This window comes from Pyrgilauda ruficollis, unplaced genomic scaffold, assembly GCF_017590135.1.
Source record: "Pyrgilauda ruficollis isolate IOZ18807 unplaced genomic scaffold, ASM1759013v1 scaffold132, whole genome shotgun sequence".
Lineage (NCBI taxonomy): Eukaryota > Metazoa > Chordata > Aves > Passeriformes > Passeridae > Pyrgilauda > Pyrgilauda ruficollis.
In genome coordinates, this window is record NW_024511655.1 from 476,696 (window position 1) to 620,874 (window position 144,179).

The following is a 144,179-nucleotide window of genomic DNA, read 5'->3' on the forward strand; positions in this document are numbered from 1 at the left end:
TGGGGTGCTCCCTGTGCTTCACTTGGTGATTTCCCCTGACTCCTGCTCCTCCTTCCCTGGGTAATAACAAAAAAATAAACCCAGTTTGGTTGATTCTTGCTATTGAAAATCGACTTAAATTAAAAATCAACAGCCAGCAGCAGATGGGACAGCCACAAGTGTCTCATGACAGAATTTCTCCACTCCATGCAGCCTTCTCCACGAGGTGAGGCAATCCATGAATAACAACTAGCATTAATCATCAGCACCATTAAAAAATCAAAAAAAGGCTGTCAGGATTTTCTTCCTCGACATTTCCAGTGGTGCATCAAGCACCAGATTCCCAGAGAAGTTCAGGGTTGCAACTGTAAAGTCTGGACAGCAAGGCAGGACCTTCCTGCTGGCAGGACTGAGAGGAACAAAGCCTTGGGAATGACCCACCCTGGCACGAACAAGAGCAGAACAGCTTTAAAGGGATGGAAAAGTTTATTTGATGTAACCCCACGTCTGTGTTTGCAAGAACACTCAGTGCCCTGCTGCCACCAGCATTCCCAAAATCCAGGAGCAGCCACAAATCCTACAGCCCACTGATGTTTTCAGCAGAAGTAACAAGCACATAAAAAAAAAGACAAAGCTGAGCCCGATGCTGAGATTTTTCAAAAGAAAAGTATAAAAAAAAAATTCCATGCAAATGGTTCAAAAAGTTTATTGAATATTTAATTTACAAAAATCATATCCCTATGAGGTGTTCTAAAATTGGATAAAATAAACTGCATATAAAACCCAACCCTAGTAATGCAAATACAGCACAGATATGAGACCATGGAAAGGAGAAAAAAATAGCAATAATCATGACACACACGTGAAATTCATGAAGGATTGTCCCAACCATCCAAGAACTGGTTCAACATGATGCCTTCTCCCTTGATACTCTGTACAATTCACCTTTTTGTACCGGCCTTCCATATTCCATTGGTCCAAATTTAGAGTTGATAAGAAGTCTTTGCCTTCTCTCTTGGCTGCTACACCAGATTTAACATCTTCCTTTTGAACAGAAGGTGGAGAAGAAGGTGGGAACAGACAGTACAGACACTGAACACGTGCACTATTGGATGCAACTTGCTATCTTTGGTAGGGACCCTAAATCTGCTGTGGTCAGCTTTCTAGAGCGACAGGAATTTCAGTTTTGGCAAAAAAAAAAACCCCAAAACCCAAACATGTTTAATTGTGGTGTTTAGTAGAAGAGTACAGGCAGTTTCTCTTGATCATACCAAAAGAAGTGTCTCTTGTCTGGTTTAAAAATGAAGATCATTTACATGGGTTTCAAATCTAATTGCTAACATTCCTTGACTTGGAAATGCTTCCATAAAACGTCACTACTGCACAGCAGGCCCTTCCTCCCGTGTGTGAGCACGGACGCACTGCACACAGAACACAACTGCAACCCCACCCCTCCTGCCTTTTCCTCCCATTTAAAGCAATGGGAATATTCCTGCAGATCTGGATGCCAGTTTCCTTGTGAACAAGCAGGAATCTCCTTGGGTGACTTAACACTTGCACAGTAACTTTTCCAAATTTCCCTGGGAAAAGAGGAGGGTGAAGCAAAAACAAAAGGGTGAAGGAATTTGGGACAATCAGTGCTAGAGAGTTTGCAGCCCTCCTCTGGGATAACACAAGCAGGAGGAGCAGGACCAAGAAAAAATAATTTAAAAAGAAGAAAAAATTTTAATTTAAGAGCCAAAGAAACTCCACTTTAAAGGAAAAGGAAAAGGAAAAGTACCAGGAAAATTCCTTCATAACATTAATATTCCATAAATATTGGACAGCATTTGATTAACTGCAAGTGTAAAACATTTTCTTCATTTTTTTCAAGCACTATCTGGAAAAGGAGAAAAAAAAAAAAAGGAAAGAAAAAAATAAAAGGAAAAAAAAAGAAAATAAGAAAAAACCCAACTCTGTACTTCCCCAGTCCTCTCCACTTGGTGGAAATGCAAACAGCCTGCATAGCCATGACTTTCTCAGCTGCAAACATTTAGTGGAAGACTAACTAGACTTGAACACTTGACTAAATCTGCTCACTTAGGAGTAAAACATGCAATATTACAGCAGACAACTACCTGTCCTCCAAAAGGCTTGGCTAATTTGGCAGAGAAGAAACGTTTCCAGATGGAAATAAATCCCAAGAGCCTCGGTGAAAGACAGAGTAGTTACAATATATTAGCGACTTCTGTGGCCTAAGTGTTTTAAAAAGCATCAGCAAAGTATTAAATATAAAAGCCATATGCATATACCCCCTCCGTCCTCGGGAAAGCCTCGTGGTCTGTCTGTAGTGTGTGAAGTGGTGTGTGGGCTGGGGAATTAAGGCATGAGCAGCAGCAGGAGTCCCTACTGCCGGAGCTCCACGTAGTTGGCGGGGAAGAGGCCGTAGCGGCCCTTGCAGACCCCTCTCCACCAGCCGTCGTCGATCATCTCGATGTTGGTGATGATGTCGTCGGGGTCGAAGGAGATCTCGTCGTCACCCGCTGCAGGGAGAGCCCAACAGGGTCAGCACCCCTCAGCCAAGGGCTCGCAGCAGCCCCCGCGCTTGGCTGCAAGAGCTTTTTGGAAACTGCCACCAGTCCCACAAACAGCACCCAGTGATTTGCAATCCGCACCCAGTGATTTGCAATCCGCGCTCTTGTTAAACCCCCAAATCCCTGACTTTTCATTTGCCACAAGAGACATAAAAAGGCAAAGAAAAAAAATCCACATTTATCTCATGCAGAACAGAGTTTTCAAAGCCAAAGGGTGAAAACAAGAGTTTTGCTCACCAGCTTGGTAATCGTACAGGGCTATGGCTGTGATCCCAAGTTCATTTTCATACTCATCATATGCATTTTCTTCTGAAGAGAGGAGGGGAGAACAATTAAAATATGAAGTACATTATTACCCTCAGTTCTTTTCTGTGGTGCTTCTCCTTCAATTGCACTGCTAACCCACACAGGAAGCAGGCAACAACCCATGCTTGTTGTCAGCAGTGCTGACATTCCTTCTGCATGGGCTTATTCCCTCAATCACACACAGCTGAAGCATGAAAAGAAGCATTTACAGGAGACACTGAGCACAGGACTACATAAAAGCAATCGGCCCTGTACTGCTTCTGTAAAATGTGACAGGAGAGCTGAGCCCAAGATCACTGTGTAAGACAACAATTGTACAAGTGGTGGCATGCTGGGGGGGCAGAAAGGGGCCTGTTTAAAATTCCCAGGTTTTTTTTACCAGAGCAGATTCACCCTTCACAGCTCATTTAGCAACCAGAAGAGGTGAGAAAAAAACCAGGAATTCAAAAGAACCTTACTCTTGCAGTTTCATCGATCCCTACTCCGCTCCCTCACAGGAACAGAACCCAACACTTCAATATCAAACTCCAAGAATTGTTGATTGGATTTTTTGCTGGTGCAGCACACTTTTAATCCCCAGCTTGGGGCTTTCTTCTCATGTTGAGCCACATTCCATGGGGTGGGAATGGTTACCCCTGAATTTCTTTTTGAACTGAGACCCTGGAGAGCGCTGTAATTACTCCAAAATCATCTCACAAAAATTAACTAACTTCAACACCTGGCTGCAGCCATTTATTAATTTCCTGATTAAAGTTTGCTGGTGGGGAATGTAGAAAGTCTCACTGGACTGAGAGTTCAGCAAACCAGGACAGCGTGCTATGAGCACAGCTGCTCATTAAGCTTTAGCACAAGGAAATAATCCCTATCCTAAAGGGTTTGCTGTGAGACACAAACCTGCTTGGTAGTGGTCTGCTGCTCCTGCCACCTCATAGACAGTCTCTGGCTCGTACTCGGCCTCCCGCTGGCTCACTGCCTCCTGGTAGTCCGGCTGTGCCGCTTTGTAGCCAGCCTCTGGCTCCTGGGCAGCAGGGCAGGATGGGCTGGAGCTCTTGTAGGCTGACCCTGCTTCGTAGGAAACTGCATCCTGCAGGAAGACAGGGGAGCTCCGTCAGGGCTTTGTGAAGAGATTCCCGTGCTCAGGATCAAAGCCCCTGTCCCAGAGGAATCCCAACAAACCTCATAGACTGGGCTGGAGGGCGCCTTCTGCTCTGCCACCTGTATGACAGGAGAGGGAGGTGGGGTCTGCTTCTTGGCTTTAGCCTGCTCCTAAATCCAGGAGAAAGGAAAACTTCAGTGCAGCTCAGTCACTGATGAGGGGACCAAGAGACAACCCTCCAGAACGAAGGACATGCAATGTATCTGCAATGAACTGCTGTGGTCACAGGAGGACTGGGCTGGCTGGGCTGGGCAGAGCACCAGGAATGCAGCACAGCAGAAGAAAAAAAAAAGGGAAGAAACAAAACCCCCATGGCACATATGCCTGCCTGTGTTTAAAAACAGCCCCAGAGTTGTTTGGCCCATCTCCAGAGGAACTGCAGGGTTTTGGTGCTCAGTGTATTCGTTCTGCTCATCAGCTGGCTGGGCCTCATGTCCCATTTCAGCCTGAGTTTAAAGAACCTGAAGCCCACACATGTTCTGGGTGCACAACTGATGAGCTGCCTTTGGTGAGAAATGGTTGTGCAATGCTCTGGCAGTCTTCAAAACATCCTGCCAAGGCAAAGGACTGAACAGCTCAGACAAAAGTGGGTCCTATACAGTGACAGCTGGGATTCAAATGTTCAGAGGAATTAAGAGATGTGGTAGAAATAAAAGCAGTACTGCTTTTGTGTTCTGTGACACAAAGAACATGGATCTGTTCTGGCACTCAAGTGCTTCATGCTGTGCCATCCCATCAGTGAATCACAGGGCAATTCCACAATCATTGGAAAGCCACTCATTAGGGAGGCAGGACACAGAAGTGCAAGAAATACTGTGTTGCTCACATGGCACAAAACAAGGTAACTATTTCAACAGGTAACACTCATTTTGCCTCTCTTTACCACAGGTGAAAAGCAAACCATGAATCCAGGGCCAAACTGTCTTCTTCACTGAAAAAAGGAGGAGAGGATGTGTGCAATGGGAAGCTGTGCACTCCAGCAGTTTAGGCCCATCAAGCTATAACACCCCAGAGGATTCTCAGGAGAAATGGCAGTACAGAGATGTAGTGGTAGGACTCTGTTGCAAAAAATTCTTCCTTTCCTTTGCTTGTCACAGCTCAGAAAAAAATACATCCAACAAGGAAAGAAAAGCGTGTCTTGAGAGCAGAGCCAGCTTTGAAGACAATTCAAAGCTTAGTGCTGTGCTTTCTGGAAAAAGTCTCTCCTGATGCAAACCCTCCTTCACTTTTAAATCCTGTGCTACAGATAAACAGATAAAAAGGCACCAGCAAAGTCAGTGCTAGAAGTGCTAGTCAGTGCTAGTGTTAGAAGTCAAACCTAAGTTTGGGGACAAATTAAGCAGCATCAATCCATTAATGATGGCAAATGTGGCAACACTTTGACTAATTTGTCCTAGGAAATGGGTCTGCAATCCAGATTATAGTTTAGGATAGACACAGCATAATTGCCATAAAACATTTAAACTGCATGGCTCCCCTCAGGCTGGGTTTTGCTCCGCAGTGAAATGCTCCACGTGAAAGAGCATCCTGCCTTTTTTTGCAAGGCAGCAGAGTACAGTGAAATCATGAGGCAGCACTGACTCAACCCAAGCATCAAAGAAGAGCTCCCTGAGCACTCTTTGCCTGTGTGACATTTGTGAAAAGCAAACCAGAACGAGGATTACGAGTAACCAGGGCTCTGGAAGGAATGCAGTCCATATGTACATTCCCATTGTGGGAGGGTGTATGCCCACATATCCTCTGGAAGTGAAGAAGTTCACTGACAGAAATAAAGTTCACTCTAGTCAGAGTCCAGGCCTGCCCTCTGCACTCTCTGTGGATGGTGTGGATCACATTTCTGCCCTTCTCCTGCTCAGCTTGGGAGCAAGGGGCAGTGCCAGCAGAGCCATTTCAGTTCCCCTCAACCTCATCCCCCCTCTCTCTGTGTCTGCAGAATCCCACAATTAACCATGGAGATGTTCAGGCTGTAAGAGCATTAATCATCTGGTTACGGGGAAATTTAAATACCAGCTTTGGGGGAAAAAAGCTTCAAATGTGTCCAGGCAACAGAATCTTTGATAAAGCACAAGAGAAATCCAGCAAAATGGCTTGGATTTAACCCACACTCACAGCAAAAATACCAGTAGAGAAATAACATAATTACTGAGATAACAATTAAAAAAAAAAAAAAAAGACAAAGCAATTAAGGTCCCTTCCAATCCAAACCATTGCATGACCTCTTCCTCTCCCAGCTTTTCTCCAGCACAGTAAAAAACCCCAGGAGTGTTTGGGGGAAGGTACAAAAAGTCCACATGGAGGAAAGGCAGCATTAGAATGATGCACAGAAGATGAGCTCCCATTCAGCTCGTGACATATTTCTGCAGTGAACATATGCTTACACTGCACATCGTGATGTTGTAAGGCAAAATAGGTGATAAGCTGAGAGAAAAGGGGAAAACAAGGGGGAAAAAAAAATTAAAAAAAAGCAATCACTTTAGAAGAAGAGAGCCTACCAGGCAGTCTTTTATACTCTTAAAACAAATTATTTACATCAAGCCTTAGTCTCCTGTAATACAAACTAATACAAACAAATATGCAAATTCCATAAAGCAGATACAGTTTCTGACTAAACATGTCCTGAAATTATCTTGTTTATGAATAACACAAAATCATGAAGATTTTACCCATGAAAACGCAAAGTAATTTTTTTTAATTCCCTAACTAAGATTCCTAATTAACATTTGGAAGATTATCTTCCCCTGATCTCCTGGCTGTGTGTTATACCACCTCCATCTCCCAAAACACTGATCCCAAAGGAACAGCATCACCAGCTCTCACTGTGGAGTGAAACTTCTTGAACATGCAGGGTGTTTTGAGGGCCACAGAGCTCTCCCCTCATGAGCTCCTCCGTGCCCAAAGGGAACGTGGGACTGCCAAAAGGCAGAAGTATAGGAGGAAGAGGCCAGGCTGGAGTCAAACACAGCTGAAGCACAAACACACACTTCAAGCTTTAAAGGCCAGCTGGAAAGAAGGAACCTTTTCTAAAAGATTCCCTTTTCCCCCAGCACTGCATTGAAACCAGGCTGCACCAGTGGGATTTGAGTCTTACTGACCTCCAGTTTCCTCCGAGCCTCCTCCTGTTCCTGCTTCTCCCTGGCCATTCTTTGGGCTCTCTCAGCTTCTGCCTTCCTTCGGTCTTCCTGCTCTTTCTCCTTGGCCAGGTTCTCAAAGTTAGCTCGGATGCTGCTTGTTTTATTGGCAACTGTAACATGGAAAAGAACTCAAATCAAATCATGTCTCAGGCTCGATATAAAAGTAGCCTGGAATGAGCTCTTGCTACGAATTTCTGCTTTTCTGTCTTCTGAGTTTATAGTTCAGTCAGGAGAGTCCTTCTACCTCTCTTTCTTCCTCTCCCTTCCCAGCTCAAACCTCTTATGCACCTTATTTCTCTTCCAAAGAAACACTGTAATCCTTCTCCTTCCTCTCCTTCATGGTACAGGCCCCAGCACTAACCTACACAATTTATTCTTCCTTATTCTCACACTTTATATTCTCCCTTCCTTAACCCTGATGAGCCTCAAGAGAAAAAACAAACTGGAACAAAGCAAAACAACCTCTAAAGGAGGGAGGGAGAATATCTGAGGTTGCTAAAGAGCTGCAAATACAGCAGTTCTCTCTGGATGACCCTTACTCAGCACTATTACATCAATAATCCAGGATTTCAGACATAATCACCTCCAAAGAAAGGATTTGGGGTCAAAGCCTTACCAGCTTCTACTGGCTTGGTCTTCTGATAAGTTGATGATGGTTTCTCAATATCCTCAAAAGTTGCTGCATTCTATCAGTAAGGACAAAAAGGATACATGTAAAAAACTCCACAAATTCATGAAGACATTCACACAGCCTCAACCTGAGATATCTTACTGTGATACTGTCCCTAAGGAAGAACATCAAAACCAAATCAGGAAGGATCAAAACTACAAACAGAACAATCCCTTCTGCAAGTCAAGCTAGAAAGAAATAATCTTCAGGAGCAGTTCTGAACACATCAAAATCCTATTAATTAAAAATAAAAAAGTTTATGAGTGACTCACCAGAACTAAAAACAAGGCAATAAACATACATTGTGTAGCTGTTGCTGTTCTAATCCACACAAGCTGGCATCAGCTCTGTGTGTATAAATTTGCTTTTTAAAGGTTTAGAAAAGCACAAAACTCTGCCCTTAGACTGGAGAAGTGTTCAGAAATAAAGAGCTGAGCAGTGCAGATCTAACCAGGCTGTTCTGCCTGGTCAGAAGTCATGGCTCTTTGAAGCAATTTACCTTGTCCATTCGATCTTTCTGGACACCGTACTTGCCTCCAAATCCTTTGGAATAATCTAGAAGCAGGACAAAAAAGGTCAGAACAGGGAGTTGGGTGCCCCTCCCTCCCTTGCTGCCAAATGCATACAGCCACCTCAGGTACAAAGAGCCATTTCAGCCTCATGCAGAGCCACAGTGACAGCCACCAGAGAAAATGCAACTTGGCTTTGATGCAGAGAGGACACAGAAGCCCAGGAGCCCTCAGGAACACCAGCAGATGACAGACCGTGGGCCACATGCATTCCCTGAGTAAACACAAAGCTGAGGATTGAACAGGTATCAAGCAAGGAGTAAGGGAGGAGCTCTCCTGATGCATCACTTCTGTAACACAGCCTTTGACAGCACCAATTCTGAGCCCTCTGCAGGAATCATGGAGCCTGAGCCATTTTGCTTTGCTCAAAGGAGTCTTCGGTGACCACGGAGGTGTTTTGTTTTTGGCTCTTTTTTCCTCTTTGTGAATGGCAGGAAAATGTAACAATTTTCTCATTCCAGTGGTGTTGGTTGAGATACTCAGCTGGTGAATATTAAAGCCACTGGTGGTAATTCCTGCTCTACACACGGAAAGGGGAAATTACAAAGGCCAGGCTTTAGCTGCCTAAAGCAACTCACCAGCAGAGAAATGGGGTGGCTGTGCTATCCCACACCAGCCCTGAGCTGCACTCTTCCTCCCAGCTGCTGCTGCCCTCAGCACTTGTCACACTCCCAAATTCACCCACCAGTGACATTGATAAAAACAACAAACCCAGACAGAAGGGAGTTTAATGGGAACGTCTGAGGAGCACCAGAGCAGCACAACAGCAGCAGCAAGAGTGTGTGACTGGAAAAAGACTTCTTTGTGGTGTGTGAGCTGTAGGAATGTGCCCTTAAACTGCCCATATTTCCTATCCATCCCTGGAATACAACCCCTTCTCCTCTCAGCCCCCAAACTATTGGCTTCCAAACTATTGGCTCTCCCTGCTTGCACTCGGGCTCTGAAAGTCTGAATAGATGTCACTATAGCACAGGAAAATACCAGCTATCAATGAACAACCTCATTTTCTTCAGCTTTGTACGTATTTCCAGCCAGAATAAATATACTACACTTACATTTTCCTGCTCCAGACTCCTCACTTTAAGATAATGGAAAACCAGGAATTCATGGGTTGTACCCCAACTATTTCACAATGAATAAACAGAGCATTATAACAGCATTTGCTCACCCAAGAACTACAAACATTCCCTACTTCTTTCGAAGACTACAATCATTTTTAAATGATCGTGCCACAGCCCGTTTTTTGTTAATGGTTATGTGCATGGTTATTATCTGAATATTTTCCCACTAATATACCCAGGCAAAACTTTATATTTAGTCTCTAAAACTGATTTCATTAACATCATGCTAACAATAATGTCATTATTCCCCTGCATGTACAGCTATAACTAACTCAGGACTTTGCAGAGCTGTTGACTAAACACTGGCTGTTTGCCTGAGGCAATATCTTAAGGGTGGAATAAAGAAAACAGCTGGATCATGGAAGAACAGAAGCGCAATAAAGTGTCTGCACATTCCTGGCATTGATCTACCCAGAAAACTATTTCAGACTGTGTGAGAAGTGGCTGCACTGGTAAGAAAGTAACAAGTGAAAACGGTGCCTTGTTGAGATTCATGCTTGGCTAGTTTCTCCTTGTAATCAAACCCCACAGCAGATGGGTCCTGCCTTTCTGTCTGTACACCAAATTTCCCTCCGAAACCACTCTTATAGTCTGAAAAAGCCACATGGGATACGTTAAAATCAAGGCAGGGAAATAAAGTTCAGTCAGAGACACTCAAAATTTTTTGCAATATTTTCGATTATCAGCAATTTTGGATGGTGAAAAAAAAGGAAATACGTCAAGACACTTCTGAAAAAGTAAACTGAAAAAAGTTTCAACTTGAAATGATTTATCATATATAAGAACACCATTCTGAAGTCACAGAAAAAAAGCATTTCTCAATATTTTTCATCCATACTGCATAATGCACTTGCATTTGATGAAAGATATGAACACGGGTACACAGGTAATTTGTTCATCCAAACAAAACAACAAAAGATACAAGAGAACAAACAAAGTAAACACCAAAACAGTACAAGAGAATCAGATGAGCTTCCTTCATCAGTGTGGTTAACATTTGTACAGAGAGCTGACTTTAAAAGAGGTGTGAAGATGGGCCCCACAGAGACCACCCTCCAGATACTCCTTAAAGGAAAGAGGAATTTTCCTGCTGCCACACAGCTTGAGGGAGAAAAGGTTTCAGCTAAGAGTTTGTTATTCCCTACTGCTGCCTAGGGAGCAGCCATTTACATATATATATATACACACATATACACCTGTGTGTGCTATAAAATTAGGGATGGCACAATAGCACAGAAAAAAGGGATTCAGGTAATCCTCTCACAACAAGTTTGCTGGAGCACCCAGCAGAAAAATATTTTGAGGAACAGTTTTAATTTCATTGCTTAAAAAATATTAATTTCTTTAAGTCAAGAGCACTGACAAGCAGAGGGCTGAGGAGCAACAGCTGCATTTTACAGAAGTTGTATTTTTACTGAGAACCAGGTATTTCAGAGGAATAGGTACCCCACAGGCCATGAAAAAGAACAGCAATTGATTTTAGACTCTTCCTGCATGGAAATGGGGATATACACAACAGAATTCAGAAGGGAAAATTTATTTGTGGAAAGTACAAAGGAATTCCTAACCTGTGGTTTGCAGCTCAACTGAAAAAGGAAAATAATCCAGCATACTTGCAAGCCCCTAAAGGGAAAATTTAGTCCTGAGCCTGGACTTTGAGGGGCTGGGTGTCAGCTGTGCCAAAGGTGCTCTGCAGCCACCAGTTGACCTGGTGACAGCAAAACCCAGACACAGGAAAGGAGCCTCACGTCAGCTCCTGTGAGGCTGTGCCCAAAGACACCAGGGCAGGGCTCACACAGGCACCAGGAGGTCAAACGAGGGCAGGCAGAAAGCACAGCAAGGAACTGAGAGCTGATGTACCTTTCTGGGACTCGTGCAGCTGCACCTTCTCCTGGTGGTCCCAGCCAAGGGCACACTTGTCTTGTCTGTCTGTTTGCACGCCAAACTTGCCTCCAAAGCCCTTTACATAATCTGTGAAGTTTTCAGAAAACATTATTGCAATTTGTAGCCGCAAACCACATTTAATAAAAAAAAAACCCAAGAATACGTTAGGGGATAAGCTGCCCTGTTAATAAAACATTCACTCTTTTAAGGGGATCCAAAATCTGCACATGCATGGGGTAAACACACATTTACCACAAAAAAAAACCCCAAACAAACTAAAAACTTCCACCCAAAAATACCCCCAAAGTATTTTTCCCAGGTTTAAAAGGATCTGAGCTACTATTTTAAAAGAAGATTATAAAAACCTTTCTGTGATTCATGTTTTTCCGTTTTGCCTTGATATTCAAAGCCAACAGCACTTTTATCCACTTTGTCCTTGTCAACACCGTATTTTCCACCAAAGCCCTTGGAATAATCTAGAGATAAGAGGGAAGAGTTTTGTTTGTAAGCGTTCAGCAACAAAATCATCACCTTGAGAAAGTGTGATAATCAGGGCTGCTAGCACTGCACTGTGTTTTAAAAGAAGCACTGACATTCACAACTAAACTTGATTTCAGACACTGAAGTCAGAAATCCTTCAGAACACATTCTCCAGGATGGAAAATAAAATAGCATTTTGCTGGGCAATACCAGCAGTTCAGCTGCCTGGCTCCTTGGTAAAATTCTGAGGACACTTAGGGCAAAGTGAACTTCAAAATCCACGTCAGCAACAGCCTGGATGCTTTTAAACACCCCCTGCTCTTTGTCAGCATTTCTAGAGTTCAAATATTTCTTTGGGACAAACAGAAAGCAGATGGCAAAAATGTCACCATTTTTCAATAAAATGGTAAATTTTTGATTATGTATGCCTGGAAACTTGAGCAGCAACACAATATTAACTCTAAACACTGTTAAGTGTTTTAATCCATGAACAGCTGATTCTTTTAGAAGCACTTCTCTGTGGTGGTTAAGCTGCTCACAGTCTGAGTACTTTGATTTACAGCTTTTCAAAAGGAGCTGTAAAAAACCTCCAGACAAACCTATGTGCTCTGGACCATCCCTTAAAACCAGGCAGATTTTTTTCAGTTTGTTTTTTTTTTTTCCCCCAGAGGTTGAGGTTTTCAGCAACATAAATTTTACCCAGCATTACCTTTCAGCAGGTTAGGAGTGCAAGAGGTGTAAAACATGAGTATTTTACAACATGGGCTATGGGCAGTGCATACAGCACTAGGGAAGGAGCTTGCTAACACATGTGTGTCTATTCACCCTTCTGGGAGTCGTGTTTCTCAGTTTTCCCCTGGTAATCAAACCCCACTGCACTCTTGTCCACTCTGTCAGCCTGTACTCCGTATTTTCCACCAAAACCACTTGAGTAGTCTGCATTAAGAGTAAAGCACAATAAAAACAGCATGAAAGCAACTTGTCATGGATACAGCATAGCTTAGCAATTGAGGGGAAAAATAAGTTATTTCAGAACTCAAGTATTATGAAGGCTTTAGCAAATAAAATGCAGTTTAATTTTAAACACAAGATATGCAACAATCCTACAGCTTATGATGGTTCCCTTTAAATTTTTTCCATTTCCAAAAGGGTGCAATACAGCAAAGAGCAACTCTCAGTCTTCCTGACACGTCCCTGAACCTCACTTCAGAAAGAAAAATTAGGCTCCCGATGACCCACTATTTCCTTGCCTTAAAACCTCATCAACTCATGAACTGCTAGGAAATTAATTTTTTCCTCCTCTGTTCCACCAAACCCACCATTTGATTCACTGGGAATGTCACTCAGAGGTCTCACTAAAGGAGGTACTTCCCACACACTGAAAGAATCTACTCTATTTTTTATAGAAAACGTGCCCACCGAGGTGGCCACCTCCCCACTTTACCTTTTTGGGAGGGATGCTTCTCAGTTTTGCCCTGATATTCAAACCCAACAGCTGACTGGAAGAGAAATAAAATGACAACTGTGACAGAGTGAGGCATTAGGAGAAAAACTGCACACACTTCAGTAGACATAGAGCATGGCAAGTTCCTGTGTCTTTCTGTACTGCTCTGACCCTCTGGATTGGGGGCATAAATACCTCTTTAACTTATGGGCCATATTAATTTACATGGCAATTCATTTACATGTGCTCATGGCCAGGGTTTTGTCCTGCCCTGCCAAGGCAAATTGTACCAGCAGCACACTTCAGCCTGGCCTTGCCAGGTCCAGCAATTCAGTATGACAGAAACCCAGCATTTTCATGCAGGGATTTTTATGCAGTCTTGGAAAAGGATATCAATTATCCTGCCCAGTAGCTTATGTTGTGATACAGGACAAACCATCCCCAAACATTCAACAGTATTCACACTGACCTTGTCAAAGAAAACAAAAAAGTAGTACTTTAACATCTCTTTTCAGCTTTCTCTTCAACTCATCTTAACTTCCCACAAGGGCTTTTTTCTACTCTGCTTTAAACAGTAATTTATCTCCCTAAGAGTCAGTGTTAGCTTCTGCTAAACTTCAAAGAGAGCAGGAAGAGCAGCTCACACCAGCATCCTAATGCACTGGAATTCTGCAGTTTTATGTACAAAAGGAGAAAATCAACCACTGTGGGTGGCTGCAGGAGATGAAATCACTCACCTGGTCAACTCTGTCGGTTTGTACTCCAAACTTGCCACCAAACCCTTTCACCGAATCCACTTGAGAGCAATGCTTAGAAAGTTTGGATTGGTATTCATGTCCAACAGCTGACTGGAAGAAATTGGTGAAGTTCAGAGACAGCAGTTCTACACAGTCCTGTGTGCCAGACAAAACACTGCACCAAGCAACTGGAGGGTGAGTTTTGTTACCAACATGCATCACTGCCACTCCTCCTGTTGAAACCAACTTCCCTGGAAATTCCTACTCACTTGGGAAGTCTCCACAAGGATGTTGCCATGCTACCAATCCAGCCTAGGCAAGGGAAGTGACTGCATTTTATGGGGACTATTTTATGCCCTGCATTTGCACTTCAAAAGCACAGGAATGAAAACAAGACAGGTACAGAGGGAGTCTTGGTGGTGTTCATGCAGAATTTGAAGTGAGTTTCAGGTGAAACATACAGCCTTGTGTTTATTTGGGGATCTGTTTTAGCTGACAGGGGACTGCAACAAATACAACAATATTTTTGTACAACAATACAAATACAACCAAAGCCAGCTGCTATTGGTTTAAGGAGGGACCCAAGTCTCCTGCATAAATCACAATTAGAGCATCTTCCTCACATGCAAAATGGTGTTGAACATGAGGAGATGCATCCACGCCGGTGCCAAAGATATCCCAGCCCTGCATCCTGACCCTAGAAGTTGAGCTAAACAGAGGGTGAGCTCCATCCATCCCACTGGCAGGATACAGGGATATGTAATTACACACCTGGACGTGCCTCCACACAGCCCTTGCTAGTGTTACACTGACCTAGTGCGAGGGAGCCCTTCCAGCTCCTGAACTGATGCTGGAGCCTCACACCTCGAGTAAAAATGCTTTTTCCTTGCCCAGTGCCAACACTGGGAACTGGCCAGAGCAACCTGCAACTCACCAGTAACCCAACACTGCATAATCTGTGCCAGGCAGCTGGACCTAGGTGAACTAATTCGAGGACACAAGGTGTCTGCACACCTCGGATTTTACAGTGTTTGCTCTTTTTCTTCCACAAGGGGCTGGAGGGAACATTCCCAGCAGGTTGGGAAGCAAAGCATTACTGGCTGAAGTCATTGCCAGGTAACAGACAAAGGAGATCAAGGATGGCAATAACAGGATACTACTTTAACTCAAAAACATTAAAAAAGCTCCCTTCTTTTCCTGACTGAAACAACCACACTCCTGTCCATTCTGCAGGTGTTCTGTAGTACAGTAGCTGTGAAATGTGACAGAAAAGGCTCCCACCTCCCTTTTTTCTTCCCATTATGTTTATGAAGCTCTGAAAACTTTAGTTTTTATGTGGTTTTACCTGATCTCCCTTTTGTTACACCAACTGAGATATAAGCATGGTGTTTTCTTGGTGGTACCAGGACTTTCTGCATTTCACCAAATACCAAGCATTACAACAAAACCCCCCTTAGAAATTTGGGTTTTTTTGGTAATCTGTATTTCAGAATCAAACACCCTCATAACTTTTCTATACATTTTACACCAGCTCAGGAGGTATGGCACATAGAGTGATGGAAATGTTCATTTTAACTCACAACCAAGGTTTTGCCCTAAATGCAGCAAAACCCTGCACCATGACAATGCTACAGCCACCCTGATTTAATGGCCAAGCCTTAAAGCCAAGCTTTAGGAGCAGCACACCTGCACAGATACCTGCAAAGGAGACATCTCAGCCACAAGGCTTCAGAACTACAGTTACAAGGGAGAAAGATTCATTACAAACAGAAATTGTGAACACCTCCTGCCACCAGTATCACTCACATGGGCATGACCAGCATGTTTTTCCCCATGATTAATTCTGGTCTATGGGAAACACTGCTGACTTTTGTTCCTTTCTTTTTCCCACAGACACAGGTGAGGGATAAACTGCTGACACTAGAGAGCAGCAGCAGAACAGGCCTAGTGATTGAATCTGCTCAGCAATCCCTTTCTCAGATTCAGTGTTTGGCCCACTGAGAACTGGACAGCAATCCAGCATATCTCTGGAATATGAGAATCCAGCAAAAATTTAAGGCAGTCAAGTTACCGATAATACAGAAAAAAAAGTAAGAAAACTTTCGTATTTGGAAATGTTTTGATTCTTATTCTAGCAGAGCTCATGAAAGAAAGCAGCCAGAAGCTGATATGCCTATTTATCACATGACTGAAGGAGTTATACTAAAAATTAAAATTTAACAGTGTAACATAAGCAGCCATCAACTCCTTATATAAAAAACTACCATCTGATTGAAGTACAATATTTTAAATACTTGCATTATTTGTCACCAGTCAGAGTTTGTTCACAAGAGCTGCACTCTGACTTTAAAGCAGCAGCACACCCTTTTTTCATTTTTTTTGGCAGTCTCTATCTATATGCATAGAAGAGCTGGCCCAGCATCCAAATAAAAAGATCATACTGGATTTATTAATGCACCAAGCCCTTTGCTCATTTAGAAACATAAATTAAAAAACTTGAATCCTGACTCCAGGGGAATCATCTCCAGACTTGGCATCAATCAAAACCTCATGGGGCCGTTGCACACCCCACAGCAGAGCTGGAACAAGCTCAGCTCACACAGAGAGTGGTGCTGGCCAGGCTTATCCCTTCAGTGATCACTTCAGCCCAGGGAAGCCCCATCCACACTTACTTTATCCATGCGATCTTGCTCCACGCCAAACTTCCCTCCGTAGCCATGGGAAGCTTTTGGTCCTGTTTGCAGCTCCCTCTCTTTGAGGTTCTGGTGTTCTTGGAATACATTCTCCCTCAGCTGATGAATACTTTAAAAGACAACAAAGCAGCAACTTTTACTAAGGAACTTTCAGCAAGCAACCTCAAAAAGATGCAAAATATGAAGCTGACAAAACTATCATCTTAATTAGAAGTTGGATCACTTGTATTTTTCAAGCCCTTCCCATTTTTTCAGTGTATGAAACATTTCCACATATTCTGAGACACTGGATTTGTCCCACTGCAAAATGGTTTTTTTTTAAAAAAAAAAAGAAACTGCAGGTTTTAAGACGAATGTGGAAGAGAATTTTGTCCCAAATTGATTTGTGCCTGAAACATAATTTTTTTCCTCGTGTCCTAATTTAAATTCTTCTCAACACTTTCTATTTAGATGGCAACTTTTCAGAACAGGGATCATCTCTTATCACACAGTCCCTGTGGTATCAGGGCTAATTCTAACACAGCATTCTGGACAGCACTGTACTGCAAAATAAAGATGTAAGGAAACTTGCACATCCTCTTCCCAAAGTGATCCCTTCAAATTTGCAGAATTGAACTGAGGGCAGTGCAGGCCATGAAAAGAAGAGTGACCCAAGGTGTAATCTGTACTTTAAGCACTTCCCACCTGAGTTTTAAGCTTCCTCAAGTGTAATTCAGCCAGCAGGAGTTCCCACTGCCCTCAGAATAGAGCAGAGCAACACTGATCCCTGAAGTAACCAGAGTTCAGTCTCCCTCTTTGCAACATCACACATTTCCTAAAATTGCTTTAAAGTTCTGTCCTAGACACTTTTTGTAAGAAATACAGGATTCAGGAGATGCATCATTTCTGTTTCACATATCCCTGTGTGATGCACTTATTTGCTTTTCCACCAGAGAGCTCAATTTGTTACTTCGCCAGGGTTTTTATGAGTTTGGTTGTAGCAGTTTTCTAATCAGAGTGTAAGAATTAAGGGACCAAACGTTTCCTTAACGTACCCAACTGAAACTGCTCAGATCCCTCAGCTTCTCCCCTAGCACTACTGGCTCTTGCACCAAAACAGCATAAAAAGCCCCTTTTCAGATACAGAGGCAGGAAAAATCACATTTCCAGTGACAAAGAAAAATTCAAGGGTCCCTGCACCATATTACTGCTCTTAATTTCAGCTCTGAAGACAGACAGATTTGAAAGACCAGCCATCTGGCAAATAATCAATCTTCTACAGGGACTCTTGTTTTAATTATGAAGACACAAGTAACTGAGATCACGAGTTGATTAGAAGTTGCCAGGGACTGTGCCTATTAACACATTTCACAAGAGAGTTGCTTTACTTGATGTGCTCTTGGTGGCCGGACCCATTCACGGTTTTAGCTCCCCAGCGCTGTTCTTTCTCACTCACATCGTTCTGTGAAGGACACACGTAAAAAGAGAGTTAAAACCCCAAAGGAATCACTAGTCACACACATTTCAGAGCCCACAGCAAAAGCTTCCAGCAGTCACTGAGACCACAAGTGCTGGAAAAGCAGCTTCACTTCCCCTCCACTCCAGGGACATGCTCCTGACAGTTCATTTGGCCAAGACACATCCCCCACCCTGCAGAGCTCCTTTGGAACTGCCCCAGAACAAGTTCCTGGTGGATCAGTAAACCCCAAAAGCCATACCACAAAGTCTGGATCTGTCTCCCAGTCATCAGCTCCATCATCCTGGCTGACAGACACGGTGTGGCCTGCAGTAGCCTTCCACATCTGCAACACCAGCAGGAGAAGCAGGGTCACGCTCCACTCACCTGCCAGCTCATTTGATTCGTGCAGGAGCTGACAGAGGAGATGCAATCCAAAATTCCCAATAAAGTATGTTATTTAACCACATCACCAAAAGCTGTGCTTGCAGTGAAAACAGGTTTGACCACTGGAGCCCAGGCTGTCTTCTCAAGCTGGCTTACAAACCTGTTTAACTCTCCCATCTGCACTGTAAAAAGATTAGGAGCAATTGCTGTTTCAAGAGAACAAAGTCACCTTTCTTTGCTCAAATTAATGTGTGCCTTTTGTGCAGTCACTGCACTCAAAGACTTCTGCTCACACAGGTTTCCAAGCCAACATGCACTTCCAAAGACTGCTGCTAATTCTGGATCCTGTGCATACAATTAAGGTGCAGGAATAGGTGATTTTTTTCCCCCCAGGCATTAAAAACGGTGAGCACAACATTGTTCTTCACCTGCATTACACCTGCACAACCTCCTCTGCCGTGCAGGGACTTCCAGCACTGTGACAGAAATCCCACAACTCTAAGAATTTGCACACAACCCCGAAACTGCTCCAACAACAACAGAGAACAGGAGTGTCTGTGCTCCTCAGGTAATCCCCAGTGAAACACGGTGCTCACAAACTCAGCACCTTGTCTGGCTTTCAGGAGAAACAGAGGGTGACTGCAGACTCATTAAAAAAGCAAAAAAATTAGTTCTAGAAACAACATCCAGCACTTTCAAGAGGTTAATGATTTGGGGCCTCTCAGTTTCTGGAAACTTTATTCCCTTGGAATTATCAAGTTGGATGCTTTTAATTAACAGTTCAGCTAGTTAGCAGAATTCCTGATCTTCCTGGTGCTGGTGGCTGGATTTTACACCCTTTATTCTACATAAATCAAAACAAATGCATTCTAGAAAGCAAAACTGAAACATCAAACTACAAGGTGCCTTTTCTCCCAGCTTTTTCAGAACACACTTCAGAGACATGATTTTATTTTTTCTTTGCTACTCAACTAGAGTTCAGTTTTTTAACATAACAGTATTCTGTCCACTTACTTTTATCCTGTATCAATTAAGAACAGATTACAAAGATAATTATCATAGGCTATTTAATTCACACAAGCATAATTCAGTGGGCGGGATGAAAACTCATTCCCTCTTAAATGCATAGCTAATACTCCCTGGGTAAAGTCCACAGCTCGTTCTGTCAGGCTTGTTCTGCAGCCTGGCAGAACGAGCTGATGAGCCACTTTTATGGAGCATTTCAGAAATTTCAGGACTGGTAACGTGAGTGAGATGAGCTGGAAAACTGACAGTCAAACACCAAGGTAGCAAATGCTGGAGTAGCTGGGAAGAAGGCTGTAAAAGCAGAGCAGGTGACATATTAACAGTATTAGCACATTTCCTCTCATGTTTTTTCAGGTCTCCCATCTCCAAATTCCTCTGGCAGTTAAGGAACTAACCTTTATAATAGTACCTCATACCCAAAAAACTTCTGAGACTGTGAACCTTTAGAACACAGGTGGTTTAACGTCGTCCTTAACATACTCTGTCTAAAGCCTTCTCTCACATGACTGTGTCTGATTGTCCTACTCTTTCCTACTAAAATCCAATCTCTCACCAAAAATCCCTCAAAGGCCTTGGAAAGTAGAACCCAACCATCTTTATAATAATGAAATTCAACATGGGTCCAAGTTCTTCCTAACTTCTCCTAAGGGGCATGTTCTGTATCCATCCTTAGGAGCTCCACCATGCTGTGCAAGATGTTTGGGAATGGAATTCAAGTGATGAGAGCTGGCTCGGGTGCTGTGTATGGTGAGTTTCTATATGCTTTGTGCCAAACACAAGTACTTGTTTCTTATGTTCACTTGACTGATGTATTTTGTTCATTCAGCTGTGCTTGGACATTTCAAAGAACAAAAGCTGGATCCTTCAGTCTAGGTTTCACCGCTTCCTCCTCAAGCTCTCACAAACAATAGCGCAGGGAAGAAGGACTTCACACGCACCCCCGTGCAAAATCCAGCATCCACCACGATTCTCTCCAAATCATGCGCACAAACGCCAACATTTTTCCCCAGCTCAACCCCGCACTCTGAATTCCACAAGGAGCAGAGCAGCCCCGGCGGCCGGGGCTCCCTCCCAGCCCACAGCCAGCAGGAATAAGCCTGGTTTCCGCCTGCTATTCCAGCACCGATTCCAGGGCAGAACGAGGAGAAACACGATCTATTCATGACTCACAGGCTCACGTGGTCATGATTCCTGAAGGAAGAAGCAAACGCTACGGTTCGAACACAAACCCAAGCTAAATATATGCCTCGAATGCATGCGCTGCCCGGCGCTGCTATGACTAATCGGCACACACATCATCCTACCCAGCACCTTCAGCGGCAGCCTCGGCACGTCCCCGCTGCCCGGGCCTAGGGACGAGCTCGGGCAGCAGTGCCGAGGCTCGGGGCGCAGCTGAGGGCAGCGGGGTTGGCCGGGCCCCACGGCCTGAGCCCGGCGCCGCGGGCGGGGGCTCCGTCCTGAGCGGCTCCACCACCGTGGGGAGCCCCCGCCGCAGACGCTTCCCTTCAAGTTCCCATCTTCGGAGTTGAAATAAAATTTTTTAAAAAGAAAAAAAAAAAAAAAAAAAAGACACCGAGTCGCGACGCCCCCCGGCTCCGCACTGCGCTCCCCGGCCGTGCCCGCAGCCCCCGGCCCGGCTTCCCTTCAGCCCCGCCGCGCTTACTCTGCCCCTGCCGCCGCCTCTTCCTCGGCGCTGGCTCACCGCCGGTGCTTCCCGGGCTGGCGGCGGCTGCTGCTGCTGCAATTTCCGCTTCTCCCGAGCTCCCACTTCCTCTTCCCGGCTCCAGGTGGGAGCGGGACGGGCTCCGCTCCGCCCCGGCGGGAGGGGCCGCGCCGGCGGCTGTGGGAACGCCGCCTCCCCCGGCCGGCGGGGCTCCGACCCGCTCCAACAACCATAAACGCTTGTTTCTGGAGCTGCTCCGTCCCCTGTTTCTTTCCGCCGCTCAAAAAATGCAGCATCAGTAGTTTTAAAATGGCCACAGGGGAGTTGCTGGTGCAGCTGTGAGCATCCTTGTTTTTTTAATACCCACTTTTGCACCGTCATGTTTTGGAAGTCGCATCTACTCCGTCCCCAGGGGTTTTCATCGCTTTTTATCAGTGGGCAAGAGGTTCCCCCGTGGCTGGGATCTCATCAAATGAAACGGATGTCAAAATGGAAACGACGGGGGTTTAAAACACCGCGGAATGAGGTACTGGTTTGTTAGCATCTTCTAAAGGAGGGGAAGACCCTAAGGAACGCTATTTCTAGCAAATAAAACCATTACAGATAAACACACAAATTCAAGCTGTAATAGAGGGCAAGATGATAAAAAATCCAGGTGAACACAAGAAAAACTTAATTCCAAATGTAGCCAGTTCATGTCATAAATAGGTCCATTACTTTTTTCCTGGATTACATGCAGTGCGATTTACCCCATAAACTGAATACAGCATATTTGAAAAGGGCTGAATTTACTCCAAAAACAGTCTGCTAGAGGGGAATACACGTGCAGAAAACCTTAATCCTTTAGGCATTACTTCTCTCTTCTGTGTCTTTTTGAAGTCTTCACCTGTCCCTCCATATAGAGGTAGAAATACCAGCCACATTAATATATCCTGTAAAACCAAAAGGTGCTGCCACTTCAGTTAACTACAATTGCCCTTTCCCTCCCAAGTCCCCTACTATTCAGAAACAAATTAACAAAATGTAGAATAACTTGTGCACCAAAGCTACAACCCTGACAGTGGGAAGTGCAAAACTTTCATTTTAAAGGCAAAGTGACTCTTTAGCTTCTTTTAAAAGTACCACCCCCAAACAGAGTGTCAATTTTTATTTACCTGAAAATTAATTTTACTGCCCTTCCGTCTCAATCTTTAGCCTACCAAGCTCCAAAAATAAATTCCGCTTTGAACTAATTTACCTGTTCTCCAAATCCTGGCATGATAAATCACTACTGTCCACAAGACAAGACACTGCTACAGCAGTTTAAAAGACAGAGTTAAACACCTGTTTTGAGAGTCCCTGTCCTTTAAACATGCAAAGTTCAAAGTTCACTCAGATAATTCTGAAGCACGCAGACAGGATGCATAGTTTAATTTTTACAGCGCTCTCTCCAACTGAAGCCTTTAAAGACATTTGGCAATTCACAAAACGTTGTATTTAATCAAGCATTATCTAAAGATCACTGTAACAGACCCAGGTGCCTTTTCCACATGCGCAGTTTTCTTTCAGCAGGGTGTGTGGGAGTTACTAAAATTGAGCAAGACACGTTTTTCTGGATCACTCCGGCACAGCTCTGCTGAGCAACTCAGAAGGAAGTCACCACACACAGTTTTGCCAGTTTGTGAAAGCTTTCACCATTTCACTCATTTATTCTACCTCTCACGTCAGTTCCATTGTTCCATAACAGTTAAGGTTTTACAGCCTCAAAATAATAAACGCATTTTCTGTTCACATTTCACAAGTCTACCCCGCATTGGTTTCACTTTTGAGAAGCAACAAGACATGACTTTGAACACCTACTATCACTCACATCAGTGACCAGCAACGCCTAGGCAAGGTTTCTCTAAACAGCAAAGTTTAGTGAACAGTGAGTCAGGATTTCCTTCTGCAGTTCCATTTTAGGTTTTTTTTTTCTAGAAAGATAGATTCTCTGAGAATATAAAAGAGACTGCAAATGAACAGACAGCAACTTGTACAGACAAGCCAGACAAACAGAGATGCATCACTGAATAAGGTTTAGAGCGTCCATGGCAGTGTTTCTCCAGGCATTCCACATCCTGCTGTCGATCTGAGGACATGATGAAATATGCTGCACAACTCCTTTCATTATTCTGCAACTTTATCCCTCTGTCTTGTACTCAATGAAATGGTTTACAAATATATCAAAATTGACATGAACAGCTTATTGTGACCCCATTTTGCACTGGTTCCCTCAACTCCTGTGTTTCTCCCCAAATATCACTATGGCCATGATTTCATTTTATTACCAAAGCAACAGTTGCTGCTGTCTAGGACAGCATTTCCATCTTCACCATGTGGACCAGAATACACTGAAGTTGTGTGTCAGGTCTGGTTTATTATTTTAAAAAGCAAATCATAGCTCTAATGATGAGCAGAAGTAGGCAATAAAGCAGTTTTTTTTTCCAGAAAACTGACATTAATGCATGTGAACTTGAACAATTCCAAAGAAAATGTCACATCTAATGGAATATTTTTGCTACTGGAGAAAGGTCATCATTTGAAACCAGATCTACAGGGCAGCAAACAATCGTTAAGATGCTTTATTGACAATATCCACTCACTGCAAAAGTTTCTGCCTGCATACAATTAGATCTTAGCTTTTCCATAGTGTTTTATTGGCAGTGAAAAATGCATCAGTACTTTATCGAAAGCAATAAATAATACTGTGATAAAAATAGTTCAAAAGTAGACTGTACATATTGTTACATAATCTGAAAATACACAAAAGATTAATAGAAAAACAGAACAGTAACAATGAATTTCAGTTTTACAAGCAAGTTAAAAGTGGAAAACAAAATAAGAAAAAAGACATGCTATATATATTGTTGCATAATAAATAATGCACCATCTGAACAGATTCTTGCTGGCTTCTTAATATGCCATTTACAAGTGTCAGATACATTTTCTACTCATACAGTCCAAAATGGCTACAACCATCCAAATTAAAAGTCCAGACAAGTCTTTAGAACAAGTTTACAAAACACATAGGATGACTTACATAAGAAAAGTAAGGCCTTTATTAGAAGATGCACTGCTTTAGTTTTCAGCCCATTGTACCTTCATCTTTCACTACTCACTTGACAGGAGGCTGCAGTGCTTTAGGATTGGTCCATTAAAACTGGTTCCACCAGCATTTTCCACCAAGTGTTTTCAAGCAAAAAGGTCTAGGACAAAAAAAAACCTCTCTGTGGCCTGTGGCTCACGACCAGGAATCATTACGAAGTCTATCTTCCTCAGGGAAGGAAAAGCAAAAATAAAAACAGTCCTCGGTTTATGGCTTGTTTTCAGTCACTGCGAAGAGTCGCTACGCAAACACAGCAGAGGGTGTTAGGACTGAGGCAATCGCTCCTACAACGCATCCCGCAGGCTGAGGAGTTCCTCCCAGCTTTTCAAACCAGTTCTACTTCAAATAAAGACAAATTGCCACTACTTGACACATCCTCTGTGTGGAAAGGTACAGCTCTGAGAAGAACAACACTCATGTACCGTCCCCCCTACATCAACAAAGGCTCACCTGAAAAAAAGCTGGACTTGTTTTCAGATCTAAGCTAAGAGCTCCAAAAGACAAAATATATACTGCTCGGTGTCATGATACTCTTACAAAGGTATTAAAATCCTTTTCACCTTCAGTTCCATTATTAAAAAACAATGATAATTACAGTTACTGCATAATTTACAAAAACCCTATATTGCTCATAGGGACATATACATACAAGCATTACAGTACATTCAGTTGGAAAGACTAAAATTAGAATAAAAAATCAGCAATGATTTGATTTGTAGACTGAATAGAAACAGAAAAAGTAAGTAACTATATAAATGACAAGTCACATAAATATAAGAAACATTTAGATTCTAAAATATTTTCTCTATAGTACTCATGAATTTATTTGCTAATTAAAAACTCTGTAATAAAATATCTCAAAGTGTCCATTTAACAAGTATTAACAGGTTAAGGGTTCCAAATGTTCAAAATGCTGCATATCACCGGTAGAAATAGTGTGGGTAAACTGCAAAAACAACAAACAAAAACAACACACAAAAAGAGAAAAACACAGAAGATTCCATTAGCAGGTTTTAACCACCATTGCATTCCATGATTGTCACAAACAGCTCAGCAGCAGTGATGAACTGAATTACTGCCATGCCATGCTGGATATCACTTTATTGCCTCCTGCAATCTCCAGCTGCAATGCAAATAAAGCAATGAGGGCAAATGTTTCTGCCTCAAGGATTTCCATCCCACGTCATCTGACTACAGAAAATCCTGAACCAGGGAGGAGAATCTGGCGGAGAGTCTTAAAACTCCAGTTCCTTGCAACTAAAAATACTTTAAAGAGAGCCCCTGAGATTATATATGAACTGACACGCTCGTGTGGTCTGAACTGCTACATGCAGGAGTTTCCTCTCTCAGCATTTCACATGTAAGAACTCTTTAGAACTCAACTCATACATGCAAAAAGGTTCTGAATTTGAGGAAGCAAATACATGAGTTGGAAGGGATGCTACCAGTAAGAAGAAAGACACTGCAAGCAGAGAAGACAAGCAATTTAGAGTCCAGGAAAGATACCAGTGAGGGGGAAAGATCCACTGAGTTGATTTTTTAAAATTCATTGTAGTAAAAAAAAAAAAAAAAAAAATTGTTTTTGGGCTTGCATGCAAAATGAGGGAAGTGCTGTGCCATGAGAAAATACAGCAGAGGCTGCTGCAGAAACATTCCAGATCCTGGAGAAAGACAGGACTACAGCTCTTTCACAAGCCAGAATACATGGATTTTGTTACAACACATCAAGCTGCTTTTTATCAGCAGCACTGCTCCTCAAATTGAGGCTGCATGTAGCTAAATCCAAGCAGCCAGCCCAAGCAATCACAGTGGCATGGAGTGTCCAGGAACTGGGAAACTGCAATTATCCCAGTAACAATTCAGTACTGAAGCATGTTTTAGTGGGACAACTCTGACCAAGCAAAGACTTTGAGAGATCAACAATCTGAGCTGCAGTGTCACACACTGGATTATTTTCTTTTCATCCCTAATTTATTCTCTGCCCCCCTCCCCACTTCCACTAGCTGTGCTTCATCCAACCTTTGATTTAAACACTTTCTACAGATCTGTTTAGCACAGGTCCTTTTTGAAGCTGTTTTAAAAACCTCACAGGAACACAGTGCTGACAAAACTTAGTATTTCAACATGCAGTCTTATTGTAAGAAATAAACTTGGGATTTCCAATATAATGACCTACCCTGAAAACCTGCACTATTTTCTAAGTGTGTAAAACCACCGTAGGAAAATCCCTGCTGTTTTATTTCATAAATAGCTGCTTCAGTGTTATTCCTATCAGCTTTACTCACCAGGAGAAGGCTTTAACAGGAGTAGGTCCTTACTGTGGCAGAATCCAATCTTTGTGTTCCTGATACACTGCCTATTCCAAGAAGCATGGGAAGACATGCAGAACATAGCATGCATGTTAGTTTTCAAAACAAAAAAAAAAAAAAAAAACCCTCCACAGCAATGGTGATTACAGCTTTGGTACTCACCCAACTCTAAGGTTACAAGTTAGAAAAGCAGAATTTATTTTACAGTTTGTATATTAACCACTTCTTGTTCCACAGGCTAACAAAAAGTATTCTAAAAATAAAATCTGTTTGCCAACTAGCACAGAGAAATTGACAAAGGTGATTTTCTTACTACTTTATGTAGTTCGTAAATGTCTAATATTTCAAAAACAAAGTGGTTTTACATGGTAAAGACTTAACTTATTTTCATTTACAGAATTTTCCACATGAATTTTGGTAAATATTTTGTGCTAGTGACAGTATCTAAAATTTAGAAGAGCTTACTGAGAGTAGCATCAGATGCAAAATTTGTTTTTTTGAGCTTTATGAATAAATAAGCATTTTCAGAACCTGAGACAACTCCAACAGATTGTGCTTTCACCCTGCCTGTCCCAATAAAAAAAATTCATATTTGTTTCTGTGTGTCTTTTGTAAACTAAGTTCAAGTCAAAGTTTATTCTTATGTTGCTACAGATAATGGTTCTTAAACAGACAAGATCCCTCATGTGACAGGTGATCAACCTCCACTTCCAGGTGGGATTTTTGGGGTCTGCTTTTGCTAGTTTGGGTTTTTTTAACTCACATCTGTCTGTGCACACCTATATCCACAGATCATTAATGAATGAACAGCAATGAATAAAACAGTGATTTCAAGTATGGTCATACTGAGGTGATCACTGCAGGGGGGGTAAATCACCTGTTACTGAAGTTTTACTCATCTCAAAATTATCTGAGGGGATTTACTCACATCATTTTTGAATGCATTTTATTGCATTTCAGAAGTGGGGTTCATATTGATCCAATTGCTGCTAATCAGAAATTATGCATCATGTGATTAAAAAACTCCTACTAAGCTGTCATTTTACTTTCCTAAATTACATTTATTTCTAGCTATGATTCCCATTTTGTTACTCCAGTGATGTAAAAAAGAAACTGCACCTCTAGTACAGCTTCCTGAAATGACAAAGCACCCTATGGTTAAACACAGTGTTATAAATACAACCATGCACAAGGCAGATGCTTTTATGCAGCAAAAAGGTCATTTGGACTTAATTCCTCTGGAATCTCAGGCAAAAAAAAAAAAGAACATCATGCTTAAAATTATACAAAATCAATACCATCAATCTGCATCTTCTTTGGCTGCATAGAGGGTGAAGACATTGAGGTTGTAACTCTGAAATTTGCAGGAAGAGTCTCTGCTGATCCAGCAGCTAAACCTCTTATGTCCTTTGGTCTAAACTTCTTTCTCCACGAAGGTGCTCTCCTAAAGCTCTTATCATCATCCTGTCATATTGACAAACAACATTAGTGCAAAAAGTGTGGGATTGTTACTGACATTAAAAGGATTACTGACAAACTTAAGTAAATGTATCACCACTGAAGGTAATTGTGAAGAAATAAAAAGTAAGTGTATCAAATACTGCATTGCCAAGCAGAGTTTTCCTTAAGCACTTAGGTAAATGTAATTTAATTACCCAAGTGCATTTTCCTTCCCCCATTAATATATCTGCATCTTTCAAGCAATATTTCCACCTCAGAAATATAATGCTACACTTACTAAATACAGTTTAAGTCCCACTTCCAAAAAGATCTTTGGTAGAGAAAGTATTGTATCAATGCAAATACGCGCACTGGGCAGCTTCATTTGCCAGCTTCCCATTTAGAAGCAGCTCAATCCTTTGAATGCTGTTTTACCTCAGATTTATTCCCCTGTACAATTAGGAGACAAGTGTCTATATTGTCTGGAGAGATCTTCATGATCAAACTGCCCTGTGCCACTAGAACAGAGCAAACATCTGTTCCCTTAAAGCTCTTTTTGCAGTTTGAAATTGCCAAGGAAAATACTTTAGAAAACCATCAATGCTTTGTGATGGCTGATTAAAACCTTGGTAGAGATGCACATGGGAACACAGCTGTCAGGAGCTTCCCCTTCCCCTGTCCTCTTCCTCATCCCAGCACCAATGTTTTTGAGACTGGTTTCCTGAGCTGGTTAACCACAGAATGGTTTTGTCACTTCAGCCTTAATCTGGAACACTTCTGCCTACATGTGCTACTGCATCAAATCCCATCAGCACCAAAGATGAGGCAGCATGGAGTTAATTAAGGCTCTCCTGGGGAAGTAACACCAGCTTGAATCTGTCCACTGAGCAACCTACAAGGTAAAAGATGGAACACTCTCTCCTCCATGCTGTGGTTGCACAGAACAGCCTAACACTTAGAGAGTTCTACACTCATTTCAATGCAGTTTGTACAATAAGATCACAGGCTGCCCAACAGAAATTACTTTGATGTGTAAACAGACCTGGTGGTCTTCTGCACCAGTATGAATCAAAATTAACATAAAAGTTCTTAAAAATCACTCAAAGCTCTTTGAAATACTGTTCTTTAGGATAAAGTGCCTTTCTCTATCACAGCTTGTTCATTGTAATGCTGGTCACTAATTTTCCCATATTTTAGATAAAGAGGATTCAGCCCAAAGTGCTGCTATTAGACATTAACCACACGAGCTAGAAAACCAAACTTGCAAATCTTCCCAGTACTTTCATATTCAAAGTCATCTTACCAAAATACACAAATCCTGCTGTATTTAGAAACCCTCAGAGACAAGGAGTTTCAAGTTAAAGTTTCTGTCACTATTCTGTCAAAAGCTTGAAGAGGTTCAGGCTAAATTCTTTCACTGAGCAGTTCTGATAAAGTTTCCAGGACCATAAAATGGGTTAACAACTCGAGTAACTTACTTCATCAAGTCTTCTATCAGTTCCCATAGCAAGGAGGTTATTGAATTCCCTCTCCAGAACAGCACGAGCCTGAAGTTTGTGGTATGAAAGAAATGGAAATTAATTCCAAAAGATTAGTAATTAGTAACCTATAATAATTTTAAAAACTTAATAGGACCCAAATTGTTTAGTGCTTTCTTATCAGATTAATAAACCTACTTCATACTTGAAAGGTCAGCACTTGAAAAGTTACAATTTAATTTGTAACTTATTAAAAATTTAAGGAAAACTTAACTGTGCTCCTCTATTTGTGATATGAAAGTTCATGACTCTGCCTCAAACTTAATTATTTCAGAGTAAAAACTAGCAAACAACAAAAATGATGAGTTTCACACTACTGTTGTGAGGATGGGCTGTGAAGAAAATACTCAAACAAATTTTTTCTCAAGCAAATTTACCAATGAGAATTGTTATTAACAACTAGAAAACCATTAGAAAAGCACAGTTTTAAGTTTTTGTCTTGTGTGACAATGGACAACCTTGCATCCATTTTTAACCTTCCTGGGAGGCCTAAAGTGCCTCGTCCTTGGTTACCTGTGTGTTTTGAGTGGGGATCTGCAGCAGGAGAGCTAATGCATTGTAATCAAAGGATTCATCTAAGGCCACAAGTGCGCCGTGAACGCCGCTCTCGAGCAGGTTATTCGCGTATTCCTTAAGGCCGATGGACACCACCCAGTGGATCATCCTCTCGTTGCTCCACACCAGGACATCTAGGGAGGCAAAAACACCATGCCAGACTCACTACAACACCACTTCTCTGAACCAAATCATCCACAGTCATGAACTGGATGATTGGAGTGGAGTGAAATGGAAAGTAAACATATTAGAAGTCTGCTGCAAGACATTTCACACCATAACTTAAATATTCCAAAGAACAATTCTCTAGATACAAGAGATGCACCCATTCCATTTGGTAGGTGAAAAACAACCTACCAGCCACAACCCTGGCTTAGTTGCTGCCAGTTAGCTGTGACTCCTGGGAAGGATCTCAGGCACAATTACCAAGTTAACTACCAAAATGTATCAATGCTTTGAAAGGAAAGGGAAAGAGCAGGCACAGAACCTTCTAAGCAAGTTTTTAGACTCAGATATCAGAAAATACTTCTGATATTAGGCAGGGAACAAAATTACTATGGGAAACCTTAGAGAACCATTAATTCCCACCCTACTTTCTCTTACTCCTTCTCTCTTGTACAAGAATCATCATGAATCTAGAAGATATAATTACCTAAGTCACTTGGACACATTTTCATCAAATGCTGGGCAATAAAATTACCAGCCACAAGCAACAATAAAATTATGCAGATGTAAAGTTATGTCAAAATGGGGGGGAAAGAAGAAAATAAGGACACCTCTCCCCCATCATGTCCTTAACTCTCATTCTCCTAAAACATTTAGTTTCAAACTTCAGAGCAGTATGAGTTTCGAAAATGTTCACATTTGTAGCATAAGTAAGAGATTTAATGATGTATTTTATCATTCAGTGTTCAGGGCCTACACTCAGACACGCCTTGTGCATTTAACACTTGATATTTTATAAACGGTTCCATCCTCTAAAGGCTTTTCTTTGTTTTTGAATCTTTGAGGCTGATCAGTGAAAACATGGCAGAATCAGACTGAGGTGAAGACAATGCACTAACCTTTAATTTCATTCTGGCTTTCTTCTCTTTTTCTTTCCAGTTCTTTTCGATCATAATTCAGTCTTCGGAGGCACATAATTCCACACTGAAAACTGTTCCTGTTTGGACCAGAGGGAAAAAAAATCAGAAAAAATATTTAAAGATAGTGGAAACACTTAACTGTGGGTGAGGTCTCCAGCTTCAGCCTCCTTACCTGTGAAAGCTGTCCACCATTTTCAGCTGCCCACGCAGGTCTTTTTTAGTTAAGTGATCCAGCATCCGAGCGTCCACCAGACATTCCATGAAGTAGCTGCGGTACTGAGGGAGCCCCAGGCTTGGCAGCCACTCATTGCCAATCCACTCGTGGTTCATGTCACCATAGGCTAATGTCTGGTTTGAAAAAAAAAATTAAGGGACAAGCTTATTGAAATGAGAAAAGAAAAGCTGGTTTAGACAGCATAGTTTAAAGAAATTGCTTATTTGATTCTTAGCCTGTAGAGATAAGCAGATCAGACTACTGAATACTATATGTGTGTTTTCCAAAGAAGTCACCCTCATGGAGAAAAGCAAGTTTAGATAGTACATCACCAACTAAAACTGCCCAATTTATATCAAGAAATAGCATGACAAAATATGCAAGAGCTAATAAAATTTTACAGAAAGACTAATCTACGTGGTTGGATAGCAAAAGCCATAGAATTTCATTGTGTTGAGATATTGTAAATACTCTCTCTCTTGAAAACTGGGGGGGAATCTTATTTTTCATGTGACTTTATAAAGAAAAGATATCAGGGAAATAACTGCAGGCCTTTTTATATACAGTTAGCTGTTTTCAGAAACTGATAAAACCCTGTTACCAAAGAACTAGCCATTCTAAATGCTAGTACTTATCCTAAAAGAGACTTTTCTCATTACAGTTTTGATCTGCAAATCACCAGGCATTTTTTTACAGAAAACATCTATAAAAGTAAGAGTTTGTAATCCCACATGTAATTACCCCTTAGGCAACGAAACCCAGAAGCTCCTTTCTTCAAAAGCATACTAATTCAGATTTTTCTGTTAAAAGGCAAAAGCTTTATTTCTGCTCTAAAGGAAGCACCTTCCAGAAAGGAGCAAGGCCACAAGGAAATGCACCTCTCCAAGCCATCAGAAGGTGGAAGAGTGAAAGAGCTCCTTACTCTGCACTTGCTATCACTGACAATCAACAAATGAGTAGCTGAGATGTAGTTAATGGGACTTAAACCAGCTTTAAGCTGGAGGGCAGCCAAGAAAGAAGAGCCCATGTCCAAAGACATGGATCATGGGTAAATCCCAAGTTACGTTTCTATCCCTGTATAAATACTCAGCTACATCAATGCTGGGGAATACAATTAGGATTTGCCTCCACTTTAAGGCAAAACAATCAATCAAGGGGAATTACAGAATTAGTGCATAGAAATCTACTTAACCATCCAGGCCCAGGGTATCTTGTGGCACACCTGGGATGGTGGCTGGGTTGGACAGGGACTTCCTATACAGAGCAGATATTCCTCTTGGAATTCTGGCTTCCTCAGAGACCCATACCCCAACAAAACATTAAAATATTTAAATCACATGTATTTCCCAAGTGTGCATTGTAGAGAGATAAAGCTGCAGTTTCCCCCTCTCCCAATCCCCAGGTCACATCCAGAATCATTAAAAGATGCTGGCCTAAAGGATAAACAGATTGTTTCATGCTCTAATGATTGTGACAGTTTACATACAGTCTGTAATATGAGATAAAGTTTCCAACCTGAGCCCAGCTTCCCTCCTCATCTTCCTGTTAGGTGGTTAGGAAAGCAAAAGAACACACACATATTAGTGGTTAAGTTTAGTAAGGAGGTCAAAGTTAATGGCACACTGCAAGACTCTAAATCTACTGTATACAAAAAAAAAATCTAGATAAACCAAGCATCATGCAATGTAAAAAATTATACACAACGCACTTTTTGTATGAGAAGTTGCAAACCCCATCTACTGATTAAGTTTTCTGGAGAGAAGAAATTTCTGCACCAATAATTCAATTTGTCTATTCGTCAATCAAGTCAGAGCTCCATTTTACAGATTAGAGTTTTGTTTACAATCTTATCAACATTGATTTTTTTTCTTCCTCCCTTCTGGGAAAAAAGCTATCAAGATGCAGATTGCAAGGTTAATAGTTAGAAGAAGCAACGATCCAGAGTTTTAGTGCATTAATTTGAAGGAAACAAAAAAAAAAAAAAGAAAAAAATACCAAAAGGTACTTGATTCAAATGTTCAAGAAGTGGAAAAAGCACTCTAAGGAAGAGAAGTGGCAACACTGTAAACTAACCGTTTGTTGTGTGGCTGTAAGATTTTCCATCTCTTCATGTGTTACCCAGACATTTCCCGTGGTCTAACATGAGCCCACAGGGAATCAATCCCATCCAGTGAAAGGAAAGCAGTAACAAAGAGGAGAGGTTGCAGAACAGATAAGCAATTGGTACATGTAAGGAGCAGGCATGGGCAAAGCAATGGTCTCTAGGTCAGCTACAGCTACTGACAATCATGGCATGCAATAAAAACCTACTCACAGGGATCAACTTCCTTCACAGATATTAACAAAACTGAACAGCACAAACAGCTGACAGGATTTAATTAATGGGTAAACATTCAGCTCTGCTCTAATCTGAAAAATACATTTGTAGCCTAGCACATAACCCCAGGAATAACTTTAGACTGCAGGGCAGACTGACTCATGAGAGAAAATTCCCACTACATGCCTAAATTTACTAGAGAGAGACAGGTGTCTCCTAGATCATGTAGTCTCAATTATTTGGAGTTAATGGCTTTACAGCTACATTAAAAGAGCCTCCAACTATCCTACAAATTTCCGTACACACTTGTAGACTTCATCTGTATTTTAAATTCTCTGGAGGCCAAAAGATGAGGCCAATAACACATACTCTAAATACTTTGGATTACATTCTTAGACTGAAATAAACTTCTCTATTCCTCAAGACAGAAAATTGTAGTTATTCCTTTAGCTAATTTCCATGAAAGGAAGGAACAGCCTATATTTAAATAATGTGTTCCTTTCCAGAAATTCATAAGAGAAGTTCAGTTCTAAGTTTACAGTCAAACGTGGGGAAATTCTAGGTGTTTTTTGCTGCATAAGTAAGTTTCCTTACCGTCCTTGAGGTGGGAGGGGCAGAGGGGCTGGTTAGGGACATGATTTCCTGGATAGCCAGGCGGAGCTTGAGCCTGTGCAGGGGATTGCTGATGCCAATTTCCCGCTGGATTTCCGTGTCAGACAGGGCTGACATGATAGCACCGCTTTTCACATTGGCTCGGCAGGCAGCCACGTACCAGGCTGGCATCCCCACCCACAGCTGGAACACAGAGAAGGAAGGAAACAGGCTATGGAAAACATTCCTGCCTCCAAACACACACAGCCTTTACAAAGTCTGTACATTGAGGGGGATTTTTATTCATTTTGGGAGGACTACTCACCTCCAGCCACACCACCACAGTGGGCCCATCCCACTGTGCAAAAGGCAAACCTTGTCTTCTGGCTTCCTCCAGCAACTCGTGCCTACAATTACAGAAACATCATTAGTTATAATGGATGTTACAATTCCAGCACTGCACTCACTTTACTATCTTCTTTCCAATAATTCACTTATTCCTTTCCCAGCCAGCCTTATATGACACACCTCCTCAGGCAGGTACAGCACATGTACAGGGACTATGCAGGGATGAAAGCTGAGCTGGGCAGGAAATCTGAGAGCAGCAGAGATGTGGATCTTGCCTTTCAGAACCCAGTTTCTGAAGTCACTACTGACACTCCCAGCCCAAAGTGAAGATGTCAGGCTTATTTGGCAATCAGATTCTCAGCTGCTCAGTTTTCTGCCTCAGTTTTCAGCAAAGCTGAACCAAAACAGTCATTTCTCCCCAGCATGTGCAGATTTGAAACCTGTGGCCACACATGAGCACATCAGACACGCCTGTCCACCATGCTGTCAGGACTGGACACTGGGACAGTGACCATTTCACTGGTGAACATCAGCCTGTCAGAACAGCTGGCACAGCTTCACACAACCAGAGTTGTGTTTGGCAATTCTATCCTGACAGGCTGTGTACTGAAACTCAGCTTTCATCTCCCCTGATGACAGCATTTCCTTTGTTGTGTTGAAACAGAAGCGCCTGAAGTTTCATACTGACAATTCAGCTCCCAGAGACAATAGAAGCTCACAAGGTCCCTATAAATACCTGCCAAAAATGTTTAATAAACCAAAGGACAAAAACTAGCACTGTGGATATAAGCATGCAATGCTACTTGGATATATCTGGCTAAAAACATGGAGAAAGCCTAAAAAAAGCATTTTTACACTGCCTTTGAAAGCCAGTTATATATGGTTAAATCTCCAATCATTCTCCTTTGAAAATCTGAAAGAATAACTGCACCTATATTAGACAGATTTTACTGTTCTTTATTCATGCCTGCAAGTGTAGAATTAAGATATGCAGCAATACTACAGAGTCAAGACCCTACATTATGTATTTACCATTTTCTCACTATTTCAATCAAATAAAATCTCCTTGCCTTTTGAACTGTTTCACTGGACAGATCTCAGATGGTAACAATTTTAGAAGTTATAGGTATTAAAATACACAAGGCACCTTGAAGAGTGATTACTGAGAGACAAGGAACTGTTTTGCTACTCCTACAAAATGGAAATGCTCTTTTAGACATATCTGGGATCCTCATGTTATATTGGCAGGTAACTAAATATTAAAAAGCAATAATGAAGCAATAAATATACTAGCAACTGCTTTATCAATAGATAGCACTTCTCCACCTACACACCAATAAATTCCTATTGCTCTGGAAGAACTCCCAGTAATTTGTGCTAATTAAATGTGCTTCCCAGGAATGGGAAAGGAGGAGGAAGGAAGGCACTGCCAGACAACTGATTACAAATAATCATTCTAGGTACCATTTTGAGATCCATCCATTAAGGTGGTCAGCAGTCAGCAGCTGAATTTCACTACCAAAAAAGACTGTAAAAGCGTAGACATATTTGTACGTTTCAAAAACACACATTTCTGAATTTGGAATAAAGGATCAGCTATTTCCCTGCTACTGTGGAACACATTACATTCATTCCACAATTAATTAGCCCTGAACACATTTAGTTCTGCTTCTCTTTGCTGTTTAAAGATTTCAAAATTAGAAAAATAATAAGATCATATGAAACACTGTTTCATAAGAACAGAATAAAGTGCTTAATACTGTATTTGCCAGAAAGGAATACAAAGTTTGTTCCAAGTACTTTAGCTTCCAAATTGGTGTCTATGCCTTCCTTTTTGGTGGTTGTATTGTGTGGAGTTTAGAGAATATCAGTGTCATTTCTGGTTGTTCTATAAGTCTCATTGTATACTTCATGGGAACCGTGAAACAGTGAATCCTTTGGAGCAGAATACAAGGAATACATCAAAAATGTAAGGAGAGGTTATGATGCCAACTTGAAACTCATGGTGGTAATGTGAAGAAAAGAATTGTGTGATGGAGGAAAACACATAAAAATAAACAAAGAAAAAATACTTATGAGATGACTTTATGCAGAAATTATTCAATGGATCCAGAAAGGAAAGCAAGCATGAAGCGGAAAATTAATTGCAGAATTTGTTCATATGCAGTAAGAGATAAAAAACTTGCTTGCACAGGAAATCCTTAACCCCAAAGCTCAAGATGTAGCCCAGGAAGAAAACAGCTCATAGGAAGAATTCAGAAGCAGCTGCTGTTTCATCTGCAAATGATGCATTGATGTTTTCTTCCTATAGCAGAGAACTTCTCTTTTCCCACTATTCCCTTTAAACTCCACCAAGACACTCACTGTATTCCAGAAAAATGTGATCAGATTCCTGAGAGATCACAACTGCCCAGCCAACTGAGTCTCACAGCCCAACCATTATACCAGTTAGGAAATAGGTGCAAAATCCAGAATCTTTGTGAGGAAAAAAATATTGCAGTGGTGTCAGCAGCATTAACAGCTGGTACAGACCTGGCCCTGTGAAGGACAAAAGTGTGCCAAAAGAGTAGCTGGCTACTGGAATAACTCCTAGGTGACAAAATCAAGGGAGAGATGTCTGGAGGCTTAGTAAAAAACCTGGCTGAGCTTCCCTTGGAACAGGAGCCCAAACATGCTGCTGGAAGGAGGGGAAGAGTCGCTGTTAGACACATTCCAGAGGCATCTCACAGCAGCTGGGGAGGACAAAAGCTGTGGTCACAGGGAGTGGGAAATGATGTCAAAGCTGCAGGTGGTGCCTGATGCAGCAGAGAGTGCACAGGACCCTCCAGAGACTGGGTGAAGTACCTGTGCTCAGAAGGGCTCTTGGCAGGAGAGCACACACTCACCCCACAAGGAAAAATAAAACAGCCTTGATCACTTGGTCACTGGATTAGGACAGCATGGGAATGGTTCCATGGAGAGCTCGTAGCCAGAGGGGAATGCTGTATCCCAGATTTCTTGGCTGGAACTGAAGAGGACTGATTTGGAAGAAGTTCAGAATACAGTAAACACAGCAGTATGGGGAAGAGAGTGATACTGATGGAAGTGACAGAGCTTCAGGGTATAAAAACTGAGAAGCAACAGCTGTAAAACATGAGATGGAAATAGGCAGAGCTTCAGGGGCAAGTTAATATCCTTATGCTAGACTGAGTTCGGGGATGTAGTAAGTGCTTTGTGTGTGAGAGTTATCTTAAATTTAGGGTTGTCTTCCTTTTTGATGAATACAGTACTAAGTTGGTGCTGCTGTAGCCAGAAAAGCACAAACACAGTTGTGGCAAACACTGTCACTACCACAGCTCACACAGGAGATGAACACAACACTATAAACCACTTAGGTTTAGTCAACACCAAACAACACTTTTACAGAGATACATCTACCTTGGAGACACAAATACCTACTATTGCTAAACAACTTTCAAATCCCAGATTACAAAACTAATCTAAGAGGGTTTAATATTTCCACTATAAAAGCTCACACCATGCAAATTAAAACAAGACACCAAACTAGCTTTCACACTGAACTAGGTGACACTGGATTTATTTCAGCAACACATTTTCATAATATGTTCTTTTGAATCTAGTATTTCCTTTCATGATCAGACTTTTTTGAAGAAAGTATAGAGGTTTTAATATATTGCTAAAAAATCCAAACAAGTTTTATCATACTTGCACAACAATCCTAATAAAAATAAATACAAACTTACCCTGATTTTGCACTACCACATCAAACGGTAAACAAAAGGAAAATAAAATAATGAAAGACAAATATAAAACTAGGATTAAACTGAACTCAAAGGCATACAAAACCAGACAAATAATGTGTACTGTAATTTAATTCTGCAACTATAAATAGGTTTTTGTTAGCAGACACTGAATGTTGCCCTCAGCCTATTTGTGCACATGCAAGCACAAATCAGAAAGATAAACGAGCAAATAGGGATTAGAGACAGCTATAAATAGAATGAGCTGTCGTTGTTCCAAGCATTCAGGTAGCTGGAATTCTTTTTGCTGAATACAAGGTTTTGTAAGTAAACAGTCAGTCAGAATTTGTTTTAAACCTCCCTCCTCCAGTGTCAGAGTGAAAAGCAATTCAGAGCAGCTCTACCACTTTTTCTTTTTGATAAGGAGTTCAAGAAGGCAGCAAAGGATCTTTGATCCCTTATGATAATATTGCTTCCCATGTTCAGAACACCCCTCAGGATTCTGAACAATTGCATGACAGCATCTAACTTGGGATTTTTCAAATGATAGATCTAGATTGTTTTCACTTCATTGAGTGGTAGAAAACAGAAGGCTTCAGGGATCCCTTGAAGCCCCCTCCAGTACCTAAATGGGCTGTGGAAGGGATGGAGAGGGGCTTTGGAAGAGCTAGGGAAGGCAATTCCAAACTAAAAGTTTTCATTTGTTTAATAGAGACAGCTGCCTTTTAAGCAATCTGCAACACGCAGCCATAAATTATACTTTAAGTAATACCAGCACATTTTTGAAAAGCAGAATGTTTACAAGAAAAGCCATGATTTATCTGCAACTGCACTTCTTGCATTTCTTAAAACAAGACAGTATGGATTGTTTCACTTGAGAATGAAACTTGTGGCTGGTATTGAGAAATACCTATATTGCTCAAAGAACAGACCTTACCACTCCTTAGATATGACCAGACTAAAACTATTTATTCAATCGAGATGTGGTATGACTTTAAAGCACTGGAGAAAAGGGAAAATACCAGATCATAATAATATATGATTGCCTTCAGAGCAGCAGTCTGAAGAAAAACAGCTGAGCCTTCTGTTATCCAAACAAACCCACATTCCATTCTGACTTTTCAAACCAACACACTGCTGGTTTTCATTAGCAGCCACCAGGCATTATTCTCATTAGTTAATAGAACTTAGGTACTGCAAGAAATCCCTCTCAAAGGGAAAATTAGCACCCTTTCTTTTCAACATTTACTGTCTGTCTTCAGAAGGCAAGGAAAGTCTGATCTTCATCAGTTTTTTGACAGCTGAACAGAACAGAAGCAGCAGAAGTTTAAGGTACATGGCTCAGCACTGGAGGAAAAAATGCAAGGAATGCCTGGTCCTACTTTATAAATATGAGTGTTTCCTGTATTCCCATATAAGCATCAAGTCAGGATTTCTACAAGTAGCAATATCTCTTTTTCACCTATGATTAGTCTTTGCTTCATCTGTCCCAAGTCTGAAAACAACAAAGCATGCAAACAGGCACTCCAAAGGTGAGAAGTAAAGTAAAGATTTTCTGGGACAAAGTGAAAAAATTCTCATGACTAGGAGAAGGTAACTGCATACAAGGTGCCATAAAAAATAGTCACAATTGATTAAAAAAAACTGAAGAAACGAGGGCAATATGGTGCAAAGAAAAAGGCAACAGACAATCTTAAACAGAAGTGAAAAAATTAGTGAAGAGAGAAGCTGCCAGCAGCTACAACACAAAGGGACAGAGAAAGGAGCCAGCAAATTCATACACAGGAAGGGATGTCTGCACACAGCATCTCGTGCTTCCCTTCTGTCAATTCCTCCACACTCTGGAGCAAAGAACAGCCAAGGACAACTTTAGGAAATCTCCCTTTTGAATTCAAGGTATTTAGAATTTATTACATTTAATACCTCCCAAAGCAGGTATGAAATATAATAAATTTGGGGGAAATTAGATAAGAGTCCACTTCTGTCTCCAGATTTCTTTATTACAGCAGTCCAATTGTAAGTTTTCAGCTTAAATTCCTTTCAAATTTACCATGACCTATGCTGCTATTAATGTTCTGGAAAAATAGTAAAGTAAAAAAAATCTACAGAAGCTTATAAACCATAGCATCATATTAGACAAAAATACCCCAAAACCAAACTAAAAAATAAAACCACAGCATTTTTAAACAAAGCAACACATGAATAACACAAGATTAAAATATTTGATAACTTACTTTTTCTGCATTTTCCTGTTTTTCTCTGCTTGACCTCCAAGTTTGCTGAGGCCTAATGCATCCTGAGAGGAACCATCTGCTTCTCCCAGGCCACCTACAAAAAACCCCAAACTCAAGTCACTCTCAATTTAATCCTTTGTAATATTACTGACCAGGAATGGGTAAAACAAAAGCCCCAAGGCCATCTCTCTCACTGTGTAAGAAAAAGCAAACCAACCTTGTCCTAGAGCTTCCTTGCTTCCTTGTCCAGGTCGTCCCTTTTCCTTCTTGCCAAACAGGCGGCCAATGGAGGATTTGATCCCCTTCTTTTTGGGGGCTTTGTGGAGGGAATCTTGGCTGCTGTTACTGCTACTAGGATTACTTGTTTGGCCATCCTGTGAACCTGTTGAACTGTACAAAATAAAAAGACTCATAAAGGAGCCCATGTACAACAAATTCACCAGAGATAAGTTCAGGGCTCTGTGCAAGTTAATTAAGTTCACTAACTCACTAATTACATTTAATTTCAGTTAATTTTATGAATTATGAAAAGAAATGTTGATGGCAGAAGTTCCTGGCTGAAAGGGGCAGACAAAGTTAAAAATACTTGAGTGGAATTCATCTCAGATACTTAGGCACTTTGAAAAGAGCATCTGTCAATCAAAGTGATGGCAATTTTGCAAGATATTTCTCAATTTACAGCTAAATAAAAACTTAAGAGTTACATTTTTCATATCCCAAGCATAAAGAAAACTTAATGCAGACTTTGAGTACCAAAAGCATTCCCATGAAGCCATTTCTAAGCACTAGCAAAATCTACATTCCTAATGTTTATGTAACAGTCACCCATTTATGTGTTCACACTCCTGACTTTTGAGAAACACTTTAACACACAGACTAAAATCCTACAGGCTGAACAGCTCTGCAGTTTGGGGTTTTATTCTGATGCTGTGGAACACTGTGGAATTCCTGGTAGGGCTGAGTGATTCCCAGCTTACTTACTTCCTAATGTCCCTGATATCTTCGTGGCTCACTGTGTGCAGAGCTCCTTTCTGGACTCTGTCCAGACGCAAGGACCGAGGTGAAGAAGGTGGCGATGTCTCACATTTAATCGTGGTTTTGTCATCTCGTACCTCTTCTCTGGAAGCTGGAGACTGATGGAAAAGGAAGGAAAACATGAGGGGCAATGCCAAAACATGAAGGCAATATCAAAACAGTGAAAGGAAGAATCTTATTTTAGTGTTAAAGGATCACTCTTGCCCTTACCATTCTGCAGTTGCCTATTTTTTGCTCGATTTCTTTCTGAATTTCTTGTTACCTTCAGTGACAAATTACTAAATTCAGCCTTAGCTACTGAAATGAGAAAGTAGCACTTATCTTCTATTCATTTATAGGGCTAAGAACTAAAGTAATGCCTTCAGCACCATAAAATGAATATACCTGTCCCCAGTTCAAGCAAGTGCAAAGACAGAAAAACTAAAGAGACCTGTGGAAAGAATTATTAGCAAGATCATTGACTTTATGAAGTCAGTTTCTACCCACCTGTGGCTACAAAAGTTTGAGCAACAGAAAGAATATCTGTGTGTGCACTGACAGCTTTTAAAATTCAGGACTAATGCATGAAGACTACAAAGCAGTGATTGCAAACAGAAGGCAGCACAACAGTCCTCCACACCAGCAAAAACAGGCAAACAAACACAAAAACCCACAAAACAAACCCACACTTAGGCTAAAATGATAAATCATAATCTTGTTTTTTTACAGAGCTACCCTGCAAATGCTTTATGTTCCTGTCATCCACTAATGAGTTTGGGGACAGGGAGGGAGATGAAGGGGCACACCATGAAATAAACTAAAGATTTTTACCTTTCTACGGTGTTTCCTTAAATCACTAGGCTGACAGATGCATGCAAAGAAAAGAAATTTGGAAAAGCTGTATTTATTGTAAACTGCAGACTGTCTATAAAACAGACTAAGACAACTAGTACAGACAAAACACCTTAGGGAGAATATAAACAACAATTACAACAATGGCACAGAGAGATACTGGGTATGAAGTACTCCTTAAATCACAGATTACTTAAATGTATCCCTGAAGTGAGGAAAAGGAAGCAAAAAATAAACACTTAGAGTTGGATATCTACCAAAGTACCAGAGATGTTTGAGTGTGTTGGGACTGCTGGCAAATTAGCACAAAACATGTGCAGAAAAAAAAAAAAAACCAAAAAAAAACAACCCAGTAAAGTGTGCGGGAGTGCAAGGTGTTGCTTTGACAAGGTGAGACCTGCTTTGAACCTCCAGGTCAGCCACAGGAGCCTTAATAAATCATCTGCACTCATCCCTCCCAGGGATTCCTGCAGCTGTTTCCTACACTGCACAAAAAGCAGCCAAGACTTGAATAATGTCAGAGAGTGCCAACAATAGCCCATTTCTATACAGTAACAGGATTCTGTTCTTTTTGCAGCTTTCCAGTGCTGGAATGCTTGAGCAGGAAGTCACCACCACTTCTATTTTATCCTCCATCCACTCTATCCTCACTCCCCAGGGAGTGCTTGCCTCTGCCAGTGCACAGAGCAAGAGTTACACAAACAGCTTATTCAGACTGATGCTGACAAAAGTTAAATTTAGATAATTTGTTTAATAGCTCTCATTATTTAAAAAGCCTGCAACCAACAGTAAAGTTGGTCTCCTTTGAAGTGGAACAGGAGGAGGGATGTTGTTTCCCTCCCACAAAGGATAACTTTTAATTGTTTTTGATTTAGAATACATGTAAATTTTGCAGCATTAATATGGAAAGTTTTGTTCAATCTGACTGTAGAGTACTACATTAATAAATCATAAGTTCACTGAATCATAGAAGGGACCTTTAAAGATGATCTAGTTCCTCCTCAAGTTCTTGATAAAGCACTGCAGACTCATTTTACCATTACTGGATCTTTCACCCATTAAATCTGATGAGCATCAAAATTAAAATGTTCACCACATGAAATGAACTGCACACAAGGACTGCTTAAGAGAGCTGTAGGCTTCACCATTTATCATGTTGATGCTTTTTAATCATGAGGGGCTTTCAACTGACTGAGCTGCATAACCACTGGCATTAAGATAATTTGCCTATGTGATCAAAACCTAATGCAACTCTCTATTAAAACATTGGAAGACACAGCAGAACTCAGTCTAATAATCCATGACAGCTCTTCCTAAAGTTTCTAGAAAGCTCTTGTTCTCTAATTCTTGATTTCAAACTTTCACAAATCAGTTGCCAGGTACAAAACCCACGAAATACAGCTACAAACACCAGATCAAGTGACTTCGATGCACAATTAGGATCTAAAGTGAACTCAGTTACAGTTCCCTTTTCTTCAGTTGCATTGGATTTCAGACAAGACACATTCTCCTGATCTAGTTTTGGGGAAAAGAGCTACTTAAATTTGTATATGATTTTCTGCATGGGAAGTATTTAGCTTAACTAATTATTGTGAAATGTTAGACGATAGAACACTCCACAATCTGAATTTTGACAGCGTTTTTTTAGAAGACTGCTTGCCCCTGGATATATGGCTAGAGCTGGTACGATGATTTTTATTTTAATGCAAAGAAGGAAAAATTACACCCTTTTATGAAAAAAATATTTTTTGGTGTAAGTGCACATTAATTTTAAAAAGCCAGCAAAACTACTTAGCTAAAATACTTGGTTTTATTTGTTAATTTTATTTAATATTTATGTAAAACAAGTAAGGGGGAAATTTGTATCTTAATTTTACAGATGTGTTTACATGCATAAAGCAGCTGCTAGAAGGATTAACCTTCCTCAGCAGTCATAGGAATGTCAAAAGAAGGACAACATCTTTCTCTACTCTCTGAACTCCTAAGACTAAACTACTTTATCAACTACAAGGTCTAACAGATATTTCTTTTACCTATCAGGCTTTAATTGCCCAAAACAGGACACTAGCACTCATTAATATTCATACAGCAGTGATACCATCCCAATCTTCAAGATTAATATGCAAATCCCTTTTTAGCTGAGTGTTTACTGGAACAGTGGACTGCTAAAAATAAAGTTTAAAGCAGATGGGGAAAGTGGTTGAAAAGAAAACATTATTAATTCTAGAAAGAGGAGTCTGAAGAAAGACCATAACAACAGAAGGAAAAAATACTTAGGCATGAGATGTTGACCAAAAAATAGACTTGAGCTCTGAACGTTTTTCCTAATCATTATGTATCTTACACTTTTTATAGAAGTTGAAAGGAAGCAGTAGAAAAACCTAGAGAAAGGAAAAATACAGCTGAGTAAGCAGGAGAGGAAGGGGCAACCGAAGAACCCATTTCCTAGAGAACAGGAACGCTCTTCCGAGGAGACGGCAGGCCGTGGGTACCCACCAGAGTCATGATGCCCAGCCTGTCCACCTCCCTGGCGGGGCTGTGCGGGACGCGCCGGGGCGTGGAGCGGCCGCTGCCGGGCGGGGAGGAGCCGGCCAGGGCCCCGCCGAACGCGGGGGCGATGGAGCCCAGCGAGCGGAACCGGCCGTGCGCCTCCAGGCTGCCGCTGCCCACGCGGCTCTCGATCTCCTCCGCGCGCTGCTCCGTGTTCTCCTTCTCCTCCTGGATCAGTCTGAGGGAAAAAGAGCCTCACAGGAACGTGACATTCCAACAAGGACCATGCAAACAGAAGCGGTACTTAGCAGAAAAACGTGGGGAAATTACCGTTTTCCAGCATGTTTGTATCAAAACCTCCACAGCACAGAGGCCATACCTGATCTCTTTGTTGATTGCATCCAACTGTTCCTGCAGCATTATGGCCAAAGTCTGAGCATCGGCCTGACCACTTGGTGACAGCAGATCAACTGAGCTGAAAATGGTCTCCCTGTCGTCCTCCATGTCAGACACATCCACATCACTCTCAAATGCTTGTGCCACGTTTGCCAACACACTGGCTTGCTGGGCCCGCTCCCAATCCTGCTCATTCAGGGTCTGAACCTACAAGAATCCATTAAAGAAATAAATCCAAGCTCAAATGAAAAAAACATTATGTCCCTACTGCTTATTACGATGTTTAAAAGAATTTATGTAAGTCCACTTACATGCTGAACACATCCAAGACAGCAGTGTTTAGAGAAATGTAAAAAAAAAAAAGCTATAATGTACGAAACTTTAAATTTCATTTAACTGCAAGATGCAGAACATGCTTTTAATTGCAGTAGAATTTTTCTATCAATTCCATGGGAACTATGGTATCAGTTTTGTGTAATGAGTACTGAAAGAAAATGGAAATTGCTTTCAGAACAGTAATGTGCTAGATTAGAGTATACAGACACTAAAGTAGGACTGCTTCAAATTGTAATTTATAGGCTTATCAAAATTAAAAAACAAAACCAAAAATTAAAACCAAAAAAAAAAACAACAACAAAAACCCAACAAAACAAAATAGGAGCTCCAAACCATAATCATGCATCTATTTGCTAACACTTAAAAGGACCGGCAGCTGTTCACAAGTTGGTAACACAGGAACTATAAAACTCAGGAGTTTATTGCCAGGTCTTCCCAATTCTAAAACCTCCTTGCAGCTGATTAGCCTCGTGCACTGGATAAATCTGTGTTATTTGTATTCTTTCCTTACCTTTGAAGGCTCGTCCCTGAGAGCAGCCAGACGCCCCTTCTGGGGCCGCCTCAGCACGGAGGACGTGCCGTAGGAGTCTGTGTGACTGTCCCCCACAGAGGAGGATGCCACAGGGAATCTGAAATCCGCTCTGCTGCAACACAAAAACATTTCTTCTTTACAAAGGGAGAAAAAAAAAAAAAAGCCACCCAAAGGATTTCTCTTTTCCCACCATTGCCAGTTGTTTTTAAGCAGTATAAAAATTGTTTTATATGCTCTATAAAAGGAATTTATCATTATGACTGAAATATTTTCATTTATAATACACAAGATTGTATTTAGCATAGTTGACCTTAAAGAAAATAGGAAAAAACCAAACTACTGCTGGTACCTATGATGAAGTGATGTGGCTCTGAGCCTCACTTGGTCGTTTTCAGCTCTTAATGCATCAACATTTAATACAAGTTGATCCTGGAAAAATAAATACAAAAAAACATAATATGCTTTTTAAAAAAAATTAGTGTCAAATACAAATTTATAAACTCACATTTAAGCTTTTTAATCTAATTTCTCTGAAAGTTGAAAATAACAGATTTTAAGATATAGCCATCACCTATTTAAACATTGTTTTTGCTACACACAATACAGCACTGTCACAAAAGGCATCCCAGAATAATTCTGCTGCCTCTCTACCCTGACTCTAGCAATTACAAAATATATTTTAAAAACAGCTGTGAGTTCACATGCTACTAAGAGAATTATAATTAAGTGATGACAAGAAACAAGAAGATTTGCTCAAGCTTTCTGCACAAAAGGATCTAAAAGCATTCACTTTTAACTGGACATTTTTACATGCTCTAGAAACTCGGAATTTAACAGCAGAGAAATACAATGAATGAGAAAACAAAAGTGTAAATAAAATAAGAAGTGGCTGATAATGAACATCTGTAAGGAGGGACCTTGTCATTTCCAGGACAAGCAGAACACCAGGCACCTTAGCTATTGCAAAGGAGCAGCCAAATCTAATAAATATTTCTCCCTCTGCTCCCCAGTTCTTAAAACTTATTAAAAAACCTGTTAGCAGTTGCACAAGCATTTTCTGATATTCAATGCTTTGAGAAAACCTTATGGAAAAATACCCAACATTAAAAATATTTCTCATGTGGTTTTGCTGTTCAAGGTCATATGTACAACAGTATAAAAACTCTACACAATCTCCAAACTTTGGCCAATTGCCAACATATCCAGGCACTTCACATATTCAAAAGTGTGTTAAGTCTTGGACTAAAAGATTATGTGTTACCTATAAAATCCCCCTAAAACTGTGGCACACAATACCATAAAATAAGTAATAACAACTCCTTTCTCTTAAACAGAGCAGGAAATGTTAAGTTTTATGAGGAATTAAAATCTGATCCTGCTATGTAGCAAGGCAACAATTAAGTTCAAAGACAATATTTCAGAAATGTAGAGTCTACCTTTTCATGCTGAAGTTCTTCTATTTGTTTTTTTGCATTTTCAATTTCTCGAAGAAGTGAATTCTGAAATTAAAGGCATCACAAATTAAGGCACTCATAAGCTTTACACTTTTAAACCATAACCATGACGAGTATCAAAAAAAATGCAGTCAACATTACACAAATGCATCTTAAATTACACATCCTTGATTGCTTCCATCATTTCACTTTGCTTATAGTTGAAGGTTTATCCTTCCAGGTGTACAGCCCTCTAAATAACGGATTTAGTAATAGTACTGGTTCCATAAATCTTTAATAGCAATAGCAGCCTTTTAAATCTCCATTTCACAGTCTAACTAGTAAAAAAAGGGAATAATTATGGAATAATTCAAAGTAATTCAAGAAAGATCACATGATCAAAACAAAATCTTAATGTTACCTGAATGTTTCTTCCCAACTTAGCATAAAAGAATGAGCTGGAAGCCTCAACAAGAACACTTTTCTAGAAGCTGTTAACTACAGTAAAGGACAAGTAGATTTTCCTCATTATTTGCAAATGTAGTTATGGTTTGGAAGATAAGAGGGAGCCAGGGTCAACCCTGAGACATCACCTATTATTCAAGCATTATGCATGAATGCAAGAGGAAGCAAACATTCAGTACAAGTCTGGAAACACCATTTGCGTTCCAAAGCATTTTACTGCCATGACTGTAAAACCAAAGACACTCAGCTTTTCCTGAAACATTTCCCCAGATTGTCATTTCACCCTCTGGTAAAAGAAACCAAATATATTTTAATCCAAGACCAAGCAACTCAAAGTCAGCATCAAGCAAAGCGCCACTTTAGAAGCCATTGCTTTGCTGGATGAAGAACAAGGGATCTAACTTCAAACTGTGCATGGAAGAATAATCCATAAGGATCTAAATCCAAAAGCAGAAGGGAAGAAAAGGAGTGAAAAGTGTGTCAGAAGAGATTAACTGAGTGCAGGAGAAAGCTCCAAGATGTGCACTGATAGTGCAGGAAAAGCCCATTTAACATGCATATAATAAGTCCCAAAATGAGCTACCTGAGAAGAAAAGCAAATTGCAGGAATCCCACAATGACTCAGGAGAACTGGTACAGCCAAAAGCAGTGGGAAACAAAGGAAACTGAACTGGAAAGGTCAAAGTTCCAATGCTTTAGGCTTCCTGTATTACACTGGATGAGCCTATTTATGCAATCTGCACCAGTCATATAAAAAAGGATAAAGCTTCTTAAAAGCTGCCTTCTTAACACCACAGTGCAATGCCCAGGGACAACCTCAACAATTATTTTAAGAGCATACTTTCAAAATCCACACTAAAAAAGAGCCCTAACAGCAACTACTTATTAATAAAGGTTTTGTGTTTATTTGCTGAAGTTACAGACACATTGCAAAAGGCACAAATCATTACAGAATTACACATTCATTACTGGAATGTGACTTGTTACCTTGTCTTCCAGGGCAGCCATCCTCTCCTTGAGATGAAGCTGGAGCCTTTCATTGGATTCAGACAGAAGCTTATCAACAGTTTCTGACAAACGTTTATTATGCTCTTCATTCATCTTCTCTCTCTGTCTAGCCTGAGATACAAAGAAGCTGCTGAAAAAACTTCACATTTGCAATATCTCTAATTTCCAGGTTATGAAGGCAGCAAGCTTTCTTTAATCCAAATGCATTTTTTTATAACAGCAATGTTTTTCCACAGAGGAACACTGCATGTGCCTCCAGGGCTCTGTAAGGGAATCTAAGGGACACTTCAGTCTTTAATAAGTGATCCAATACCCAACATTTAAAAATCCAAGCCTACATTAGAAAAAATTTGAAAAAGGCACAATTCAGAATGGATTCCATTATCTGTAACCCAGGAACCAATTTTTCCATAGTCATTTAATTCAGCAAGTTCCTTCAAACTTTTACTGGAGACTTTCAGCACATTTTCCTTGAGATTTAAGGTTAGCCACAGTACAGTGACTCACTAACAGCCAGCCTAAACTCTAGCTTTATTTTAAAGCTGAGAAACAAAGAGGATTAGGTTCATGCTTTCAGCTTTTTATCTTTGTCAAAATGATGTGCAGTACCCTTTGCAGTTCTTGATTCTTCTCTTCAAGCTGTGCCTCCATCTGTCTCAGCCGCTCCTCAATATTGCCGTGTCTCTCCTCAGCCTGTCAATTTGAGAGCAAAATTAGAATTTGGGTGGGTTTTTTTAGGCTCCAAAAGCACAGAAACACTGAGGCACAGGAATATTTCTAACATGCTTTGCACAACTGCCATTTATGATAAAGGACAATGCAGAACAGATGCTTTTCTGTCACCAAAAGGACCTTGCAAGAGTTCAGATGGGAAGTGGCAAAATGATGAAACCTCTCACCCTTAAGTACCATCATGAATCAACTACTACTATTTGCAAACAAGCTTGCAACAGTGAAGTTCATTCATATCCCCAAGAAGGAAAACCAAAAAATAAATAAAAGTAAAGACTGAGTGCATTTTCAGCTTCTCCTCACTAGCCTGGACGATGGGACCCTTTGTTAGTAATCATGGCAAAGCAGAAAGCAGCAAGCAGAGACAAGGACTAAGATACAAATTCTACCTTCCTAAGCTTGGAGGCAAGTTCCAAAACTTTAGCATCTTTAGCAGCAGAGCTCCCAGGAGACAAAAGGTCAGACTACAGAGCCAGTTAGGGACAGGAAAGATAAAAGGGTAAAAAATGAAACTAAGGCTTTGAAAGAAAACATGCACACACACACTTGAAAACGCTCATTTGCAGTTAATTAAATACAATTCTTCAGATTTCATTACTCCATTTGCAGCCCTCTAAAAATCTTGATATTTGGTAGTACCACAACTTCTCTCACTCCCCACTTGCTTCGTTTAGCAGTGGAAGAAATTCAGGTTCAGAAACAGTTCATGTTTAGAAGACTTTATGCCTATTATTGAATAATTTTAATAAAAAGTACCAAAATAATAATTCAGGGAGATATTTTTATGATGTAGAAGAGTTTACAGAAAACCCGCTTGAGTTCCAAAGAGCCAAAACTTAAAAAAGAAGATTGACAATTAAAAAAAATGAAAGAGAAAATCAGAGCATCTTCAGAGATATGAAAGGAAAAAAAAAATAGGAAATAAACATTTTCTGTAGGAAATAAATATTTTCTGAATGATTTGTGGGAAAACTGGAAACCAAATGTAACCAAACCAACACTAGGAACAGATTTCCTGCAGTGGGACACCAATGGAGGAGGGAGTCTGGAGGACACTGTGCCACCATCTCACCTTTGTAAGTGCTGCCACTCTCTGTGCCAGCTCAGCCTCCACCTCTGGCAAAGTCTCAGCTTTCCTCAGGGTCTGCTGCAGCTTTTGCTCAGCCAGTTCCAGTCGCTCTTGCAGTTGCCTGTTCTTATCTTCGCTCTGCACAGGGTTACGGCCAGCAAGTGTTGAGAGTTAAAGAAGTGATTAGTTAGAAAGTGGTTGGCTAACAACCATTTCTGGCTTATGAAGTTGGACTATTTCATGTTCAATTCTCGAACTTCTTCTCTCACTAAGACAATAGCCTGTAAAAACCACTACACGCCATGCAAATCTTAAAAGTTTAGCTCAGAATGAGTAATTTTCACCCACAAAACTAAAGATACTAGGTTACACATACAGTAACTTAAAAATCCACAATTAATAGGGACAACAGCCCAGTGCCCCAAGTGCACTACATTTCTCAAAACCATTTCCCCTTCCCAGTAAAGCTGCCTCATCTTTATTCCCAGGGTAAAAATCTCTGCAATGTATGACTCCAGCTCTTGAAAAACAATCACTAATAACAGCACATTACAGCTGATATTTATCTCCCTAAAAGCAAAGTGCTTCAGCACAGCATGAACATTAATTATCTCCATTAGCTTTATGCTGAGCAAAATGTACTCCATCTCATTTGAAATCACAACCTGTCGGTGCATGGAGTCTTTAGTGGCAATTTCATTTTCAAGTTTATCATTGAGGTCATGCACGGATGTAGCTTCACGTTGTGCAGCGAGGTAGCGTTTCTCCAGAGTGGTGATTCTCTCCTCCATGTCCTCCTTCTGGGCCAGAGTCTGGGCAAGACACACAACAGAAGTCAGAATGTGAGAGATAATTTCAAATAAAATTATTTCAAATTTTTTTTTTTTAAATCAGGTTATTTTTCTCAGTAAAAAACGAAGTGGAAAGAAATGGCTTTTTAAAATAATTAATTATTAAAACCCACTGGTCTTTATTACCTTACACCACAGATCTGCTACTTTCCTTTCCAATGGTACACACAGAGCAAATCTTGACTTGCTGGGGATGGTCAGAGAGTGTCCTGGGATTTAACTAAGACCCCTTTCTATTCTAATAAGGATATGTAGAAACCTGGAGATTAGGGATTCAGCAGTGACAGGAACTGTCAACCACACCACTGAAATTAAAGGGATTCCTCAAGCAAGTGCATCTTTTAAAAAAGGAAGCAAGAGTAATAAGCTAAGCATGTATGATAAGATCAAGCATCTCTTCCAGAGCCTGCTGAAGTTGGCAATGCTAAATCTATTGATGAAATATCCAGATAGGTTTACCCTGAAGACAGATTTTTTTTTTTTAAGTGGACAATGGGACACTTTAGTCTTTTAAGCAAAAACCAGATACCTATTATGTCCTAAAAAAACATTTTCTTCTCATCTATCAAACCAAAGACTTCCAAAAACAAAGGTTCAACTGAGCATCAGTGAGACTAAAATTTTATAAAGATGGCACTTGTGACTCCCCAAATCCTGACAGTTCCTTCCTCACCTCTCGTACATCCCTCTGTAACTTTGTGTTCATTTCTTCAGATTTTATTAAGTCTTTCCTTGCTGTGTCTAGATCTTCTTCCAGCTCTGTTACTCTGCTGGACAAAGCAGTGAGGCGTTCTTTCATTTGTGTCTGTTCTTTGTTTTGCTTATCTATGATGTCTTGGAGTTCAATCACTTTAGCAAGGTTTTCATCGTGGCATAATGAACCATCAGAGGATCTCTATTAAACAGGGGAAAAAAAAAGTGTATTAGCATGAAGCAAACTAGATTGAAAAACAAATTGTTACTCACCTGGAAACATCCCTCCTCAAAGATAATTTTATTATTGAACAGACTGCAAAAGCTGACATTTCAATAACAATGACTTTTTAACTATATGATCATTCAGAAACATTTTATTATGGTTTAAAATTAAAATGTTATAGTTAATGATTAAAACCCATATGTCAGCTAAGCAAAGTAAATAGCTGTACCTTCCCATTTGTAGTTGGTGTATTTTCTTGTTCATGATTTATATCCAGCATCCCATCTGGAAGTGTTTTCTTCTGATTATTTTGCTCTTTCAGAATCATTAACTAAAAGAAAAGTTTAAAGACACATGTTTCAAGCCAATTCCTTTTTCACTAATAATATAAGGAACAGCTGCAAAAGCAAAGGAGCAAAACAACAATTACTGATTCTACTGCCAGGTATGTATTACAAAAACCTGGCACAGGCACTCAAATACCTTATGCCACTGCAAACCCTTATTTTAAAGGCACAGGGACTCTTTTTGTTGGTTTGCTTGGGGTTTTTTGTGGGGCAGAGAGGGTGTTAGGAGGTTGAGGTTTGGTTTTTTTCCTCTCCTGCTCTTTCAAAGTAGCTAAGTTAAAAATTAACAATTATTCCATTTGGCAAGAAATCAAAAGGAAAAAGTGAAAGTGAAACTTAATAAATTACTCTGTACAAATATTGACTGAAACACCCACAATGGACACATGAAGCCTTCTTTTAAGGCAGAAACTTACCTCTTTATGTGTAGTACCTAGTTCTTCTTCCAATAAGCTACACCTTTCAAGTGCTACTCGTAATCTCTCCCTTACCTGAAAGGGCAATTTCAAATTATTTGAAATCATTCAAATCAAAAGGAAATCAGTTTTACTTGATGCCATGCCTTTACAGACAATAAATGACACTGTTTCCATTACACTTAGAAACCTTCTTAATCTGGAGTCAGTCCTAATTACAACACATGCTACCAAAAAAATAACCAAATAATGTGTATCTTATAATCTAGCTTTTCATTTTTTCTGTCATAACATGACCTGTACATTTAGGCACTAAAGAACTAAACATACCCAGAATTTTCTTGTCCTTCTGCAAGGCACAGACCGTGTTTGCTTTTGTTCATTTACAACATGGAAGAACAGGTAAAATTCCACTAAAAATCATTTGCCAGATTTTACATACAAGGGTCACAAAGTCAGGTAAACTGCAAGTCGGCAACAAAATTTACAGTGAACTTTAGCAGTTGCATATTGATATTAGTTGATATTAGCAGTGCTGCTAATATCAGTCACACCTGAAGGGAGGAGTTCCTTTAATTCACATTTTTATCCCAGTGTAAGTACATTCCCCTCCTCCTCTTCTCTCTAGTCCATTTCTTTTATTAGATAATCAAAAGGATAAATCCTGATGTTGTACAGGTAAGCAGCTGTGTGCATTCCTACAGCAAATATATTGGTCCTGAACCATGCTGAGTTTACACTAACACAGTTAATGAAGTGCTTGAATAAACGACAGCACCTTGCTTTAGTTAAGTGCAGCACCTTAATTTAGGAGAGCATTTACAAATGTAGTTACACTGCAGAGATTCCTACAATTTCAGTAGAAAAACTGCCTGGCCCACACAAAGGAAAGAGGATGAAAAGGTGCTACGTAGCATACTTCATTACCTTTTCATCAAGGGCTTTGTGGTGCTCAAATAAGGATTTTAGTGCTTTGAGAACTTCTACTTCACTAGAAACTCCTGCTGGAGACTGAGCTTGCCTCTTCACAACAGTCATCCTGAGGGATCGCTCATGCCTGGAGACAAGACACTCCAAATGTTCCAGTAATAGCTAAAGCAAAAGGAAAAAAAAGAAAGGAATAATGTTTATTCCTGTTCTGTACAGCTACAGAAAACTTTGCTTCCTAGAACATTAAATGTAGAGTTCTAAACTTCATATTTCAGAGACAAAGGATATTGTATCAAGCGTAAGGACTCGTTTTTAACATTTCAGCTGTATTAGCAGTGTAAGCTGCTCAAACAGATCACCACAACCTGCCCACTCTGCTCCTCTGATCCCAGAGCTGTAGGATTACAAAACTTTAACAAGAAATCTGGATGGCAGATAGCAGTGCAGTCTTACAAGCTTTTCCTGATTCTGCACAGCAGCATTTGGAGCTGTGCACAAGCTGCCAAACCCTCTTGATCAACACACACACACATTTGCACTTCCATGGGGATTCATGTACAAGTATCAAGGGAAAAAATACTTTTAGCTTTTCAAATTCAACATTTGTTTTCCTCCCTGTAGCTGGATGCTTTAACAATGGTGAGCTTGGAGAAGACAAGGAACTAACCCTCGTGTTATTCCTTTCTGCTTTCAATTCAGCAATTTCTTCTTCCCTTTCAAGCAGCTGCTCCCTGCATACATTCAGCTCTTTTGTGAGCGCTGCAAATTCCTGGAACAAACCAGACAGAAATATAAGCACATCAAATATCAGGACACAGTGAGAGTGGATTCATATGATCACTTGACAGTTCCTTGAAGCATTCATTTCAGATGTGCAAAGCCAATACAACTGTATAGTCATGCTAAGCCAGCTTCAGTTCAAACATTTAAAACCTTTATGCTGCCAACTGTAAAGAAAAACGATGTTTGACCAGGACTTTGAAAACTTGTTTGTGTCTCAAGGCAATTATATGAGTTGGGGTTTCCCTGGTAAGCAAAAGGAAAAACGTATTTGTAACATACTTTGTTATGGTTTCAAAGAGTTGTTAGTTTTGTGTGTTTTCATTTGTTGTTTTTTTTAACAACTGCTGAGAGAGACATGAAAAAACAGAGTACTAAGCACAGCAAAATAAGGAAACCAACAAACATGACATATTTCAAGTCAGTATTTAATTGTGAGCAACAATGAATAATCCTGACATGTACCAGATTACAGCTAAATACAGGAATTTCATTCAAGCCTTCCTTCCAATCTCACAAAAGGGAAAGAAGCAGCCCTTTCCCTACAGTCCCGCTAGAAATCTCTGAGCATTAGAATCAGAACTTTCTGAAAGCTGAGCCCGCGGGCTCAAAGCCCTTACAAGGCTCACTCTTCAAATTCAATAAAGATTTCATCAAACAAAACCCAACCAAAGTGAAATAGTACAGAGTGAAGTGTCAACAAGGAACAGGAGTGGAGCTAACTCACATCACTTACTGCATGCTTATTACTGCAGTGAACACAGTCAATATGAAAGAATATCCTCCTACAGTCAGGGGTTTCTGTCAGGAAATGATTAAACTAATATCTGCAAGAGCCACTGCAGCCTGAACCATTTCCCCTCTCTATCAACAGCCTCACTAAAAATAAAATAATATAAAACTTAACTTAATAGAAAAGACATTTAAATGATCTATTAACTCAGGGAGCACACTCTAAATAGAACAAAAGTCACAACTATACACCACACTTAGAAGCAAACACAAAGCATAACCTAACCTACCCCGGAAAAATTTAAATTCTAATCTGAACTGCATTGGAAATGAGGATTGACAGTGTGAATGTGAACAAGTCCATCCTTAGAAAAGAGCCTTGCAAGAAAGCAACCCTCATGTCTTGTCAATGCAACTTATAATGTGAAAATAAATATGCTTCAGTCACTCCAGTGGCCAGTGAACACATCAGGAGCTTTTAGATAAGAAAACATCAAAATGCTAGTAACTAACACTCCTTTCTGTTCTCCAAAATAAGGAAAATACTCATAAACAAGAGCCTTGCCTAATAAACAATGGATTTGTACAGCTGAGCTGGTGATTAGCAGGACAAGGTGAATACAAATAGCCGGCTAAGTGGAAACACAATTGTTGCTTCTCTACTTTTTCCAAACTCTGCAAGACACACTGCTTATCAGCCAGCAGCTGCATATCAAGTGAAAGCTTAAGATGGAGCTGTTCTGCAGCAAAATTCAAACTTACAGAATGCACATGCTTAAAAACAAAAGGCCACATCAACCAATTATACTAAGCACATCTGCAAATTCTAACATGCAGCTAAAATAAGGAGACACGGTCAAAAGACACTGCAATTTCCAATATTCATTTGGTAAACCTTATTCTAAAATATACACGTGACTGAAAAGACAAAAAATACATTGCACAATAGACACCTGGAGTGAACTCTGGAATTAACAACGTATCAAGCTTTCAAAAGTTGCTGTGAAAAAGACAGCAATCTGACCACCACCACCAATGCAGAATTCATCCCTATAATCCCTCTTCCTAAATCAAATCCTGCTCCTTGGAAAAAAGTTTCAGTCCCCCCACTTAAGCAGTAAAAAACTGCAAAACATCTTCATTTTTTTCCTTTCTCAACTGCTAAATTATTTGATTTCTCTAACACAATAATTACATTCATATAAATATTTCACTGCAATATTTCATTTACATTCTTAAAAAAAAAAAAAAATAGAAAGGCCCATTATTTCCAAAATAGCCAGGAAATACAGCTACCAGAACTTTTACACACACAAAACAAGTTACAAAAGGGTCCTGAGTGCAAGGTAAACCAAGAGAGGAAAAACCTACTTCAAGCTTCACTGGAGCTGACAGAAATATTGACTCTACCATGAGCTTTCCCAGCAGAATGCTCCTTCACATCCAAGCTTTTCCTGCACCTTCAACATCCCACCTGTGGGAGCTTCCAAGACTCCCAGGGAATTGGCAACACACTCCCCTTTTGCTTTCACACGAGCTCAGGTAAACCAGAAACCAAAGCTGCCATTTTTCAAGGGCAGTCCTCACTTATCTTTACAGATTAGGTTATTATGTACTATTGAGAAGAGCTTGGTATGAACTTACTTTCTTGGTGTATTTCCCCTTTCAAATTAATAATAAGAAGAGTAATTTTTAAAACCCTGAAAATGCCAACATCAACATTGAGAAACATCAATATTGCCCAATTCTCCAGATTACACTGGCCTGAAGTTTTATATTTTTCCTGCCTCTATCTCAAGTCTTGAGAACAGGATGAAGAGCACAGCAAGGACTACCAGACACTGTCTCACCATCCTTTTTCAACTTCAAATCACTGCATAGCATCAACATATAGATATCTTTTATCTGTATGAGCTTCCCCACCTAAAAACCAGCTGTGTATTTGAAAGGAAGGCTATTCACTCTTCAGATGGTTACAGGACACAGAGTTCCAGTCCATTGCATACTCCTGTGTAAATATAAATTGTGGCACAAATAGATCCCAATTGTGACAAGAACCATCACACCGTCAGGTGACCCAGAGCAAGAGTGCACACAGGAATTTATATTGCTGCTGCATAAACACACTGACAGGGATTGCTGGCATTGCATAACACATCCATTGCTGTTTGTTTTGACATAATAGAGTTGCTTTGAGTCCCGTGAGCTGCCTAGGAAAGAACATTTGAATGTCCTTAGTTTCAGCTGACACTGCCAAAAGACATGTCCTTTCTAGTTTTAATACCTTCAATGGGAGACAATTTGTGATTTCCTTAAGCAGTTCAAAAGCAGAGAAACTATTTGCAGCTATATAATCTCAAAAAAATTTGTGTTGTCTCATAATTTCTTCCTTGGCATTAGATGAATGTACAGAAAGAATTAAAAGAAAAAGGAAAGAATCCTGAGAAACCTTCCCACTTGTCCACAAAACTGTGTCACTTTTCTGTAATTAAGAAGACTGAGAGCAACAGAATTAAATTCTGCTCAGTTTCTGGCTGCCATCAAAATAATAAATACACAGGGCTGGGGATTGACAAGAATGGAACTCACAATAAGCACTTCAGAGCACTCACACGAACTGGTGGGAGATTGCTGAATTTACCAGGGAAATACTCCCTGCTCATTAGAACATTCTGGCAAACACCCCTACTCTACACTAAATTGAAATGTTTACTGAAAAAAGTAACTTTCTGACCTAAATGAATCATTCCAAACACATCACTCTTGCTGCCTGAAATAAATATTCTCAACAAAAAGTCACACTGAGCAAGTTGGTTCTTGTTCAGTAATACATTTTCTGGGATTTTTTTGGTTCCCAAGTGCCAGGATTTTTCAAAGCGATAGCATTTCTTCTACCTCAGCCTTCAGAGCTGACCTTCAGCCTTCAGTATTTAGATGCCACAAGGTAAACATCCTTCCAAAAGCTGGATCCATTAGTGCTGAGCTGTCAAGCCTGGCAGAGCTGACACACTTGGGAACTTCAAGATCCCAATCCAGGAACATTCCAGCTTTCAGAGAACAGGTTCTCTTCATGTTCATTATAAACATAATTCACAGGTCTCACAGACAAATAAATGCTACCTGACAGGAACAGTATTTAACCTAGGGGAAACACTTGAAAGAAACAGGGGTAATTCCTGAAAGTCTGTTAATATAAGTTGTGTATTAGGGATGCTCTAAAAATAACTAAATTTGTTTGGAATTTGATCATGCAAAAAAACCCCTTATTGCACAAAAAAATGCAACACCACTCAAGTGCACAAATAACCATAAATTACAAGCTACCACATGGCCAGAAAATTTATATAAATTATGAAAATATATGTAATAAAAAATAGAAACCTTTTAAATCCATCAAATATTATTAAATACTATAAAGTAGTAACTACAGGCAATAGAAGATGAAGTTGTGACTGTTACATATTTAGGAACATCTCTGACCCAAATATATGATTGGAATTTATCTGCTTAATCAACAAGTGATATTTTGGTTTACTATTATCATTCTGGTCTGCAGACTGAACATCAAGCAAGCCACTCACAAATCTGAGCAGCTGAAGAGAGCAGGAAAAGAACAACTGGGGGAAGTGCAGGACATCAGGGGTGCAAACCAATGGGATCTGAGATAAGTTTCTGTCATGGTGTTTGTACTACATGTAAACCACAGTTATTCCAAATAATGACTGCACGGAAATGGCAGATATACCATGTTAAAAAAACATTAAAAAAAAAAAAAAACAAGCAAAGAAAATTTAAATGTCTAGGTTTTTTTCTAGGGTATTTCACTTCACTTTAAATCCAAGGGGTTTAGGTAGCACACAGTGACCAAGAGCCCAAATATATTTCAAAGTTCCTAGCAAGCAAATTTTCATACCTATAAAGTCATAGGTTTTGAGTTCATTTAGGCTAAGAATTAGAACTATGAAATTATGAAACAGTTCAAGGATATTGAGAGTTAAAACTGAGGAAAACTGACTTGTTTTCACCATTAAACCCAACTTTGGAAAAAACACAGTCACACACCAACACAGATTATGCTTTGCCTGTTCCATGCAGAAAAACACATTGCTTTCAACCTTTCCGTATCTCTGGCATGTGCTAATGGGAAAGAGAAAACTCAGCATGGAGTATGCAAAGAAAAATATTTTCCTTTTCACCTCATGAAACTAATTACCAGTAAGTATCGAGCAGCCTGAAATGACTACGCTAGAAACATGAAACTTATTTCAAACATTAATAGAATCAATTCTATGAAACAAGTTTATCTTTTATTCTCAAAACCCCCAGAACTTAAAAGGGAGTGTAAGAGAATACTTCAAGTAATCCTAAAATATGACAAATTCTTGTGTTTTGCAACATTGAAAGGCTTTTCATTCTCAAAGTAGCTGTTTTGCCAAGTGGAGCTAACTACCCACCAGAGTGAGAACACACTGGAGCTCATTACATAATTAGTGTATTGGCCTCCTTTCCTATTTCTGTGTATGCATAAGATGTTTTATAACTCAAAAGACAAGCACCAAAACAGAGGTTCAGATTTCTTTTTGATCAAAAAAAATTCTCCCCTTCCAACTAGTAGCGCTAGTGATCTAGAAAAGGTTTAATACCACCTTTGGCTAACTCTCAAAAATATGTATTTTCTTTGAAAAAAACTACCTTTTTTTTTTCTTCTATCAAAAATTGCAACACTGCATGAAAACACTCAAGTGAATATTGCTGCCAGCCAGTGATCAATACTAAGCCTCAGTCACTTCTTACCATTCCATCCCTTTTTTTCAGCAGATCTCCTTCAAGTGTCCCTCTCAGACTGACCTATCTAGGCTTTGTCATTAACGCTGCTCAATCCTAAACAGGCAATTAAGTTTTAACGTGTTTACAGTTGCATAATGTTATTGCTCTAGAATGAAACTCTCACTGTTCCCAGCCCACTTTGGAGCTGGAAGCAGAATCCACTGCCTAGCATTTGACAAGCCAAGAGCCAAAGGACTCCTCTCTCACAGCCAGCAGGTACCAAACGTATGCCCAAGGGCAAAATGGAAAAGCTTATTTAGCAAGCCCAAGTCTCCATGGCAGTAAGTCGGCTTCCAGTTACCATCCTGAGTGAGTTGCCTAAATTTATGCACAGCGTTCCCTAAGCTTGAACTACAAAGCACAAAATCCAGACTTCAGCGCTGGGAGCCTCCGGAAGCGCGAGAAAAAAAGTGGAGAAAGGTAGGATTTGGCAGCTTGGCAAAAGGAATGCAGGAGCAGCAGGAAAAAGGAGGTAGAAACACATCAGCTCTATGTTCTTCCCCCTGTAACTCCCCTTCCCCGATCTATCTAACATTTCAGACCTGTCCTATTTGGGGTGCAGGGGGTAAAAGTACCAGAAACCAAACCTGGATCCAGCCTCTTGCTCCTCTGAGAATCAGGGGTTTTCCTTTCACTACATTAATCCCTGCTCAGACATCACACACACAGCATAAAAGTCTGGAGTGGGAGCCTGCAAACCCTCGTGCACAGAGCACTGGAATCGTTAACTACAGCCTGTCCAAACCTGGACTAGCAGAACACTCACTGCCTGGCCTCCTGCATTTCATTTTCCCTCAACCCAGCAGAACGGTGCTGTTATGTAGACAAGGACAGGGACAAAGCCTCATGCACCACTGGAGAGCCAGCATTCCCTGGTAACACACCATGCTTGGGACTGAAGGGACAGAGGGCAACCTTCCAGGCTCCTCTGTTATAGCCAGACCTCCATCCACCCATCCATCCATCCACCACGGGGAACACAGGTGACACAACACATGGTCCCTATAAGCCTGTTTGCAGCTAATGTGATCAAAACCAAGCCACAGCTGCATCCTACAACTGCTCTGTAGTCTGAGAAAATAAGGGAAGATAACATGAGGTTGTTTAAACAAGTCAGAAAACCTCATCCAGTCACTCCTATTACAACCTGCAGTTTGTTCTGCATCTTCTGTAGAGTAACCAGCCTTGGGATCATCACAACATTCAGAATCTCCAATTTCTCCAGATAGTTTGTTAATCTTTGCACCAGCCTTATCAAATCAACACAGCTTGTTCAAAGCAGGGTAGATCACACAGGGTGATCAATTAACCCAAAGCAGACATAACCCCTTTTTATGCCACCCTTTTAAAGCTACAGATATGCATCAAATCAACCAGTGAAAAACTCTACCAAAGTACCTGGTTCTCCCCCCAGGGCTTTCTCTAAATATTCAATTGAGAGGGCAAACCCTGCAAATTAGCAGAATGCACAGAGGATTAACAAGAAATGAACATACTAAGCACTAACTTGAAATACCAGTTTGAAGTTATTTTCTTCACTTGTCTTTGTAAAAATACTTCTGAAATGTTGTCTGTATTCAGGCAACACCGTGGATCTTCTCAGTAAGGAAGTTCAAAAGCTGAAGCATTATGAGAGCAAGCACACGAAATACAGAAGCAGTCTTCAAACTTGCATGAAACTTGGCATCTATTCATATGCAACAGTAGCAGAAAACCTTCTTCCAATCACTTCATTGTGGTGTGGCTACGCAAAGAGTTCCACCTTAGCTGCTCCTCAGTGTACAGGAAAACGCCCCTGAAAGGGCAGATAAGGAACAAAAGTATTCAGAACCATACTGAACTTGTTTTCCTTAGAAAAATGTCCAAATCAGCTAAAAAATGCATCAGGAAAACTTTAGTCATGTTGAAAAACGGGCTTTTCAACTTGGGATGGCTACTTTGTGCAAAGCAGTAACTGTTGAGAAAAGCTGATACCAAAGTAATCCTTTCCAATACTGCACCACAACAACCACCAAGATCCCAGAATAACAGCTTAATTTAACACAGAATAAGGCTACAGTACTTGGGGGGTGTTTGAAAAACAACTGCCTCTGTGACACACTGAATCAATGAATTCTGAGGGTTTCACAATCAGAGTTACCACATTCCTGCACCCCCAGCCTAGTCTATTTTGATGAGGAACTAATACAGTAAAGTAGCAGCACAACTTCTTAGGTGTAGCTTTAGGCATCTCCATTTTTGGAGTCCATGTTAGTGAAGAAACCTATCCACACCCATACCCACCGTGGCAAAAGGAGAATACACTTGTACTTAATTAAAGAGCAAGAATCTTGCATTACCAGTTTGACAAGGTATGGGACAAAACCAGTCTCCATCTTTAATATGAAAGTAGAGGGATTTCACTGAAGTTTTTCCTCTCCTCACACAAAGTTGGTCAAGATTTCCTGGGATTCCATGCTGCATAGCATAGCATGCAATCCTCCTTGGGGATGCCAAACTGTAGAACAATTGCAAGATGTGCTGAGAAGATTTAAGAAGCTCTGTAATTTTCCTGGGATCCCCATTCTGGAAACTAAGCAGCTGTAGCAAGATCTTTTAAGTTGTAAACAACATTGAATTGTAAGTTTACCTGGGCAAGAAAAAAATATTTTTTCTGCACATCAACTCTAAACATATTGCGCTTACAAGAAACAGCACAATTCTAGCTCAGCTGGCATTAAATATTAAATTTCTATGACTTTTATTAATTAAAAATTATTTAACCCTACATACTACATTCTAGTCATGTTACATGACTAATACTACACAGTTTTTCACAAACAGACCCAGGACAAGACCCATCATGCACAACTATTTCAATGACAAGATACTCCTACTTGCAAAAACTGTGAGCAGCAGCTGAGGCCCTGCCCTATTCTAATCGTTCATCTTGGCCCCTGGTTGCCAGCTTTAGTTCTGTGGCTAGCAGCTGAAAAGTACATTTTTCACACTCTGTTAAGAAGAAATGCTTGGGAATATCTGAAGAAGGCTGGCCAAGCCACCCTCATTAAACAAGCACCAGCATGTACCTCCCCCTCAGTGCTCTCCTATTATATATATATATCTGTATTTATTATTTTTGCCAAGTGATGAACACTTCAGTCTTATAATTTCAAACTTGTTTAAGCAAGTAATACTCACTGAGGACAGATGAATGCCTTCAGCAGAAAATTCAACTTACTAGCTCTTCACATTTTGTTTTTCCCTACCTCTCTGTACTCTATCACCCCAGTTTACAGGCTGAGTGGGCTTACTGGGCTAGCTGAAGCTAAATATGTCAAAATCTGTGATATTCTGAATAAATTTTACTGTACCATTCCATGGAAAGTTGCTCAATTTTAGCAAATACTCCAAAACAAAGCAATTCCAAAGTCCACACAAAATAGGCACAATCTCAGGTCCTACAACAGACACGTCTGCTATCTAAACACAGAAAAAAAACAGGGAAAAAATCAGCAATATAGATTAAACATTGAAGGGCTGTTTTAGAGGGAGGGGTAAAGCTTTTTTTAAAGTTCAAAGTCATTTTTGTGTCTGCCACAAACAAAAAAAAATCCATAATGAACAGTTCTAAACTTGATGACTACCTGAACCCAGCAAGAAGGAAATCAGGGCGACGAGCAAGGCTATAATGCGGAGAAGAAATAATTTTTTTTAAAAATCAACCAATCAAAAAATGATTAATAAATGAAAAATAAATAAATTAATAAAAGACAGGGTCAGGCTGTCAATATGGTGCTACCATTAACAAATGTTGAGGTGAAAGATGGGTTGGTGGGGAACCTGTGAAGCTCCTGTTCCGCACTGGACTAAAAACAAGGGAAAGATGATGCAACAGGGAAGCCCAACACCCTCCTACTCCACTGAGACAAAAGAAATGCTTGGCTCTTTTCTCCTCCTCTACTTCCCAGGATTTAATCTTTAAAAACCATTGTACAAAATTCAGGAGAGGGCTATGCAGTCCCCACAAACTACAGTTCCAATGGGGTCAGAGTTACACCAATGTCAGTATCAGCATAAAAGAGACCCTGGGAGGGGAAAAGGACAGCTAAAATCCTAAAATGCTGTTCCATTTCCACTTTACATGAAGCAAAGTAATTCCAGATTTCTTGAGACAAAGACTCAGCTTTTGGAAGATAATGGTGTGGAACCACACCCTGCAAAGACATTTTGAAAACTGAAACTGCATGTTTTAGAAAATAAATTACTGGATGCACCTGCCTCGTGCTCTTTAACATAAGGCTAGAAGAATCTTAAGACTTTCCAAGCCTTTTCCCAGGAACTACAAAAAGGTGATCATGCTGTATGAAAAATACATTACTTCAGAATAACAAAAAGATTCACAGTGGTATCCCAGGGCATCCCTGAAATTATCTAAACCAAACTTTTAGTCATTCCCCCAAATGTACTACAGTAAATAGAGAGAGCTTTGAAGGGGTAATCTGAAATTAGGAGTTTACCTTGCACAGGCAGAAACATGTGGAAAGCCCAACCAGATTCACCCACACATCCAATATCACCCTCCACACGGGCTCTGCTCTTCCAGCCTTGGGACTCCTGAATGCAACACCATTCTTTACATCCAAATTAGATTAACTGAAGAACTCTGAGCATGAGAATCCCGTGTATTAAATTTTGAATTTGGATCAGAAGTTTCTTTTACTTCTGGTTTCCAAAGCAGCCCATGCCTTAAATCCCAGTAGAAGCAAGAGATTCAAGCATGAGATGAATCCAAGACTTCAAATACCCTACACAAGAGAATCTTAAAGTATATAAAATTACAGAGTCCAGCTTCCCATTGGGAACAGCAAATCCACAAGCACAAGCTACAGTGAAAAGCACAGCAAATAACAGAATTTAGCTCTGGTACTATTAGTTCAGCAAGGCTGACAGAGTCCCATGACTCCCAGCACGTTTAGCTCATAGGTTTCCCAATTACAGATAGGAATGCAAAGAAAAAAAGAGTTTCAACTCTAACATTCTACTGGCAAAGTATATATTGCTAAATAATTGTGACAGGCTCACACAGGACAATTGAGCATCCATAACTCAAACCCACAAATCCACAGTTTAAACCCTGACACTGACCAAGACAGCAGTTCCTTCAGATGTGTACAGAACACCCTTTTCATCCAATTTTCTTTTTTAAGGCAATTTGGGATTGCACAGTGAAAAAACTTTCATATCAAACATTCTGTAAAGCAAATGAACAATTTCACTTTGAGATCTCTCCCTCCCTTTTCATGACTGTACTTGGAAATTCAGAAATAGTTTAATAAAAGTGGTCACTATTTATGGAGATAACCATGGATATAGCACCAAAAAAAAACCCAAAAATTTATGATCCTCTTTATTGAGTGAGCCCTCTCCACACTGAAGAATGTTTGTTTAGCTTTTACACCAAGCATTTTGGTGGCCAAAATTCCTTTTCAAGTAACTCAAAATAAACCCCATTTCTCAGCACTGGACACTGTCAGTGTTGAAGTCAATGATCAATAGACTTCATCAACTGCAAGGTACTTTCTTCACATGAACATTCACAGATCTTTCAACAATACATCAAGCCAGTCTCAACTTTGTACAGGTTCGACATAGAAATTCTTTGTTTAAACTGCACATCTTAAGGTGGCTTTGTTTTGTTTGGCTTTTTTAATGATGTGAATTATTCACCTCCATAGGCTTATATAATTAAATCCTCATACTGCGCACTGTTCCGTAAATTTGAAGTAGGAAAAGAAAATCTCACTTCTCTCGACAGTACAGTGTTTAACAATCTCCATGCTTTGCTCATTTTTACCACATAATCTACCCTGCCATTCTGTATAAAAGGTAAATATGCCTCTAAAAACAGTGTTTTAAGTGTACAGAACCAAATTTTATATGCACTTATGTGAGAGATAGGCAAAAAAGCCCAAGCACTGTGCTTCAGAATATTTCTCTACAATTGGATACCCAACTCTACTATGTACTAGCAATAGGAGTAAAGCAAAACATAGCATGACTCAGACTATACCCAAAGAGAGATTACTGCTCTACAGAGAGGAAAAAAAAAAATGTTAACTAAATTGAAAAAGAAAATCAAGAGCTGCCCATTTTCCTATGACAACAAAGAAAAAATGTTTACTTTCTAAAGAGAAGTTCTTTTTTTCTCCTTAACAAAACTCAAAAGGTCACAAATCAAAATTTTCAAGCTTTTTTCCAAGCAGCCCTTTAAACAAGTCCTTATTTAAAACCTGTCCTGAAGATATCTGATTATACTCAATACTGCTCGTGTAAGGATATCTTCATTAAGGAATCACAGAATCCTAGAATGGTTTGGGTTGGAAGGAGCCTTAAAGTTCACCTCTGCCATGGGCAGGGACACCTTCCACTAGACCAGCTTGCTCAGAGCTCCATCCAGCCTGGACTTGAACTTTGGCGCACTCCACAGAATTTGTAAAATAAAAGATTAATTCTAGATATTTATCTTTCTGAAAACATAACCTGAAGACAGATGAATTACAGGAATATATTGGCCGTTCTTATTCATATTTATCCATCAATAGCCATGGCACATTTCAGATCCAACCAAAATTATATTGCTGTCAAGATCTCCACTGCCATCCTCAAAAGCCATATCCTCAGTAGACAGGAGCATAAACACATGACCAAAGTTCAAGGCCATTGTGAAACAGCCAAAGAGAAGATTAAGCAACAAAGCTTCTCTTTTGAAAAATGTTGCAGCTCCAGCCACTGCAGGAACAGGCCACAGAGCCTTGTCAGGCTGATCAGAAGGAAAGGAACTGATTTTCAGTAGAGCTTATGTGAAACCAAAGGGCAAGTCTGAAACAGATAAAGGTCACAGGCAAAAAACCAAGGGAACCAACCTCTCACATCAGCTTAGAGGAGAACAACACATCAAAATGAAAGTGAGCATTAACTTGGACTTGTAATCACACACCTCCAATTCTAAATATCCAAACTCCCAGAACAAACTCCTCAAGTGACCTACAGATATGGATCCCTACACAAGTATCTGGAGTTTCCAAAATGTGGAAACATTATTTCCCTGTGCCTCTGTGAAAAAGCCAAGTTGAATAAAAAACTCACTCCATTCAGTAGCAAAATAATAATTCTTCTTTCAGCCCAGAGAACGTGAAAACATTTTTCCTGGCAAGAATTGCATTACATTTACACTTGGGGAACCCACAGGCAGGATTATTTAAAAAAGACACTTGCAAAGTTATGAGCATCCAGATTACCTGACACACAGAACACAAATTTATCTCTTCTCAGTATTTGTAGCTTGAGATGTATATACACAAGAGATTATGGTGAGTATTTTCTAATATATGTCAACAGATACCAGTCAGCCTTAAAGACTTTAAGTGACTTAAGCTGCCTAAATTGCCACAAGCAGCTTACACAAACACCCCTGTCATATTCCTTTAAAAGTGGAAAACTAAAAAATAAATCCCCAAATTCATCTGTGAAGTATGTTCATGCAGTTATGAGATGCAATGCTGACTTAGGGCGAGGGAAAAAAAATTACTAATATGCACTTAAAACATTCTTTCCAAAAATTCAAAGTCTCTGACAACACTTAACTATAAGGGGTCTGCAGATATTGAAACACAATGTGTCCTCCTAATTCCATGATCAAAACCTACAATGAATAAAATCAACATTCAACTCTCCTAAATATATTACAGGAAGGATGAAACAAAGTCATGGGCCAGTGGACATTAAAACACTAAGAATTTGTAAGAGAGTAGGGAATTGTGTTCTTATTCATATTTATCTTAAAAAAAAAAAAAGAAAAAGGGATTTGGTTTCTTTTTTTATTTTGTGGAATTGCAATTATGTAGCCACATTGAATCTTCAAGTCTTGCAACTAAACATCCTCAAAGCACTTTTTAGTTACACTCTTAGAAAAAAGAAAGGAGGAAAAAAAATAAAAGGTAACAGAGGAAGAATTCTCTAAATACCAAAAGACACTACCTCTTGCACCAGAGGCTATAGGCAACTGATGAGAGTATACATGTGATGGTCACCTGGTTCTAAATATATATTTTAAATATTTTGTTTTGATTATAGTTCTTTCCACCTTATATACAGCCTGATTTTAGGCTACAGGTTAGACTGGAGCACCCCAAGCATTAATAAACCCACTGACAGACATCTGTCCACAGTAGCACAAGAGTAGGGCAAAAACACTAGCTCCTGTTTCAGGGCCTCGTCCACTACCACAACAAACAAAAAGCATTTCTGTGCAGTCACCAAAACATTGTTTCTACAAATAAACTAAGGAAAATAAAAACAATAGTTTCAGACTTCACCAAATCTGCTTGTTAAAAGGAGGGATGGGACATGACTCTGCAGTAAATTTCACCCCAAATTTAACAGCAGTAAAATTCACCCTCAGATACAAGGAAACTTAAAATGAATTCCAAATTTAATCCAGCTAAATGGTCTATTTATAATAAAGCAAACCTAAATTAAAGCACAGTATAAACAGCAAGTTGCTAACAATAGGCAAACAGATGTCTGCTGGGCAGGGGTGGGATGCTTCAATAAACAAACCCAAACATATCCACATGAGAAACCAAGAAGACAGAACCAGTGGAGACTCAGTGCTCAATATACTCCTCTGCATTATTTAAGTGTAGTTAGTCCTTTTTGCCCAAACACAGGGCATTATTTCAGACAAATTCATACTTTGAAGGTTTGGAGCAAAAGGTATCTGTTTCTATGTCTTGAAAACAAAGAAATGCTAGGGAAGCTGAAGTTTGTTGATAATCAGTGAAGAATTCTGAATGTTAATTCCTATCTCCATCTGACTTAAACTAGTGTAAAGCCAAATCAGTTCAGTCATTCACTAAGAGTAAGAGCCAAGTATGATTTAGCAACTGAAACTCAACACAGATGTCTGAAAATGCAACAGGAAGAGTCCTGTTCATCTCTGCTATCAGAACAGTGGAGGATGTGCCTGTTCTGACATCCATGTGAAACCCTTTGGCACCTCCAGGATTCCTGGGCACTCTCTTGAGATTAATGGCTGCTATTCAGAAGTCAGCACCAGCTGCTGCCAGAGTAAGAAGTGCAAGCCATGGCACCTCAGGCTGAATATCTGGGAATGCTGCAAATGGAGCTGCACATAAGTGCTGAGGAAATTTCAGCTGCTGCAGAGTCTGGCCGGGTCTTTGTGTGTTCTACCACGGTGTTCTTCATATTAGGCACGATTCAAAACCTCATTTCTACATCTATGACACCCTGTATTACTCAAAACTTGTCTGGAGGAAATCCAAATATCACTATTCATAAAATGGCAATGAAATACTGAAGTCCATCACTTCCAAACAATGCCAGGGCAATCTTTAGGCCAAGTGTTTTGATATTTCTTACATGTGAGGCATTGAGTATTTCTGAGATTGTGTAAGGAACATCACTGTATAGGGACGTACCTGACCTTCACTGAATAAAAACATGAACTTGCACACACCATTTTTAACTGAAGTATGAGGTAGTGATAAAATATTTACTATGGGTGGAAAGCAACTTTTACTTTAACCTATTATTTTGCTTACCTTGTAGAGAAAAAAATGAGGCATGATAAATTTACAGCCAGAAGATCAGAGGTGCAAGATTAAGATGGATCTTAATATGTGTTGCTTCATATTTGTATTGTATTTATTAGCTTATAAAATTAACATACATATTAAAATTTTCATCCTGATAACAACTGCTGTGAATTCACTGACTGTGCTTTTGTTTGTGATAAGCACCAGAGTCACTGGAGATTAAACTCTGGTCTTCACCATCCAAAACAAGAATCATGTTTTAGAAAACATCTATGTGAAATTCTATCAGCAAAATGAACACTGGCCTGCAACATTTTAATAGCAAGCAGTGAAGTAACTTGACCTCATCTACCTTGGGTTCAAAATGTAACCTTTAAATACAGTTTTACAGATTACCTTATAAATTTGAAGCACACAAATCTTGAATTCTGTAGAATGCATTGTAAAAGGCACATAAAAGGCATAATCAAATCCATTAAGACCATCATTAGAAGTATAACAGTGTTATGTTATAAAGCTCTTCAAGTAAAAAGTTAATGTTCTTTTTTTCTGTGAAAAATTCTAGAAAGCATAAAATTAAGTTCTAGCACAGCACTTCGATTTCCTCAAGTTCATTTTCCAAGGTCAGAGTACAGTTTGACTAGGGTAATCTGTAATAGAGGAAACTCCCAGAAAACAAAGAGCATTGCCAAGAATCCAGTTATTTATCAAGGCAGTGGTGATGTATTTCACTTCCAGCTGTCCACACTAAAAACCCAGAAAAAGTCAGCATTAAGTAAATTACTTAAGTATTTACTTTAAGTAAATGTAACAGATAAAGCACATGTATATAAGGTTAAAATGCACTCCTCTCAGTGAATTAGACATCCACAAAAGCTGCCTTACCCCAAATAACTGTCCCAGGTTTATGGAGCTAGAACTGATGCCTTGAATTCCCAGCTGCCCACCACACTAAGAAATGTGACCACGAAATGTGCATCACTGCTGCAGGAAAAACTGCATTTACTTTTAGAATCACAGAGGTGCAAATACTGATTTTAAAAATACTGCCATTTTGAAATTGATCCTATACACTGTTAGTTACTTTTGAAATATATATATGGTATATTTTATATACCAGTGTGAGCTTCTTTCTTATATACAGAAAACTCAAGAGAATGTAAGGAATTAAGCACCAGGATGCCACCAGAAATTGACTGCCTTCATAGCAAAATCAGAAGAGGCATTTTGGTATAGAAAAAAATCAATCTGGCATTCCTGCTTTTAGACCATCAGGACTTCCCATCAGTCATCAGAACAGTCTAAAACTGGCTGGTTCAGCTAAAGATCTAAAACAGGAAAAGTACACATAGAAACAATTCAAAACCTGTTAAGATAAAGTAGTCTAAAATCAGCTACAAAGACTTGTTACAAGCCAAATCTGAGAAAGAAGTAATGCTTTGGTTACAGAGTGATTTAGCAATTAATGAAATTACACAGGTCTTTGTACAATTAGTTAAATTGACCTTGCAGATCTACTAAACTGAAAACAACTACTATGAAAAAAAAAAAAATCTACACTACTATGCATTCTTTGCTTAAAAAAAAATAGCTGTTATTTTATTAAATTTAAAGACTTTATCCTCCTTGAAATCCACAGCTAAACAAAAGGTCATTTGAGGCACTAGTTCAAAAGAATGCTCAGCTTAAAATAATTAACAAAAAAGTTTGAATAGCTTCAAGTATTAGTTACTACAAAGTTTTGACAGTGAACACATATTAGGATTTTTTTTTAAATTGTTTCCCCTCATCAAAGATTTGCACCCATGAAGTAACTGACTATACCTTAACAACAACAAAACCTGCCCAATACAGAAGTTATTTCCGATGTAGCAACAATAATAAAAATATTTCTGATTTTTTAAAATACCACAATCATTTGAGCTAAGCATATGTAAATGAATTCACTGGGGGCAAAAGCAGCAGTTCCACAGGATGAAAAGAGTATTTTCCAACAGCAATCTACAAAAATCCACACACTGCTGTATGTTTACATAAAATTGCAGTAAAATTTCTCCTTTAACTAACTTGCTTTTCCAAGAGATTTCACATGAAACCATGCAAATATGGCATTCTTGAAAAGGGGAACTGTTTATTAATTTTCCAGAAATGTTTAGAAAGTGATGGTTACATGCAAGTAGCCTACTTGATTTAGGAAGGAAAGCTGAGAACTGAAAAGGCAAAAGGAGAACAGCAGAGTTGAGGGCTGAGATGATTCTGCTCAGCCACAAACTCAGGTCTAACAGTCTGCAGGTCATGCAAGTGGTTAATGGCCTCCATTAATGTAGCAGACCTGACACAGAGGATGAGGAGAAGCTACAAATTATTACAACAAAAACCAAAGAATGATGTTTGCCTGCAGCACATGATTTAACATGGGCAAAGGTTGGAAACATGAGTAGCAGAGGTTGGAAACTTCTCCTTTCTGATTTTCACCATTGTAACAGAACTAGATTAACACATGTAACATTTTCATTTCCATCCCTCAGTAATTACCAGCACCAATTACCATACCAAGAGTCATACAGTGATTACATTATAATGAGAGCAGTGAAACAGAAGGATTTAACACCACTGTTTGAAAGGGTATAAACAGTAAGTCACAACATCATTGTGCCATACTTGGGACAACAACCACCACGCCAGAAAGCACAAGGCTGTCAACAGTTAACCAACACCTAAAAGCAGACCCTGCTTTGCCTACAACCAAATGCTTCTCAACATGTTCAAAGTCCACTTGTATTATTTTTAACTCGAATGGATAAAACTCAAAGATTTCTGCAGACACCAATCACCTTTCCTAACTATGCTCCTTACGTAACAAACCTAGCACTGCGGGCCACGTGCATTCTCCACAAGGCACTAATTAGGAATTCCTAGCAGGACCAAAAAAAAACCCCTCAAAAAACCAAATCCAAACTTTTCAAAAGTAACTAAACAGGTTAAACAACACATTCAGACTTCTATATTGCCATGACAACTCAGCATGCATTTACAAGATAGCAGTCTTCAAGGTTTTAAATCAAAGTCTTTAATCGAGTCAGAATGGTCTGTATGGAATTCACAGAATCCCAGAATGGTTTGGGTTGGGAGGAACCTTAAAGACCATGCAGTTCCAAATCCCTGCTATGGGCAGGGACACCCCCCACTAGACCAGGTATTAATTCTTAAGTACATTAATGAATCAGGCAACTGAGAGAGCATTAAAAAAGTACTAGTTGCAGAAAAAAAGTCCATCAAGTTCTATTAAACAAAAGGATGTAGATACCATTCCACATTTATGCTAAGCCAAGGAAATTCCAGAAACTGGGAAAGCAGACTGGAGGGAAAGGGCTGCTCTTCCCTGCTTTTGCATCTTTCTCAAAATGAGCAAGGACCATAAGACCCTTCAGGATAGATCCACCTTTCCCTAAGACAACTCGACTCTTCAGTGAATCAAACACACAAAAAGCCAACAACACACCACAAAGAATACAAAAGTCATTGAAAAAGCCCTTCCCTTCCCAAACGTTCATACCTGTGGAAGTGCAGTATTGAGCTGCCTCTGCAAGGAATCCCTCTCATGGCCAACCTCATGCAGCTTGCCCTGGGTGAGGGCGAGCGTCTCCTGAGTTTCTCGGAGCGTTTCCAGCAGGCGATCCCTCTCTTCCAGCATGGACACCATTAACTGCTCAAAGTGGGAATCAGCATCTGACTGCAACGGGGAACCTGAACCGTGGCCTCCATTTCCCCCGGCGGGAATCTCGGCCTCACTGATGGTTGGCATCACCTCACACATCATCTTGAAACAAAACGAGACACAACAAAGGCCAGAAATCTCGGTCAAACAAATCTAAACAGGAACTTTGAGTGCTGCCCGTAATACCCACTTAGCTCTCCCCACGATAGCATCAGCAAAGGCTGCCAGCACCTTGGTGTTTGCCACTATTTCATTAAGAGAGGAGAAAAGGTACACAGTCAACTTAATCAAGGCTTTGCTTCATAATGAGAATCTTGTGACTTCTTGCAAAACCAGATTTTTGCAGCTACGTCTCAAACTGTGACTTCATTTTAATGGATTTATGTTTTTGTGAGGAGTAAACTGCTGCCGAGATCTTTTTAAAAAATCCAAAGATAAGGCATGCAGCCTGACACCAAAAATTATACACTTCACCCAGCAAATGATTACACTACACATTTTGGGAAACATTATATGCTTCTTCCACTGCTTCAAACGTACAAAGATCGTATCTACACCAGTACTTTGCGCTTGTGTTGGCTGTAGAAGTTTTATGATGGTGAAAGTGATGTATGGTAAATGAGTGGTAAATCCAAACAGTCCAATTCGGGAGATAAAAACATGTAAAGGAAGATAAAAAGCAATGGATTCATTATGAAGTAGTAGCAGCTGTCAATGTGGACAGCAAAAGTAAAGGTAAGCAAAAATAATTAAAAGCAGAGGATGAATATAGTTAGCAAGGCAAATAGGAGCAGTGCACTACTGGAAGTGAGCATACTAAACTGGGAGCACCTTTGAGAGACCCTAACAGATCCCTGCCAGAGCTAAGGCATTAAGGTTTTAAAAACCATGGGAAAAAACTACTCATATAATCACTGAACCAACAAGAAAGTTCTTCAGGCAACCTCTCTCCAAAGCACAAACCTACAGAATGTAAGGCAAAAGCAGGAAAAATAGCCCCCCAAACCACTCGTGTACCACAAACTTTGTTCTCGGCCTTAAATGTCACACTCACACCTGGAAATTTCAAAAGGGCAATTCATTCTTAGTCTTACTGTGAGTCCTCTCCATGCTTTGAAAGACTTGGAACAATCTGAAGTGCTTTGTAACATTTTCATGCATGATTACGATAAGCCCTGAATTTTCACCACTACGTTGTTTACCTTGCTCAATAAAACGAAAAGGCTTGGAAAACAGGCCCCAGGTTTCCTGCAGCACCAGTTCTTCTCTGTTTTAGCAGTTTTCTGTTAACCCCCAAAACCCTTTGGATTGCAAAGCACCCATCCAGCTCCAGTCCAAAGACTGTTTAATCAAAACACATGAAAAAAATAATAAAAAACCTGCCGAGGAAAGAGCAGATCCAGTAAAAAGCAGCAGCTTCAGCTATCTCGTGAAGTCCCCGGCACAGAAGAATGTGAAAATAAACTGTCTCAGCTTCCCATCCCTCTATTACTGGCCCATAGGTCCTGCAACAGCTGGGATAGAGGAATCATGTGCTGACCAAAAAAAAAAAAAAAAAAAATTAAAAAAAAACAAATGTAGTCCGATGCAGAGATGCAACAAGCTTCAACACTTCATCGCTCACAAATTCCACTCAGGTCACAATCGCATTATTAAACAGAGTACGGACAGCAGGGGAAAACAGCATGAGCTTTCTTGTAGAGGATTTGGAAAAGCCTCCCTTCTTTTCTCTTATATTAATTCCAACGGGAAGCTCTCCTTCCCGTTCCCTGCGTCTTAGTTCAAACATTTATAATCCCAAGAGCAAGGCGCTGGCGTCGCTTTGGCAGGCGAGCAGGGAGCGAGACCTGTTGTTTCCTCTGCACTAGTCCCGCAGACGATGCTCCGCAACGGAGAGCGGGCAAAGAAAGGGCTCGGCAGCTCCGGGGGCACCGGCCCGGTCCCCTTCCCTGCGGAGGGCCCGGCTAACAAAGCGGGCGGAGGACGCGGGGCTCTCCCGCTCCCCCGCTCCGTCTCGGGGAGCACCGGGCCGGGCCTCCCTCCTCGCTTCGCTCGCTCCCCGCCGAGGCCCCAGCGGCGCCGGCAGCGCGGCCGGCCCGGGCCCGGCGCAGCCGCTGCGGAGCGAGCTCGGCCGCGGAGGCCCCGCTGAGCCCGCCCTCGCTCCGGCCCCTACCGAGCGGCGGGGGGGCCGCCCCCCCNCCACGCCGGGACGGTCCCCTCGGCCCGGGCCCGGCTCCGCCCGCCGCCGCCGCCTCCTCCACGTCCGTGGTGGCCGGCGCGGGGTCGGCTGCGGCCGGGTGGGTGGTGCCGGCCGCCCGGCGGTGCCGCCACGGCCTCAGGGGGCGGCAGAAGCGCTGCGCGCCCGGAGAGCCGCGATCGCCGCCGCGGTCCCGCCGCTCCCGGCCCCGCTCGCCGCCGCCGCCTCCTCCCGCCGCTCCCGGCGCGCTCCGCGGCCCCGCATAAATCAGTGCGGCGCCCACAATGCACCGCGCGGGGCGGCGCGGCCACTCCTGCCCCGCTCCCCGCCGCCGGGGACCCGAGTTCGAGACCCGCTCGGCGCTGCTTGCCCTGTGAGCGATACCGCCGCCGCCCACGCTGCCCGCTCCGGGGGAAAGGACGGGAAAGCCGCAGCGGAGCCCCGGGGCGGGAGGCGTGCTGGCTGAGGACTGGGTGTTCCCAGGGCAGGGCTGGAGTGGCCCCGCAGTCGCAGCCCGTGCCGGGGCCTGCGTGTGGGGACAGGGCCCGGCCGGGCGCGGGGCGAGATCGCTGGAGCGAGTCCAGAGGAGGGAATGGAGCTGGGGAAGGATGTGAAGCACCAGGAGAGGCTGAGGGAGCTGGAGGGGCTCAGCCTGGACAAAAGCGGGGGACATTATCGCTCCACAGCTCCCTGAGAGGAGGTTGTGGCCAAGTTGGTCTCTTTTCCCAGACAAGTTACAGGACAAGAGGACTTAGTCTCGAGCTTCCAGGGGATGTTTAGGATGGACATTAGGAAGAATTTCTTCCCAGAAAGGGTGACCAGAGTTGGAATGAGCTCCCAGGCAGGTGCTGGAGTCACCATCCCTGGATGTGTCTAAGGAAAGACTGGATGTGGCACTCACTGCCCTGTCCTGGTTGACACCATGGTGTTTGGTCATCGGCTGGACTCAATGACCCCAGAGGTCTTTTCCAAGCTAATCCATTCTGTGATTCTGGTTACTTAGGAGTTACAAGTTACAAGTTACTTAGTCTCGAGCTTCCAGGGGATGTTTAGGATGGACATTAGGAAGAATTTCTTCCCAGAAAGGGTGACCAGAGTTGGAATGAGCTCCCAGGCAGGTGCTGGAGTCACCATCCCTGGATGTGTCTAAGGAAAGACTGGATGTGGCACTCACTGCCCTGTCCTGGTTGACACCATGGTGTTTGGTCATCGGCTGGACTCAATGACCCCAGAGGTCTTTTCCAAGCTAATCCATTCTGTGATTCTGTGGAGCTGCCAGGTCCCCAGCACAGCAAGAGGCAACTTCTCTACATGGCTTGCTCTCCACAGGAAACTGGGTTTGGCTACGTTGACTATTATTTTTCCAAAACACCATAGAAATATTTTTCCACTTGCATTTCTCTAGCTTTTTCTCTCTTCCTGGAGCCTTCACCGTGCCCATGAGTTGAAAGTTGAAACCTGCCAGGCAAAGCTTAGAAAACTCTCTTTCCTCTCTTCACATTTGTGCGAGCACCCTGAATAAAGTATCTGCATTTTGGACCTTATTGTTGCTTTTACAGTGGAAAGCTCTAAAAGGCATCAAGGGCCAGTTAGGCAGACAGAGGCAAGTCATGCCAAAAAGTGGCAATCCCTGCACAGAAGGTTTTGCAGATTTGTGGCTGGATTATGTGGATTAATTTGTAAACACAAGGTCTCAACACCTAGCACTGGTTAGAAAGGATCACTAATGAGTCAATCTTCCTTTTCCACATATGAAATTCTTTACAAGTTTACGACATTGTGCTCTTTCCCTTTGGTATCTTTGGAGCCTTTAAAGTGAATTCAAGACTCATTTTTTAAGTTTTCCCTGTACAGCCGTGAGGTCTAGGTTACTTTTTTGTTTTCCCTCCTGAAGTTTCTAATGTAATCCTATGACTCTGGGAACTGGAACTTTGAGGAAAAAGTCAAATATGATGAGGTACATTCATGAGTTCTGCCAAATACAGATCAGCACAGATTTAATGCTGAATGTCTGAATAACTGAGGTCTAACTTTTCAATGTAGGAAGAGTAGCAAAAAGATTCCAAAATGAGCTGTTATGAATTAACCTGTACATAGGTAAATGCTTTTATTTATAAGCTTTGATCCAGATTTTCAGTGGATGAAGAAGACTTCAGGCTAAGCAGCTGCCAGGGCAGCATCTTCAAAATAACCCGCTCCAGCAATACCAAAACAAGGCTGGAAAATAAAGTGGAGTTCATGGCTGTGTGAACAAACACCATTCCACTTCAGTTCATCACACATAAAAAATTAAAATTAATGTTAGTAGAAAGACTGATTTGATTTGTGTTTAACACGTGAGTCAAGTGGAGACTTTGTGGATGAAAGGGCAAAAGGTTAAAGACTGTAATGGGCACAGAGTTGATAATCTCTCTCAAACTGGACACTGCAATATATCCAGTCAGATTAACTGATCTCAGAGCCAGGTCATGTGGAATAAATTAATGAGCCTCACTATACATGTAGATCCTAAAACATTGAAAAACATTTTCTCTCAGCCTGGGATGCCTTGGAACATGTGTTTTTCTTTTGCAACTAAGTTTTTTTTTGTCCTTAAATAGTTAAAAAAATTAAGATTTCTACCATGCTATAATCCTGCTTCATTATGAGGACCCTAGCACACAATCCTGAATTGAGACTAAAAATGGATGAACTCTGTGTATTAATTTTCACTTCACCCAGTTTGTTGACAAGGCACAGACACTCGCATTCAGCTTGCTCATCTCCGTGTTTGGATTTCCCATCCAAGAGGCAGGAGGTTTTAGCTGCAGACCCTCCTCAGCCTCAAGGAGTTGTCACCTTTACCTCTGTCACCTTCGAATCACTCTGTACACAAATTTCAGAGGAGGGTGGGAATGCCAGTGGTTAGGCACTTTCTTGAGAAATGGGTTTCAGCCTCAGGTGGGAACAGAGTTATTCATTCATATAAATGTCTGCTACGTGAGAAGGAGGCACTGTAAAGAGCCAGGTATTTATTCATGCCCAAAAGGATGGCTTAGTCCAGGAGGGAACCTACATCCAGAATATCCTAGCTAAGGAATATGCCTCCCATGTGGCATACTGCAAATACCTTCCTTAGGCACCACACTGTGAATGCCACGCAGAGCCCAGACTGTGGATACGGCAGAGTTTCTTAGGTGCCCCAAAAATATTTGAAAGGCCTGACTTTAAAGCTGATGCTACTCCCCTGTGCGGTCCACCAAAGCTCCTACCAGATCAGTGGGGAAGGCCAGGACTTGAAATTCTAGAGAAAAAAAGTGAATAACCAGGTCTTTGCAACATGCTCCGTGCTGCACGAAATGCAGGTGGAATGGTAAAGTCAGAAATCCCAGGCTCTGCAAATACCAAAATATTTCTCAGTCCTATTTACTTTGTAGTACAAGGAAAACAGTTTCTTTTTCTCCCGGGCATGTAACCCAGGATATACCATCCGACATGAAGAGCACCAGCAGCTCAGATCTTTTTAATTAAATGAGTGTGATGTCTCTTTTGTAAGTTCAGCAAGAGGTCTGGCTCCCTGTCCATGTCATTTAGTGAGATGTAACACTTGTGGATGTGTCTGGAAAGAGCCCCACATACATCAGCTGACAGCAAAGTAATCAGTCCAGAGACCCAGGTTAAATCTCTCTCCACTCTTTACACCTCAAAAACCACACACTGAAATTCAAACAAAGGCTGTTAAAAACGGGGGGTGAGGAAGGTTTCCTTTCCTGTCACATGATAAATTAGATCCTAATGTTTATCCAAGCTCAGCGAAGCAGCCGGCTCTTCCTGCCAGCCCGTGCTGGGGGTGAGGTGTGGGTCGGGCCGGAGCTGCGCTGCCCGCGGGCTCTCAGGACGAACGCCTGCTGCCCACCGCAGCTCGCCCTCCGCCCGCTGAGGGCTTCACGCTTCGCTGGTGCCGAAATTTCCTTTGTGAGCCTCAGAGCCACCCCACGCTAGCACAAAACCTCTGCTGAAAATAGTCCAAGATCGCCCGCGCAGTCTTTTTTCCCCTCCCGAGTCGAGCTGATGGTACCTTATTTAATCCTTGTCCTTTACAGATGACTTAATGACTTAGCAGCAAAGGGCATTTTGAACACATTTCAGGCATTTCATACCGAAATGAATAGATGCAAGAACATGATTTTTGCCAGCAGCACTGATTATCCTTTTGTCAGTAGATAGACGTGACCTGGACCATTCTGTTGCCATTAAAAAAAAAAGTCTCCAGAGGTTGCTAGACAGAGGAGGCACTTTGCCTGAGGGAGAAGGAATGAGAGGGAAGAGGCTGGAAGGTGGCCTGTGGAGAAGAGGACAGAGGTAATTAATGGTTATGCCCATGTATAAAGATAAGCGCACCAGTAAATGTGTCAGCCCTTGGGCAATGGAAGCCACGACTTCTACAAACCCCGACACAGCACAGTCCTTTACAGTGACATTTTATTTATACCATGTGGGTCTACACGGATCTGTGACGGATTCAGGCAGGTGTAAATCAAATGGGAATTGGCTGCTCTGAAACCGAAGAGGGTTTTTGAATTGGACTTAGGAAGAAAAGTCTCTACAAAGCAACTGAAGACCTGGAGAGGACTCTTAAAAGAACAGATGAACTTACACAATTTATTTTAGTGGGAATCATACCTATGTCAGGACCATAAATGTTTTTCTAATATAGCTGTCACTCCTGCAACCAAAACCACACATTCTCACTCAAGTACCAACCTGCTGAACTCAAAAAGGCTTTCAGCTTAGTTTCAGCTTCAGTTGTGCAATTTGCAGTTCAGAATTATTGCACCTGCTGTCTTTTCTGTATGGATTTACAGCAGCAGAAATCCCCTTGAGCTAGAAAGAATTTCTAAAGCCAAGTGTCATTTATTTCAATCAGAAATGAAATACACCCCTAATATCCAATTCAAACATAGTACATTCCCTCAGTGTAGACTGATTTCAGCACGTCTTCAGATAGTTTATAGCTATAATGAAAGGTATCAAGCTAAAAGTGCATTCAGTTGCAAGTTCAGGGCAATAGAGCTGCACATTATTTAGTTAAACATTTTTAAAATTATAATATTTTTCGGAAAGGCCATATTCATGTGATGTAGCTGTGAATAATATTGGAAGAAGAAGAAACTGAAGGATTCAGAACCAGCTGTGATAATGCAGCTCTTGCCTAACTAGAACAGGTCTGGATACATTCCACCTGGCTGACCACCTACAGCATGAACCCATTTACCCTGGCTTGCCTCTGTAATCAGTGGAGCGAGAGAGCCACTCCATGGGAGGAGTGATTCAGAGCTTTGGTGTGGTCCATGAATCACCTGCTCCAGGTGCCTGTCTGTTCCCATTGGCTCCAGAGGGAGCCCAGGGCAGCTGGACTCTTGCCGTGGGAGCTGTGCTCGGACGTCTAAAGCAGCATGAGATGAATCTGGCTGTTGGATACGTGTGGGATCAACACAGCTTGTTGCTGTAGGAAAGCAAGGGAAATGGATGTGGTTGTCCACAGAAATGAGCAGGGCTGTTCCTGGCTTTACTGCTGCGGATTTAGCAGCCCACGGTTTGTCTGTCTCAGTAATTTTAGCTGGTCTGCAATTCAATTACTGTATTTGCAAGACTGAAGCCTAGAGCTTCAGAGCCATGGCAGCCTCTCAGGGTAGAGAATCATAGAAACACAGAATGGTTTGGGTCAGAAGGAACCTTAAAGATGATCCAGTTGAAACCCCCTGCCATGGGCAGGGACACCTTCCACCATTCCAGGCTGCTCCAAGCCTTGTCCAGCCTGGTCTTGAACACCTCCAGGGGTGGAGAGTCCATAACCTCTCTGGGCAACCCATGCCAGTGCCTTATCATCCTCTCAGCAAAGAATTTATTTCTTATATCTAACTTAAACCCACCCTCCTCCAGTGGCCATTCCCCCTTGTCACTCCATGCCCTTGCCCAAAGTCCCTCTCCATCTCCCTTGTAGGCCTTTTAGGTACTGCAAGGGGCTCTAAGGTCTCCCCAGAGCCTTTTCTTCTCCAGGATGAGCAGTCCCAAATCCCTCAGCCTGTCTTCATTCCAAGAGAAAAGAATGCTGTTATTTTTATTCTTAACCCCCTGTATACAGACAGGTTGATCACAGAGTGAAGTCTACAGACACTGAGATCCTCTCCTCTCCTCTCCTCTCCTCTCCTCTCCAATTAGGTTCTACCTGGATCACTTCAATATTGAGGCTTTGGCTTTTAGAATGTTTAACAGAAAAATAAAAAGATTGTATTCTTTTAATAATATATTTAATAAACTTTATGAATAGTCCAACTACAGGAAAACAAAACGGATTTGCATGTGAAGTAACATTTCTGTTCTTGTAAATCAGTGTTTGGAGGAAAAAAGAGGAATTTTTTTCTGCTTTGTCTGCTATGCAAAGGCTCTTGCTATTTCAAGTGGCTTTGGAGTAGGCACTGAGCAAAGTGGATCACAATTTCTATGTCCTCTACTATTAGTCCTTCATAGTAGATAAAAGCATTTGAAAAATAAAGAGACCTCAAATAGTACTTAAGCCTATTTTTAATCCTTACCTGACTAGATTTCAAGTGATAACATACCTTTCATTACATGCACATTGCCTGCACGAAATTGTTTGCAGCAATCACCACCTTCATTATTCAGATGCACACTGAATTGAAGCATTAACTCTTGTGTGTGAAGATCATGTTGGTAAGGTATTAGTCCCAAATCATATGTGTGTGACAAGACTGAAGGATTTTTTTGTGCAACCAGCTTCAGCTTACAGGAAAATGAAAATGTAAATAACACTTTCAGTGAATCACCAGTTTATGCATGAGTTAAAATGTTTATTTTCACCATTTTAGAACTCCCCACTGTCTTCACAGTATTTACTAGGAATATTAATTTGCTAAAATGAATTGGCTGAGATGGTGACTAAAAAGCAAGGTGGCCTCAAAATGAAGTCATAAAGGAAACTGCAGCAGATAAAGATTATAAAAACTGTGGACACTTGCAATGGCAACAGTGTGTTTGGCAAAAAACCATTTCCAGTTTCAAGCTGAGCCTAAGGCTCATATGAAACTGTTTGCCAATAATGGTGTATTAAAGTGCTGTCAAAGTTCAGTTCCCAATATTATTTCTTGTTCTGACTAGTAGCAATTGTACCTAGACAACCAGGTCATTTCAGACTAATTCTCACCTTTGACATTTGGAGAAGAAGGTTACTAGGTCAGGATCTGACACAGAAAATGAGTATAGGTATAAGCCAGCTAATGGTAACCATTCAGACCACCTACCGGCAGCCTAAAGCAGCAGAGTGACATTTAAAGGCAATCAGAGTCAGAAGAAAACCTTCAGGGAAAACAGACAATACTTCAGAAAATGCAACTCTACATTCGCCAGAGGAAAAAAAACCCAAGACCTTTGGGAACAGTGCTCAAGTCAATTTGAAACAAATATCAAGAAAAAGAATGGAAATATAGAAAATGGGGCTTCTTTTTAAGTAAATTCCTTTCCCTCTTGCTTCTATATTGACCTGTCCTTATTAACCCAGTATTATCCCTGTGTTGTGAGTGGTCTCATCCTTAGCTTTTGAAGAAAACATCGTAACTTTGAGCAAATTCCCTGCAAATCCATAAACCCAGAGCACACAGCACATGGACTGGGTGAGATGCTGTGGAGAGGAGATCCTCATGGAGAAGGCAAGATCCTCTCTAATGCCAACAGGAGCAGGAGCTGCCTTTGCACTGCCTTGATCATATGGGTTATCCCTACTGCTGGACTCACAGTGCCCTAAAGTAAGGGAGTTTTAGGATTTCTGTCTGAAATTTTAATTTTAGTTCTGCCATGATATCCTAGTTTTGAGATTAATGGTTTAAAGATGCTTAAGTCCTTACAGAACCATCTGTTATTTTAATGTTGAATAAAAGCACAGTGAAGCCTTGCATCCCTTCTTGGCTGGCAGAGTGTCTGTTACTAATCTGGCCCAATTTTCCTTCCCTCTACACAGAAACATCATCTGTAAAATTTATGGTCAGCTCATACTGCCTCCTCCAGTTGGAGTCAGGCTTTGTGTGTGCAGATTCTGCTGCTCAACCCATCCCCATGGGTCACTCCGAGTTCAGGCTCCTTACAGGAATGCCTTTATCTGCACCTGAGGTTTCATCCAGTGTGTCCTCAGCTGCCATTGAGGTCTCCACGTGTTTTTGACTCAGCTACCAACAAAGGGTTTGTCCCTGCCTTGTGTGAGATAACACTCTAAGTCACTCTAGTGTTCCTTTCCCCTTTTTCTGTTTGCCTGAATGCGTTGTTCCTTTGCACAGAGGTATTTACACAGCTTTTGTCAAATTACAATTAATTAAGGCTGGCTGTTACTAAATAAAAAGTAATTTACTATCTAGCTGCTGCAGGTAAGGTGACATGATGTGTAACTTAGAAACAAACCAAAAGACGAGAAAAAGCTCTGAAAGGTTGTCCTCTCCCTGCTCTTGGTTAGAAATCATAATTTCTAGGAAGGTGGACAGCAGCTGAACAAACCTTGTCATTGTCTTACACTAATCCTAAACGAAGTGAGAACAACATGTGTAAGATATAAAAGGGAATAACTCATAATAGAAGAAACTAGCAGCCCTGATATTATTCATCTGTACCATAACAAGCAGGGAAACTGATTTATTTTGAAGCTAAATTCCCTGTTCTCCTGAACACAGTTCATATTAAAGACCCTTTGACCACAGCATCTGTTTGCACTGTAATCCACGTCTAAAAGAGTCAACAGAAATATTGACTTATGAGCTGGTTCTAGCTTAGGCCTGCGAGTTAAGCTCCCACAACACGCTTAAGCTTTTGCACAAAGAGCTACAAGAACACTCCTCACCTTTTCCTTTCGTGTTACAATCAATCATCCAGCACTCCAAACAAAGGTCAGGTCCTCCCCCAAATGCAAACAATACCTTCCCTTTGTCTCTCAAACAACTTTAAATAACAATGCCTAAAACTTCCAGGAATCATTAGCATTTATTTATGCACAAATGGGAAATAATAAGTCTAGCCAAGGTGAGATTAATCTAGCAGTTTCAGCTGAAGTGCTGCCCTCACCACAAAAGCCATCGACGAACTTGGCACTAACTTGCTCTTTGTACTTTTTACCTGTGAAGCCAAAGACTGAAGTGGCAGGGACTTAGCTGCCTGGTGCTGGAATCATTTAGGGCACTGGAAAAGCACAAGCAGAACTCCTTTTACCTTGGCCATGTAAAATTTCTAAATTTTTTTCTCTTAGATAATTTCCTCGGTGTCTGCAGCTGCTGCCTGCAAAAGCAGAAGCAACAGGGAAGAGAACAGAAGGTTAATTTCAGCATCACGGGTTTTGTATTGACTCAAAACACTAGACTGAAGGAAAATGTTGAAAATCACAGAAACTGCTCTAGTGTACACCAGGATTTAAGCCAATTCTTGCATTTAAACCTGTAAGAAAAAAAAACAATGGCTCAAAATCACTCCTGCTCTGGCTGATCCTGGAGATGCAGCAGATGGCTCTGAATTTGTACTTTTTATTAATGAGTTGGCCCAGAAATACCACCTTTATTTCTACCAGAATTAGGCTGCTCTTGGAGATTGCCATAGGGATATATTTCCTTACAGATGCAGTACAGAGCATATAAGGGACAGACAGAAGCTGGAGAAGGAGTATTGAGAAATAGCCCTGTCAAGAAAATCTTGTTTTCCAGATTATATCAAATAACTTCACTGAGGGGTGTGTGTGTGTATGCAAATGGAAACACACACGATACACACACAAATATGTGGATACACACACACACACAAGCACATCAGGCTTTGGGAGACACGTAATTTTCATGTCCAATACTTTCTTTCTCTCCTGTAATTAAATGTGCAGTTTCCTTTCACCAAAATAACATGGCACCAGTTTAATTTGAATATATCTTTAAGCCATGTACAAGCAGTGAGGTTCCTTGCATGAATATTCAGCATTTAGCTGCCACATGCCCATGGATATTCAGCAAATAAAGGAATATGTAGGCATAAGTGATACAACAAATAATTCTGCAGTACCAGATATTTTCTGTACACAGAATAATCAAATTTTATGCCAACAAAGACAGTGATAATTTAAATTTTTATCTGTCAAATCCAGTAATGCTTTGCTGGATTGGGTTGTTTTATCCTGTCAAGGTCAGAATGTTTAGCAACAGCAATGGGGATGGTTCCTGGCTCCCAGTTTTCAATGCTCATGGAGATAGCATGTCTCAGTTACAGCCAAAATGCTGCAGAAAAGCCTCTGTATCCAGACACCGGCTAGGTCATAGCAAGGTTTCCGAGTACACAAAGGAAGGGTTTTTCAGCTTCTAGGGTTCACTTTGGTTGCATGATTTAGAGGCTTTTTTTGTCTGCCTTTAATAATGCCACCTTTGTAGTACAAAAATACACGACTGGGAGAAGCTGGCAGCTCCCTGTGGCCTGCAGCTCCCCCATTCCTTCTCTTTTCCCCAATAACCAAACCAGGAAGCTGCCACTGCTGCTGTGACATCTGACATGATAATGCTGCAGAACCAGGATACTCCTGACCTGCTTACAGGTACCATTGCAATTCCATCCGTGCCCATTTTTCTCTAGCTGAGGGTGTTGTACCCTGTTTGAATGCATGAAAAACCACTGGAACAGGCTGTCTGAATAACCAGGGGTGATTCAAGAACTGTCAGAGTCCTCTTCAAACCACCAAGAAAATGAGGGTTTGTCCTCCCTCAGGCCTGAGTGTTGGAATTGTTCAGCATTTAATGATGAGTTGGGGGATGAGTTTGTGGGAAGGAGATAAGGGATGAAAGTAACCTTCTAAAGGAGAAAATGGGACAAGCCTATGGGGCACTCCAGGTACCCTTTAAATAAAAGAAACTGGGATGTGATTTCTCTGTAATTCCTTCTCTAATTCCTCTGAATTAGCCTGTGGGAACTTCTCAGCCCTCACAAAACAAATTGAGCTCCCCACAAGTCAGACCCGAGGAACAGACATCAGACTTGCTGGTGAGGCCCCTTCTGGCAGAAGACCTACCTCAAGCCTATTTGAATCACCCATTAGTAAAGAAATCATCTTCAAAAAAAGTCAGTTCAGCCTAAATTCCATCAACCCTAAAAGTAATAAGCCATAAACCAGTGGAGATACTATCCTAGGAAACAGACAAACATTGTGTGTAAAGCAAACTCTGGATTTTCTAAGGTGTTTGTTGATATTAAATTTGGTTAAGTAGTTGTGTGATGGCACTTTCTCTGAGACTGTTGGTCTAGACACCTCTGTAAACCTTAATTCACAGGAGTCAAATTTGCCTTTGGCTGGCAAGCTGCAAAATGATCTGGTCCTTTCACACCACTCAGCATCTTATCCAGCGGAAGCCATTAGGGAAGAATCAGGAACTTCTAGAGCTGAGGATTTCTATCTCTGATGAGGATTCCCGCCTCCATTCCCACTTTAAGGCAAATTAGGTGGAAGGAGGAGATATTCCTAGGGAGAAAATCATGATCAGGGTACATTATGCCATGTTCCAGCTGCTTTTAGTTGCCCCCAGAGGCTGGAGGAAGCACAGGCATCAGTTCCATATCCTGAGCTCAGGGATTGTTTGGAACCTTGCCTAAGCACCTTTATTCCCCAGCATATTTATTTTTTGGATGCAGGGTGGGAAAAAAAAAGGGTCCCATCCACAGAATTACTCTTACAATCAAAGGCCAGGGTGTGGGGTTGCCTCTTGCTCAGCTCTGATGTGAAAATAAGGGGTTTAAATTCTTCCTTAGCCACTGAGTCATGTGAGAAAAAGTTCAGTCAGTCAGGGCTGGAGACCTTTAACCATGACATTTCAGGAATTAAGGGAAAAAAATACTGCATAAGGTGAAGTGCCTTATAAACACAGTCCTCTAAAAGACAGTTCAACATTTAATACCCCTGAAAATTCACAGGCCAGATGTGGATTTTGACATTCTGATTTAAAGATTCAGACATAAGTTTTTTCACATGAAGTTGCACTTTTTTTGTTGGTTTTTTTTTCTTCTTCTTTTTTTGTAAAAAGTAGAACATGGTTTACAGAAAATTGGATGAGCAGGTCCACAGTGAATAACTTAATTAGGTGCCGTGTAACAGAGCTGCATGCAGCCGTTAGCTAGAAATGTGCACTTTGCTGGCTTTAGCTCTAATTAGTTTTAATTCATCTGCATATATATTAGCTGCTTCATGCACAAACACACACTGCTTCATGCAGTGACACACACAAGCAGGAGCTTTAACATTCCAGCTGGAAACAGAAATGGAAGCACCATATACTAAACCGGCGCTGAGGACAAAATTTAAAAGAAATTGTATTCTTTTTTAATATTTAGCCCTGCTCTCTCTGGAGCCCTGCTCTCTCATGTCTTGCTCCAGGCAGAAGTGGAACTGAGAGAATTCGTCAAGAAGTTTCATTTCCATTCCTGCCCTCGGATATTGGATTCCTGACATGGTCGGAGTGGAGAGTGCAGCAAATCCCACAATCAGTGAGAGCTTCCCAGCATTGCGGGCTGCCCGGGATGGCCGGGAGGCAGCGTGCTGCAGCCACATGTCCCGTGGACTGCCGTGCACTCGCATTGCCATGGCAACCCTGGCTTTGGGGGGAATTCAGGCTATCCCGGCTTTCCCACGTTAGGGATTTCACAGCCAAGAAGCTGTGAATAAATTCTGCTTACGCTGAGCAGAACATAAATTAAACAATGTGGGATGTGAGGCACAGACCAGTGCTGCACCCTTTTAATTCACATTTTCTAGGCAATTTCTGTTCAAAATTTGGCAATATGCCTGGGAGTGACAGAAAGCACCTCTCAGGAGATGACTGGGAGGGGAAAAAAGATAAGATTTAGCTCAGTTGTTCACATACTGACATTAATGGCAAGAACAGTTTTATAGTTTCATTTTTATGTCAAACCTTTCTTACACTTGATATGCTCACTGTCAATAAAATCTAGTACCAGGTTTGCATACAAAAATCACCAACTTCTGTAAAGAAATTTAAACTTTGTACTTCCCTTTTGCCACAGGTGGTGTGTGCGCTTGCAGAATAGCTGCTACAACCCTTGTAGAAGTTAGACCACAATAAAAACGGCTCAGAATAAATTCTGCAAATAATTCTTTTAAAGTTAATATTCCTGCTGCGATCAATAGGATTAGCAAAATTATGAAATAGAGAAGAAATAATTTGAAAAATTGTGAGCATTTTTAATGGCTAGATGGTTGCTTTCTATAGAAATTCTCCAAAGCCAGGCTCACCTGTAAATGAAACCCCTCCCACAGAAAATCCCAGTTGGGTGTTTTTTACATCTCCCATGACAATGGTCCAGTTTTATGTCTGTGTAACTTCACACAGCACCAGCGCCTGCTCTGAAGGCGTGAGCATTATGTAGTAAATAAAAAATACCAGTCTGACAGCTTTTTGAAGCACTCAGCAGAGATACAAAGTTGACATGAAGCTGCTTTCCGTAGCAAAGGCACTTTTTTATTACATTGCTCTGGAGACGCCTCAAGACCTCCCTTGGAGCTGTTATTTTCTATCGAGTACAGAACACACACAAACCCCTCCACTCTGCTACAAGAGCTGCTTACTGTGAGAGCTGCCTGGAGCTCTGTGACCTGCACCAACACAGCACAAGGAACCGAAGGAAAGGAGAGCTCAGCTGCCATCCACGCAGGAACTGGACAAGCACACAGAGCACTTGGAAAAGGCTTTCAGCTTCCAAAACCCACCAAGTCAGAGAAATCACTGAATTCAGACTCAACTAGGATGGCCAGCTTCAGGGATTTTAATGGTGTCTGTTACATCATGTTGCACAAGAACAAGCCTGTTGTTTTCACTTCAGCCTGCTTTAAGAGAGGCATGTGTAATGCTTTCAGGAATGAGGCAGGAGCAGGAATGGTTCTGTGGACGGGACTATTTAATGATTAAGAGCTGGTTCCACGCAGATTCCCACGAGAGAGCTGCATGACTCTGCCTTTCCCAGCAGCTGAGTGAAGCCCTGCTTCCTTCTCTCCCTGAACCTACAGTACACGTTGCAACACACCCCGCTCCTGTGAAGCAATAATCCTCAGCTGCAACAGTTTTTATTGAAACACAGATTCTCCAAAAGTTCCCGAACCTCTCCTCACAACTCCTTCCCCTACCCTCAGCTCACCCCCACAATTCCTACTTTTATGGTAGAAACAGTGAGCTAATTTCTCTCAATTCCACCAGAGCATCAAAACACTGGCAGAGAAAAGCAATAAATCAAAGAGCAAAGACAACCTAGAAAAATATTTGTGCTAGAACACATTTTAAGGATACAAGTGATTCATGCAGAAGAAGGGCACAAGGCATGATTAGAAATAAATTTGAATTGAAAAATACTCAGCCAAAAAGCCTGAATTAAGAACATGCTGAGCGCCAGAGAGAGCTCGGAGACACAGTCTGTTATTAAGCTTTCTGCATTAAACAATTAAATGAAGCAATTAGATTTCAGAAAGGAGATAATTATTTTAGGAATGAAACAAAGGCTGGAGGAAATGCAGCTGCCTGAGTGTGGAGAATGGAGAAAAGGAAACCAAAGCATTGTATTTGAAATGTTCACAACAACCAATTTGTGTAAAAGGATTTTTAATTAATAGTCTACAAAACTTCTTTTAACCCAGTAATGAAAATAATGCAATTTAAAAAAAGATAATCACCTCAATATGTGATTATAATTGATATCTTCAAAAATCATAGGCAACAGCAAGCAAGTGCTGAAAGGGACTGAGAAGTGACACGGAAAAACAATCCTCCAGGATGAGAATTCTCACGAGATGGCACTTTTAACTCTCCACATGTTTTGATGTGCTGTTGTCTCAAGGCTGTGAGGAAAGATTGCTCTCACGAGACCAAAAGGAAAAAGGTTTGAGTAATTCCTCACAGGCAGATCCTCTTGCAGGGCATCCTAAAGGATTTGATAAAATGGGCAATTAAGTTATTTGTCTTACTCACTCACAGCTTTAAGTGCAGGCTGACACTCCACAGAGCACTCTGTCAATTCGTTCTGAGCACGTCCTCTAAAAGCCTGACCAAGCTTAGACTAAACCAGAAGCCAGGCTTTTAATTAATTATAAAACAAATATAATATCCTTAGCACAGCATGGCTAGCAGAGGAGTAGAGAAGGAAGCCTACCCACAGGCAGCCTGTCTCCCAGGCACGCTGGGACTCGAGTTTGGGCTCCTGAGGGAATCCTTCTTTCCTTACACCTCCCTGAGTGACAGCATTCAAATGCTGCTGCTGCTGGCAAACTGCAGCCTGTTTAGCACTTCTGAGAAGCTCAATGACAAAACACTCTGCTTTTTGTCTTTAATGTCCCAAGAAGGGCACAGGTAACACAATGCCTGTTTAGCACCCCTCCTTGCTTTCAGTGTGTCCTTAATATCCACTTTCTCCCAGCCAGAGATCTTAACTGCAGACAGCAATCCCATCAAACAAGAAAAAACCCCATTCCATTTATTTTGGTTTTTAAAAGAATTATTTTAAATTAAATGTACACAGAACTATACAATATAAAATTTTAATCCAAGTTATAAAAAATATGCATATGAGTTCAAGGTGTTTAATTTGAAAATAAAAGATTGTCAACTGGATCAGAAAACATTCCTTTACAAATTGTTCCCTTTATCCCTCCTCCCAATAAAAAGATTTTGTTCCCTTTGTTTCAGTTGATTTTGCTTTTGCATAAATAACATTTTAATATCTCATAAAAATAATCTTAATTGGCCCTAAGGCATGGCACAGATCGATGCAGTTTAGGTCACTGCTTTCAGACACAGTAAAAGGATGTATAAAATCCTTAGAGAAACAAGAGGTTTTTACCTCCTGAAGCAGAATATTTCTTGTAGCTCATGAGTGCTTGGCTACAACCAACATTTTATTGTCCTAAAATATCCTGGCTGTATGCAGTGGGCAGTATACTCTTCCTATTCCACATAAATCTCCTCAGTGAAGCAGAAGACTTATTAAAAGTGGATGAGAAAAGCACTTCAGCAGAGATTGGACTTGGAGCTGTTGCAGAGCTGTTTGAGCACTCCCACTCCTCAGCTCCCAGGGATTGCTCAGAGGGAGGAAGGAAGAGCTGGTGGAGCAATCCTTTTCTTTAGACACTGCAGAATGGATACTTCTGATGTCTATGAAACAAAAATCTCCAAAACACCTGAGCTTGTCATTCAGCTGAAGCTCAGCATCTCCTCCTGGGAGCCTGGAATTGACAATTGATACAAGTAAAGGGAATAAGAACTCAGAGAACTCTGCCTGCCCAAAAGGCAGACAAGTGGCAACTCCTTTGCTTGGATACAACCAGTAATACTAAATATACCAAACTGGAAAGATACTGCAAATCAGCACACAATGGTTTGGGCAGGGGGGACCTAAAAGATCATCCAGTTCCAACCAATGACTCCTTCCACCAGGTTGCTCCAAGTCCCATCCAGCCTGGCCTTGAGAACTTCTAGGAATGTGGAAAAGAATCATTGAAGGGGAAAAACCTCTGACTGAAATGATTTTTCTATCATGCAAACTTACAGCAGTTTCCACTAACTACAATAAAGTATTCAAGCCTCAGTGTTTGAGCAAGAGGCACCACATGCAATGAAAACTTGAAAATTATCAGTGTCACAATGTTTCTTCAGAGCAGTGGCAAGTTATGTGCTAACACCCGCTCTTCACAGCAATGGCACCACATAAAAACAGCTTGGAAAGAGCTGAAGTCCCACAGGTGCAGCAGCAATAAAACCTCTTCCAGTGTCTAGCCAGGCACTTGGGAGATATTTGTAGAAACACAGAATCCTACAGCTGTTCAAGCAGTAATGATTTCATGGGATTCTTCCCCCTGAGGCCTCTACAGCCCTGCATGTCCTAGACTGTGCAACTGTGCAATTTCTGCAGCCGTAGGTGAGGTGTGAAGGCCACTGACTGAAGGTTGTCCCAGATGAAAGCTGAGGACTGCATCTGACACAGGCTCACGAATCCTGCTCCTCTGTGAGTGGCTCACCCCTTCCAGCACACACGAGCAGCCTCTGTGACACAGGCCACGGAAGGATGCCCGGCACGGAGCCCCAAAGGAAAGAGGCTGCTGTAAACATCTGTGTGACACACTCTCTTGGATAGTTTCAGGAGAACTTCGGGATGCTGAAGGCACTTGGTGCAGACATTTGACTTCAAATCCAGGCACGTTTTTTTCCAAGAAAGCCACCACAATATTTAATGTCCCTCTTGCACTGCAGTCTGAGGTTACAGTTGTCTTAATATACTTTCACGGAGAGCACATCTATTTGACAAATTACCTAAGATACTATTTTTTGCTACTCCAAAAGAAAAGCCAGCACCAGCTGAAAACTTTACTCCTTCTCCCTTTCACACTGTATTTATAACAGGCCATAAAAAAAAAAAAAACCATGAAATTTTTAATTCCAGTTGTCTCAGATGTGTCCCATGGATGTATTTCCAGTGGAGATGCATGTGAAAAGTTCCCGCAGCAAAGCAAATCTTTTCAGGTGAGTGGCAGAACAAAAGCGTGACAATTTCTTCTATTAAAATATCTTGAAATAAGCATCAAACTACAGAGTGCTCTCTGATAGGAATCTGTTTCCATGTCAATTTTCAGCTGAGCACAAATTAACTTATTAAGGCACATAAATAAATGGCATGATAAGCAGCCAGTGATAATTATTTTGGTCCAGAAGAAAAGAAGGCACTCTGACTTTTTTCATTCATAGTTTTACACTGTTTTCAGTTGGTTCCAGTGCTCACCTGTGAGATCTTCTCTTCAACCCTGTCTGCCACCAATTTCAGGTTGCAGTTCTGGAGGGCTTTTATTAAGTCAGCCACTTTTGCATCCTTCCCCTTCCACTTCTGCCACTCCCGTAGTGCCTGAAAAACCTCTTCCTCCAAATCAAATCGATAGGCTGCCTCTACCTTATCCAGCTTCACCTCTGGCAGCCCAAGTTCTCGCATCAGCTTCTTCCATTCTCTCCCAACATTGGCGCAGATGACATCAAAAGCTGCCTTCAGGAGACCTGAAACAGAAACAGATCAAGCTAGCCATGCATTTACTAAGGAACTCAAGAAAACGTTTAGAAGTTGTTGGTTTTATTTCAGCAAAATGCCACTACTCCTGTTGCACTGCCCATACTGAGAGTTCTACAGAAGCCACCGGACAGACTTGGAATCCCAAAAGATAAAAGAAAAGTAAGATAAAAAGTGGTGGGGGGGGTGGGGTGGTGGGGGGAAATTTCACCCCGGAAGACGTTTGTGTACACATTTACTGGGATTGCTGGGGAGCGATATATGGGGGGGGGATATAACTATATTAAAAAACCTCTATATAACAATCCACCTACGTTTTTCATGCTCATCTGGCTGATCATCGTCAGGGGCACGAAGTTCTCCCTGCTCGAACTGCACCACTAGTGACAGCAAATCGCCCCTACTGATGTGCTGCAGCAGCTCTTTCAGGAATCCCAGATTGTTGTGCGCGACCACCTGCTGCTCCATCAGGATGCTGAAGAGCTCCAGGCCGCTTCGCACCGTCTCAAGCTTTCGCTTCCTAATTTTGTCGCGGCAGAGGAACTTCATGGCCTCGAGCTCCGCGGCCGTCATGCCCGAGGAGATGGAATGCTGCAGGCTCAGGAAACGATCCACGGCGCGGGGGCCCGCGCCCGGCACAGGCCGCGCGTGGGCGATTTCGGCGTCATGTCCCAACCCTCCGGAGACGAAATCCATTCCTGTTTGCGCAGAGTGACTTCCCGGGAACACGGAGGGACACCGCACAGAGACACCGGCACGATTCCGGGACGATAGCGACCCGACCCGCCCGGAACTCACGTGACACCGCGGCTTTCCCGCGCCGCGCCTGCCCGCCCCAAGATGGCGGCTGCGCCGCCGCCCCTGAGGGGAGGGGTTGTTCTGTCGCCGCCGCCGCCGCCGCCGCCGCCTAACCAGGGCTTGGGGACTCTCTGCCCCGAACCTCTCCCGAGACGAACCGGCTTCTTTGGTGCTGCTGAATGCAGAGCGTGTGCTGGAGCTGAGCTCGGCGCGGCCGGTGTCCTGCTTCAGGAGAAGCCCCGGTGCCTCAGCGCCTCAGCCGTGGCCAGGTCACAGAATCACAGAATCACAGAATCACTTTGCTTGGGAAAGACCTCGGAGCTTGTCGAGTCCAATCTGTGACCGGACACCTCCACATCAACCAGAGCATGGCGCTGAGAGCCACATCCAGGCTTTTGTTAAACACTTCCAGGAGCACTGACTCCACCGCCTCTCTGGGCAGGCCATTCCAATGGCTGATCACCCTTTCTGCAAAGGAGTTCTTCCTAATATCCAGCCTAAACCTCTCCTGGTGCAGCTTAGACTATGTCTTCTTATCCTGTCACTTGTTCCCTGGAAGCAGAGCCTGACCTTCCCTGGCTGCTCTCTCTTGTTAGGGAATTGTGCAGGGCCAGAAGGTCCCCCCCGAGCCTCCTTTTCCCCAGGCTGAGCCCCTTTCCCAGCTCCCTCAGCCTCTCGTGGTACTCCAGACCCTTCCCCAGCTCCATTCCCTTTTCTGGACATGCTCCAGCCCCTCAACAGCCTTCCCAAATCAAGGAACCCAGACCAGGACACAAGACTCAAGGTGTGACCTCACCAGTCTAAGCCTGAAGTTGGGAGAACTGTAGATTTCCTGTTTAATATTGAATCATTGGGCTTCTAGTGAACACCTACCCCTATAAGAGTTAATCTCTGTCGGTTTGGTTTTTTGTTTTCTTTTCCCCAAAAAGTGGAAGGAAAAGCAGTGGAAGGATGAGAGGTTCAGCCTGGGGATGAGGAGGCTCAGGGGGTACCTTCTGGCCCTCCATGGCTCACTGAGACGAGCATGGAGACAGGAGAGGCTCGGTCTCTTTTCCCAAGGAAAAGGGGCTGAACAAGAAGAAAATCACCAGAGGAGGTTTAGGTGGGATATTAAGAGACATTTCTTCACTGAAAGGTTGGACAGGCGTTGGAACAGGCTGCCATGGGGAAGTGGTGGAGTCACCATCCCTGGAGAGATTTAAAAGATGTACAGATGTGGCGCTTTGAGACCTGGTGGTGGACTTGGCAGTGATGGGTTAATGGCTGGACTCAATGATCTTAGAGGTCTTTTCCAGCCTTAATTGTTCCATGGTCCTATGATTCTATAAATGGCTTTCTCCACCAAGAGCAAGAAAGGCCCCAGCAGAGCCCTGCTCCCAAAGAGATGCCCGTTCCCATGGCTTCCCTGCCTGACAGCTGCCCAGGGAAGCAGGTTCTGCCCTCCCCGTGTGGTCCTGCTGCCCCCAGAGACCCCCAGCCTTTCCCTGGAAGCACAGGGCATGCAGCCTGGCCTTTGTTCCTCGCGAAGATTAATTGTGACACAAAGTACCTCCTGACCTTTAAAAGGCAAGAAATAGGGCAAATGTTAAGTCCCTGTATTTTAGAGGCGACCCTTATACAAGGTGGAAGGTTGTGAACTTTTCTTAAATGGAAAAGATCAAGTTCATACCATTGTTTTGTAGGTGCCTTTTAGCTTTTCTTTTCAGCACATGTAGATAGTTCAGAGATTTTCTTGTTCCTTCTGTGAGCACTGGCATGTTGATTCCCGAAGTTACCCCATTCCTAAGTTTTTTCCAGCACACTTTAATTTATTATTCTTACAACATACTCACAGACCTATGTTCTCTCATCGTAGAAAGGTTTCTGACTGATAAATGGACTTAAACACTATTATCTTCCTCATCTCCATCTCCACTCACATTCCAACGTGAAGACCAACCCCCCAAAACATTTCTAAAACTCCCACAGGCACAAGCCCTCCTTAGATAAACCCACTAGATATTTTTGTTTATTCCCTAAATGCTGCAGACTGGAGGGAATTAACTTGTTACAGGGTCTCGTGGTAAAGAAAAGAGTGAGAGGAATTGCCACTGTGAATCTGAGCTGGGACAAGATGTGCCTGATTTAAGAGGTGTATTTTTTTTGCAGCCCTGAATATACTTTAAACTCAAGGAAAGACATTAACAAAAAGGGTAGCATAGGAGAAATATATTTGCTGTGTGTGCATTAATTTATGAAGCAGGAGTAACCCTTGTAATGGTATCAGAAGTACAAAATCCAGTTAAATAAAATTTCTTTTAAATTTTGCCAGCGAAGTTGACTCTACAAAACAGCAGGGAACAAATCACATGGTGCCTGGTGGTGGCAACCAGCCAAATTCAGAGACAAATCTACGTGACAGAAGTCCAAATCAGCACAATTTATACCTTTCTTCTCTATGCCCTGACATGCAATTGAAAACAGCATCAACTGAGATTTTAATTGGTTCATACAAACCTGGTGGCCAGATTCAGCACTGAGGTACGAGGAGTGTGAAAGTGGTGCTGCACATTTATGTAATTCCAAAGGTGTCTAAATTAGTAACAAGTGTGAAACTGAAAGACACAAATCAATATTTAATGAAGATTCTTAAATGCTTTTAAACTCACTCCTATTGGAAGGCAGAGTGATTGAGCAGGGTCTTTTATTCTGTCTGAACCTGACTTGGATGCATTCACCGATGAAAATACCCCAAGCAATAAATTGCTTTATTCCAGTGATTTCCTTTGGAAGCAATTTGTGGGGCTTTGGCAAAGAAAGTATTAGGCGAGCCTAACAGATTGTAAGCGCTTCTGTGTCAGAATAAAACTTAATAGAAATTATTTATTGGGGCAGCTCAGATTTCAGTGGAAGTTTCCCAGAAATTTAAGTGCTGTGAATGATCTGGTTCCTAACCAAATAATCCTCAGGTTTCTCGAGGCAAGATGAGTCCTTGCAAAATACTGCAGAGGGAGCTCGAAGCCTGGGAGTGCTTCAGACTTCGCTTTGACTTCACGGTCCCTGCTGCAGGAGCAGGGCAAAGAGAGCGTGAAAAGATTAATTTCAGCAGAGCCCTCGGGGAGGTGTCAGTCACCAGGACATTTGGGCAAAATCACTCATTTGGGGACTGCAAAAATGGCAAAGTGTGGGGCTGTCCTCAACTATGGATGACCGAGGTGTGTTTGTGTGGAAACTCGGGAAGATCCTTCATTGTTTCCAGCCAAGGCAAGAGGCATTCTGCTGGTCCAGAGAAACTGGAGTGTTTAGGAGCTGCCATGTTTTTAAGTGAAGCAGCTTTGCTAATTTCTTTAATTTCCCACGCAATTCAATAGCACATATCCCAGGTGGGATTTAAAATCCTTATCCTGACAATTCTGAGAGACAGGTTGGGCAAACACCTTGGCACAGACAGTGCTGAGGAACTGTTTCTCTTTTGAGGCCCAGGTGTACACTTCTTTTAATATACCTACTCTTGTTTTCCAAGGGAATTCATGACATCTCCTTTTTTCTTTGCTGTCTTCAAGATAAGAGGAGATTTTGCATAAAAAAACCCCACCCTCTCCCTAGCAGAATTAGGCTGCAAGAGGTTTTTGCTTGCTTGTTTTTACTCCTACACTGAATAAACTGATTTCCATAACATTTTTTAATGTACTTATCCAATGCCTCTCACCCATTTTTGAAAAACCCTAAAATGCCCATTTTCAGCAAAGAGAAGACTGTTTCTGTATTTTCTTTTGTGAATTAATTATCTGTACATGTTTATTTTGTCACCCCAGCTATCACCCCTCTGTTGCTATAACATCCAGTCTAGAAAGAAGTGCTCTGGTAAAGAAACTCATTTGTGAAGAGACTGAGAATCTTAGGAGAAAAGTGTCCCTGACAAAAGGGCCCATAAGAAATGTCAAATTATTGTGGGTTGAGAGAGAAAATTAGAAGCAGAGTGTGGGAAAAGTAAATAAGTACTGAAAAGAGAGTGAACTCTGGCATGACTACGTTGTATACAGATAAAAGATCTGGCCAAGTAGCAACAACAACAAGCAATAAGTTGTTAGCAGATGCTTGAACTTCATATTGAAACAGCAGAAGTGTTGATATAATTCTGTTGATACAGTTATGTTGTGTTATTGTTGGCAGAAGTTAGTTTAACTTTAGGGGAAGGGTAAATTGTAGACTTTTGTTTATTTGCTCCGGCTAAAAACCTCTGACTTGACTTTTTACCTATTTTTGTAATGAATTTTCATCATACCATGGAAGTATGAAATCATTCAAACAAACATTTCACATGTCAATAAAGCTGTGTGTATATATTAGCCCAGCACACCTCATTCCTCTAAACCATATTTATTACTTAAGCTCTGCAACATCAATTTTGCACTTGGAAAAACAGAAGAACAGAGAAGACAGAGAGCAAGTATTGTTTGTAGAGGAATGTCATTGTGAAATGACAAAACGTCCCTGAATAACAGTGTATGATCATTAGATCTTTTTTGGGGCCCTTTCTATTTCTATTCAGTTCAGTTCCTGCTCTGTGACTGGCTGAGGGCAAAGCAAAGCAAGTTAAGATCCAAACTGGAAGTTGCTATTCATGCAGGGAAATAATCCAGCAGCTCTGATTGCCAGGCTTGGAAGCTAATACTAATTAATTTCTGCAGAGTATGTATAATTTATTCTTTATTTTTCTGAGCTGCTGTATTGCCAGTTCTGAAACCAGATAAAACCATGAAAAGGTAAATACTTACCACAAGAAAATTTATTTTCTGTAAATTGAGGTGTTTTTCTTCATACAATATTCCGAGAAGCTATAAAATAAAGATTTAGATAATAAAAATAATTGTTTTGCAGAAAATTGATCCATTTTGCACCATTTTGGAGTATTTCTTACAAGCATGCAGTTAGTTCTGTACCACAGGACTTCATCCTCCCACCCAAGGAAATTCTTACCCTTTCCTTACTGAGGAGCAGCACTGCATTGCCTGCTGCAGAGCATTGCAGTTGAAATAATGGCAGCAGGGATTTATCCTTTTTTTTTTTTTTTTGGTGTCTGTGAATATTCAGCTCTTAACTCTTCTGCACCAGCAGACTCTGCTTTGGACCTGGTGAAAAATGGAAACTTTTTCCCAACTGTGTCCCTGCATCCAGCCTGCGGAGTGGCCTATTCAAAGATGAGAAAATATCTAAATGTCTCTCAGAGGTACTGAAATTTTGCTTTAATAACTAAAACTGAGTGAGCCTGGTCACACTTACTTGATTTTTGAGTTAAACTCAGGTATTGTGAACTCACTGCTGTGACTGGAGAGAGTGACAAGCCAAGATGTGGGGGTTATTTCCTAGAAACAAGCATTGCCTTAGATATGATTTTCATTCTTTTCTGGACATGCCAATGCAGTATTTTCCATCTGAGTCACTGTCCTGGAGGTTGGAAGGTGCAAGTTTTTTACTCAATTCCGATTAGAGAGGGAGTGCCTCATCTGCTCAGACACAGTGCAGTTATTATCCAGTTATTTCCTTTTAAAACATGAATAGTTTTATGTGGTCACTAAGTGACACAGGATATGACTGGGTGAATTACTCACAGGGATTTAGATATAATAAATAAAAAAGCAAATCTGGTTTCATCATCCCTCTCCCTTGATTCTTTGGGGAGGAAGTATTATTTTCTGCTCTCTGAAGAAATGCTGTAATTTGAGCTAGTCCACAATGCTGTGGTCAGAACCAGATACAAGCTAGTCCTAAACCACAATTTGGAGTCCATTTTCATACACAAACATGTGGGAAACTTGTTGCATTTGTTCCCAGAGATGAAAAGTCTAGGAAGGGAGCGTGACTTCCTGAGAGAAGGCTGGATTAATCTAATACAATATATAGTATTTATTTATTTTCCTTACTGTCTGTATGCTTCAAAGAAGTGAGGAAGTTACAAACGCCACAGCTTGGTGCCAGAAAAGCTGAAGAGTTTTCTTTTTTTTCCTCGTGTAGATACAAGTCAAAATTAAATGACTTGTAGCATAGATTAGCCCCAAACTCCCCCTCTCTGATCACTCAAATACATGTCTAACCATACTTTGCTGTTCTTCACCAGTTTTGGTGTGAGGCTTTTGAAAGGGAGCCTGTACCACATCTTTGCCAAGCATCTAAACCTGGCAGTGATTAATTAATTGCCACTTCTTATCCCCAAGAAGCTCCAGAGGCAATTACTAGCTTAGCTCAGCAGCTCTAAAAGGCAAGCCTTGTAAAGAGGTGGAGGAACTCGGTTTCAGAAGCCAAAGGCAGAGAGGTAAAAGGGAAGAGGCTCAGTAGAAGTTCAGAGCTGCCTCTCACTTTTACTTCTTTCTCTCTTTGAAGACAGGATGGAGCTGAAGTTCATGTTGATTTGCTCGCAGGAGTTTCACCGTTCCTTCCCTGCTCACAACTCCCCTTTTCCACTCCCAGCAGTGCCTGAGGAGAGCAAAATGCCCAAACAGTTCCAGGAGTCAGAGCCCACCAGCCTGCAGACACACAGGGCACACACACCACCTCTTGCAGTAAACCCAGAGCAGTCTGACCTGCTGGGATTTATTGCTTCCCCACTTGCTGGCTAATTACCTGCAATTACCTTCCTTCTTTACCTGGAGATGTATTTCAGAGATTAATACGTTGAGAAATGTGAGCTGCTTCTGTAATTACACACTGCTGCCAGGACAGATGGGAATTCCAGGCTTACGAACTCCATTCCTCCCACAGGACCAAACCTTCCAGCTTCCATCTCCACACGAGACCCACGGCATTGCCTGGCTTGGTGTGGTTGGGATGGCACGTGGGAGCACTGGCAAAGGCTGGCCCATCACCCACCTACAAGGGGAATCCATCTTTTTTCCAGAAAAAAACACTCAGTGGCTGTCAATTAACTTGGGTCTGGAAACAGCAGGCAAAAGCTTTTTCTTCCTCTCTTCCCTGCTTTGCCTCTTTTCCTCAGCTCCATCTCATAGTTCAGCTGGAGAAGAGAACCACTATTTTCTCATTTAGCTGTAAAAATAGGGAATAACCTTTTGTTCTCTGTAAGATTGCTTAACCACACTTAGCCTCTCACTCTGAAAAATGGACTTTATTACACTTAAGCTTGTTCAGCACAAACACTCTGCTAAATATTTTGTATTTTGATTATTGCTTCTCATGGCCATCTGAACAGATACGTTTCCTGTTTTGGCATGAATTTTTTTCCAGAGATGGTATTCAGCCATATGAAAGCTATGACCTCAAAATTTTCAATTTTCTTGGATTTTCCAAGGCCTCTGCCTATGGCAACCAGCACAATGGTGCACCCAGCTGTTTACTTCTCTCATAACACATCTGCATCAATTTATTCTGGCTTTAGCTGACACTGAGGGTTAGAAAAGTAACCTACAAAAACTGTCAGGAGTTTTTATTTTATCCAAAGTGAAACCAATCACTCAATAAGTACTGCTTAACCTCATGCAAAGCACACTGAAGGGAATCAGTGGGAATATTTTCTTTGGCTTCAGGTGGCCAACATAGCCTTAAAAATTAGGATAGAGTTAAAATTCAAAGCAAGCCACATTCATAGTTAGTTTTTTCTTCAGAAAGGCCTGTTGGGCTAAAAAAAGAAGGTTAAAAAAAGAACTTTGGTTTTTCTCTGCTATACTAAAAATGGCATGTTGTGTTTGGTTATGGAATAAATAGTGCTCGAATGTGCAAAGAATTGAACCAGAGTTTGAATGGAATTCATATAAATTTTGAGACGGGGTTTTTTCAGTGGTAAGAGGAAGAGAACTCATGTACTCTGAAAGCTTAGTAGGAAAATATAAATGCACTCAAGTGATGTACGGAACTCTGGGAGAGGTCAGACTCCGGAGGTATGAGGATGAAAAGTAAATTATTATTGCTTATTGGAAATCACAACAGCCAAAAAGATCATTAACAGCTCAGGACCAGAGAGCGTAGGGGGATTAAAAATAGAAATGTGTCTGTGCCTTGGTGTGAGACTTATTCACCCTTAAGCTATTTAAGACTGCAAAATATTTGTAGGACAGTATCTTGGAAACACAATGACATGGAAATCCAGGAGATTCAGACTCACACTGGCAGCACTTGGGGTGGGAACAGCTTCCTCCTCAGATGCACCGACTGGCGTCATCTTTTTGCCACCAACCTCGCATGGCAAACAGCAAACAGTGGTTCAGAAATGGTTCAGAAATGGCCCCTGCAGCCACTTCCAGCAGGAATCTTCCTCAGGATCTGCATTTTCTCTTGGACCAAGCAAGTAGATGCCATGACTTTCCTCTTCAATACATTAAGATGTTGGGTTTGAGACTTTTTTTTCTTTGATCAAATCTGGGCTGGGAAATGGTTTTGTGCTTATGGTTTTGGGGCAGAAGCATGCCAAGAACAGGGTGACTGCATGTCATGGACATGGTGTCATACCAACACAGAATTCAGCTTTGTACTTGCACAGATGAAGTATTTGGTTTGCTATCTTTCATCAAACCTGGTCACTGTAGTCACATCAAGGCATGTGCAGGTATTCTTTGATCACTTCCAGATCCCTGCTGCCCTGTTCTAAGTTTCTTTTCCCACCCCCCTCTCTTCCAGGAAATCCTTTCTAGCACAATCCTGCCTCAAATTTGCTATTGTTAAAAGCAAACATATTTTTTTTTTTTTTTTGTGTCCCAAATGTGAAACAACTTTAAGCAAAAGTACCACAACTGCAGTGCAAATGGTTTTTTGGAAGGCATCATCTTACATCTAATGAGCTCATATATACCATTTTATCTTTAATAACCGACAATCCCACATGGTTACTAGCTAGACTGTGGTTTACCTGCTGCTGGTGTCCATATCCATTCTCCCAGAACACAATTCCCACCTTCTAAACTAAATTTCCTGACTTGGAGCATTAATATCTTTCATCAAGGAAAGGAGGGCTGGTGTGAAGCCTCGTGCTTTGCCTTCTCACATGACAGTTAAATGGGAAAGAGAAAAAAAATTGCAATCAGCAAGTGAGGTTCTGAGGCCAGCTTTGCTTGGACAGGTCCCTCAGGGCAGTGGAAATGTGACAGCCACAGTGGAGCCATTCTGCAGCCAAAAACTCCCTTTTGTACTCCTGGAGATTTCAGGTGGGATTTACTCATCTCCAAGTGGCTCTCTAAAGTAGCTCAAACACCAGACCTACCTGGGACATTTTTAGGGAGATGTCTGTACACTCAGAGCACAAGGAGGGTTGGGAACAGAACCTGTCCCACAGGAGAAACTCTTGGATATTTAAGTTTATTTCAAATAAGTGTTCAAAGAAAATGAAAAAAAAAAAAAAAAACCAAAATAAAACAAATTTAGTATATATTTGCTTTTCTTAAAAAATGATTCCATGAAAGAATTTTATAGATATCTAAGTAGTAATACAGATTTTTATATACAAAATTCCATTTAAAACAATTTACTGTAGAAAAGAAAGTATAAGCAACTGTTACTATTCCATGATTTCAGCAAATAATGAAAAATTCAGATAAGTATGTGTTCAGGATATAGTTCCACCATTTACAGGAATGTCAGTATTAAGCTGGGAACACTTTCAGGTCAGTATTTACAGATTAAATCCCCTTCGAGGATGATCCCTAAGATTTCTCCCCAGAATAGGTAGTTTGGCTTTCTCCTGGATCTTTTGGGCTACTAAGGAATGAGAGGAAAAATAGGTTTTCAACAAAATGTGTGGACAGAATTCTACTTGATTTCTCCCCAGTCCTATTGCAGTCAGTGGGCCTGATCTGGTAAACATTTACTAACCAGGCATTACATTTATGTGGGAATAAATCAGGCAGGATTTGGCCCTACAGCAACACGCTATCATAAGTTACAAATTTTAAAAATAGTGACATTCCTGCAAGTCAAAATACAACAGAAACAAGAGTTAACAAAATATAAGCCCTTTATTAATAAAAATCTTTGGTTGGATCAATATTTTAAATAAGCTTCAAGAATATTTGGTTAATACCATTTTCTTTCTTCCACATAATTTCTCTTTTGGTACCTTCTTTGGACAGACTACAGAAAAATATCAAGTTTATCACATACTTTAAAACAAATAAATATATCAAAAGCTATATATGGCATTCTTTTTAGAGTTCTAGCATTAATCTTTAAATTAGTTTGGCAAAGAAAAAAAATGAAAGAAAAAAGAAATAACTAACCTCTTGAAAACAGTTTGGTTTTGTAACAAACCATACAGTAGTTAGACTTTAAAGAAATCTTTCCTTTTTATTTTCCTTTTCAATATTTCATAATGCAAGTGCCATGGACAAGACAAAGCAATAAAAGAAATAAGGTTAATTGCACCAATATTATTTGGAAGTGCAGTTTATCGGTCGACAAAGCAAAACAAAAACGTATTATGCTTAAAAAGAGCTGTATTGATGGGATTTAGCTAGTCATGGTAAGTAAGGATTTCAGACTTATACTTTAGGGAAAAGCTCCTTGTACAAAAGACAGAGGATTTTAAGACAAAAGAAAAGTCCTGTAACTAGCTGAAGGTCTGGTCCTGTAGCCCCAGTGCAGGCAAAGCTTCCATGAAGACAGTAAGTGGGATGCATTTGGGATTTGCTCCTCTGGCACAGCCTCTGGGAAGTGCTAGCCAACAGCAGAAAGTCTGTGGGAAAAGCTGGCTGTGAAACACACTCCCTTCTGTGCAAGCACTCCCTTCTCCTGCTCCAGAGGGCTACAGGGAAAAGCCAGCCTGGGACAGGGATGTGCTGAAACATCGGGGAAAAGGGAATTTCCTCGGCAACAGCAGTGTGTGAGTGCTTGGCAGGGCAGTGAGAGTCACTGGAGCTCTCTGTGTGCTCATTAACTCAGGGCATTTAACAAATGCTCCATGATCATGGACCTGCTGGGAGGATCTCTGGAATTGTGCTGCTGCTGCTGTTGCTGCTGCCACGAAAGCACTGCCCAGAATCCCTGTGCTGACGTTTCCAGAGGCAGTGGTGCCCCGGGGAGGGTCTGAGGGACACAGCAGGTTGCAACAAGTCCCCCCCACACCTTTGGGACTCTAAAGATCAGACTCACAGAGCTAAACTCAGTCTTGGGAAGCAAGTCAGTCTGGTAGATAGTAGTATTAATGGAATACTTGGGAATACTGATTTTGCATATCATTTAGCGAGTTACCCCATGGACCTTCAAACCCAGCTTTCCAAAAATAGTTCAAATTATTATTATCATTATTATTACTTCAAATTTACCTTTATTTCATTAGCTGATTGATATGCTAAGATCAGATTCTTAGAGAATATCTCTAGCAAGATTGTCCTAAGTACCTGCATTTCTTAATGCACGTCAGTGTCGATAGTGTTACCTAAGGATGAAATATAAAAACTCCCTGCATTACTGCTTGTGCAAAAGAAAAGAAAAGAAAACAAAACAAAACCCCAACATTGTCAGAAATAGAACGTGGTCCTCCATGTTTTCAAGAAGGGCATTTCTCACAAAGATGGGAGCGAAATGGCAGCACATCCTTCAACATGCACCGGGGTGTCCATTATCGGAATCCTGCCCTTGGCGTCATGGCTTTTGTCTCTGGAATGCCCTGACAGACTCAGCTCCCTCCTCTCCTAAACGTCCAGAGGATAGGAATGGCAGGAGGACAAGCTCCCACTGCGGCTCCTCGGGAGCCTGGGGCTGTGGTTGTTACAGTTTTCCCCTTTTCTCTTGTCCTTGTCTTTCCAGGTTTCCAGCATCTGCAGCTTTCCTTGCTCTTCCCTCATGAAGACCTCCACCATGAGAACTTTCTCCTTGTGAATCTGCTGACTAATGTCCTTGGGAATGTCTGGGATAATCCAGTCAACAAATTCACTCATGAACATGACCAAGTTCTGAAAATGAAGTTGTGAGAAAGTGTCAGCAGGGCCAAATTAATGGGTGGCTGTGGGGAAAGGAGAGGGCACTTAGGAAGGAAAATGAAGAGAGGACAATATTTGAGTTGGACTACAGAACCAAATTCCCCTCAACTGCTTTGTGCATGCTAGAAGTAGAGAAATACATCAGGTATAGACCTCTATGATTTATGTACCAATCCTGACACTGCAGCCACTTAGAAATCCGAAGGAATTTGCAGTTGGTGAGTGGCTTGTGAGATTTATATCAGGAAGGCAGAAGCAAATACAAGAGGTAAAATGGTAGAAGTTGGTAAAATACATTCCAATTGAATTTTTCTCATTGAAACCCTTCATTCAAGGAAGGGGTGGTCTTTCCTATGAAGATAATTTTTAATAATAAAAAAAAAAACCACTAGAAGTTTTGAAACAAGTTACTCAGATAAGGCAGACTTAAAACATTTTTGTCACAATAAGTAGCATCACTGTTGTGATTAAAAAATGTCTTTCAAGGACAAATTACAAGATTTTACCTTCTTATTCAGATGCAAATTAAACTTGAACTTGGAAAATTTTGAAAATCTCATTTCTTGGCTAGCTCTAAAAATGATTTTGGGTTAAATTTATGGTGCTTCAGTGAAATTGTTGATGTCCTATGGGAGAAATTGGTGGGACCCAATTAGTAGCAGCCTTGTGCTTTGCTGGTCTCTAAGGTCATTAAGTTGTTCTGCATCAAACCAATACAGGGATCCCTGGGGATGAATTTTTCCACTGAGGATATACCAATGCCTGGGTGGGTGGGACAAAGAGGGTGATGAAGATGGGCAAATTTCTTTGGCTTTTCCATGAAACAACTGAGAAAGAAGATATTTCTTTGGCCCAATAACTTATTTCCAAGTGCCTGCAGTGTCACCTACCTGGAAAACTATCACAAATGCCAATCGTGCTGCTAGGACAGCCCAGAAATCCTTTGAAATGTCATATTTGTTTTCAGACCAGGGGGGTTCTCTGTAATCTTTGTACCTGCAAAACAAGACTCAGTAAATCAGGGGTGCAATTCAGAAATGCTGGCACCAGAAGGAGTTATTAACAAACACTCAAACAATAAATGGAACTGTTTAAAAGAAAGCTCACTGTGTTAATCTTTCAGAAACAAGACACAGATTAAACTCTCCCATAGTTCAAGTTAGCCTTAAAATTAAAGGTTAATTCATCTTAATACGCTCTGATTACTACATATAATATCAATTTTGCATAAGACTGAGTAAACTACACAGCTCAGGTGATTTATTTTAGGATAGGTAAAAAGGCAACATATATTTTTCAAACTAATTTTAAAGGCAAAAATACTGATCTCAGATTCATAGAACGTGTTTAACATGTGATTAGCAAAAGGTTGAAGCTAAATTTTGCCATGTGGAGAGAAGAGAATTTTTCCTTAGCTATGGCTTACAGAATCTATGTGTTGATAAACAGGACCAAGAAAAATACATACAATTCAAAACCACAGCATCCTGTCAATATTTTGAAAGAATTAGGGCTCTGCATTTTCAAATGATTTTAAAATCCTTGGGATAAGGATGGGATTTAAAGAAGACAGAGGCTGGGAGTGGAAAGCAAATAAATCTGGCATTTTGCTTTTGGACCACAATGCCAACACTTCCATTCTGTCCTGAAACATGTTTGCCAACCTTGCTTAACCTCTGCCCAGAGAGCAGCAGGAGGAAACCAGGAGAAAGTAAAAGCAAGCAAAGCTACTGCAAATGCAGTTGGGTTGGTTTTGCTTTAATCTCTGAGTGAATTTTCTGTTTAGAGGTCATTTCACCATATTAACTTGCACTATTCAAATGCACAAAGAATATAATATAAAATAATATGATCCAAAGGCAAGGTTTTTTACTGGGTCAGTTAGTGTGATTTTTTTTTAGTATGCGTGTATCAGAGTCATCTTTGTTTCTTTCTCCCCTGGAATATCTCTTCCTTCCTTACTCTCCTCTCCCTCTTCCTCCCTCTGTTGTCCCCTTTCCAGCTTTGCTGGTCTAAGTGCTTTCACTGTCAGATTTGGATTTGATCCCCAGTTCTAAGAATATATTAGCTGAAATAGGTAACCACAATTTTCCTTTAAACATGAGAAGAATAGATATGAATTGTCACAGGCATGCAAATTTCTCCTGTGTGATGACACTACAAATAAGTCCTAAGTTCCAGTGCAGATAAGGATGCTACTGCTTTCATCAGGAATTGGGAACTGGACAAAAAAAGAAGTCATGGTCATTATATCATGACATGCCATCAGAGTGACATAATTTTCTTCCCTTAAAGCATCGTTGTGCTGTTTATCATTAGTTGTCTCCTTTCCTGGAAAAGGGAATCCATAATAATAAAAGTCTTTGCATGGACAAGCACTGAATTGAACTAACAATAATCTCCATTTCCCAAAATAAGCAGTAAGCCACATTCAGGTATGTGATTACTTAATATGCAAGCAGGATGTTTAAGGCAATGGATCCATCTGATATAAAAGGCTAGCAAAGTGCTAAAAAGGTATTGAAAATACAAAGAATCTGCCCCAGGAATGTAAGAATTTTCCACGTTCTTAGCCAGCTGTGAAAACACTTGGCATTAGCGATCATTCAAGAGAGTACCTGCATATCTGAACCTCGTAGCCAAGATCCAGGGGGTCGTTGGGAGCTGTTCCTGCTTGGAAATCGCTGACATTAAAAGAGGATAGTGTATGGTTGACGAAGCCATGCATGGTGCCATTCTCACTGTACATGTACAGGTACACGAGGCGTGGAATGAAGTCGGATGTGAATGAGATCACAAATGCCTGAGCCACAAGAGTAAAGAGTGAGCGCGGTACCCAGGCAGAGCTTAACTTCATCACATCCTCAACCATGACTTGCCCAAACTACTCACACTACTCAGGGCAGCCTGAGAGCCCTGAAAGTGGAGCATTCACTGCACCAGCAAGGGATTGTTCACTGCCCACTCCTGAGGTGCGGCGTATTCCCTGGAGCAGTGCCACACCAGCTGAGGCGTCTGCGTGGGTGACAACCCGGGCCCCCAAAAATGGAGCAGCTGTACCCCCAGCATCAGGGGGAGCTACCACAGCTCTGCTTCCCTGTGTCCTTGTCACAGCTTCTCCCTGTTGCCTTGAACAAGGTCCAATTGATTGATTTCCAGCTGCTTTTCCATCCTGCAAACAACCCACGGTGATTTGACTCTTCAAAGTCTCATTGCATTGCAAAAGAATGTTAATTGTGTGTGGTTCTCAACTTCATCAGGATAAAAGGATGAGGAGACTGAGCCCAGTTTTATTTTTATGGTCACAAAAGTTGCATTTCATCCAGTTATTTAAAATTTTCGGAAAAAATCATGGGGAAAAGGCACAGCAGTCAATTGGGCTGAGTTCCTCATGACTTTAGCCTTCCTCATTTATCCTCATTATGAAACATTGCTACTGGCATAAATCTCATGTACATGTGGAACAAACAGTACAAAATGTTTTACTTATTTTATGGTACAGAAGAGCAGTACATTGATCAAAGAGGGAAAACTAACACTGGGTATTGATGAGGAAAGACTACACAGAACAAAAGACAAAAACAGAGAAATTATTTCCAAAGGAAAAGAGGAAAAATGGGAAAGACAAACTAAGGCAGCACATCAAAAGAATGGGTTTGCCATAGCACAACAGAACCCTGGGGACAAAATGAAGAGGTTTCAAGTCTGGATAATAAAAAAAAAAACCAAGGGAGTCCATGGCCATGTGGCCATAAGCCCTGCAGAGTCCCTGCTTTGCTGCACTGCAAACATGTTGAATTTCAGCTGGCCTTTGTTTTCATCTTCCCCTCAGCTGGGATGCAAGGAGGATGATCATTGTGGATATCTATTCATATAGAATAGTGCAGAAGTACATGTGTTAATATATTAAGGCCTGATAAACTTTTGTGAAATGCTGAAATAAACTTTTTTTTTTTTCAGGATTGTCCAAGCTCTCTGAGTGGGGGCAACGCAGCTCGAGGGCAGATTTTCAATGGAGGGATTCTGCACTCTCAGGAGCTGAACTGGTTCTCACCTTTCCCAAAATAGCACTGAAATTAGAAAATACATCTTATGCTACTGATAGTATTTCAAAAGAGTAAAAGTAGAGCAGCTGTGGTCATATTTGTTTGAAGGACAGAACTGTTTTACAAAAACATTCTGGAAAAAAGCAGCAGTGACTACTTACTATTTTATATTATTGCTACTGCTATCACAGCTTGAAAATAAACACAGCAACTCATCCTCAAATATTTCCAAAAATTTCTCAGTCATATACTTTCACTTGATTGAAGGGATTTTGTACTGAAATAAAACTAATGGAGCAGAATGGAAAAGCCAGCCTATTGAAATCAAATTTAATTCATGCTGATGTACTTACATTTATGATGACAGCAAGCTTTCCAATACCTCTGAGGATATTATACCAGATTCCTGAGGAAGGAGACAAACATGTAAATGCTGTTCTCGTCCTTAAAATGAGATAAATTACATCTTCAGTTAACAGAGTTAGGAGCATGTATGATTATGCTGAGCTAGTTATATTTTAAATAGAAAAAGAATAAAATTATAAAAAATTAATTTTATGGCTTGTAAGCAAAAGGAGCCCAACTATGTTTTGGCATCTATTTTTTTGAGGTTTTGAAGAATGGGATTGAACTGCAATGAATTGCAATTAACACATTTTCAGAAACAAATAAAAAAATAATCAAACCCCACCACAATCAAAAAAATCAACATGACCCTCCCAGTCATCTCCACCAGCAACCTGAACCTGCAGCATCAAATCAGGGAGTCACAAAACACCCCCAAAGCAAAGTCATGACAAAACATGATGTGTTCTTCAAGTCTAGGATGATCCTAGGGCACAAGGATGAGCCCAAGAATAAACTCTGCCTGTACTGCAGTAGAATGAACTTCAAGTTTAATAACAGATGAACTTCTCTGCTCTTGCTGTTTGGCTCTGTAACAAGGACAGTTACTTTATTTCTACTTTTATTTTTATTTTAATGAGCTTCTAGTTCACAAGTAACCAGCATTTGGGAGAAGCATCTCCCTCATTACAAATACCCATAGGTGTGAGCCCCCTGTAAGAGCACGACTGGGCTCTTGTCCCCACAGAGCCCAGCTCCAGCTCCATCCAATGCAGTTTTCACCCTTCCTGCTGAGTAGGGACAAAGGGATACATCTACCCACAGACTTTTGAGTCTCCTCGCATTCCCAAGGGTATTTCTGAGGCCAGTGCAGAGTTACTAAATGTGGAAATTTTTGCTTCTGCATGAAAACTGCATTGCCAGGAAGGGCTGTTGATGTCAGAACCGTGTGAGATATTTTCCTATTGCATTGATCACGTTGATTTAAAAAGTGATAATATTTACTTAATGAAATATTCATCTGAAATTAAAGCTTTGGTCTTCCTATTTTAAAGCTAAAGCCTCAATAAATTATGACAATTCACAGGTAAGCCACAGCTGAATGTTTTGACTTTTCCTATAAATATCTCCCTGTTATTGAAACTAGCTCAGCATAATAATATCCTGCCATCAATCCAGGAATAAACAAACAGGGATACAATAACAATATCCACTTACCTATATCCTTTGCTCTCACTGCTACCGGTCTCCTCAGCTCAGTAACAAATTTTTTGGCATCCAGACGGATTTCAATGATGTTGTTCAATAAAGCAAACAAAGGTGCCAGCGGGAAGGAGGCAACAAACAAAGTTACAAACCCGAACTGGATAACTGGAAAGAAAAAGAAAACATTTCAGTGCCTGTTGTCAGTGTTTACCAAATGCGCCCATCACCACATCAGTGCCAGCCCCTCAGTTCTGATGAGGTGATGACTTCTGGGAGACTCAATCCCATTTTCTGTGTCAGGCACAGTTTGCATGATGGCTGCTCTGTTTGGGTATGGAAGGCCAGTTGTCACCTTGCAAAAGGAAAGGCAATAGTGACCAGAAGGATGGGGAAGCTCCTAAAACAATTTTTCCGTGGGCAAAGCTGGCACAGGAGTCACCTGAAGGAGTGGGATTATGGCAGTGACCGTGTTGGCTCTACCTAAGCTTGCCATGTTCCACCTGGCAGGTTTTTGGCCTTCACTGGAAGCTTTGGAAAGGACATGGCTGATCCCTGCCTCTGCCAGGAATAACTTGCTTCCTATAACCTGGGATCATATTTGCTTTTTGTATGGATGTCATGCTCATCCTGGTACTGCCAGGCCATCTTTCTCTTGTTACTTCCAAATGCTGATCTCAGTAACAGCATCTTTTCTTATTTTTAGGAACTGGCAGCATGGCCATTCAGTTTGTACCACTGAATTCCCATCTGCTTCAAGTACTCTGAACATCAAGGTCACCAGATATTCTAATTTATCTCACTGAACATGAGATACTGCTTGAAAAAAAAATTCTATGTGATCTGTCAAGTACAACCAGGTCTACAGACATGCATTGCTCTCAGAAAATTTAGTTCAGATATTAGATAAAAAGACTCTGGTGTGGAAATAATCAAATCTGAACTAACTTACTTCCAGTGAAGGGTTCAGCTGATGGTAAAATATGCCTCACAATCTCAAGTAGATGCCACTTAATCATTTGCATTTGAAACTTGACAGTGATGTGTTACATGGCTTGAAAGAAAATATCTAAAATATCATTCTAAAGTAAGGGCTTGCAAACAGCAGAGAGCACAATTCAGCCCTCCAGCAGCCAGGGTTGGCTGAAACACTCTCCAGTCCAAGACTGCACATGTTAATAATTCAGTTATCTCATATCCACTGTCTGCTGAATGTACAGTTCAAAAAACTCGTCTCTCCATCCCAATTAGTCACAATAATTACGGTTTAAAATGCCTTCTTTCCACCTCACTTACTCATTTCCATGTACTCAGGGGTGAGTCCAGCGAAGGGCTCCAGGTTATAGTCCACTTCATAGCGCTGCTTTTTCTTCATGTGCTCTTCATGGTCTAGAGAACGCCGACGCTTCAGTTTCAAGTATCGTATAAACTTCTTCATTTTTCTGAGGGAAATGGAGACAATTTGCTGAGCAGTCCATTCTGCTCACTCAGTGCTCATTTCTCAGTTGTTTTACATTACCAGGCACAATAATTAAAATAAGAAAGCACAGAAGTTGCTACTTACGGGATGCCAATTTCAAACAAATTGTTCTGGATCAGCTGCTTGCCCAACATGATAATACTGAGCTGGATACACAATTCCATTAGGCATCCTCCTGGAGCACACTGGGGTGGACAGAGGAGAGGTCAGTCAGAACATCTCCTCCACCCCATCCATCCAATACGATCCCAGACAGGATAGAAATTCAATTACCTCTTCCATTCGGAAGGAATGGAAAATGTAGACGTAGTCACCTGGACGTCCAACAAATCTAGGGCACAATGAGTTAAAAACATCAGATGGATTTTATACTTTCAGTATTTGATTCCTAAAGTAATTTATGTCATACTCCATGCCTCTGAGTGGGACCACCTAATGTTTAGTCCTGAAAAGACCTCCAAGAAGCTGAAACCCTGAATAGCCCTTCCATCACTCACCGGCCTTTGAAGAAAGCCACGTAGAAAATGGGGGTGTAGGCATTGACAAATTTCAGCAGGAAAGCCTTGAAAATCAGCCGCTCCTCGAAGTTCTTGTCAGTCTTTGGTACCTCTGGAACCAATGGGACATGGATGAGAAACGTTAAGGAATGACCTTACCTGGAAACATTTCAAGATCTTGTAAACGTGGGTTTTGGAGAACATAATCAGCCACTTTTTAAACAAAGGGATATATATGTGTAGTGCTATATACATATATATATAAAAAAGCAGTATGGCTGCACTGAGGTCAATCTACTGAGGATCCCACCAGTCAGACACGTTACAATGGCAATTCCAATTTAGTTCCACACCTGCCTGACCTTCAGGACAATCATTTGTAGGTGCGCCAAAACTTGACCTGAAAAGATTTCTGGACCTTTTGTTACTGACAATTTCTTGGAAAAAAAAAGTTCCACAGTGGAATTTTAGGCACAATGTGACTGTCCTTGGCTTTGCTCACGAGCCCCAGTGATCTGGGTGGTCTGAGTTAACCCCTTGTGGCGAGCTGAGGGTTCCGACGCACCGATCTGCGTGAGCCACCTGGCGATGCAGCCATACACCTCGTCCAGGATGATGATGACCACCAGGTTGATGATGACGGCGGTGGCGGTGACGGTGACGCGGACGCTGGAGCGCCCCGAGGGCGTGGAGCTGATGGCCAGGGCAGCAGCCGTGGAGATCCTGTAGATGATCACCCCGAACACAATGGCGAATGTCAGCCCAACCTGCAAGCAAGAATCGCCCAAAACCTTACCAGAGGTTTGCCTTTGTTTGGGATTTAGAAATAACCTTAAAAAGGGGACCTCTGGGCCACACCCTACATCCACCCACTACTGCATTAAGGCCTTGATGAACTATGGGAAGGGAGCCCCCCTTTTTACTTGAAAAGCACAGGAAAAAGAATGGCACTATGATGATGCAATGGCAGGCAAAAGGCTTTTTTTTTTTTAAGGCATCTAAATGTAAACTCCATGCTTAGCAGCATTAAAAAATACTAACTATTACTAATAAATAAATTCTAAGATACTAATTACTAATTAATATAAATAATAATTGTAATTAACATCAATACTAATATGAAAAGTATTAGTGGGCTTGCTTTCAGCCGTGACACTAGCAGCATATACACATGGTGTTTCCTCTGTGATAAAAAAAACCCCAAATTTGAAACAAATAGGAGTATTTCAGCTTCACTCTACACACCAGCCTTTAAATCCCTTAGACAGGCTCACTGTGCTCTCATAATCAAAAACTGAAATTAAATCTGATTAAATCAACACACTTCCTGGCACAGTAAAATCTCTCTCGATTTTTCATTGCTTAAAAAGAGGAATGATTTTAAAACATGATTCTCAAAAGGTACTGATTTTTCAGCTGAGCATATGAGATTTGCTGCATTTCTGCTCTCTGAAAATACAAATTTTTAAAAAACTCAACCCTAAACCAAAATCGCTACACCAAAAAACCAAATTAGTTGACTTAGTCCGGGAAATTTTACCTTTGGAAAGGGTTTAAGCTTTTTTCAATATCTCTACCAATCTGTTCCATGACTTGAATTATTATTATTTCTGTCAACATTTGTTTTAAACACTGATGCTTTATCAGCAATTGGAAGAAGGCTGTTCTCATCATTATTTTACCTTTTCTTTGAGTTAAGTGCTCTGTTTGCAATTCTCCTGTTAAGATGGTATAGCTCCAAATTTGACTGATTTACTAAAAATCATTGCAATTATGATTGCAACTGGCAACGTCAGTTATTTCCTAAAGTTTGATTATAAAAATGATGTTGGTCTCTCCTTCCTGACCACCTTCTGAGAGGGCTTCTCTGTACTTTTTAAGCTTCATCCCATCAGTGGTGTAGGAATTTCCATTTCTGTGCCCTCACTTTCCCCTCCCCTAGTTTAGTATTCTTTTGTCTTTATTGGAAAAAGACAGCAAAGTAGAAATTCAAGCTCTTGAAAATATTTCAGATCATAAACCAATAAAATGCTTGAATTTTTTCACTGGAAAAAAGCCATTTTGAACTACATCCCCCTGCTAAAGTTTCCTATCACTTCTCTTCCACACAACGACTCAGTAACAAAAAAAAAATCAGGTTTTGCCAGGTGATGCTTACCATGAAGATGATGCCAACAAAATTGGTTAAATAGGCTGGAAAACGGTCCTTCCATGTCAGCTTCTCTTTATCAGTCTAAATTTTTTTTTTGGTGGGAAAAAAAAGTACATTTGATAAAGAAGGAGAGTATGATTCTGCACATGTGATGAAAACAAAGAGGGGGAAGAAAAGGCTGGGAAAACCACAACCAGTTAGAAGATGCAGACACAGTGTTTACAGTCACAATTCCACACAGGCAAATTGTTTACTCCGTATCCAGGTTCAGACTGGTCAAGCGCCTGCGCTGGGAGTATAAATAAATCAGATTTTTCTGTGTACTTTTTGAAGGAAACATGCAAATAGGCTGTCATAAACCATGAAGTAAGGTCTCTCTTGCTGTTAAATATTTTCTTTTGCTTTCCCTACAAAAATCCCCCTCCTTCCTCTCCCCTTCCACAGTTGATATTTGCAGCTCTGCTGTTGCACCATTGGCTCCACTGAAATACAGATTTAAGTATTAAATTAATTCATGCTATGGAGTAGCTCCAAGGTGAACACCCACTTGACAGGAAAGATTAAGTTTTGGTGTGTGGCAAGACTTAAAATTCCTTTGATATGAGTGACTTTTAATTTAACCTGGCTATTCCTATGGTATTCAATAGACTACAGTAACAGGAATTATAGAAGGGGGGCTGGATTGAGGTGATCTTTAAGGTCCCTTCCAACCCAAACCATTTTGTTATTTTCAATATAACAACTCTATATATTCTCTGAATTCCCTAAACCCAGTCAATCAGCCGCTGCCTGAATCTTGGCTACAAAATATTCATTTAGAAGAGCATTGCTCCTCTGGAGTCCTTCACAAACTTGGATGCCCGGAATTGTTTTGAAACACCAGAAAATCAACAGCAAAAGGAACATCTCAGAGGACGATGCACATGTAATGCACATAAAAATATTGCTCAAATTCTATTTTTATGACATGCACATTGTCTCAGGGAAGTGCAAGCAGCTCTTTCAACAGATGGCCCATGCTCCTCTGCAAAACATAGCATCCAGGATGGGAAATCTAAGATTAGCCGTGCAGTGCCATTCCCAACTCATAGAGCATTGTCCTAAAAAGTGCTGAAGGAATGAGGCGAGGTAGGGGAAGAAACCCAGAACTGAATGTGAATATTAAACAAAGGTTTAACAGCCAAAACCAAATTGATTTTTGTCTTCCATAATTACTCATAATTTGAGTTTCTTCATAAGTTTGTATAAAAAGAACCAATTTCACCCCAGCCATGACTTTCTTAACTCTTTGTCTCCATTTGTTTGCTGTCTCTTCTGGAAAATATCGGTGCTTCTGATCGGCAGTCAAAGGAAACAGAAAAGGGTCGGGAAATATGGCATTACAAAGCACTGCTCAATTAATTCCAGTAATTAATTCCATATTCTCTACTGACACAGCATTTTAGCACAAGTGAATGCTCTGTTAGCTTGGTTAAGGCTTTGTGTTTCAGTTTTAAGTTAATAAAATATAACAGCAACAAAAGAGAAATGCTTGCCCCAAATCCTAGGGAACATCAGGCAATCCTGCAAATGATATTCCCTTTTTAATATAGGATTGTGCTCTGCTTTCAATTTTATGAGCTGTAAAGAATGTGGAAATTTTTTTTTCCTTTAAGTTTTTTTTTTTTTAATTAGACTTCTCTTGAAAAAATCTATATGCAATTTTGGTTTAGCTTTAGATATTTTTTCTTTAAGAAGGTTTCCAAGTGTTACAACTGTTGAATTTGAACTTTAACACACTAGATCCCAATGAAAGATAATCACCAAGTCTTTCAGAAAAAAACTTCTTTTTCTCACGTTTCCCAAATTAGTAACATCCAAATTGAACACAGCCCAAAAACTTATAAATAGTCTGGTTAAAAAAAAAAATAATCCTTTCTTAATTGCTTGAATTTCATTCTCCAATATTAGAGGGCCACCATTCATTAATTGTCTGATTAGTCTTCCACATTTAAGACCCAAATTTTGATTATACTCAAAAGTAGAGCAAGTTACAGGTTTTTAGTGGAATACAGTAAAGTCTGTATCCAAAATCGTTTACCCAGCCTATCACAGTGCAGCAACCCAAAGTGTTGCTCTTCTGCAAGGGATTTAAAAAGGGATTTGATTTGCTTATGACACTGAACCATTTACAAACAGCATCCTATAGATTAATAGGAACACACCACCAGCAGCTCTGTAGCATCTGTTAAGAGGGGCCCAGTGGTACTCAAGTGTAAATTTACTTAAACATTCATCTATATGTGCTGCCTCTAAAGAGTGTAAATGTTATTGCAGTTATATTTTCACAGTGTTGTCATAAAATCCCAATTTAGAGAATGGTCCCACGTTGTCATGCTACTGGCAACAGACACAAGAGAGGAAATTCTGCCAAATTTTATGTTGGAGTTTTTACTTTTCTCAATAAAACCACGGCACACAAATGGCTCACTTCTTGCAGTGGAGGGGGAATAACCTCAGGTAGGATGGGGGCATCAGTGTGCAGGGGAGAAAAGGAGCTTTCCCAAATCCCTCTGATGCTGACAGGAAAGGAATTCCAGCTCCAGTGAAAGGGCAGGGAAGCTGCTTGTGGGGATTGCACAATCCCTTGGCAAGAGGCAGGTGCTCCTCGGGTGACAGGCAGCACCTTTCTCACGATGATATAAAGAGCAAGTTCAGAGCATAAGTGAGCACTGCCTTGTTCAGTGGGATAAAAGAGGAAGCTGCATTTTTAAAAGGTGGAAAGTTATTGCCAAGGCTGGAATTTGGCATGGAAATCGGAGTTAGTACTCTTAGTTAATATTTTTATTTGCAGAGAAAGTCCAGCAAGACAGAGAAGTTCTGCTGAGAGGCTTTAGGTACTTTTACTGCACAGAACAAGATGGTTTGTTACAGTTTTCTGAAACTTGATTTATTACAGTTTTCTCAAACTTGATTTATTAGTGTTAGAGGAGCACCTCTTTGATGAGGCTCTGTTAATTTCCCTGGGCCACACTCCTGAATCTAATTAGTAAAGTAATTTCTAGATTTAATCAGGTCTTGTGCCTGGCAGACCCTGAACATCTCATGTGTGGATGAAGACACCTGGAACTTAAACACAGTGAACATTGACTACTTTTTACCTATTCATTAGTCTCGGGTCACTGCCTGCTGTAACAACCTTCTTTTTCATAAGAGAAACAAATGAATATTTTTACCATACCTCTTTATGTTTGTGTTCTTTTCTCAATGATTTTTCTAAAACTTTCGCTTCATATTCTGCTCTTGGATGATCCTGTGAAAGAAGTAATATTTTTTAAAAAAGCAAGATTTCTTATTTTCTCTATCAGCTATAGATGAACTCTCTGCAGGTTGATTTCCTGATAATTTCTGAGTTTTCTAACTGAATTCCAATTCACTTGGTATGTCATTCATGTCAATTGATAGTTGACTGTAGTTTAAAAAAATGTTAAGTCCTGTGAATACAGGAGCAGCTGCAGAATGATTTGGACAGCAATGTGCAGTGTTGTGTAGATTACATTTAATATATGAGATACGCAGCACAACCTGCAGACAGCACAGCTCATGATGCTTGGATTTTAGTTACCTCTACTTTTGAAAAAAGTTAAATGTCATTAACTAATTTCAGTGATCCTCAGCTCATGAGGGGATTAATTTTCTGCTGTAAATATGCAAAATACTTGTCTTTGGGATCCCATAAAATTGTCAGTTGGGGCGTTCCCCTAATTCTGTCCTGGACAGCATCCACAGATTCTCTGTCTGCATTGCAGGAGAAGGTGTAGGAAACACTTGGAAGTAAGAGACAGCTAAAAGACTGAGGAAGATTCATGGGTTCAGAATTCCCAATAATTACGCATTCATAAAAGAGTCAGAATTAAAAATTATGCATTGGATGGGAAACAGAAGGGAGCTGAAAAAAGTCTGAACAAGTGGAGAGGGGAAGGGTGTAAAGGCAAAGTAATCAGTGGGAGTTCCAAAGAAAATCTGATGCTCGAAAAAGGAGAAATGGAGATCAAAAGATGGCATTCATCAGTAGACATGGAATAAAAAAAGTAGGAGCGATTAAAAAAAAAAATGTTTTCCAAACCTTGACTGCCTCCTTCAGGAAACCAGAAAAAAACCACGAAAAACAAGAAAAAAACAAAAAACAAATAAACAAAAATTTGATTACTGAACTGTTCCAGGTCATATTGTATTTATATATTAAAAGTTACATGAAACAAACATAGGTACAGTGGATGGTTAGACACTACAGGAGAAGACCCAGTCTATTCATGTTCTATATTAATTAACATTACTGCAAGTATTGTGTGAACCTGGCATCTCTAAAAACACCAGAAAATGAGATACTTTGTGCTTTAGCATTTCACTCAAAACCCCAACTATTCAACATGAGTCTAGCATAAGTTTCCCCCAAATCAGCAACAGCAGAACCTTAAATCCTATGAAAAACCCCTGGCTGTATTATTTATCACCGACCACCAAACACACAGAATTAAATATACGGAATTGACAGCTGCTGGTTTGGCTGTGCAGAGCTCTGAACTCAGACATGAAGCTGCCATTGAAAAGATACACTTAATCCTCTTCACTTTCATGGATGCTAACAAGTTACCAAAAATAAAAGAGCATATAGTGTCCAGGAAATAAATCCCTATATTCTCCCCCAGTAAATAGGTATGGACCAGTGCAGAGGCTGCTGGCACAGGGTACCTAAATATATTATGGAGGAGATAAACATATTAAGGGGAGATAATTCCTACAGAAAGGCTCTGGGGGCAAGGGGAGCAATGGCTCAGCGAGCTGCAGGGTGTCAAAGCCAGGAAGGGCTGCTGAGGTTTGTGTTTCACGTGAGCAGTGTTTGTTGTGTATCTATTTAGGACATCTAGAGATGTGACAAGGGAGGTCATACTTCTTTTAATAACAATAGCAGGGCAAGGCTGGGAGCTGGGACTGTGCTCTGCTCCGGGAAGGTGTCTCCTTTATTTTCTGTAAAGCGGCAAAATCAAAACCAAAATGGTGGGAAACAGTTTCTCAGCTAACTGAGGATTTTCTTTCCTCTCTTTCTAAAACTTCATTGATTTTGAAGATCTTTTCTTCATACAGATTTGGGCCTTTTCTCCTTTATGCTCTTCAGCAGATTTAGAATAAACCTGGCCAGAAGTATTACTTTTTTTTTAGCCACTGCAAAAAACTCCACCACCTCACACCGTGTCCTTCCCCATGCCTCAAGCCCATTATGTCTGGCAATGCTTTCTGAAGTATTTTCCAAGTCAGGGCTTGATCCTGCATCGTTAAAGTTAATAGGAATTTTTCAGTGCTTTTTTTACAGCACTGTAACTTTATCAGCTTCAATGCACTCATTTCTGATTTACAGCAGTGTGTGATGAATGAGGTCCTTGGCTCTTGGCACCCTGACTTCAGCCCAGCAGAAGGTCTGAGCTGTATATTCCATGCCTACACTGCTAGGTGTGACCCCACGCTTCAAAAAGAAAAAAAAAAAATCACATTTTGTGGCTATACAATTATGTTCCCATGGCAACAGGACTGGACTAGTCATGTCTTTGCTACAAAAACCTCAAACAGTTCATGTATAGGGATTTTCCTTCCTCCTATAGGATGGAACCCTCCCAGGAGCACGAGGCAACCCTGTAAGGTCAGGGCAACAGCAGGGTGGAAAGCAAAGAGTCAGAACTGAAGGGACAAACCTCCTCCTCTTCAAACCCAGTCAGGTCCCACCTGTAGTTGAGGCGCATCTGTTTTCTCTTCCAGTGCTCCATAAAGGTGGCAGCTGAAACAACAGTTTAACATGGAACACAGATTACCACATAACTTCATTTCTGTTTCCTTCTATTCAACAGTCAGGTCTGGCTTGGAAACGCTGGTGTTCCAGGAGCCAAATGTTTTATCCAGGTGAGCTGAAAAAAGGGCATTTGCTACATCCACAGCTTCACGAAGGAAGAGGCCTGCAATATTTAAGGGCTCTAAGAAAGCCAGGCAGCCAAACTTATTTAAATATTTGTATGTGGGACTAATAATATTATTGGTCTCCAACTGTGCATCATTTAATCTGTGAATCCAAAACACTTGAATCTCATCTGCACAAAATAGGAATGATTTCACTTGTACTGATGGCAGAGTTATTCCCTCAAAGGTATCAAGATAAAGCATTTTTATATCATTATAATTACATCCACCTAGTGGTCACAATAGAGCGGCTGGCTCTAATCATCACACTCACACCCAAACACTCTTGTGAAAGTGTGAAACAGGAAGCCTTTAAGAGTTTTAATCATTAGAAACCCAACCATTTTCTTTTTGATGGAGAAGGCTCAGAGAAAAAAACCTGGTTAAAGTAATTCTTAAGTCCCCATGAATGATCCCAGTCTATATCAGTCTATCTGCCCCTGAGACCGAGCGAGTTCTCAGAGGACATATTTAGATGCTGGGAATACACCAGTGTTGTATAATAAATAAGTGATTATGAAAGAGGCAAGTCTACCAAGAAATGGTGTTCCCAGGGGAGCTTCCCACAGTGAGTATTAACAGATGTGCTCAGAAACATTTGTGTCCAGAAAAAACAGAGGCAGGGAGAGGGTAACAAAGTTGAACAGAGAGGAAAGGACACCCTCTTGACTGCAGCCAGGCCAGGGCCATGGCATTCATTCGCCTTCCAAGTGAAACTTTCATGTGGAAAAGCTACAGCTGAGCCCCTTCACAAGCCACAGGCTTCCTGTGAATTAGGGTGGCCAGAGCTGTGTCTTGAGAGGGTTCCTGTCTCAGGGACCTGGAATTGCCTCTCCTCTCCTCACAGTTCTCATGCTGGCTGGGGGCTGTAGCTTCCATTTACAGCCAGAGATGTGGAACGTGAACGAGATGCTGCAGAAAATCCCCCCGTGGCACTGACTTACAGCAGGGCAAAAGGAGAGGACAGTGTCTGGAATGCTGGCTTGTTTTGGGAGCCCCGGGGGAAGGTGCCAGGCAGCTGCCTCCCTGTTCTGCCATGAGCACCTGCACTTTCCTGTTTCAACCATACATGAATTTAACAACATGAATTCAAAACTATGTGGAGAAAGTTCTTAGTTTTCCAGTTGAAAAAGACCTTTTCGAAACAATGTTTGGTTTATACGGGATTGTACCACAATAAAACTTTGTGTTGACTCCAAAGAGCTTGAAAAGTTTGACATCCCACTTCAAAACCCTCTCAGATTTTGTGCAGGGCCCAGAACCTGGCTTCTGCCAATCTGCCTTACTTTGCACAAGAGCGTAAAAACTGGATGAAGAGACCCATAGTTGCTTGCTGTGGAAAGGGAGGCAAACTTTTACTTTTTGGACAAGAGGATAACATGCCAAGATCCTTGTGGGGCTCCCAGTAATGGTAAATGAGGGAGACCAAAGCTGACACTTGACTTTCCTTGTGCTACCTGATACTACCTCACAGTACTGCATCTAAAACAATGTTATCTCAAACACAGATCCTGGCCAAAATGAAAATTAAATTATGCTGAGTTGTACTTAAATCAGTTCAGATGAATGGTAATGTACAAACAGTTCCCTATGTACTCGAAGAGATAAAAACTCAGGGTGTATTATTAGGATGAAATATAATCCAGAACAGGTTAGGTTAATTCACAACGAGCTGTACAGGAGGGCTTGTGCTGCTCTCACTGCTGCTGGGAAAATGTGGCCATCAAAGCTCCTCTTCCCCAGAGCCCATTCCTGGGGCAAGGAGGTTCCCCATCCCTCCCAGCAGGGAGGGGAGAAGCCCTCCATAACCATTCCTGAAGACATCCCCACAAAGATGTCATAAGAGGGTTCATATTTTGACCCAAGTGTCAGAGACATGCCCAGAAAGGGCTCAAAGCATGAGGGCAGCATCAGGATCAGGAAAAAGCCCTCTCCACCACTGTTCCTTCTTCCCAGCCTCCTTGCATGATGTCTGCTTGCAGATAAGCCTAATTGCATCTCGGAGCACACTCAGGAATCAATGTTGGTTTGTCCTGAAGACGCTAAAGGCCATTACACGTCCCCCCAGAGCCCTCCCCTCAACCCCAGAGTACATTAATACATTTCTTCTGTAATGTTCTAAAGTGGAAGCTGGCTCCGCAAAGAGATTTTTTTTTCTTTTGGCAAGCTGTGCAATCCCGTTAATGAAATTTTGACATACCACGCAGCAGTTTTATGACAGATGCTTAACAATTTCATTTGCTATTCAGCTTCAGCAACTTTTTGAATTTTAGCCTCCAGTCCAGAATATAAATTTGGGTGTGACAGTTTCATGGGAAAGAAAAAAAGGAAGAAGAAGAAGAAAAAAAAAAAAGATAAATTCTTTCTGTCATTTACTGCCTGTGTATAAATATACTGCTTTATCTCCTCTGTTTCTTCCTGTTGTATTTTTAATAATTAAAATCTTAACATCAAGGCCTGGATCTTCTTACCCCAGAGAGCCATGAAGACTGAGAAGAAGACAGTTGCGGGGTTATCGAACAGATGACTCGCACGGGCAGTGGCACAAGCAGAGCTCATCTTCCAGTAACTGCACGTTTTGTCACACAAGGGACACATGGTGATGTTGTTTCTCTGGTCACACATCTCCATACTGCAACAAAGCCACAAGAGAAGGGAAAAGCATGGTCAGGATGGCTCCAGCTTTGTGCTCTGGTGATCTTTTCTCCTGTGGACAGCAGCTGCTTCTGTAGGATCATTGGATACGATCCTACACCACTGCAGGGGCTGAAATCCTCATGTAAGGCTGTCTTTCCTCCCCCCTTCCTGCCCCAGAGCCATAAGGCTCTATGCTTTCTACTCTAAGATCCTACGGAATAAAATAAATAAAAATACAATAAAACACTCTTGTTTTGAAATACAAACTACAGGGATAGATAAGGTACAAGGGAAGTGCTGAACATCAAGAGACTGGAGTTCAACCAATTTATCTCCTCTGCGCTCCATCTGTGAAATACCAACAGTGACCCTCCCTTTGACTTTCTTCAACTGTTGGAAGCACTACAAAGCAATCTCAGTCAACAAAAAAAAATATTAAATCTATTTTTTGGTACCCATTATCTGCTTTGTTATTCAGGGCTGGTGCTTGTTGTACAAACCATGTAATTCGCATCTCCAACTGATGATGCATGCAGGGCGAATAATGCAAAATCAGAGGGATTTGAAAATGTTTTAATACAAAACTTGCTGAAAGATTAAAAGTAGGAGGACATCCAGATTTTTTTGATGTGATCGCAGTAGCTTATTTGAGGGATGTATATTCTTGATACATCTCTCTGTCACACAATGCTCTCCTCAGCACTCTGTGCTGGGAAGCACCAAACCCCCTCATTAGCAGAATTTTGCTGGTTTGTTTTAACATAATGATCTGAGTTTGGGAAAAAACCCAACCACCTGAGCAACTGGCCAAGAATTATTTTTAGGGCATCAATGCAAACTGCCCAAGTAATAGTAACAATGAATGCTAATGAGATAGAAATGGGTTGCTCTGTGCCCTTGGGAGAGCTCTGTGCCTTACTGGAAGCTGAGATCAGGGGGCCTGTGGAGGTGGATTAATTTTAAGCACAGCTTCCAAAAGATGAAGCATGAGGATGGAGAGTTTTAGGAGCACACCATCCTGCTGCAACAGCCAGTTGGCACAGATGGGAATGGGGACTGGGGCGAAGGGGTGTGGGGGGCACAGGACAAGACCCAGGAACAAGAAACCCCAATTTCAGCTGTGCTTGGCCTAGATATTACTGACAAAAGATTTCTAAAGTGAGACAGCTTTGAGCTTGAAGTGCTCTCCAACAGCAGAATCTATTTATTCATCCATTTTACCTGGGTATATTCTCATCCACAGTTGCACAGCCATAGAGGAAAACGATAATCCCTACAATTGAAGCTGGAATGAGCATTTGTGTATAAACTCCCAGCCAGGCAAAATATAGCCCGATCTTCTCTCCAAAGTATTTTCTGAAATACATTTAGAAAAAAAGAGAAAGAAATGAGAGAGACATGTTTCCTATTTCTTAAAATATAACATGGCTAAAATTATGAATCACATCTGGATTAGGCATGGAGAAAGTAAGATCTGATGACCTGTGGGAATTTTTTTCTTCTCAGAGGACTCTCTTTCTCATGATGCTTGGAGTCCATCCAGAGATACAGGCACCCTGAAAACAAGTTTGTCCCACTGGTCATTTTTCCCTCCACTGTGTTTCTGCTGTGCAAATTGGTATCTTTGGACCTTCTGTGAGTGAATCCTCTTAGAAAGGCCCTCATTTTCTTCAGAGAGTCTTATCATGAGCAAACAAAATTAATTAAAAATATATCCCCTGCAAGCTTTCACTCTGTGTGGGATATATCAGCATATTCTAAACTCACAGAAAACTCCTTTTCTCCCAGTGAATTTCCCATTCTCTGGAATCCCCCAGGGTGAGGGCAGTATCCCCCCAGGGGCACAGGGCACGAGCATCCCTGCAGAGCTTCATCTCTGCCCCGTGGAAACTCCATGCCCAGGGCTGGACTCTCACCTCACCAGGTCGATGGGCTGGTATTTATAAAACACTCCGTAGCTCGCCCACTCCTCACACAGGAGCTGGAAAACAGAAAGGCATGAGAAAGGCGAGAGCTGAAGCAGCACAGGGCTCTCCTCCGGCCGCTGCAGGACGCGCAGGCCTCACCGCGCCGGGGCTTCAGCCCACATCCCGCCAACACACGCTGCCCGAATTAAACATCAAAAGTAAATGCGATGCTTTGGCGTGCTCCAACAGAGAGATGGATTCCAGCACGTGGAAAGGCTCTTCAGCAGCTGGACTGATGGACACCTACAGCAGAGACAGGGACAGCAGCGCTGCTTTTGCGATCCGTAGGCCCAGCCACCCTCAGGAGAAGAACCTTCTCCTGACATCCAGCCTCAACCTCCCCTGACACAACCTCAGCCCATTTCACTGTAATTCAGCATCCAGCAAGAGGTGCTGGGCTGAGCTGCCTTAAAGGCTGCATTTAAAATTTTTCTTCAAGTTTAAACCACAAGAAGCCAATGATTTCCACTCTTCCTTTTTGTCAGGATGTGGGCCAAAGCAAACAATGATCCCCGTTACTGATTTGCAAAACTGAATGCCTCACAAAAATAGGTTCATCTGAGACCTTCAACTTATCCTCTGTTTTGTAAAATATATAAGTAGTGCTTCTCAAACCTCACTTTCGTCCCTCATTCAATTCAGCCAACAGAGTGAACAAGAAACGAAACTCAGTGGGGAACAAAGACCGAAACCAGTATTAGTACAGGGAGGGCAACAGGACGAATCTTGTTCCTAGACCAAACAGGATGTTATTCCCTAAACTCCGGGCTATTTTATCATGGGAAACTTGACAGATGTCAAACTCCTACATGTCTCCAGTGAAATGCAGCAAAAAGAAAAGGGCAGATCAGAGCCTGGCCACTGCCCATGCCCATTCCTCCTGCTCACACTTGATCACAGAGAAGTCCCAGAGCAAACCATGTTCCTACAGCAATTTTGGAATTCTCCTGCCAAACCATTAATGGAGAATTTCCAAGCTGAACTGCTGTACTCACACAAATGGCTTGACTCATTAAATAAAAACCAAAAAAACAACAAAGCAACTTCTCAGCTTTTACAGAAATATGACGTCAAGAATGTAAGTGGGATGTAGGTTTTCCCCTCTGCAACCCAAAATCATTAATCATTACTAATTTCCTTACAACAGTAAGGGCAGGAACTGAAACTTAACAGCAGGCCTTTGTTAAACTGCAACATTCTTGCAAATTTTATTTTTATTCTGCTTTCGGATTCTTGCAACCACATTTTCCAAAGGTTTAAGGCCAACTGCCTATGTCTGGGAAGCAATGATTTGGGACACCTCAACGTCCACATGCAGCCCTAGCTGAGCCCCTTCCTTCTATATATACATATTTAAATTTAATCTTTAAAACTAAGTTCATGCTGGAAATTAGATTCCTTTTCTGTGATCCAAGCTGGTCAGGCATATCACAAAAACACTAAGCTGAGGAGATTTTGCATCAGTGCCATGTTTTAGTTTTCTGCAACTTGAAACCAGATTTGTGTCTAAAGTACAAATGAATTATCTCATTTATCCTGACATTTATCAGCCTGATATTCAAAGCACAGCTTCAAAGACATGATTAGAGGAGATCAGCACACTAGACCTAAATATTTACTTCATTTCTAGGCCTCAAATCTTTAATTTTCTTGTTAAAAAAGGCACAGGCCTGGCCTAGCGCTGGATAAGATTAAAGAAAGCTTCAAGAAACCAGAAGAGACATGCCAAAACACACCAAAAGATTATTTGATGGAACTGAAAGTCAAAACCCAAAGTAAACACTTCCAAACACACAATGAACTTCTGAAATTAGTGAATTTGTGAGGTTTGAGATGTTAGTAATGCAGAAGATAATCTGGACACTTTCAGAAAGCATGGACTTTCATCCTATTTTTAGTTGAGTGATGTGTTGCTTAATAATGAAAAGACAGATGCGTGGTATTTTTAACACAAATCAATAGAGGGAGGGAAATAATATTCACTGCCTTTTGATGAGCCATTTGCACCTGAAGGACCAGCACACTGTCAATTTTTGGAACCTATTTTTATATATAAAGCCTGAAGGTCTTTAAATCTGCTTTTCCTGTGACCTGAATGTTCAGAGCATTTCTTTGGAGGGAAAAAAAAATTATAAAACAAACAGGAAAGGCAAAGTTTCAGGACTGAAACCCCAGCGTACACAACACCCAAATTTAGTAGCTCCTCCTGAGAGAACTGGTGGTCACCTCTCCACTTCAGCTTTTGTCTGATGCACAGACAAAAACCACCCTTCTTTGGGGAAGTGTGATGGGGAAGATGAAGTCATTGAGCTTTGAATTTAAGAAATCAGCATTTCCACAAAGGGTGGAAAATTTGTTTTTTTGCTCATACTTCCTTACTATAAAGTACTATTTCCTACTTCCTTAAGAAAAGTACTTCTTTAGGATAATTCCTACTTGTTTTACCACAGTGAACAAATGTCTTTCACTATACAGACAATAAAACCACAATTTAAAGCATTAACTTCAGCAAAAAGTGATGCATTGCCTCAGTGTACACCCACAGAACAGCTTCTGGCTGCAGAGCACACATTAAAACATTGTTGAGGACCCCTTAGTCCTAAATAACATCCAATACTTATCTTTCCCAATCACTTTTATGCTTATGTGCATAAACTGCCTCTGCCTCCCACTCCTCCAGTTCTGATCCTCATGCCATGGAATGAAGCAGGATTTATGCCCAATACAGACAGCAGAATATGACTGAGCATACTCTCATCAGAGCTAGCCTGAAATGACATTATCTGAACATATGTCAATATTCTTACCAATGTGGCATGAAATGTATCATTACTGAGCTGGGTACTTCATACATATTCACATTACATTCCACATTTGGGCAAATTTAAATGCTACAAAGCACTTTTTTTTCTTATACTGCTTGGCATTTAGTGCCTTTTTGCAGCATTTTCTGTGGGATTTTGGCAAAAACATCCAGATTCCAACAGGTGACTCTTCAGGCTGGGATTCCTGTGTGTATGTCAAACCCCCCTGTGCATCAACTTACTTTTCTGTCATTGGGTTCCACGTTTTCACCTTCATAGTCACCCTTTAAAGAGAGAGAAAATCTGCGTCATCCAGCGGGTTGTGCCAAGAGCTGCTCTGATCCTGCATACCCACGTCTCCCACTCACTTAATGCATCAAAACCAGAAAAAGCAATCTGTAAAATAATGCTGTATTTTAGGAGCCCATTTGTCACGGCACACTTTGTCTTCTGTCGTCGGGCACATTAGGAAAGAGCAATAGGGTCTTGTCATGGGGGGAAAAGGAATGAATAAGTGATAAAGATGGCCTAAAAATGTCGAGGGAAAAGACGTGGTATTGCCATGGTATTTGGGGTTCAGCTCAGTCCACTGGAAAGAGAAGGAACCAGCTGAGAGAGCTGCTCCCTCTCCAGACTCTTCAAACACTCAGGGCTGATTAGATTTGAGGTTTTAATTTGGAGCTATTTTTTTGAGCAAACTAAGACAATAAATAACTTCTATACAAGACTATCAGCAGCTGTCCAAAGATGTGAGGCTAGAACAGGAAGAGAAGTTTATTTAATCTTACTTTCTCGATTTCTACACAGCACTGCTGTAGTTTGAGAGCCCTGACATGTATGACAAACATCAGGCAGACAAAAAGGCTGCTGTGCTCTTGGGTGCTCCAAGATAAAGCTCTCACAGTCCCATGTAAAACCAGTGAGAGTGTGGGGAGCAGAAAACCAGGAAGACTTCAACACTTCAACCTCAAATCCCAGGCCAGAAAACCAGCACTGGGCTCCACAGCCCTTGGGCACTCACACTCAGCTCAGGCGTGAGCAGTGTGACAGCCAGTCCCTGCGACATCTGCCAAGCTGTTCTGCAGGCTGAGAGCGTGTGTTTGTCAGTTCTAGTTGCACCCTGAACCTCTAAATCAGAAGGACACCAGCACCCAGCTCTGTGCACCTCTGACAGGACGGGGGTCCCTGGCTTGCCTTGAGTGCCACCAGAATTCCTGAGCTCTCACTGACCCTCTCAAAGAGCACCACAGCTGAACACATTCCTGACATCTCACTGAGCTGCTCAGAAGCAGATTTCATCAGCAGGAAGTCTCCAGTCACATCCAGCCCCATGGAATATGTGACATCAGATCCTTGCTTATGGTTTTTCCTGGTTGCATGGACACACAGCTACTGATACCTCCACAGGGAGATGTGGCCAAGGGAACCAGCTGCTTGGTGCCCTGGTAATAAATGTGTTTCCTGGCAGTGGTGCCAGAGATCTTGGGGGCAGAAGGTCAGGAAACAACAGAAGAATTTCATTTGCTTAAACACTGTAACAACTCTTCTAATGTTGCATTCAAATTTGTGATCATCGGAGGTAGAACTGAGGTGGGGAATTCCTTAAAAGGGAGCAGAGGGATGGAAACAACATGCAGAAGTTACTGCAGTCATGACACAAGTGAGGAGAAAGTCAGTCATGTTTGGGATGATGCCACCAACACGTCACACATGAGGGATTTCTTGGTGACAGACAGCAGATGTGTAAAATATATTGCAAGACCACTTACGTCATGCAGAGGATATGCAGCACTGTAAACTCCATTGGCAAGAAGGCTGGTGATCCCTTGAAAAATAAAAACATAATAGTTATTTATAATTTCAAGGTTAGACAGCCTCACTTCATCATCCTTCCAGGAGATTTCCCTCAAAATAACAGCCATTTGATCAGATAATGATTTTGCTGCCATCTTATTCCTTTCCATGTAGTTTCATTTTTAATCATATAGGTTATTATACATGACTCATTTTATGAAATGGAAAACTGCAGAGAGCAAGAGGAAGTCATATATATTTGAGAATCAAGAATTAGAAGCCAATGACTTGGAATTAGTCATTAAAATAAATTACATTTTCTGAAAAGTCAGTTTGATTTAAGGGCAAGCCTGAAGATTTGAAAGTGTAGCAGAAGGCTGGATCACAAGGAGAATATGGCTGGAATTGATGACATAGGGAAACCCACATCCACACGCATCACCCACGCAAAGTTTTGAATTCAGGTTTCAGATTGATCAGAGAAATTGTAGGGAAAGCCTTTGCGAAGACCTTGGCGTAATACTTACCATATTTACCACATTTTCGTCTTTTATTTAAAAGGGCAGTTTCCTTCTTTCTTCCCTCTCCTTTCCCTGTTTACACAGCCGTTTATTAGTGACATGCATGAGGCTGAAAGCAATTAATGCTTCATCTATTAAATGTCTGCGGCACGAGGGACTGGGAGGAGTCCTGCCTTTCCCAGGGGTGGTGTCACTCCTCAGCTGGGGGCCGGAGGGAGGAGTTGGTGTGGAAGTTTGGAGGAGTGCTGCACCATCCCCAAGGGTGGCTGGACCTGGGCCTTTGGAGGGTTGTAGCTCATTAATTCCCTAATGTTCTTTCCTCCTGCAGCTGCTGGCTTTAATAGAGCTACTTCCAATTCTGTCCACCACGTCTGGAGGCGTCACGTTGCCCGTGAACATACATTTGGGGATTGAATGAACCAGTTTCGGGTGCTGAGTCAGAGCTAAGTCAAGCACTTGTCTTTGTGCAGGGCAACGGTGATTAATGCCAACTGAAAAAAAAATAATATATATAAATCTGGCCACTGGCATTGGGAAGAATTTGAAAAGATTCAAAAAAAGAAAAGAAAAATGAGGTGTTCCAGTGCGCTCCATGCTGCTTGTCAGCTCACGGCTAAGAAAAGAGTGTGGGACTGGTTGTGAAGGAACAGGACTATGAAACAGGAACCAGCTCACTGCAGAGTCATTTTTGATTGCTCTTGAAATGAGGATTGTTCAAGTTCATTAACGTTTTCGAGATACTAATCACCTGCTGGAGGAGCAGCTCCAGGAGTGCTCAGTAACTTGCAGATACTGGTATTAATTTTCAAAGCCCTATTTAAGATTATACAGGTCTATGAATTGTCTGCAAATGTTTCCACACTCCTGACAGGAACAACTGGTGAGCTGATAAATTATTTTTCTAGGGCTGTGAGAAGAGCTACATAGTCCCCTTCTATTAGAGATCTGGATTTAACAGTGAAGCCAAATTCACATTTTCACAAAATTTTCCCAATAAATAACAAAGGCTGCAGTGTTCCCCATGGCAGCTGCTTTTTTTCCTGCTGGGCAGTGGTGCTGCACCATTATCTGTGTTTAAATCTGTTTGCCACCTCTGCTGGGTTGTAACCCAGCATTCCAGCACTGGAACACAAAGGAGCTGATTGAGTTGATGGCATTTTTATTAGCAATATTGTGTGGCCTTGCCAGTCTCAGGTAGAAGAACCATCCGGGAATCCTAACACTCTACCATACATGAGTGTCTTCCCTATTCAACTAATCCCTATTGTGCTTCCCATTTACTGGACCAAAAAAGAAAAAAAAAATCAACTGAGAAACCAACTCCAAGGCAAGAATTTAAACTGAGCTGTGTGACCTTCCCCTTTCAAGAGTCCAAAGATGTAATTTCCAGTGAAAATGATCCAGCACCAGACTCGGAAAGGGTCTCGAAAGTCACAGAATAATTTGAATTTCCCATGCTACAGAGAACAGCCGTTCTGTTAATACTGGCTGGACACCAAATTTTAGTGTATATTAGGAGTCAACAATTGTGCATTGTGTGTTGTTACTTCAACACAAAAGTCAAAGCATGGAAATAATTTGTGGCGTAATTGTTCTTCTGTTATTTGATGTCTTTTTAAGCAGCTGATGGGTCAATATTGAACAGAACTACCTGTAATTCAAGTTCCTATCGTTTTATTTAACTTCTCGTAGGCAAATACATGCCATAACAGATTTCAACAGTTACCAAACATTTTCTTCCATGTATATGCACTTTTCATACTTTGTTTGAGAATTCACCCTTCCACCTTATTTGTTTGGATTTACCATTAACTATCTGTTAACTTTGGTCCCACAGTCAAGTGTGTATCTGTGTATCATGTATAAAATAAAGTATATAACAGCTGAGCAGGATTTGCCAACAAATCTTTAAGGTGGCCTGATTTGCAATTCATTTTTATTACGAGTTTCATTCTTACAGCACAAACCCTAGAGCTGAAACCCTAAAACTCTTGGTCATGGTAGTACAAACTTCACATCCCCTAATTTGCAGCACCTTCTCTGAGGGCTGAGGTGCCCAGTTCTAGGGCAAGCCTTGGCCCCTGGCTGCTCCAGGGGGCTCATCTCAGTTCCACTCAGGACAGTCACCAGTTAAGACCATTCCCCTCAAGCCAGTGGAAAACCACCCCGCTATAAGATGTGGGGTTCCTGCTTGAACGAAATGGGCCAAGCCACAGACTTTCACTGCAGGTATTGGATTTCACAGAAACACCCTCAATCCATTTCAGGGAGTGTAGAACACAGAGCACATCTCATCTGCTGGTTTAGGTCACCATCCATCCTAAGGCACATCTGCAGGGGCCACATGCTCACTTACCATTTAATTTAATCTATAAATTCGCATTTGAGAAAATGTCAAACAGCTGAATAAATTGAATCAGATTTCCAAATAAAACAATTACATCCACATACATTGAATTAGAAAGCAGGGGGAAAACCTAAACTCCACAGCCATTTATAACATACAATTATTTTCAATATCTGAAAAAGATATTGATCTTAAAGCTAAATAAAGTTCCTTACCCATGCTATATTTTGCTTTGGTACACGTCGTTCTTTTCAATATTTCATAAACCTACAGAAGCAGAAGAAAAGACAGGGTTACTTCACACACCACCAGTGAAAAGCACAATCTTTTTGTGTACAGTTCAAATATTGGCCGAACCAAGATGCGGATGAAGTCATCACTCTTTAATAAAAGTCATGGTGCTCAGGAGAGCGGGGCTCAGAGCTCTGTGTGCTGTGCTTTCTGTACAGGAGAGAAAAGCTTAGCTAAATAGTCAGCTACCAGGAGAACTGACGGTGGCAACCAGGGTTACATCTACCCCCTGGCATAACAGAAATGCAATTTTTGCTCATGTTAGCCATCGATTAGAGCTCAGGGGTGTTCTTCCACCTGGAGCAGCTCTACCCTGGCCTCCCAGAGCACAGGCTGGCTCCATCCCAAGGAGCTGCGGAGAGCTCCGGGCTCACGGCGTGCACGCAGCACGCAGCCGTTTATCAAACTGGACTAACACAGGCTGACCTTAACATCTCTGAGCCTGCCTGACCTCAGTGGCAAAACAGATGTATTTATTTTGGGATTTATTGCATTTATTGTCGAGTAACCTTTGCACAGCTCAGCAGGCTGCCTGCGAGGTTCAGCTTTTGGCCGCTCCCGTGCAGCGATGGTCTCTGGCAGGGCAAGCAGGCAGCACAGGGAAACCTGGAGCAAAGGCACCTCCTGCCCACTGCCTGGCCTGTCGGGGGACCTGGGGACTGTTTCCCAGCTCCCTTATCTCTGTGCTAACTTGACTCTTGCCCAATTCACTGGAGGAAGCAAGTGAGGGCATCCGGGGCAAGTCCCACAGCTCATCCCAAGTCTACATACAAGTCTGTCGTCTTGTAACCCCGGTGAATTAAAGGGCTGTCACAGAGACATTTCCAGTTATATAATACATTTTTTTTTATTTTCTTTTTTAATAACTAAAAGGTCTTTGGCTTAGTTTCTATTCATCAAAGACTCATGGGTAGTGACTAGATTCCTGTTCATTTTGCAGTAGGTGGAAGGGTCAATATTTGCACTGTCGTTCAAAAATACATTTGAGAAAGGCAGGGGAGAACTTTAAGAAAGAAGAATACAAACAGCAATGCACACAGAATAAAATGATGTTGGGAAACATTCAATATGTTCTTCATTACTGAGTGATTTGCAGGGATTTCACCCAAAGCAGCACAGCACCAGAATTATTCTTATACACCCAGTATTCCTTCAGTCATTTAAAAAACCCTTGTGCCTCCTTTCCCTCTCAGCCTCTGCTCTGAGCTCCTGCTTCAGTCCATTTTCCAGTCAGTCTTGCTCTTGTTCCATGGAGCCATTTTGTCTTGCTGCCTTGCTCAGCCTGTCATGAATTTGAACTCTTCATTTGTTGAGTTCCTTGTACTTACAAGGTTTTTTTTCCCTATACATCTGGACATGTAAAAGAAAGCCTACAAACAAAAGCCAGGCTTCCCCCCCCGCCCCCCCCCCCCCCCAAACTCAAGTTAAATGTTTCATTTGCAAATAAACCAAATCAATATTTGTCTTTTTCTTCACCATTTCTGTGCTCCTGCATCTGCCAGCTCACCTCACCCCCATAACCAGTGCTCACATCAAACCCCTGCTCTTCAGGCTGGTGGGGAGCTACACTGTGGAATAAGCTGGAATTTCAGAGCAGGAAAGGGAAGTTGGGTATCTTACAGCCCTTATCACCACAGCAATGAAAGGCAGCTCTGACTGGGGTATAAGCTCTTTTGGAAACCACTTGGCATCCCAAAAGGCTGAAGTTAAATATAAGATAAATGCATGCTGGCAGTGACATTCCAAGGCACCAGTTAGGAGCAGTGGAATGGGGCAAAGAGTCCCTGTTATCCTCTGAAATGTGCTGCAGCCAGGGCTGCTTGGCACGGCCCCTTCCAGCTGCCCTGGATATCACACGAGCTGGCCTTTCAGTTCCTCCTTTGGTGGCTATAAATGAAGTGACACCTTCTTCCTCACCTCTATTTTATGTTCTCTAAGTCAGATAAAAGCCATCAACCTCAACACTTTCAATACCACCACTGCAGAGAATTTCCCCCAAAAACTACATATATAATATTCCCTGTAAATACCTGGATGTTTCATTGGAATTTGTCTCAGGATAATCAGCAGCATTTTGCAAAAAGAACAATGTATAGCTACAAAAAGTTCAACCCCTCGTGGGTGCAGGCAGCTGGTGGGCAGAATGAGTGGTAAAATCTAAACATTCCCAGATGGTGATATCTCTACTAAGAAAATTACCCATGAACTAGAAAGAAGATCTAAATTATTTTCCAAAAGGCAGCAACCTGTTGGCATCAAACACTACTCAGCACTAAATCTGGAATTATTTATAATTTCAGTACCTGGTGGCACAGGAGATCCTTGGCATTTGGTTAAGAAAGATAAACTTGAACAGGCATTGCACTAAAGCTGTTAACACCACGACCAAGGCAATATCCACCATAAATTATTTACAGGCAGTACTTACTATAGTGCTTCTGGTTTTACTGTCAAAGAAGGAATCTTTGTCAGACAAATCAAATCTGTTAAAAGATTACAACAAAGCCCATTAGGTCAAAAAAAAAAAAAAAGTCAGTAATTTCCTGTTCTTGTTGACCCCTTCAATATTTTCATTTCTCCTGGGGATCTCTCAGAGCTCAAATTAAAGAACAGCTTGCAGAAACCCTGTTAAAAAGCAAGTCCAACCCAACTCCCACATTTTAAAGAGGCTGCTTATACATTTCACTGGGTTGATGTCTTTATAGGTTTTTCAGCACAAAAGAGAGTGTTGACACTCATTTAAGTTGAATCCCTGACCACTGCTTGAATTTCCCCTCATAATCTTTAATTTTCCCTGTGAGACCTCTGTTTCCTCCCTCATTCAGCAGAGACCCAGGTGCTGTTCCTGGAAATGCCACCTGCAAACAGTGTGAGGCCCATCCATGTCTCCACTCAGGAGCATATTTTGGAGCTTCCCTGAACCTCCAGGAACGCCCTACGCTCAGCAAACACACCAAGACATTTCCTGCAAGCCCAAGGACAGGCCAAGATGTCACACACACACTGCCTGGCCCAAGCCCATCAGTGCTCTGCATCTCTGGATGAAACACTCAAAGCCCTGGGGATGCAGGGAAGAGCTCCTGCCCTAGGACTGCTGTTTGTTCCAGCTGGCACATCCATAAACACAGCCTTCAAAGTGACTCCTCTGGGATGTTGGCCAGGGAAGAGCAGCAGCAGGGCAATCCAAGGCAGGAGAAGCTTTGGCTGGGCTCTACCTCGTGATTTTTTCCCTACACCCACATTTACAGCTGTTCTTGCTGATCTGGGATTGAAGGCAAAGCCACCTCTGACTTCACAGCACTTCAAAGGCAAGGCCTGGTTGGCACTACCTGTGTGTCAGCTGCCCACACCAGATATATGAAATTATTCTGAAATTTAGCAACCCACATCTCTGGCTACAAGTTTCACTAAACATTTTATTTAATGTGGAGAAGAGACTGTTATAAATCAGATTATAAATCCCCTTTTGGCAGCCTAACAGGTGAAGTGTACAGTTATACAGACACACATTATGTGCCACAACAGCAGCTAAAACACACAGAGATTTCCTTGCAGAGACTCATTCCTCAACAGCAAGCCAAAAAAAAAAAATCCCCCCAAAAGTAAATTTACTGTAAAATGGAAACATTCTTTGCAGCAACGCCCACCAAAGTGTTGGTGTTCATGTTCCCATTCACCCTCTGGTGCCTGAGCTGCTGTCAGAGAGGCTGGAACCTGTGGACATGGATATTCAGGGAAGGCTTTCACTTACAAGTGCTGCTTCTCTCTGGAGAAGGGGTAGGAGAGGCGCTTCACCGTCTGAGGTTTGTGTTCTGCTACTTTGGGCTGGATGGGCTCCGTTATTTTTTGAATCACAGAATTAATCTTTTTCAGGAGGCCGTGGGTCTGGTTTATCTGATACATCTGAGGGGGCAAAGAGAAAAAAAACCAAACCAAACAGTGAAACTTTACTGCTTTTTGGTTATCCATAGGTCAGAGTGAACTGTAAGGAATCAACCAGAATTAGATAAATATAGCACAATAAACTATTGAGGAGTGTGGTTTACATTCTTGAAATCATCCAGAAAGAAAGGGATGGGAAAGTCAAACCAAGGGTTAGGGAACCACAGGATGACAACAGACTTTTTAATATAATTGTGCTTCTGATTAAAATCCCTGGTAAGTGAGGCAATAATGGGGATTAATATGAAATCCAAACCAAAAGTGCGGTTTTAGTGCTGTAATAAATGATGCTGGGCTTGGAGACTGTTTCTGGCTCCATTATGGACTTCTCTGTGCAGTCTGGGACCTGCATTTAGTCTGTGTTTAAATATTAATCCATCTCTGAGCTGCGCTCACTGAGCAGGTAGCTATCTATCACAGGTGATTTAGAATTGATGAAAATACACTGTCATTCCCTTAATGATATTTCAAATATTCTGGAAGGTAATTTATTTTGTGGTTGAGTGGCCCCAGCTCCTGCAAACATGACTGACTGTGTATATGAGTAGTCACTAAACCCAGCGAGACAAATTCTTATCCTTGTGTTCAGATTTAGCAGTCTTCAAGTGAGAAAAAAATGTCCAAAAGACACATAGAAATTTCACCATCAATTGAAACCTCTTCTTTTAAAACATACTGAGGATGAAATCACTCTCATCATGTACAGACAGTCGTAGCAGCCAGAAATTCTTAATTTCCATTATTCCTTCCACTTTTTCCCTCTGCTGCCCCAAGCAAGTACATTTGTGACTTTCATTTCTGGTGTGTTTCAGTTAATTGTTTTGAAAATGCTCATGGAAAGAGAAGTCTGCATTTATAAAGTGCTCTGAGAGGAACATATGTTTAAACTATGCCTTCATGACAAAAACAAGAAAATCAAGACTCACCTTTTTTGTGGGCATCTTGAGCTTAAGGAATTCTGCCTCTCGACACAATACATTCCATGGTGCGTGTATTTTTACAAATCCAATCCCATGGATTTTGGTCTTAAAAAAAAAAAAAGGAAAAAAAAAAGCAGGGGAAAATTTTACTGATGAGAGGAAATTAAATGCATTACTCCATGTGCTTCATGCATATTTAAGGAAAAAACAGTCCATTAGGGCCAACATGATACATCTCATTTGTTTGAGAGAGTTGGTTTCTAACAACAGGACAAACACTGAACACCTCACTGTGCTGAGCTGCTACAGAATGTGACTCAAAAAATGCTATTGTCTCCCAAAGCAATTACCACAAGGCTAAACAGATAAAAGCTGTTTGGGAAATAAAAGCTAATGACTGTGGACACAAACACAGGCTGAGCCAGTTAAACTTGAAGCAGAGGCATCCAGCCAAAATGGTGTGATTTGGTGAGTGTGTTGTAATTTCTGGGGCTGAGAGAGTCCTTGCTGCTCACACCTCAGAGGAGCAGCCTCAGAATCAAATGTGAATATCTCCATTAAAGCATCATAGTTAGGAAAACCAGCAGGAAGAACTCCACCAAACAAAGCAAAAGGAGGACAGAAGTTAATGGCAATATTAGTGGTTTGCCTGCAGCCCAGTAATTCTCTGAGCTGTGTTCTAGAGGGCAGGACATGGATGTTTGCTCCTGGCACTCCCACATACACCCATGTTTGCTCCCCCTGGAGCAGCCATTCCAAAGGGTCTGGACAAACGATACCCAATTAGGAGGCATTCAGCAAACAGAAGAGAAATGAACTTCAATTAATCTTTCTAATCTGGTTGCTGCACCAACTCAGTTATTACAGTAACCAGCTTTCACACAGCTGTATTCTCACTCGCTTTCTAGAAATTGGTTACTCGGAAGACCATGGAATGGTTTGGGTTGGAAGGGAGCTCAGGGGTCATCTAGTTCTAAAACTCTTGCCGTGGACAGGCCAGGCTGCCCCAAGCCCTGTCCAACCTGGCCTTTTTTATCAATTATTTGTGGACATTGAGCCAGTGACCACAACTCTGTGTGTGACCATCCAGCCATTTAATTGGAGAGAGCTTAAGTGGTTTATTAAACACCATCTGTTTAAGAAGCCTTTGCTCTTTTGGAATCAGTGAGGTCTCCAATGCAGCTGTGTGGCTTTTCAGGCCCAAGTGATTGGAGATCTTTTCCCCCTAGATGGACGTGCTGGCTGTGGAAGCTGATGTAAATCCCCAAATCTTGCTTTCGTGTCTACACTTTCATCTCATGTGGTTTGATGTTTTGCACAGAAAGGACAGGGTTCCCTCTCTTTTACAGCGTCCTGGCTTGACCCCTGAGTCCTTCTGCATCATTTGAAATCATATTACATGTCATAGGTGGAACCTCCCATCTGGCAAAGGATTCAATGTCTATGACTTGGCACAGGCAAAGTCCATGTTTGTTACAGGAACCTGCAAGCTGGACAGAAAGCAAGTCTGATTTTCACTGTTAGATGGAGAGGGGAAACATTTTGGGCTTTTCTTGCATTGCACCATGTTAAGTATATATATTACATATACATAATATATAAAAGATATAAATGTCTGTAATTTGTGAGTAATAGGTGACAGGTTTATTTTTTTTGCAGTCTGTTCCCAGGTCGAAATGTTTATCTCAACTTTTAGATCCTGTAAATAAAACCAGCATAAATGTTTACCCTCTCTCTCGGGACTCTGGGGCACATTGGTTGGGTCAGATAATTGCAGCAGCTTTCTTTGAAATTAATACTGCTGTGTCTATTTCTACTAATCACACACTGGCAGCACTTCACATACATCATTTTTTACACGGTTCTAATGGGCTTTTAATAGAATATCCTGTTTTCAGAGTGCAGGTGGGAGATGTTACAAGCTGTACTGTTCACGTCTAAGAATGGAAAGAGCAAACTGTAACACAGACCCATGTGCTCCTGCAGGAGCGTGGACCAGAGCCTCCTGAACTAATTTAATTCTCCTCAAGCCTATATTGAGGAATAAAGATGACACTGCCTGTATCTGATTTTTTCTTCCCCTCATAGCTGGAATTACCAGAGGATCCAAACAACTGTGTACTGTAAACCCACCAGACCGGGATTAGTGTTCAGAGCGGTTTAAGCCTCACTTCCAGACAGCACAGCACAGCCGTGTTGCAATGGTGGGTGTGCCACAAATCCTGGCCAAGAAAAGCCAGGAAACTTCACCTCATCAGAGCATTTACAACACCATGGCACACTCCTGTGCAGTCAACTAAATCAGTGGGTGAGGATGGCACTGACTGCCAGAACTGCAATCAAATCCTGCAAAAGCTGAGACTGTGCAACCTTGATCAGAGCCAGGCTCACAGGGACAGCTCAGCATCCCCCAGGACCTGGCCACCAGTCACCCTCTCTAACCCTTTTAAATGGATCCTTACATCTTCATCACGTTCCAGCTCCAGCCCGGCCTCCACAAGGTTCCCCTCATACTCCTCCCTGCGGAACCTCTTGTCATCCTCATGGTAATCCATGTGAGGCTCACTGTCCCCCATCTCCAGCTGCACCCCCTTCCCCGGGAGTGGCTGGTCCTGCTTGGTGCTTCGGACACTGGCATCGTTCTGCTGAGGTCTCCTGGCCAGAGTCTTCCCGGCCGAGGACTTCTTGTAGTGGTAAACCAGGATGTAGTCCACCTTCCTCTTGCCATCTCTGAAGTACAGCCCGTATTTGCAGTCAGCATCCGGGTTTTTGGATAGGGAATTTAATAACTGGAAGTGGGGAATGGGTGTGTGGAGAGAAGAAGAGAAGACTAATGAATGCACAGCCCAACACAAGCACCAGATAGATCATACTCTCCTTTCAAGGCTCCTTTTGCCTGGAGAACAAGATTCCCTCTCTCCAGACAGACAGCAGATGGGAGGAGTCCCCCCCGTGCTACTTACTCCAAAAATTTTTGCAAGTTAACACCTTTAATTTTACTGATAGCCAGCTGAGATTTTATTGGCCAGAAATAAATAGATTGCATGACTGGGATTTAATCTAATCACCAGCACACTGGTTCATAAGTCAGCTACTTGCTGGGTTTGGTTTTCTCCTTTGGGGGTTAATTGCCGCTAAGATCATCTGTCCTTTTCCACCCATGACATCTGCAATGCTGCAATTCTGACAAATAGATTAATATCGTGTGGAAACATTTCTCACTTCTCTTATCTATCATTGCAAGTCCATATCATCTGAGAAAGAGATCATCTTAGATACAGACTGAAGGGAGCCAGCTGCTCCTGCGGCGTGGCCAAAAACGCCATGGAAAGTGGCCAGGGAAGTGGGGTCACTGCTTATTGAGTTCACCACTTTTTTTCCCACTTATAAAACCTATGTCACTATGCAATCTGATGGTGGCAATGGCTTTATTCCCAGCCTGGGTTAATGCTGGTAAGTGTTGCAAGACACATGAAAGGTATGACTCAAAAGACAATTTCATTTCCAAGCATTTATCTGAAAACTGCACAAGGCGACTGTAGAAACAAACAAACAAACAAAAATACTAACAATTTATTTATTTCTACTTTTATAACAGTTCTCATGCATAATTCACAATTCTACCCTTGGAGATTCACATAATACTAAAATTTAAAAAAAAAAAAAAAAGGAAGAAAATTCACTAGTAACTGGCATTTATTTTCACAAAAACTACCCAACACAGGAGTGGCTTTTCAGTGACCAGGGAACTTTTTTGGCTTCTAAGTTTATAGAAGAATTTCCATTCTCCATGGAGGGAAAAGGAATTGTGCTCCAAAAGAGAGCAATTGGTCATCAGTTGCAAAATGCTAAAATCTATTTGGGAAGTGCACACCTGCTTATTTCATACATAAAGCACTAAATGTAAGTTATTTTAGATAGCCTTTGCTATCTGCTTCTCTTTTCTTTAGGATCTCATCCCTCTTTCCCATTTAATCTAAACCCTTTACACCAAGCTAATAAATATGTAACAAAATAATACAGCATTTGGAGCCACCACGGAGTGCACTCATTGTCCTC

The 144,179-nt window shown here is 41.3% G+C and overlaps 4 protein-coding genes across 16 annotated transcripts in view; all 4 read right to left on the minus strand.

Moving 5' to 3' along the window:
* Positions 1-669: 669 nt before the first annotated feature.
* CTTN (cortactin) lies at positions 670-21,384 on the minus strand. Of its 7 annotated transcripts, XR_005954458.1 has the most exons (18): positions 21,255-21,384; positions 18,441-18,524; positions 18,111-18,184; positions 16,723-16,852; positions 14,051-14,161; positions 13,314-13,368; positions 12,695-12,805; positions 11,755-11,865; positions 11,366-11,476; positions 9,986-10,096; positions 8,315-8,370; positions 7,762-7,831; positions 7,107-7,255; positions 4,035-4,124; positions 3,753-3,942; positions 2,790-2,861; positions 2,097-2,501; positions 670-1,023 (listed from the first exon to the last, which is right to left on the minus strand). XR_005954458.1 is itself a non-coding variant. In XM_041459162.1 (17 exons), the coding sequence occupies exons 2-17, from the start codon at positions 18,522-18,524 to the stop codon at positions 2,365-2,367; spliced, it is 1,659 nt and encodes a 552-aa protein (XP_041315096.1). In that variant the 5' UTR covers positions 21,255-21,384; the 3' UTR covers positions 670-2,364. The 7 variants fall into 7 exon arrangements, 6 of the variants coding, with proteins under 6 accessions (XP_041315096.1, XP_041315095.1, XP_041315099.1 ...); XM_041459162.1 differs by having other exon boundaries at positions 670-2,501; positions 2,790-2,858; XM_041459161.1 differs by having other exon boundaries at positions 670-2,501.
* Positions 21,385-22,647: 1,263 nt separating this feature from the next.
* On the minus strand, positions 22,648-76,382 carry PPFIA1 (PTPRF interacting protein alpha 1). 5 transcript variants are annotated; one of them, XM_041459168.1, is made up of 29 exons: positions 75,398-76,382; positions 74,034-74,297; positions 55,207-55,308; positions 54,537-54,701; positions 53,610-53,684; positions 53,076-53,177; positions 52,601-52,822; positions 51,742-51,888; positions 51,080-51,214; positions 49,885-49,968; positions 49,255-49,386; positions 47,806-47,868; positions 46,719-46,798; positions 46,349-46,478; positions 45,485-45,708; positions 45,112-45,343; positions 41,731-41,882; positions 40,967-41,139; positions 40,750-40,843; positions 34,753-34,834; positions 34,431-34,631; positions 33,593-33,655; positions 31,478-31,653; positions 31,285-31,382; positions 30,179-30,354; positions 29,606-29,674; positions 27,986-28,151; positions 26,664-26,734; positions 22,648-25,324 (listed from the first exon to the last, which is right to left on the minus strand). In XM_041459168.1, exons 2-28 carry the CDS (start codon positions 74,295-74,297, stop codon positions 26,676-26,678), a joined length of 3,666 nt encoding a protein of 1,221 aa, XP_041315102.1. In that variant the 5' UTR covers positions 75,398-76,382; the 3' UTR covers positions 22,648-25,324; positions 26,664-26,675. The 5 variants fall into 5 exon arrangements, with proteins under 5 accessions (XP_041315102.1, XP_041315101.1, XP_041315105.1 ...); XM_041459167.1 differs by having other exon boundaries at positions 46,349-46,481; XM_041459171.1 differs by lacking the exon at positions 33,593-33,655 and having other exon boundaries at positions 46,349-46,481.
* A 14,696-nt stretch (positions 76,383-91,078) lies between these two features.
* FADD (Fas associated via death domain) lies at positions 91,079-95,289 on the minus strand. Its single transcript, XM_041459203.1, has 2 exons — positions 94,809-95,289; positions 91,079-94,484 (listed from the first exon to the last, which is right to left on the minus strand). The coding sequence occupies exons 1-2, from the start codon at positions 95,188-95,190 to the stop codon at positions 94,198-94,200; spliced, it is 669 nt and encodes a 222-aa protein (XP_041315137.1). The 5' UTR covers positions 95,191-95,289; the 3' UTR covers positions 91,079-94,197.
* Positions 95,290-104,671: 9,382 nt separating this feature from the next.
* ANO1 (anoctamin 1) overlaps positions 104,672-144,179 on the minus strand; it is a 71,322-nt gene continuing 31,814 nt past the window's right edge. Inside the window, exons 3-27 of one of the 3 annotated variants that reach the window (XM_041459200.1) lie at positions 142,583-142,909; positions 140,127-140,225; positions 139,010-139,161; positions 137,687-137,741; positions 135,183-135,234; positions 132,627-132,692; positions 132,075-132,130; positions 130,548-130,589; positions 127,451-127,515; positions 126,756-126,890; positions 125,369-125,529; positions 122,639-122,721; positions 121,018-121,029; positions 120,133-120,204; positions 116,919-116,993; positions 115,326-115,527; positions 114,761-114,872; positions 114,537-114,594; positions 114,348-114,448; positions 114,080-114,225; positions 112,799-112,951; positions 111,589-111,641; positions 109,808-109,992; positions 108,080-108,185; positions 104,672-107,162 (exon numbers count right to left, since the gene is read on the minus strand). In XM_041459200.1, coding sequence (XP_041315134.1) covers positions 106,902-107,162; positions 108,080-108,185; positions 109,808-109,992; positions 111,589-111,641; positions 112,799-112,951; positions 114,080-114,225; positions 114,348-114,448; positions 114,537-114,594; positions 114,761-114,872; positions 115,326-115,527; positions 116,919-116,993; positions 120,133-120,204; positions 121,018-121,029; positions 122,639-122,721; positions 125,369-125,529; positions 126,756-126,890; positions 127,451-127,515; positions 130,548-130,589; positions 132,075-132,130; positions 132,627-132,692; positions 135,183-135,234; positions 137,687-137,741; positions 139,010-139,161; positions 140,127-140,225; positions 142,583-142,909 — 2,829 coding nt within the window. In that variant the 3' untranslated portion in view covers positions 104,672-106,901. The remainder of the gene's footprint in view (positions 107,163-108,079; positions 108,186-109,807; positions 109,993-111,588; positions 111,642-112,798; positions 112,952-114,079; positions 114,226-114,347; positions 114,449-114,536; positions 114,595-114,760; positions 114,873-115,325; positions 115,528-116,918; positions 116,994-120,132; positions 120,205-121,017; positions 121,030-122,638; positions 122,722-125,368; positions 125,530-126,755; positions 126,891-127,450; positions 127,516-130,547; positions 130,590-132,074; positions 132,131-132,626; positions 132,693-135,182; positions 135,235-137,686; positions 137,742-139,009; positions 139,162-140,126; positions 140,226-142,582; positions 142,910-144,179) is intronic. The other 2 variants (XM_041459201.1, XM_041459202.1) reach the window with 2 other exon arrangements.

Bases quoted from the DNA above. Each gene is read 5' to 3' on its own strand.
- CTTN (XM_041459161.1), bottom strand. From the start codon at position 18,524: ATGTGGAAGGCTACTGCAGGCCACACCGTGTCTGTCAGCCAGGATGAT. The intron at 11,477-11,754 runs GTTTTTATAATC...AAAACTTCACAG, and splicing joins AAAACATGAATCACAGAAAG to ATTATGTAAAGGGCTTTGGA. The intron at 2,502-2,789 runs GTGAGCAAAACT...CTCTCCCTGCAG, and splicing joins CCTGTACGATTACCAAGCTG to CGGGTGACGACGAGATCTCC.
- PPFIA1 (XM_041459167.1), bottom strand. From the start codon at position 74,297: ATGATGTGTGAGGTGATGCCAACCATCAGTGAGGCCGAGATTCCCGCC. The intron at 45,344-45,484 runs GTATGGCCTCTG...TTTTTCCCTCAG, and splicing joins GCAATCAACAAAGAGATCAG to ACTGATCCAGGAGGAGAAGG. The intron at 30,355-31,284 runs GTTAGTGCATTG...TTGCCTCCCTAG, and splicing joins AAGCCAGAATGAAATTAAAG to ATGTCCTGGTGTGGAGCAAC.
- FADD (XM_041459203.1), bottom strand. From the start codon at position 95,190: ATGGATTTCGTCTCCGGAGGGTTGGGACATGACGCCGAAATCGCCCAC. The intron at 94,485-94,808 runs GTAGGTGGATTG...TTTCTGTTTCAG, and splicing joins GCCAGATGAGCATGAAAAAC to GTCTCCTGAAGGCAGCTTTT.